This window comes from Saimiri boliviensis, chromosome 20, assembly GCF_048565385.1.
Source record: "Saimiri boliviensis isolate mSaiBol1 chromosome 20, mSaiBol1.pri, whole genome shotgun sequence".
NCBI lineage: Eukaryota > Metazoa > Chordata > Mammalia > Primates > Cebidae > Saimiri > Saimiri boliviensis.
In genome coordinates this window covers 22,583,932-22,728,110 of record NC_133468.1, presented here as the reverse complement: position 1 = coordinate 22,728,110, position 144,179 = coordinate 22,583,932, and the positions used below count along the sequence as shown (strand labels likewise).

The window sequence follows — 144,179 nt, the reverse complement described above, 5'->3', positions numbered from 1 at the left end:
CGTGGTCTCCTTGTGCCCAATTCTTTCTTACCCCTTTAGAGAGCAAGTATCTATGGCAGAGTCTGAAAATTGATAATAATCATGACTACCGTTTATTGGGTTCCTACTACATATACATAATATTATATGTTATTGCCTCCAGGAAATTAACTTAATCCTCACATCTACCCAAGGAGGCAGGTGATATCATTGAGGCTTTGAGAGTTTGACTTGCCTCAGATCTCACAGCTGCTAGCAGCAACAGAGCCAGAACCCCAGCTCTGAAACTGATTCCCAAATCTGCCTGACTCTGAAACTTTCTGCATAACTGTAGCTCTGTGACTTCATACACCATATGCAGCAGACATCAGTCCTATTTTCTGACCTCTCAGCTCCTGTTAAATGCCTTTGCTATATTTGGAATCATTTTAGCCCTGTGCATCCCACTACTCCAAGGCAAAACCCAGAAGACTTCAATCAAATCTGAGCCTTCCTTGCAGACTGGATGAAAGTGTGTCCAAGGTTTGGACAATCAGACACACTCCTATAAGACCTTGATTCTAAGAGAGCAACTCAAGTAAAGAGACTTTCCAGGGATCCACTGTGCTGGCAAGGATGCCAAGAAGAGGTCTGACTTTTGGGGTGACAATGTTTGCAAGGCTGAGATCCTGGCACAGCAACAGTGGTGGCTTCTTTTTTTTTTTTAATTGCATTTTAGGTTTTGGGGTACATGTGAAGAACATGCAAGATTGTTGCATAGGTACACACATGGCAGTGTGATTTGCTGCCTTCCTCCCCATCACCTATATCTGGCATTTCTCCCCATGCTATCTCTCCCCACCTCCCCACCCCCCATCCCTCCCCCATTTCCCCCCAACGGACCCCAGCGTGTAGTGCTCCCCTCCCTGTGTCCATGTGTTCTCATTGTTCAACACCGGCCTATGAGTGAGAACATGCGGTGTTTGATTTTCTGCTCTTGTGTCATTTTGCTGAGAATGATGGTTTCCATCCATGTCCCTACAAAGGACACGAACTCATCATTTTTTATGGCTGCATAATATTCCATGGTGTATATGTACCACATTTTCCCTATCCAGTCTATTATCAATGGGCATTTGGGTTGGTTCCAGGTCTTTGCTATTGTAAACAGTGCTGCAATGAACATTCATGTACATGTGTCCTTATAGTAGAACGATATATAATCCTTTGGATATATACCCAGTAATGGGATTGCTGGGTCAAATGGAATTTCTATTTCTAGGTCCTTACGGAATTGCCACACTGTCTTCCACAATGGTTGAACTAATTTACACTCCCACCAACAGTGTAAAAGTGTTCCTATTTCTCCAACAGTGGTGGTTTTTAAGCCCTAGAAGCTTAGTGGGACAACAGCAGGGACAATGGTCTCTCCATCAGCCTAGTTATATGGAGCAGTGTTTTCATTGCTCGGTAAGTTTACCTTCAGGCCTTCCTCTCCATCTCTCCTGGCAAGTCTGAGAGCTCTCAATATCCTTTCAATAAACTCCTTCTCTGTCCAATCAGCCAGAGTCAGCTTCCGTTGCTTGCACCCAGAAAACCTGACAGATGTGTACTCTGTCAGTGAGCAAGAGACCTCTTACTACACAGAACTCTAGTGGCTTTGCATGTCTACAAACTACAAAGCAATTGACAGTTCTGTTTACTGGCCAGTTTCTGGCCAATTTCATTAACATAGACAACAAATTTATTAGATCCCAAAGTGAACTGTTGACCAAAGTGGTACAAATTGGTTTAAACCATATTGATTCTACTACCTCTCAATTGCCTAGTTTCCAAGTCACATTGTATTTTGTGCCTTGAGTCCAGGTGTTAGAAGCCAACAGGAAACTAGACTTTCTTGAATGAGTCTTCTGAAAGAAATTTCGTTGAAAATCATATTTATTTTTTAATCCAGTGCTTCTCAAAATTTCTGGTCTCAAAACACCTTAAATATATTAAAGATTCAAACAGATTTTGTTTCAGCTGTATCTGTCTATAGTGAGACAGAGGCATTGTTTGAAATTTCTGCACTTCCCTTTAGTGTCTGGCTTTTTAGAAGACAACTGGGTTCTCATATTTCCTTCTGCATTTAGTCTGTTGCGTGTCACATATCATGTAACCTCTGGAACACTCCACCATACACTTGTGGAGATTGAGAATGAAACGGAAAGTATCCTTTTAACATTATTATGAAAAGAGTTTTGACCTTACAAACCTCAAAAGACCTCCCCAGTCTACACTTTGAGAACTGCTGGCATAATCTCTAAACGTTTTCATGTCTTACATCTTAGACTGCAACTGATTCACATGACAAATCTCTTTTATATACTTACTGTTAACCTAATAATGTGGTCTCATCCCTCAGAATCATTCTATTCACAGGACTACATAATCTCTCTGCTTGATTAAAAAAATTCTGCTCAGGCCGGGTGCAGTGGCTCAAGCCTGTAATCCCAGCACTTTGGGAGGCCGAGGCGGGTGGATCACGAGGTCGAGAGATCGAGACCATCCTGGTCAACATGGTGAAACCCCGTCTCTACTAAAAATACAAAAAATTAGCTGGGCATGGTGGCACGTGCCTGTAATCCCAGCTACTCAGGAGGCTGAGGCAGGAGAATTGCTTGAACCCAGGAGGCGGAGGTTGCGGTGAGCCGAGATCACGCCATTGCACTCCAGCCTGGGTAACAAGAGTGAAACTCCATCTCAAAAAAAAAAAAAAAAAAAAATTCTGCTCAAAAATCAGAAAACCTCATTCTGCCACTAACTGGCTGCATGACGCAGGACAGATCAGGGACCTTGGGTAGGTCCATCAGTCTCTCTGGCCATTAGTTCTGCACTTGCCAAACAGATACTTACTTAACTCATAAGATTGCCTAAAAAACAAATTTGTTCACATGAAAATACTGGCCAGGCACGGTGGCTCACACCTGTAATCCCAGCACTTTCAGAGCCCGAGGTGGGTGGATCACAAGGTCAGGAGTTTGAGACCAACCTGGCCAACATGGGTCAAATGTCCATCCTGAACCAATTGCCAAGGTTTAGGTAATAAGATAAGCTGATTTGCAAAGCTAATCAAAGTGCACTCTGGAGCTAGGGTAGAATGACTCACGCAAATCACCTGGCTTGAAAATTCTGTGTTCTGTTAAGAAATGACAAAATAGGATTCGTTTTTCAGAGATCAATGTAAGTCCAATACACTATCACAGTTCCGTATTTCTTGACCATGAGAGATGATCACAATATACTATGCATTGAAAAATTAAAGAAGAGTACGCCTGAAAAGATTCCCATCTTATAAAATGCATGTGTATACATGTACACATATGTATGTATAATATATACACGTGTGTGTGTGTGTGTGTGTGTGTGTGTGTGTGTGTACACATACTGTATCTGCTTAGTGGTAATGACTGGGATGAGATTCTAGATAATTATGCATTTCTGTTTGTTTTTGTCTCTACCTTTTATATAATTAAAAAGTATAGTATTTTATGTAAAATTTCAATATAGGAACAAGTCTAAAACACAATGCAAAGCATGTTCACCAACCATCCCATTTCCTGCTCCTGGCACCCTCTAGTCTTCCACCCTAGGACCTAAGGCTGACTTCACCAACCATCTTTCATGTCACCTAATGGAACTCTAGGCAAAGGGTTGCGCTAAGCTCAAGAAACTTCTCCCATCTCTGTACATTTTACTTCAATATCCCTTTAAAAAAAAATCACAAAACTAGGATCTCTTGCTCAGAATAGAAAGCAGTCTATTTTCATTCATAAGCAATTCTAGTTTCACTGGTTCTCTTCCCTCTCTTCCCCTTTCCCCAAGCCCTCCACCAACTCCCATGACCTCATCATGGTATTTAGAATAATAGCCTTTTCCCACAGGTCATCAGTTTCTAAAATAAATATATTTCCATCCACGGAAGCTGCAGAGTCACTGAAATTATTATACCTCAGTTCAGAGTCACAAGCTCATTAAAGACTGATTATTGTGCCTTCCAAAAAAGAATGGCTGTAGAAGAAGCAGGATGATTATTTTTTATTTAACTAAAGAAGGAGATGCACAGGCAGATTAGCATAAAAATCGGCTCTGGAGGAGGTAGTTGAGATAGCTAGGAGGTAAGAAAATGAGACAACAGCAACAATCTAAAGTCTTAATAATCTGAATTTCCCAGAAAGACACCAACAGCAATGAGGCAGTTTGGTCAGAAGGAAGAAAACTTAAGAATAGAAATCAGGAATTCTAAATCCTATCCTGTTCCTTATTCCATTTGGGACTTTTTCTACCTCTCTGAGCCCTTGAAATTAGGTAAAATCAAGGATGGCGAATGACTGACCTCGCTCCACTGCCCCTTTCTTCCTCCCTCTTCCTGGCAGCATCCCTCACCCTCGCCAGCACATTTCCCAGTGAACCCAGGTATGGGCTGAGAACCAACACTGTGCTCCAAGCAGCCACTCTCCACTTACCCAAATGAGCACATGTCTATTATCCCTAGCCTAAAGATTTCTAAAATGCCCATAAAATTCTGACATTCTGATTTGCCTCTGCTGCCCTGGGCCTGCTTCACTTGCTAAAAGCTCATAGCTGGCAGTCATAACATCATTTATTCACATCACTTAGAAAAACAACCGATAGTTATGATACGCCGGCTTTTGAGAGGAGATTGAAACAACGGTGACACGTCGAACTTTAAATGTCAAAGGGATTGTCACATGCAAGAGGCAGTCAGTATAATCTGTGCAACCCCCAAGAGACAGGACAGGGGCCACTGAGTGCAGGTTACAGGAAGACTAAGGGTGTTGTTTGCAAGACAATGGGCTGATCCATACAAGGGCATTTCTCCATCTCTGAAGCAGGCAAAGTGGCCTCAGCCACCTCCAGGGGAGGCTGTAGAACTCGAATCCCAAGACCAACACCTGCAAGGGCCAGGCAGGTAATGTAGCCAGGGTGTGTGGCAGGGTGTGGTGAGCAGAGAGCACGGGTCTAGTCCGGTGGGGCAGTCACTTTACAGCTTCATGTTTCTCCCTCCCTCCATTCCCTGCCTTCCAACTGACCTTGCCTCCTTTCATGCAAGCCTCCCTCCTGTTGTTTTCCCCTCTAAGCAACGTGTCGTGTGTGTCTGCGTGGAGGCATATGTAAAGAATGAGAAGGTAGCGTGAGTGGCATGGGTGCCATGGGAACAGGAGCAAAGAGAGATGGTTTGGTATAATGGGATTGATGGAGAATAAGACATGCGCTCTGGACTCTGAAAGGGAGTTGGGGTCTAATGTGTGTCGTTTAAAAGGCAGAGTCCTCCAGGCAGGAAGACAGCAAGAGCAAAGGCACTGAGGAAGGAAGATGTTGGCACAGAGAGACTATGAAGAAGAAAGACATAAAGCAGAACTACAGGTCCCAGGCAGGTCACAAAGGGGCTCAGATGCTTTGCAAAGTAACGTGGGCTTTATGATGCCGGTTAGAGATTTTCACATTGTTCCTTGATTCTTTCCCAGGATAACCCTCCTAGCCGCTTGCCCCTCTCCTTACTCATGCCTCGCCTCAGAGGGGGAATGGGAAATAGGTACAACTCATCTGAACAATGGGTTTGGGAGGAGGAAAGAGCATGGGTGGCTCAGCCCCGGAGGACCTGCCTATTGCAGAGAATTTGTGCCCTGAGGTGACCCTGCCATGGCATCAAAGGCAAAGGCCCTCCCCACAGCAAAGCACATGGTGGCCTCACTCTGCAACCAGGTAAGTCTGTCTAATTCAGAGGTGGAATTATTTTAACGCCTGATTAGCCAGTACACCCAAAAGCTGCATTCTCCAACCAACCCAATCAAGAATGAAGGTGAACATTTGTTCCTCACTTGCCTCAAGTGGTTTCCTCAATGGTTCAGAACTCAGGCTTGCAGTGGCAGTGAAACCTATGGTTGGCCCCTGAAGCCACTAACAGCAAACCCCTCCCCAGATCTACCCAATTTCAGGGGTTGAAGTCCAAGCATATGCCTTTGAAAAAGTTTCCAAAGTGTTTCAAATACACAAACAACTTCATTATTTGTGTATTAATAACCCCTGACATAAATACTGAGGAACCATAGAATGTTTTTGAGCAGGAAACATGTCACAGAGATTGACAATTGCCTACCCAAGCATCTATATTCCCCATCATCTTTATTAGCAAAACCTCTGGTTTTATTTAGAGTATATATGTGCCTCCCAAAAGGATGGCATTTCCCAGGCTCCCTTGCAGGTAGATATGGCCATGCAGCTGAGTATTGGACAATGAGATAAAAAGCAAAGACATTGTGGTAGCAGCTTCTGGAAAACTTTCTGAAAAGGCAGCTGGCATTGGCTCTTTTTTCCATCATGTTTAACCTCTTCCTCTAAACTTCTGCCTAGAATATGGATGTGATGGCTGGAGCACTAGCTGCCATCTTGAATACTGAGTACAATGGCCACACTCTTGGCCAAATAGAGCTAAGAGCTGCCAGAAATCTGAATCCCAAATCTGAATCTGATTACCATAGGACCACCCCCTATTAGAAAAAGAAATAAAGCCCTATCTTGTTCAAGCCTCTATTCTTAGTTTTGGGTCACCCGCTGCAGAACCTAATCCTAATTGGAAGAGAAGGAACACAAACCAAAGTGTGTTTTAATCACACCACTCCCCATGTTAGACATACCTAAATTATTCAATCAACAGATCGAGGACCCATAAGGTGCCAGGCACTGAGAACAAAATAAGGGACAAAGCAGATTATATGCTGCCCTCTTATTAATTACAAAATATTGCAGAATATAGGTGATTATTAATTAAACAAACAATTACAGATGGCAACAAGAACAATAAAGGAAACACGTGGTGCCGAGATAAGAAATGGAGGAGGTGGTAGTGATGGAAGACCTACAGTCGCTGTGGTAGCCAGAGAAGCCTCTCTGAGGTGGTGATATGTAAATAGAGGCCTGAAGAAGGAAAGGAATTCACCATATGAAATAGAGGTGGAAGGAAGAGCTTTGCAGCTAGAATGTATGGCACATGCACAGTCCCTGGGGCAGGAAGAGCCTGGTCAGAAAAAGAAACTGGAAGCAGAACAGGGTAGCTGGGGCATCAGTGGAGCAGAGATGATAATTCTCATAGAAACTGGCATGACCCATTGACAAGGAACAGGTTCATTTGAATATGTGTCCTGCTAGCCTTCATTTTAAACATTTACATCTCATATGAAGCAACTTTCTGAGTATAATGGTTACCTCTGTGAGACCAAATGGAATATGATCATGGCCAAAAGAAAGGGGCAGGCAAGCTTTTATATATTGTGGAGCTGAGGGAGGTGGTGGTGGAAAAACAGATGGCTTTCCTGTTGGGAAATAAACTTCAAGGAGAGAAGAATATGTCCTTTGAGTTTATTCATAAGTCCGCAAAGCTCTGCTTTCTTAGCCAAACACACCACACCCCAGGAACCTTCAGATACCAAATATTAGCATCTTTCAAGAATTTCCACCGGAAAGGCAGTGCCTAGTGGTAGCATGTCAGGATGGAAGGGAGGTACATTTTTTTTAAAAGGGGAAAGTTGCAGTGCTGATGAGAAGGAAGAATGATGGAAGAATCTAAATTTCTGGCAGTTTATCTAAACCAATTTGCAAATATCACCTAGAATAGAAAATTAAGCAAATATTTCTTATAAAAGCAAGTTGATGCTCCCAGCACGTTGGCTCTCAACCCCAGGGAGGCTAAGACCACTGGGGCCCTGGCTTCAAAGTTTCAAATAGAGACACTGGGTCCATCCCCAAAGATCTGGGTTCAGTAAGCTGGGGATAGGGCTCAGGAACCTGCCTTTTTAACAAGCATCAGGTGTTTCTGCCATCACCGAGAAACACTGCCCCATTTGGGTTTGGGCAGTGGGAAACAAGGCCAGAGGGAGGCTAGAAGAATAGAGACCCGTTGGGTCTGCACAGCCTGGAGCCGCATTCATACTGGGCTCCCTGCAGACACGCTCAAATACTCCTTGCCCGCCCCCACTCTGTCACAGTCTGCTGGCAAAACCCCAGACCTAAATAAAGTCCACTTCCTAAAGCCCCTAGCAGCTCGCACTGTGGCTGCAGAAGAAGACACACTACTGACTAGTCTCACTTTAACTTTTTCAGGCCACAAATTTCAAATTCCCACTGATCCTTAGACTAAAGCCAATGACATCCTCCATGCTGGGGGACCCCCGCTGCTTCTCTCCTACTTAGAGACTTTGCTGATATATTTCTCCCCTTTCTCTCCTATGTGAACAGCTTTTCCTTCTTTGCTGGATCATTCCTTAAGCCTGTAGAGACTCATGGTAATAGCTCCCACCGCCTTCACACCCACATCTCCCTCCAGCTACCATACTCTTTCCTCTGCCTCCCTTAGTGCAAACTTCCTGGAAAACAATGTGTCTTCTTGCCACCTGCAATCCCTCCCCGACTCATTGTCTTTGCCATCGTCTTCAGCAAGGCTTCCAATCCTCCACTCTACTGAAAGATCTCCTCCTAAGGTCCCCAACCAACTCGCGTCACCAACCCAATGGGTCACCACTGCTTTGCCTCCAAAATGCTTACTTGTGCTGCTAGCACATGGCACAGTTGATCACACCCCACCTTCTTGGAACACTTTTATCACTAGACATCTAGGACCTCACCCTGTCCTGGTTTCTCTATCAACCCTTTGGACTGTCTTGTCAATTTTTTTTTTTTTTGCTACCAGATCTTCCTAACCCTTTGATATAGGAGGGCTCTTGGGCTCTGCCCTGGGTCTTCTCTTCAACTTCTATCCTTACTCTCCTAATGACCTCATCCAGGTCTGTGGCTTTAAATACCATCCATATACTCACCCCAAATTTTTATCTTCTGCTCTGGTATTTCCTCTGAATCCCAGACTTGGATTATCTAACTTCTCATCAACAGTGCCCTTTGAACATCTTTTCAGGCATCTCAAAGTTAGTATGTGCAAACCAAATCAAATTCTCAATTTCTCTTTCTCACTCCCATTTTTAAAAGTATATGCACCTCCCTCAGTGCTTTCCTTTGTAGCAAATGGCACCCGATTGACCCAGAATTTCAGGCTAAAACTGTATCATCCTTAACACGTCTTTCCCTCACACTTCACCTCCAATCTCACAGTGGTTCCTGTGCAATCCGAGGCTCCAACATCAAAATGCATCTTAAATCTGAGCACTTTTCATCACCTCCACCCATGCTGTGGCCCTTCATCCCTCCACTGGACAACTCCAGGAGCTTCTCAACTCCTCTCCCTGTTTCTGCTCCCGTGGTCTGTTCACACAACAGCCAGAGTGGCCTTCTCCATCACTGATCCAGATCATGTCGTTTCCCTGACCAACACTTTCTCATCACGCTTGGAATCAAGTCAATAGCCTTTATCAGAAACAGCAAAGCTCCACTCCAGGTTCAGCCTACCTGTCAACCCCATCATCCACCACTGTTCTCTTCAATCACTCTACCCCAGCCCTTCTTGCTGTCTTTCAAACAGCCCAAGCTTAGCCTCCATGCCTTTGACTCCATTGGTTCCTCTACCTGGAAGACGTTCCATTATGTTTCAACACAAATCTCACCACAACCACAGAAGGTCTTCTCCTCCTCACCTCATTCTCTCTTTCTTCACCTTGCTTTCTTTTTCTTCATAACCCTTAAAACTACCTCTGGTAAAGCAACTAACACAGGAACAGAAAACCAAACACCACATGTTCTGATGCATAAGCAGGAGTTGAACAATAACACATAGGAGGGGAACATCACACACCAGGGCCTGTCAAGGGGTGGAGGGCTAGGGGAGGGAAAATGTTAAGGGAAATAACTAATGTAGAGACAGGCTGATGGGTACAGCAAGCCACCATGTCACGTGTGTATCTATGTAACAAACCTGCACATTCTGCACATGTATCCCAGAAGTTAAGGCATAATTTAAAAAAACAAAAAACAAACAAAAAAACCCTACTTCTAGTAGGCTGAATAACAGCCCCCAAAGATGTCCACATCCTAAACCCTGGAGCCTGTGAATATGTTACCTAACCTGGCAAAAGGGGCTTTGCACGAGTGATTAAGTTAAGGATCTTAGGAAAGGGAGATTATCCTGCATTAACCACATGAGCCCAATGTAAGCACAAGGATCTTTCTAAGAGCAAGGCGGGAGGGTCAGAGTCAGAGGAGGAGGTATGACGATAAAGGCAGAGGTCCGAGTGATGCAAGGAAGGGATGAGCTGAGGAACATGGGCTGCTTCTATAAGCTGAAAAGGGCAAGAAACGGGTCCTCCCCGAGAGGCTCCAGAAGAAACATCGCTCTGCAAACACCTTGATTTCAACCCCATGTGACACGTGTCAGACTGCTGACCTCCAGAACTGCAGGATAATACATTTGTGTTGTCTTAAGTCATTCTGTTTGTAGTGACTTGTTATGTTAACAGCAAGAAACTAACACACTGACTGATGTTACATTAATATTTCATATTATTTGTTCAGTATCCTTTCCTCCAAAGAATGCAAACTCCATGAGGGGCAGTGACTTAGTGTGTTCTTTGAAGCATTTCCAGCACCTGAAACATGCTCAGGCAACATCTAGAATATTTATTGAATGAATAAACAACCACTCTGAGTGGTTGGGGTTTTTTTCAATGATGAAAGACAAAGAAGAAATTGGAGCTTGAATTTAGAAGTGACTAAGGGCACTCCATAGCCCCCAGTGTACTAAACCCACACTATAAGTCATGTCGGCCTGGAATTCACAAGGACATCTTTTTCACCTGTGGGCTTAGATGACTCCATAATCTTTTTGCCCTCTGCTCTTGTCATATCTGAGCTCATTAAATTCCTTTGATGCAATTGCAAACTCCCACATCACAGTTGCTTCTCCTACCCTCATCCTCACCACCAAATGTACTCACATAGGTCACTTCTGGCAAAATTAGTAAGTATGAACTAGGACTTTTAAATGACTTTGGCAACACCCAAAGATGTTAAAATCACATGCTCTTCTTTTTTTAACTTCTGCTTCCACCTCTAGTATAAGAAGAGATGCTTCCAGAAGCAATTAAGAGAAATCACTTCAACTCTGTGCTCAGTTTCCTGCCACTTGCAATGTGTTTCTTGCTCGTGAAACTCACGATGGTGTTTAGCTCCTCCACAGATACATCTGAGAGATAACTAGGTGAATAATATTGTAACTCACCATCTGGAAAGTTATGGACTCTAACCTCATGGCACATCTTGTAACTATCATGGACTCTTGCTTACCAGTTATGGAGCGCCCTCCTCCAACTGTCTTACCACAAAATGGAATGTGCTGGTCCACGTGACCAGGTGGCCCTGAGGGGCACTAACTTTAGGCATGATCTGATGGTCATCGGAGGCCTGGCTCCTCTACATCTCTTGACTCTGCCCTCTCCATGATTTCTTCATTCTCAAGCTCGTTATGATGCCAAGAGGGCTACCCTCTCCCTGACTTACATCCTTCCTGCTTCAAACCTAGGGGAAAAGAAAGCCATGCTCCTTGCTTAGCAGTTGTCTTCAGTCAGAGTCAGGTCCTGTGCCCATCCCAAATAATTACCGTAGCCAAGAATGTGATACCAGAACTGAACTTCACAGGCTGGTCCCTGTAGCCAAAGGTGGAGTCAACATCACTTCATCTGAGACAGGTGGACTACGAGTGGAGTTCTTTCAAGAGTTCTAAGAGGAAAATCCGGTGCAATAACCAACAGAATTCTGAAGTGGTAGATGCATGCAGATGAAACAAAAGATGAGATGTCTCCATGAACATCTCAGACACATGGTCAATCAACTTCTGCCAATTCATTGCAAGGAACAGGGAACTCACTGCCTTGCAAAAGCAATTTACTCCATCTTTTATCCTAAACTGTTAGAAAAAAATCTTCCTTACCTAAGGTCATGCATAACTTGCATGAACTATCTCTGACTGTTCTCAGAATAATACAGGAGTATATCCAGATACATGACAGCCCTGTAGATATTTAAAGGCAGTTTTCATAATTCTCTCAAGCTTTCATTCTATAGGCAAAATATCCTAATTCCTTCAACTATTGTAATGACATTTCACCCTTCTTTTTATGAGCTCTGACTTGTCAACATCCCTCTCTAACTAGAGCAGAACCATCACGTACATAGATCTTGACACTATGGAGTCATATCTCACATAGAAAGTAGACTCTAAAATTAGCACACAAGGCAAAAACTGAATATTACTTAAATTACCCTTGAAAAGGGTGCTGCTTTGTAGAACAGCATTATTACCTCTCAAGAAATCCAACATCTTCAGATTTCTCCAGTGGTAGATCACTCTCTTTACTAGATCAATTGATCAGTTGCTTGTATTTAGGAAGTCACTTGCCCTTTGAACTTGGCATTAAAACATGCATCTACAACAGATTCAGACTCAACACAGAAAAGTACACATACTTGGAGAGACACAAAGGAAGTGAAAGTAACAAAGGGAATAGCAGATTAGCAAATCCCAGCTTTGATTCAACCTAGGGCATACACTCACTGAGTGGCAGGGCAGGCTAAATTCTCCCTCTCTTAACATCTCTCTGTCTCTCTCTCTATCCCTCCGTCCCTAATCCAGCTGTCCCATTCAAGACCATAGACTAGAAATAAGACTTGATTATACTTCTATTTATAAAATCTAAAATCATTATCTGGTCAGGCATGGTGACTCATGCCTACAATCCCAGCACTTCAGGAGACCAAGGTGGAAGGCTCTCTTGAGACCGGCAGTTTGAAACCAGTCTGGGAATATATATATATATATATATATATATAATTATCCACACTGCATTTTATATGGCAGTCACTTTATATTAGTTTATGTTAAACTTACTCCCAACCAGACTTCTAGGATTTATAATCTTTCAGCAGAAGGCCAGTTATCAAGTCAGAGCTCCTTAATACTCTATTTATATAATCAGTTATTGGAATTTAAATATTGTGCCTTAGAATTTACTTCTGTTCAATTTCATCCTGCTGATTTTACCCATGAGTCTTACCTGTGATGATCATTTAAGGATCCCAGTTTCATCACACTGTGTGTTTTCGTCCTTCCTAGGTTAGTGCCAGGGATGGATCTGATGAACCAGAGTTCAACTCAATGTTGCTAAAAGTATGGCCCAAATGAGGAAAGCCTGAGTGCAAAGCCCTGACCACCTCTTCATTCTTACTTGCCACATATAGTTGGTCACTCTGAAAAAAAAAAATCTAGTCATATATCCAGAAGAGATGCTGCCAAAGTTCTGTTGAAACTCAAACTCACTGTGCATGTCATTCTCCAGAGCACCAGTCTCGCCACCCCTCTAAAACCAAATGAGTTCTTTCTGGCATGACTCTTAGAAACAAAACTGAAGCACACAAACTACTCCTTAATTCAATTGCTCATTATTTTCTATGCAAAAACCCATCCCAGAATTTTGCTGTCAGCTGACAGCAAGTGGAAAGTTGTTCTCTCTTTCATTAAGGTCCACTGAAAATTTTTTCCCAATGTTGTTCATCAAGGTTAGATTTATTCTAGGAGAATACCAGGAATACTAAACCTGGGGATGAAGGAACATAACTATCATGTAATCTGTGATGGATTGTGTCCATGTCCCCAGCAATTTCCAGTCAAAAAGTTAGACATCCTCACCACAGTCTGGTGGCTGTCAGCGCCCTCCTCTGGGAGGGGCATACATATATATATAGTCAACCCTCTATATTTATGGTTCTGCATCCATTCATTCAACCAGCTGTGGATCACAAAAACAATAAAAACAATACAACAGTAAAAAACATACATTTTAAAATACAGTATAATGACTATTTACCTAGAATTTACATAGTACAACCATGCAACACCCATAAAGACATTTTGGTCAACAACAGACCACATATGTAAGGGTGGTCCCATAAGACTACAATACCATATTGTTACTGTATCTTTTCTATGTTTAGATACACAAATACTTACTATTGTGTTACAAATGCCAGCAGTATCCAGTACAGTAATATGCTGTACAAGATTGTAGACTAGCTGCAACAGGCTATCCCATATAGCCGAGGTGTGTACCAAGCTGTACCATCTAGGTTTGTGCAATATAGTCTTAGAACGTTCACACAATGACAGAATCACCTAATGATGCATTTCTTAGAACATATTTCCATCATTACGCAATTATTGACTATATATGGTATCATAAATAATCTAGAGATGATTTAAAGTATACAGGAGGATGTGTATAGGTTATAGGCAAGTACTACATCATTTTAAATCAGGGATTTGAGCATCCTTGGATCTTGGTATACACAAAGCGTTCTGGAACCAATCCTCTGAGGATACTGAGTGACAATGGTATTTCCCTACCTTGTTAATGGTAGGCTCGGCCATGCAGCTTGCTTTGGACAAAGGGATATGAACATATGTGAAGTAGGCCCTGTTTAAGCAGAAGCTTTCAGAGCCATTACACAACTCAGCACACCTCCATCAGGGCTGCACTTTCTACCTGGGCCCACAGTGAAGATTCCCGGTCATCAGTGCAGAGAGGCAGCAGACCCATGTCCACAGCTACCACTGGCAAGAAATGGACCTTCGTTACCATCAGCCACTGAGATCGGGGATCATTTGTTATCACTGCAAAGCTGATACATAGTCCATCCTTGACCTTCAAACATAAAGAAATCAAAGCCCAAAAACTTTAGATGATTTGCTTGTTAGCATAGCTATTTAATAGTTAATCAGTAGAACTTGAATTCAGGTCTCCTAATATTCAGGTTATCCACTTACCTTGCAATGAATGAACACGAAAATGTTGTGAAGAATAGAGGATAAAGCTCTTAAAGATAATGAGGAAGCCATTTTAATGACGTTATTATAGTCACCCTACTGATATTAATAGGAGACCTGTAAGATAAGAAACAAGATGTGTTAGATGGGAATGTAGATATCCAGGGTGTACCAGCCACATCTTAAAATTGGCAAAGTTTGTTTGGAAGTTTTTAGTTCAATAGCCATCACAGTCCATGTACCCACCACGGAACTATCACTGTTATAGGTACTGGCTGCTCAGGTGGAAATAAGACCCAGCCTCTCTCCCCACAAACCTGTAGCCTAGTCTGTCATTTTTACAGTGTGACCTGTGGAAGACCTATCCCAGGAAGTGCCATTTGTAAACAGCCGGGTACACCGTATATTATTTTCTCCTTTCTCAAGAATTCATGATGAAGTTAGCTTAGTAAACCTTGAAGAAGTCCTATGGTAAAAAAAAAAAAAAAAAAAAAAAAAAAAAAAAAAAAAATGCTCAACTTTATTTAAGCCAGTAGCTCACCAACTTATTTGACTGGGGAATTTCCATGTGGAATAATACCTTACATCCTGCAGAACTTCCAGGTATAGCCTCAAGGAAACAATACCCCAACTCGACTCCCAGTGACACTTACCCCTCACCCCAATCAGGTCAGCCATAAGAAGGATGCCGCCAGGACACTTTCTGTCAAAATTGGGTAGAACTTGATTCCCCCGATTCCTCTGGCCCCCTTCTTTCATTTCCACCAGTAAAATTATTTCAGCTGTACTCACGGGATCCTGGAGGGGAATATTTTGATGTAGATCCAGCACCAGTCCTGGATAAGTTAATCTCTTGTTTACCAGGAAGGAGCTTCCTGGAGCAGGCCAGGAGATGGGCCTATTTTGGTCCAGGCAGGTGGTAAATCACAGCGCTGAGACAGCTGCCCACTCCTCCTGCTGTCAGGCTGCCTTGGGAGATGTTCTCACTCTCCGCAGTCCTGCTGCTGCTCTTCTAGAATGTCACCCTAACCCTGCAGTGTTAAAACAGAGCTGGGGTAGGCAACTTGCCTGCATAATGTATGCAACCTCCCTTATTCACACCTTCTTTCTGCCCAGAGTCACAAGAATCCAAAGGTTGAAGGAATTCATGTTTAAAGCTCATCTGGTCCAATACCCTCATTTTGCAGGTGTGAAAACAGGCATGGAGAGGCTGAATGACATGCCCAAAGTTGGTAAAGTGTGACAACAGCCCAAGCTCTTGGGACCCCAGATCTAAGATGTTTTCCATTCTACAATGAAGTGCCCATGATAGCAAAGGGCTGGAAAGAAGCTATGCACGCACGAACTGCTATGATGTGAATGTATATGCGTAAATGTGCTCATGCTTTGAAAAAAATACAAATAGCATGATACTTCTGGTTCTGCAACTTGTCTTGGTTTTGGTTTTCACTTAATGACGTTTGAACATCTTCCCTGTGGTTACAGATAAATCTATCTCCTTGCAAAATGCTGGTCTCTCTGTTTTGGCTCTTGTCTTCCCATCATCTGTGCTGAGCACAGCAGTCAGAATAATCTGTTTAAAATGTAAATCATATTCTATTACCTCCAGGCTTAAAAACCTTCAATGGCTTCCCATTACTCCTACGATAAAGGCCAAATTGCTCAACCCAATGTCTCAGGCCTCAGGTGACCTTACTTTTCACTGTCCCCTCCCTGGCCTCACCTCTGTGCAGCCACCTGGGTTTGCTTCAGTTCCTTAAAGGAACTTGGCTTTTTCCCCCACCTCAAGGCCTTCTGGAATGTTCTTCTCTCTCATTAAAATACCCTTCTCGCATGCATGTACATACAGGTATATGTGTGCACATACATACCTGTGTGCATGCTCACATTTACACATGCACCCACACACACATACGGGTCTTACAAGCTCAGCTCAAACAGACTTTCCTGCTTTTCCTGACCCCTCCACTTCCCACCGAACTCCGGACTTCATCAGACCTGACACTATTCACTCTTGTAGCAGCAGCTATTTTTCTTTAAGGCTTTATCCCAGTGTATGCAAGTATATATACACATTTGTATAATTATTTGATGCACACGTCTTCCCTGTGAGACTGTGAGACCTCTAGGGAACGGCAGGTGGCTTGATGCGTCATTGTATCCTCCACTCTTAACCCAGTATCTAATAAATAGTAAATCCACAATTAATATTCATAAAATGAATAAATGGAAGTGTCAGAGCAATAGACGATGTGTGCAGGTGGTATAGGAAATATTGTCAAAGGAAAGAAACCCCCTTTCCCTGAATCAGTCTGCACACTGGAATCAAGCAGGCAGGCCTCAAACTCAAGTTTGAGAAGAATATCACCTTCTTTATTATTTAAAATCAATTTATTCCCAAAGAATGGAGATGGAGAGGTAAAGTCCTTATTGGAGCACCCCGTTCCCTCCCTCTCCCAGCTGCAAATAAGAACCACAGTGTAACTGTGTGATGGTCTGGAAAGAAGAAAAGCATCTGTAACCTCCAGCCTATCATGAAGCCCCCGATTCTTCTAGGTCCACAGCCATAGTAACCCCTTGCATGGAAGGCCCACTCTCTTTTGATGCTCCACATAGGACACAGAACTCCACCATGACCCAGATCCCCAGCCCCAAGGTCCCACCTTCCTGGGGGCACCAGCTGCCATCCCCATTGGGTCTCTTTATCTCCTTAAGCAGCTGCTACCAAAGGCTCACAGCTTCCCATGGCCAGAGAGATGTCCACAGAGAGCAGAAAGCACCACTCTTTGAGAATGTGCCTAGGTGATGCATCCCCTGGTCCCTACCCCAGGCTGCCCCTGCCCCAGACCTCTCTTCCCTTCCCATTCCAGAGAATTTCTCCTCGCCTCCTCTTTCTTCTCCCCCACAAGGACACCTAAGAGCATCTCTTCACAAGATGCAGATGAACCACGGGTTGCAGGCTGCTTCTGTTGACAAGAGTCCCTGAAGCAAGAAGCCAAAGCTACCTGTTTAACATGGGGAGGAGGAAGGCACTAGAGGGAACTCAAAAACACATTAATATTCCAATAAATCACAAGCCATTGCCTCACACGTCATTCTGATGCCTTTTACACCCCCACTTCCTGCCTGAGCCTGAGCCAGCTCCCATGTGCAAAAAGATTCCAAGGGGAATGAGAGGGAATGAGGACCAGAGGAAAGACAGGAACTTGAAGAGGGACTTAGAGGGTCTAAAAGGATTCAGAGGCAGGATGGCATCTGGTAGGACATGTCCCCAGAGCCTTCACTAGGAGACCCTTCTCCCTCCTCATGGTCACAGCTGACCCCTGCCCCACTTCTACTTCTTTCAAGGCACTCTTCCGAAACCTTGATGGTAGAACAGTTTATACCTACCTCTGTGGAAATTCAACTGGATTTCATCTAAGGGTGTTAAGAATGGCAGGCCTCAAGATCAGGACTCCTGCAAAGGGCAAGTGGTGAGTAGTGGGTGAAACTAACACTCCCAGTATTGGACTGCTAGGCAGAAGGGAGCACAGGCCCATTCCTCCCCAGCTAATCAAACAGAAGGATCTTCCCACCTCATGGAACAGAGATGAGGGTCCCTGCCAACCCAAATCACATAAATGCATAAGCTGTGGCCTCTCAGCCCTTAGAAGACAAGCCAAGGGGTAGACTGTGAGCCCACAGCCTGAAATTAAGCATTAATCCTCCACTCTCAAGTCTGGACCTCCCCATCCGCAAAGCTTTTACCTGAGCCCAGCTGACATCTCCAGCAGCTCGCAGCCCTTCCAAGAAGACCTTCCCAGCTCCCACTTCGGCGCCAGCCCTTGGGTCAAACGCAGGTGTCTGGGATGACTTTTATTTTCTTAGCTGATAGGTAGCAGCAGCCCAGCTGGCTCCTGCCTCAAAGGCAGGAATTCCTCCTCTAGCTCATCAGCACTGGTTTGTGCCAAGAGGCCAGGGAGGAGACAGACCCAGACCTCCCACAGGCCCCTGCCTGGCAGCTGGTCCAGGACTCAGGCTGTAGTCAATGGAGCCACGGATTACACAGGCCCTCTCAAGCTCAGCCTGAGGTATTATCAGGAGTCGGGTATCTCCTTACCGCAGGCTCTGCTTGGCCGGAAATGTCTATCTGAATCCCGGTGATGATAAACAAGGTAATTGTTTTTCATCAAGGCCGCACCTCACCTTGTTTTAGACAGAGATAAGAAGGACTAAATACCAATGGCTGTGTCGGCCCTCGATGAGTGCACTGAGGGGAACACTTGGCTTTGTATCAACAGATATCAACTGTATGGCATTCTGGAACCATCTGAGGTACAGATACAGACATAGTTTTAGATACTCTCCAGATGTAACTACAGCCTAGGTGAAGAAACCGAACTAATGCAATGAACTGTCTTCATCCAATAAGCATTTACTGAGGCCAGGCATGGTGGCTCACACCTGTAACCCCAGTGCTTTGGGAGGCCGAAGCCAAAAGATTGCTTGAGTCCAGTAGTTTAAGACCAGCCTGGGCAACATAGTAAGTCCCCAACTCTATATACTTTTTAAAAGAAAACATTCTGATCACCCACTGTGCTGGGACAACAGCGTGACCAAGAAGCTTCTGCCTTCCTGGAGGTTATACGCTCATGAGAATAAGAAACAAGAAATTAACAAGTAATTTATGATGAAGCTTAATGGATATTAGTGCACGTTGAGGAATGCAAAAACAGGGGGTTTCAATTAGAACATACTATTAAAAAAAAAAAAAGGCTTTCTGGGGAAGGCAGAAGGGAAGAGAAGAAAGACAGAGACCCATTGACAGAGGCTTGGAAGGTATACCGTGCATAGACACACCATCTCAGAAGCTAGTGCAGAAATTGAAATTGGATAAGAATAGTTCCTCATGTTCAAATCCCAACTCCACTTCTTGCTGTTGTTTGATCTTGGACAACTTTCTCACTTGGAGCCTCAATCGAATCATCTATAATAAGATGGTGATAATAATAATGCCTATCTCATAGGGTGGCTGGGAGGGTGAAATGGGTTAATTAACACAAGAAAGGCTCTTAGCAGAGTAAGTCTTCAATATGCAATCACTGATATTGTTGTTACTATCACCAGAGCTTAGCTGAAGTTAAAACAAGGGAAATCATAACAAAAGCCTGAATCCAAATTCATCCTAATGGAACAAAGTCATGGGACTTGGTGACACGCTACGTCCTGGTAACTGAGAAGGAGGAAGAACCAGCATTGATTCTCTCACTGTTGATCAACAGAATGGAAACTGCAATGAGCCCTGAATTAGGACATCGAAAGACCTGAGCTTGCTTTCCGGCTCTGACATTTGGTATCAGGGTAGCACTGGAAAATCACTTGAGACTCATTGCCTCAGTTTTCACATCTGTACAATGGAGAAAACACTGGCTGCTTTGCCTACCTTACAGGGACGTATCCCAGAGCAAGCAAAAAAGTGAGTGTGATGGCCTTTTAGTCACATTGTGAAGTCTTACCGTCATGGGAATTATTATTCTGAAGGTTGTAGCTTGGGAAAACAAAAGCACATGCTTCATACTGAATCTAAAGAGATTCTAGACCTCTTTTCTTCTTTTATTTGCTTTTCAAAGTTCTGAGGTTGTGCTTCTCAAACTACTGTGCCTACAAAATACCTGGGGATCATGGTAAAATGCAGTCTGATTCAGGAGGTCTGGGGAGAGGCCTGGGTCTCTGAATGTCAAACAAGTTCGCAGGCGAGCAGCTCACTGCTGCTACTGGTCCATAGACCACACTTTGAGTAACAAGGTTCTCTAGCGGACCATATAGAAAAAGTGGTCATATTCCTCAGATGAGCTGACAGAGTAGACAAAGGGGAGAGGTGTTCAGGATCCATAGCGGTAGGGTCCCAACCAGCCGCCCACCCCCTTTATTAACAATCCCTCTGTGTGTGCTTGCTAAGTATCAAGCACCATGCTAGATGCTTAGCAAATATTTGCTCATATAATCCCTGCAACATCCCTATCTAATTGATACTGTTATTGCCCCTATTTTACAGATTTTAAAAAAACTAGGGCCCAGAGAGGTTAAATTATTTGCCCAAGGTCACACAGCACACAGTCCTTCTACCTCCAACTCCAGAGCTGAGCCCAGAGCAGAAGGTAATAAAACGCAGCACATTTTGTGATCAGCTCCCACTCCAAACCACAGAGCAGAAAATCAGCTGCTGAACATTCACTCCTGAAGGCTGAGTCATTCCATGGCAATGGCCTAAAGAAACAAGTCCCAGATCTTCCTTGGTTCCTGTCCCACCCAATGTGCCTCTCGCTTCCATTCTGTAAGCCACCGAGGATCTAATAAACCTCTTCTTTTTGCATATCGCAGGGTTTTAAAGCTTTGGCTCTGAACCCAGACTGCCTTGGCTACCTATCTTGGCTTTGCCACTTACTAGTTACTTAACTGTTCCAAGGCTCAGTTTTCTCATCTGTAGTGTAGGGATAAGAATAGTACCAACTCCACCGTGTTGAAGAGGATAAAATGCTATCATGCATGGTAAGCGCTTAGCCCAATGGCCCACACAGAGCGCAGGCTCTATAGCTCTTTCTAGTATGATTATTAAGGTAAAAATAAGAGCAGGTCCATAGCCCCCATTATACGAAATCAGCTCACCACATCCCAGTCACCTGATGCCCTCCCCGGAAACCACTAGGATTTGAGGTCTTGGGCAAGCATTAGTGATTCGCACCCTGGCAGGAAGTTCCAGGCCATTGCACCTGCCAGTGGTGCTCAACTCTGCTTCTCATAGAGAATGGGGAATGTGTCACATTTATGGGGGCCCTTTATTGCACATCAGGGAAGCGCTTTGCACAAATGTTTGGATTAAGTTTTCATGACTCTGGCCCCGGGCCTGCTATGAATCAGTCTTGCAGTCCCAGCTCACTCACTCCAGAGATGGTACTGAGGTTGTGGTTTCCATCCCTGCCCGCCTCCCACCCCTTCTTCCTTCACTCCTACCTGCTGTCACCAGCCACCACCTTGAATCCCCCAGGAACCTGGGATGAAAGAGCTGTGGGGTGATGTGAATGACAATGGCCACGCTGGCCCTCCAGAATGTGTTAACTGCTATTAAAAGATACTCCAAGTCATTATTGTGGCATTACGAGGACTGAGCTGATTGCCACTAATCTCAGACTCCCTTTGTGTTCCTAATGGAGGGGAGCCGCCTCGTGTGAAAAATCCCATTTCGTATCTTTCTTCTAAAATTTAGTTTAAGAAAAATAACTAGTGGCAAAATGTGATATTCAGCAATTGAAAATGAGTACGATAAGGATTTAAGTACGGAGCAAGTGAATCACAAAATAGAACTTGGTGCAGTCGGGTAGGCATGGAAGAGAGCAGACACACAGGAGGAGCAAAGGGGTGGAGGTTGTCGAATGCCCTTCCGATCCGCTTTCACCACCTCTGATGACATCCACAAGAACTCTCTTTTTGTGTTAGTGTGTCTTTAACATGCTTGGACATAAGACAATCTCCCTTTGTTAACAGAGAGCAGGCTCACACCAACAGGCAAGCGGCATAGCTTGCTTGGGTTAAAATCACCACTAAGGCACACAGGCACGCTGTGACCCTGGGATGTAAATAAATCTCTCCATGACTCAGCGTCTTGTCTGTGAAATGGGGTTAATAGTGGTCCTTCTTGCACAGACTTACCATGGGGATTCAATGAGTAACTTCACAGGAAACAGGTTTGGCCCTCTTCTGATGTGAGCAGCCATTATGTGGCAGCCTACGGTATCTGAATTGAATATAATTGCTTTGTTCTCATTGTAATTATTTTTAGGATTATTTTCTACTTGGGGAACATGATACTGGTTTTTCATTTTCAATAGCAATATGAAGTATATTTGTAAGAGACATACTTAAAGTCACCCAAAAATAGTGTATTAACAATAGGACAGATAATGTGGGGTTGTGGCAAAAATCGTGAAAGTGGTACTTGAATAACTAAAGTTTAGGAAGCCTGATCCAGTCTATTTTATTCATTTTACAAATAAAAACCTGAGGCCCAGAGAGTAAAAGTGACTTCCCCAAGGTCACACAGCAAGCTAGCAGCAAAGTGGTTCTAGAATTCAGAACCCAGTTGAGTATATTACCTAACGCACTGTATTCAGGTCACTAAGTTGATCATGTCTTAAAAATCAACAAATTAAAAGGTATCCCTGGAAGTGAGTGGTCACTTCTTTGATATACTGGTACTTAAGCTATTACTGTGGAAGTCTTCAACTACAATGAGCCACTTTGCTTTTTTTTAAAAAAAATATCATTTTCAGAGTTTTCAAAGAATTCAGGCGAGGCACAAAAACAATTCAGAACTCAGGACACTGTTTTCTTTGTAGCATGTGTAAGATATGCCTTTGGGTTCCTAATTTCTTTTCATAAAAGCATATGACTAAAGCAGAAAATACGGTGATGACTTTTTTCATAAAAGCAAAAAGGGCAAGCGAGAAAGCATTCGTTTCATTGGAGGACAAAAGATGCATTTATGTGGTCCAGTGTAACCATAGCATAACAAGATTACATTGCAGGGGTAAAATCAGTACAGTGGCAATCGGAGAGCAAAAAACCAATTGCTTTCCAGCCCTGTCTGAGTGGTTCCTGGCTTCAAAACTGAACAGCAAATTCCCACCCTCTCCAGTTCTTTCTCGTTCACAGGCAGGGCTGGGACCTTTTAATTTCCAACTTCCTTTAGATGTTGATTACTTTTAAGTGTACTAGAAACCAGACAGCGGGTTTAATTCTATTAGTAGGAAGGAATAACCACCTTCGTCCCGCACCTGCTGCAATGGGCAATGTATTAAACTTCTCCACCTGTGAGCAGCTTCTTCCTTCCTTTTAGGAAGATCGAATTTGTGTCTTATGACTAGAATCTGGGCAAAAAGGAAGAATTTGAGGTGAAACTAGAAAAAGAGATCTACCTAGGAGTTAGCCAGTGACTGTGAGTGCTCTCAGGTGTATTTCCCACCCATTACTCTATATGAGGATCACAAACGTGGAAGTCCTCAGTGGCCAGGCAGGGAACGGAAATGGAGGGAGCTGTCTGGGAAAAGTGGGGACCTGGAGTGTGGCTGCCTCTCTAAAGGGGTGACAGCAACTCAGCTGCAGTCACCTGTCACCTTGTGATGCAGGCTCAGTATTGCCAGATAGTCTCATCACTAAAGAAATGCCAGAAACCTAGATTTTTGTAAATTGCTCTGATTTTTAAATGTCAGTGACTAGTTTGCTTTTTTCCAAAATTCAGTGTAGGCTCAACACAAGCATCAGAGCATGACTTCAGCCTGCAGGCACCTCTGCTCTGCCCTTTCCCCTAACCAGTCTCGCTCTCTCTGATCTCCAAATGCCAAGCATGAACAATGACTTTCCAGTCTACACTCCAGCCTGGGCCCCACCGGAGCACTATATCTGCACTTCCGTTCTAGGGCCCACCTCCTGGTTTGTGTATGTATGTGTAGTTTTTTTGCTTTGTTTTTTATTTTTTGGACCAACCTTTAAGGCATTGATTAAGGAGAAGGAGCCAATGAAGGAAACAGAGGAAAAGAACCCAGTTGACGGCATCCGACATGGCAGAGAGGTCAGGATGGTCCCTTGTTCTTGTTCACGGTGCCTGGTTCACAGAAGGTGCTTAATAAATCTTTGTGAACAGGTGACAAAAAGGAATAAAGTGAAAGACAAATGGAGTCACTATGTTATCCATAAGGAAAAATGACCAGGACCTGAAGCAGAAACTATCAGCCACTGAAATGGAACCAACAACGGAGAAACCAGAGCTTATAAAATCAGAGGTCCAGCCAGGAGAGAAAAGAAAGGTAGAGAATTTAAAATCCCATAGCCTGAGCCAAAATTGGGATGTGTCATTTGGAGTCAGAAAGCCTAAATTTGAATCATTGCTCTGCTAATTAGTAGCCATGAGATTTGGGGCAAGTCATGAATCCCACTGGGTGTTGGTTTCTATACCTGTCAACAGGGACTAAGATTATCTAGCTCCATGTGGTTATTAGGGGATCAAATGAAACAATGGAACTTAAAATGCTTTGCAAACTAAAAGACACCCCAGAATGGGGAGAGGGGAACAGGAGAGTCAAGTTACATAGAAAGTGGTGAGTCAGAAGGGCAGTGCAGAGCCAACATGTTTCTTGGGCTGTCTGCATCATTAATGTGTGAAGACGGCTGTTGGCTTTGCCCTTGGCTTGGATCACCCTGATTAACAGGTGCCTGGCCAGCCAGAAGTTTGACTCTGACTAAGCTGATTGGACAACTGGGTGGGGAGGAGCTCCTTAACTTGGCCAGTGATGGAAGTCAGCAGCCAAAAGAAAAACCAGCCTTCTCCATCCAGCTCAAGGATGACTGGATTATCCGTGAAACTCATCCGGCAATCTGTCTCCAACGGTATACGTGAAAAAACCCTTCCAGGGCCTCATTGTTGATGAAGAGGGCGCACCAACGAACGAGCTCATTCAGGGTGTGAATTATTTATGTTCATAGAATGCAAGTTTACACAGCTCCATTAACAAAAATTACATCTGGCAACCACTTCTAAACAAATGCAGTGTCTGTGGTTTTAAGTGGTGAGCTAGACAATAAAGTAGAGCAGCTCCTTCAAGCCTGCTGAGTAATTCCCTCCTTGACCTCAGCAGCTGGAAACTCGATGAAGGGTTAGGAATGTGGGCTCTGGAAACAGAAAGACCTGGTTCAAATCCTAGCTCTGTCACTTTGGGCCACTTAACCACTCTGAGTCTCAGTTTCCTCAGTTGCAAAGTGGGAATAATAATAGTAGCTACTTTCAAGAGCAGTCATTAGGATTAAATGAGATGACCTTTGCAAGCATCTAAGCACAGGCTTCTCTCAAAGAAAGGAGTCCAAAAATGATAGATAACATATTCACTCCTACAGTCACTTCAGAATTTTACTTAATGAGATTTGGAGGATTCTAGATGGTGAAAAGATGTGACCACCATTGAATTAAGACTATTTCGTACAAAGAGTTTCTTTCCTTGTGGCCAGAGGGCATCTTGAAAGCCTGTAAGAAGCTTTTGGTAAGAAATAGAGGACCCCAAATTTAAAAGCCTCTAGGCAACCTGTGAGCTCTTCAACTAGACTGGCCCCACTTTGACCTGCTGTTTTAGATAGGAGCTGTAATCGCTTCTCGGCCTTTTGGCTAAGATCAAGTGTAGATAGGAGCTGTATGTACCACTTTGCTTGATGAAATGTTTTTCACTACTAAAAGTAAGTCAACCTCTTCAAAGAGAGAAGCTGAGGCCCAGAGGGAAGTGACTTGTCCAAAAATACATTGTGAATATGTACCAGACACAGGACTGGTTTTTCATTTTTCTTTTTGTTTTTCTGAGATGGAGTCTCCCTCTATTGCCCAGGCTGGAGTGCAGTGGCACAATCTCAGCTCACTGCAACCTCCTGGGTTCAAGCAATTCTCCTGCCTCAGCTTCCCAAGTAGCTGGGACTACAGGCATGCACCCCCATGCCCAGCTAGTTTTTTTGTACTTTTAGTAGAGACGGGGTTTCACCATACTGGCCAGGCTAGTCTCGAACTCCTTACTTCATGATCTGCCTGCCTCGGCCTCCCAAAGTGCTGGGATTACAGGCGTGAGCTACCATGCCCAGCCAGGACTGGCTTTTATGTCTCCAAATGTTTGTTAAGCATAAATATTCTAAATGATTAACTATTAGATAATTAATATTCTCAATACAACCATTCTGCCTTTAATTAGATCAATGTTACACCCTGTCCAACATGCTGCTTCTCCTTTGAGACATAGGCTAAAAAGATCTGTCATACATCCAGATACATGGAGAACCTCTCTTAGGAACACATACACCTTGTACCTAGGATCTGCAGTACAACACGAGAATTTGCACATTCTGTTATTTTGCTTTTGCTTTTGTTTTCAGACCGGTTCATAAAAGAGCAAACAAAGCCAAATTAAAAGAGATTGGGAGGAAATAAAGAAGGAGAGAGAAAAGAGAATCCATGAAATCCCGTATTAAGCAAGTTCTGTATACATACAATGTCTAGTTTCCAGAAAAGCCATGATATTATTGTCCTCACATCCTCACATGCAACCTCAGAGCTGGCAGCTGTTGACTATTCATCTGAACCAGGTCCTGCGCTTAACAAGTCACGCATGTTGGTTTTCTCATCTAGATCTCTCAAGTACTCTAAGAGGCAGGCATTACTATTCCCATTTTACAGAGGAGGAAAACAGAATAGAGAGAACTAAGTAAGTAGCACAGATAGGGACAGAGCCAAAATTTGAATTCACATCAGTATAACTCCAGAACTCTTGCTTTTAACTATGGTCTACAGTGGATTCACCTGTGGCCACGTGTAACTTACATGAATTGAACTAGATAGATATATTCAAATAAACAATCAAAACAAGCAGAGAGAGAAAAACAAGTGAACAGTGAACGTGATCCCACCTGTCCTTCTCCCCCTGACCATGGACCCCAAGATGAATGTCAGATTGCATATGTGCTTTGATGGCACCTCCACGGCCACACACACATCATCACACACTTTAAACACCTCACCTACATGTAAGCCAGCTACATCATCTGAGGCTCCAAGAAGCAGTAGTGATCTGGTCCAAGACTGGGAGAAAAATGACTGCATTCCATCAGCCTCCAGCAAGAGCAAGAAAGCCCTTCAGAGGGACACTCGGAAATTTTGACTGTATCTTGTTTTCCTGCTTAGGTGTTCCCTTGAGACCTCCCTCAGGAATTGTGTCTTCTGCCTCCGGACTGAAAGTGAACCTAACAGGGAGGCGGGAAGGCCAGCTTCTGGCCCTCACTCTGCCACCGCACTGGAATGAGATATATTCTATCTGCCAAAAAAGGATCATTTAGGGAGCCAAATGATTAAGAAGCCCTCATTTCGTATTTGGGTTTAGTCTCTGAGGGCTGCAGGAACTGGATTAAACCAAGCTGATCTCTATGAGGGACTGTCCAGACCCTCAGGAGATTCCACATCTCACACAGAGGACATCTACCTGTACTTCCCCCACTCCCAACAACTCCATCTTGTTTAGTGCTTCAGGCAATCCTTTCCCTGGACCTATGGGGGAATAAAAGCGACAGCCTCTTGGCCTGGAGGCACAATTGTGGCTGGCCTGGGGTTCAGACTTAGACTTGGGAACAAAGACAGGCTGCAGCCCCTCTCCATCCCAGTCAGCGACGCCTGCTCAATCCTAGCAGCTGACCACTGGATCATTCATAATCTCAATGACAGAAGAGGGTGGCAGAAGCCAAGAGAAGGAAGAAATCCTTTCCAGCCAACTGCAATGTGAGCTGTCCAATCCAAAGTTTATATTATTAAAAATAAAAAGGGAAATGAAAAATTGACCAAATGTGGTTATAGGGAGGCCGAGACGGCACACTGTAGGGCCTCTTGGTGAAAGATGAGGACTTATTTCAGCTAGCGGCTTTTGTCTTTATCATGCCAAACAACCATTCACAATAATTTTGTTCTCTTTAAAGGAATTGACCCGTTTTATTCGAAGAAATAGACCAGTTGTTTGAATACCAGGCAACACAGCCTTCATATTCTTCTGCAGCTTAGCAAAGTTTCTTAAATAGCAGCTTTGCACGCCTGCCTGGGCTGACGAAACATGTAACTTAATCATCTAGGGCCAAGAGCCAATGTGACTGCTGGAGGGGAGAGTCGAACAGAGCAGTCTGTGGGAATGAAGGTCCAAGGCGCTATGGAACTCAGTGGACAGCAACGCTCTCTGGAGCTTGACCCTACTACAGTAGTTAGACCCTTGCCCAATTGAACTTCACCTGCAAATACTGAAAGGACCTGGAAACAAACACTCCTAGACCTGTTTTTCTGCTTGCATTGCACTTTGTAGCACAGTAGCCCCTGACTTCCTTGGTCTGCTCATTGGAGTGGGACCCCAACTGGAAGCCTGGGCTGTAGGTCAATCTACTAGGCTAAGGCTCAAGAAACCAAGCCCCACCCTGATTCCAAGGCTAAGGCAGGGAACCATTTGCTACTAGTACCTTTATTCTGCAAACAGTTTTAGGGAGGGGTGTATAGGAGTGTGTGTGTGTGTGTGTATGTGTGTGCGTGTGTGTGTGTGTTTGTGTGTGTGTGCACATTTAATATTACTATTGTATATACATATATATATCATATGCATATTTCACTGTTATACCACCCAAGAACCTTTCTCTCCTATAACTCTTTTATTCTCAAATTGGATTATAGATAAGTCTTTTCTTCTTTTTCCAGGTTATAACTTGTGAAGCCAGAATTTTCTCTTGTATCCCTACATTGAGAGAATGCCAATGGATCCTAAAGGGGAATCATAGAGATCCATTTTCCAGTCCAGTGCTTGGCTCCCTACCCAGAGCCCAGTACAAGACTGGCTCACAGTAGCACTCCGCAAATATGTGGCAACTCAATCAAGAGGCTGGTTAAAAGGCTGACTGGGGTTTGCTCCACTCAAAGGCAGCTTCAGGTCCTTGGATCTACATCCTTGATTAGGCTAGAGCTAGAGAAGACCCCAGCCATGATCTTATAAACACATGCACACACACAATTGTAAGCTCTACAGGACAGGTTAGGATGTCCCAGTGCCTTCAAGGGGCATCCCCTGAGCCAAGGATATAAGCCCCAGTAGTTCTTTTGGGAGGTGATCCCAGAAAGCACCAGTAGGAGATTTGGAAAGTAATATGGAAAGGCAGGCAGCAAAAACATGATGTGTTAATGAGCAACTGAGTCAGATTCCCACTGGGAACCTCTGGGTGACAATGTAGCACGTGCCTCAGAGTTGCCCCTACCAAGGGGTATTTTCTACCAACTCTCATCTGTTAACTGAAGGCTTCTCCTGCAGCTCTCAGTCCCCAGCACTCCCAGATTGCCCTGGACATTGGGCAAGCATGCTGAGAAAGTCCGGTGCCAGAGTCCCGGGTACATGCAGCAAGAAGCTGGGGAGTAAAGGAAAGATGAGTCCCTGCAGGTAGGAGCAGGACTGTGAGAGCAGCTGACACAGCTGGAATCCCCGGTGCCTATAGCAGTGCCTGGAACATAGCTGGTGTCAAAAAATCAAGTTACATAAATGAATGCATTAATTCCATCAGTTTTACAAAACTTTGTAAAATTATCTTCAAAGGGGGGACACTTTCTTCAAAGGAAATCTTATGAACAAAGTTCAAAATGTAAAAGAGATTAAAGGAGAGTTGGCTGATTTAAGGACCAAAGCCCCATCTTCTCCCACCACTATCTACAGACACAGGTAAGGAGCATCCAAGGTGCCTCAGAGAACAGGATGGAAAGTCCTGGTCTAATTCATTGGATTATTTTACAAACAGGACAATTGAGTGCTCTGTCTCTGGTTCATTGGTGTAAACTCCAGTGAGTATTAGCATGCCATCTCAGTCTCTTCTTCAAAGCAGAAAACCATGAGTTCGTGCTGAAAATCAAAGGTAGCTCAAGGGAGAGTTGGCCAGCGAGGGTGGGTGCCATCCCTGGGCTCTGGCTCAGACTAAGAACCTCCCCTGGAAGCACCTGGGAAGCCCTGGCTAAGGACTGGGATGTTCTTTCCCAAGACTAGGGGAAAGGAAGAAGCATTATTTGCAAAATCATGACACCTCAACCGTCTCCAAGAGCACAAACAGTTAAGTCCAGTGTCACTTGGGCCCCATTGCTCCTGAAGCAAACTTAGTAGCCAAGGGGGCTGTCAGCACCATCCGTTGTCACTCTCACAGAAGCTGCTTTTCACAGCTGCCAAAGGGGCTGTCACCTTGGACACACATGTGTGGAATTGAGTCCCCTTGTCCCTGGGAAGATTTTCTGGGCAAACACATCTTGAGGGGTTGGGGTGGCTAGGAACAAAACTCCTGAAGAAATTAGAAGCACAAATTAGTGCTAGAAAGCCAAGTTCAAGGTCACTAAATTGGAATGTACACTCATGGACAGAGAGAAAGAGATAGAAGGAAAGATGTGTGTCCACCTCCAGGAGCTGAACATGTTGAGCTTCCTGTGGCAATGTTTGGATCACACACACAGTATTCACCCTCATGAGTCTAGGTCTCTTGCTGCCGACACTGGAAACCCCAGACCAGCTGCCTTCCCTCTGGTCTTGACATTTTCTGAACATCAGATGAGGCAGCCAAGTTCGCCTCCTGGTTTTATGGATGCAAGGGGAAGCACACCTCTTCTTCATTCTCTTTGGAGCACCCAGCATTCCCTCTGCTGAAGGGAGAAAGAAAAGAAATAATAAAAATGATTTGGTGTGAACCCCAGTGGATATTAGCATGCCGTCTCATTCTATTCTCCAAAGCTGAAAACTAATGGATCATTCTACCTGGGATAGCTTGTCCCCCTCCTCATCTTACAGATGAAAATGTGAGGCCCAAAGAAGTGACTTGCCTAGGACTGCAGTTATTTGATGAAAGGTCTGGAACTAAAAGGCCAGTTTTTTCTGATTTCTGGTCCATCGCCTCTTTTTCTAAACTAACTTTAAATAAAATCTACCTTTTGTTGTTTTAGCTCTGCTTTTATCCCCCTTTCCTTTCCTTGTTTCTTTTAGTTTTTTAAAAAATTTTTAGCTCTGTGCCTGGCACATAGACTTTCATTTAATATTTGTTGAATGAAGTATTATGTGAATAAATAAATGCATCTCCCTTCTGAGGGAAAGTTGGGGATTTTTATTTATTTTATTTTATTTATATGTAATGGCATTTCATTATATTGCCCAAGCTGGTTTCAAATACCTGGGCTCAAAGGATTCTCCACCTCAGCTTCCCAAGTAACTGGGATTATAGGTGCACACCACTGTCCCTGGTAGGACTTTTTCATTCATTTTTCACTCATCGTTGATCTTTCAAATGGTACACACATAAGCATGTTGGATAAGCTGAATTCTTTAGAGAACGTTGAGATTGCTAGATGCAGTCCAGGGCTCAGAATTAGAAGGGGTGATAAAAAGTCAGCAGCATTTGGTAGCAATTGAGAAGACTGTTATAGTAACACCTCCTTGGAGCTTTCTCAGATCCTTGCCCGTAGCCCAAGACAAAAAGAAGTTCAAGAGCTTGCCTAGTGGCAGGCTGAAATTACTTCCAGTTCCAAAATTCTGTAATTCATCACATCAATTGACCTAAAATCAGGATATCCCTGCTGCTGGCTATAATCATATCAACACCCTCAAAACACTCAGCCTGATAAGGTGATTTGTAAAATCTTGTTCCTGTCCAAAACAGCCACGGTGATTGCCACCTAAGAGAGAAGTCTCTGGACATCAGAATGTCTCTGGTGCAGCCTGAGCTTGTCTCTTTTGGAAAGCCAGCAATAGGTTTCATCTTTGTTAATTGGGATTTTGCTATTTACTAACCACTCCTTTTTTTCCCAATAAAACAGGCTGACTGTAAACACAATTTTTTTTTTCAAGCAGCACAGACACTAACAATGAAGAAAATTAAAATGGTTATCAACATTTTATAAGCATCCTTCTTTTCACTTCCCTGATTCTATCACCTGACATTGGAACTTAATCCTGGTTCTCTCAGTGCTGAGCACCACCTTTTTTTTTTTTTTTTTTTTTTATTGGAGACAGAGTCTTGTTCTGTCACCAGGCTGGAGTACAATGGCCTGATCTCAGCTCACTGCAACCTCTGCCTCCTGGGTTCCAGTGATTCTCCCGCCTCAGTCCCCCTAGTAGCTAGAATTACAGGTGCCCACCACCATACCTGGCTAATTTTTGTATGTTTAGTGGAGACTGGGTTTTACCATGTTGGCCAGGCTGGTCTCGAACTCCTGACCCCAGATGATACATCCGCCTCGGCCTCCCAAAGTGCTGGGATAACAGGCGTGAGCCACCACACCCAGCTGCACCACCTTTCTTTACACGGGGTGGAGCCCTTTACGCTGCCTCCTTTCATTCTCACAACATCCCACAATGTGGGGACTACTGGTTCCATTTTACAAATTGGGAACTGAGTCTCAGAGAGGTTGTAACCCACCCAAAAGCACACAGCCAGTAAAGTGACAGAAATGGGTTTCAAATTCGGACTCCATTTCCATAGGTCAAGTCTAAAACTAAAAATAGCTACTAACTTTTTTACATTTACTATGTGCCAGGCGCTATGCTAAGTGCCTCATGTACATTATCTCAGATCTTTACAACAAATTGATAAAGCGGGCTTTATTCTATGATTGAGAAACTGAAGGCAAAGAAGGGTTAAGTGACTTGCCTGGCATTATACGGTTAGAAAAATGCAACCAAGAAGCAAATTCAGAATTTCTAACTCCTAAGTCTCTGCTCTTAACCTGGGAACTATGTGATTCCCTCCGCTCCATAGGCTGAGACAGATTTATGCATAAATGGAGTCATATGCTACACTCTATTCTGTAATTTGTTTGCTTTTCTAATCGGTAAAGGTGGCAAGTTTTTTGTTTTGTTTTTTGGCTTTTTTTTTTTTTTTTTTTTTGAGACAGAGTCTCACTCTGTCACCCAGATGGGGCTCTCACTCTGTTGTCCAGATCTCAGCTCACAGCAGTCTCCACGATTCTCCTGCCTCAACCTCCCGAGTAGCTGGGATTATAGGCGTGTGCCACCACATCTGGCTAATTTTGGCATTTTTAGTGGAGACAAGATTTCACCGCATTGGCCAGGCTGGTCTTGAACTCCTGACCCCAAGTGATCCACTCGCCTCAGCCTCCTCAAATGCTGGGATTCCAGGTGTGAGCCACCACAGCCGGCCTGGTGGATTTTCCATTCTTATCTGTAAACTTGAAATAATGTGACCCAATCCTGCTCCCTTAAGCCAACAATTGGCACTTCCTCTATCTGGTGGTCCCTCTATGTGATCACAGCCACGCACCCTGGCCACTGATCTCAGCCATCTTGCCCTCTGTTACTCCTTGACTCCTTACCTTTCACTCACCTTCAGTTTGCCATCTCACAGCAACCCCTCAAACCTGAAATTTCATACAGGCCACTGACCCAGACCTCAGGTTTCAGACAAACCCTCATTACACCGATATGGCCACTTCTGACCCAGACTCTGGAAAGATACATCACCCCTTACAGCCAGCTACCCAGTACTCTAGCCGTCAGCACAGCCCTTGCCTTGCGAACAGTTGTCCTCTCCACCACTTCCCTAGATTTTCTCTGGCTTCGTAAACAACTCAATGACAGAAAGTCCATCAGATAAGCTCTAAAATTCCTATAGTTAAAAAATAATATTTAATGTTGTCACTTCACTTAAGTAGGGAGATAAAAGTTTATCGATAAACATGCACAGACGACCCCACTCTGAGGTTGAATTATGTCCATTACTCTGAGTAACGTAACCTAGCTGTGTGACTTTGGGCAAGTTACTTCACCTCTCTGGTTATCAGCTTCTTTATCTCCCAAATAATGGGTAGAACTAGGGAATCCCAGGTCCCTGAAAACTCTGAAATCCTATTATTCTATGATTGAAAGAAATGACAAGCCTGGTAGCTATTACCCCTATCAATGTTTTTGTACAATCATTAACCAAACTAATGAGGCTGTTTCTGCAATCCAACTGCAAAGTTCACTTTCAGAGAGAAGGGGTGGATTTGGGAAAACTGGACATTGCTGGGAACCGAACACTGAGTTGATCATAGTGTGCTGCCAACAGTGAAAGAAAATCTAGGGGATCCTCACAGAAATGGAGCGCACTTTGGAACAAAGGAGCACTTTCGGTGAGTCAAAAACTATTAGCTGACTGCAGTCAAGATGAAATCCACTTTGGAAATGTTTGGGATTTTTTTTTTTTTAAGTTTGGCTCAATCACTTGTTTTTCACTGTTCCTTATGTAATCTTGTGAGATGTGGCGTCAGAAAGTCATAAATCATTCATGGTGCTTTGGGGAAAAAAGAAAACCACTGTGCAAAGCAGATACAACTTAAAATGAAATGAGAGAAGTCTGTGCATGAAAGCTTAAAGAAAAGCGTAACTCGCGTGGTTCGTAGCCAACACTGATCGCTAATTCTCGCAGTCTCTGTATGTCTCAGTCATTTGTTTCTGGTTTCTCATGCTTCATTTTAAATGGAGACTGAGTTAAAGATATAGCTTGTCACAACTGCATTGCATTTTTCCAAGAGTCTTAAAAAAGATGCTATAGTAGTGGCATTTTTGGAAATGATTCAAACTGGCACATTTTTATTTCCTGCTTAAAGAAACCCAGAAAGACCCCCTTTTTGTTCAGAAAAATCCCTTTTTCAATATGCTTGTCACTGTTGTTCATAATACCTATGCATCAATTAAACTCTCTTTGTAAAATAGGCTCTTCCTCAAAACCTACATACAAAAACATAAGTAGCCTCTGGCAGACATAACCCATAAAGCAAACTCTAAAACATTAACACCTTAATAAAAGTGGTTTAGCTGAATTATTTCTGATGTGGCAGCTTGCTACAATGAGGTTTCTAATAAACAGGTAAATTATGTCTTTTAAATTCTCTTTCACATTTGCTAACTCATTTGAGCTCCACATAAGTAGCAAGGAGAGTTGTGTGTTCCTTCGTTAATTTACTCCTAGAACGAACTATTGACTGCCAAGCACTGTCTAAGAGTTCTAAAGATACAGACAAGATAATAATGCCCAGCCTGGGCAACACAGCGAAACCTCATCTCTACAAAGTTTTTTGTGTTTTTAATTAGCCAGGCATAGTGGTTTGTGCCTGTAGTCCCAGCTACTCAGGAGGCTGTGGCAAGAGAATAGCTTGAGCCCTGGAGGTCAAGCCTGCAGTGAGCCATGATCATGTCACTGCACTTCAGCCTGGGCAACATACTAAGACCCTATCTAAAAAAAAAAAAAAAAAAAAAAAAAAATGGTCCAGGCAAAGTGGCTCACACCTGTAATCCCAGCACTTTGGGAAGCCAAGGCAGGTAGATCACCCAAGGTCAGGAGTTCAAGACCAACCTGGCCAAAATGGTGAAACCCCTATTGCTCCTAAAAGTACAAAAATTAGCTGGGCGTGGTAGCACATGCCTGCAATCCCAGCTACTCTGGAGGCTGAGGTAAAAGAATCTCTTGAATCCGGGAGGCAGAGTTTGGGGTGAGCCAAGACCGTGCCACTGCACTCCTGCCTAGGCAACAGAGTGACACTCTGTCTCAAAAAAAGAAAAAAAAAGATAATAATCGATTTGCCTTTATGCCACTCACAGTGTAGTGTGGGACAGACACATAAAAACCATTACAGAGACACAAACCAAAATGAGAATATCTCCCAAAAGTTAAGTGTTTTGTCCCATGTCAAACAACTAGAAAGTTCTGGAGTAAGAATTTTCTGCAAAGTCTAAGGTCTCCAAAGTGTAAGTTCAGAACATTCTTAACAACATTCTACAGCTTTGTATGAATGGGCAAATTTTGATGAAAGAAAATGAGGGAAAAAAAAAGTCTTAAACTGAGGTTCCGATATTAGAGGAAGAAGTCGAGTTATTTATCTCAGGAACCAGTGAGCGGCCAGCAGAACTGAGAGACATTTCTCAGCAGAACAAAGAGAAGTATTCCCATAGATCTACTTCATAATTTCTCCCCAGCAGCCTTGAAGTGATGTCCAACCTAGCACAGCATCTGGCATTGGGTTGGTGCTCAAGAAACATCTACTTACTCTCTGTTCAATTGAATATAAATTAATCATATAACCTCTTGTGGGTATGTTACCAAATGTCAAACAGTTGCCCACTGCCCCTCCTCCAAAATCCTTGAAATCTCAATGATGTTACCTTGAACCCCAAATTCTACAGCATGGGAAAGCCATCCTCAAGACCTTTGCATGTTTCTGGTGTTGAAAATCTTATTGTTGGCTCACTAATTCCATTCTACCCTGTGTACCAATGTATAGTGTACCAAAGCATAATGCTTTCTGTATTTTACGTGAGAATTCTATTTGTATCTGCTCTTTGCCAAACTTTCAAGAATTCACTGAAGATCACACAGTTCTGGGGAGTGATTCTATCATGCACAGTGCAGCACAGCTGATTCACCATCTTGCTGGTTCCACCACCCTCTCCCTTGCCCTCTCTCATGTTTCCCTCTCCCTTTCTTGCTCTTCACTCAGGGACAGCTCTACTTGTTATAAGTGCTTTACAGTAAGTACACTTGTCAAGGGGTTTTTCTCCAAAAAGGTGGATCTCTCCACGGAAAGAATTCTCAAACCAACTGCTAAGACAATAAAAGTTTTCCATATCTTATTCAACCCATGACTGAAAATCAAAGATGTAGACCACTGTTCTTAATCTTCAATGTTTCCTTTGACCACATGATGAAAGATGTCAGATAATAGAGCTCCTTAGTGCTCTCCTAACTCAATGAAAGAACTGCTTTCACCTTGGTCCAATTGCCAGCTTATCTACCTAATTTTGATTCTCTGGAACCAAAGGCTTTCTTCACTGAAAGTGTGGTCTAATGTGTTCTGCATCTGTAGCTATAAACAACAGGAAAAAAAAATCATTAAACACCCATTGCAGACAAAGCAAAATGCTAGGGAATGAGAGAGAATTATGGCCTCTGTTCTGAAAGAACTCAGGAGCCAGCATGGTACCAACTTACCACATAATTTTAGGAAAATTACTAACCCCAAAGCCTCAGTTCCCTTGTATGTAAAATGGTGATATTATAAACACCTACCACATAGGGTCATTGCAAAGAATAAGGTAAAAACAAAACAAAAAGGCAAAACATGTAAAGTACTTGGCTTGGTACCTGATTAACAATGACAAATTATGTGCAAATGAAGCCGTGCTAATTGCTCAATGAAATGGTTAAAGATGCGTAATATAAGGCAGACTTTGACAGGTTTTACGGGAGACTTACAACATCCTATGGGGAAATATGGGAGGGAAGGATTCATTCTAATTTAGAGGATTGAGAAAGGATCCTCAGAGTAGATAGGAGTTGAACTGGGTGTGAAGAACAAACAGGATTGGGAAAAATGATCCAGGGAAGTTTCCACGAGGTGTTGAGAATCAGTGTTGAAAACTTGTGTATTTTTGGTAGTGTTTCAGTCTTGAAGGATGATGATCTTGGCTCCTACCAGTTATGGTTGAAAAACTATGTTGCTGTATTCCAAAATGATTTGGCTGATAGAAGTCTTTAAAGCTTTATGGCTAAAACTCTACCTGACCCCTATGCAGTCTATGGGTGGCATAGTTTTTATAAGGCTGGAGGTTACATTACCTGAAAGATCATTTAGACCAATACTCATTAGACGTCTCAACTGTTGTTGGAGGTACAACATCCTTATTCAAAAGCCAACTCATTATCAGCTCATACACCTCCAATGATAGAAAGTTCGTTGCTAACACTACTTTGATCACAGTTAACATACTGAAAAGAACCAGAGGATGGGAAACCCACCAGGTTCATGGGAGATCATGGTAAGAAGGACATAGTTTCCAGAAAGTATAAGTTCTAAAAGGAAACTTAGTTTGACTCTTAGCAAGCCATTCAACCTCTCTGGACCTCAAAGCATCTCTCAAGTTGCTTATAGCTCTAATATCCTAAAGCCTCAAATAAAAAAGGTAGCAGAGATTGAACAACATATTATAGAGAAAAATCAACTGAAACCAAGCATGCATACGTATTTTGTAATTTTCAGCTACAAAGTAAAGGGATTATTATTACCACTATGAAAGCATTTCATTTGAATTCAACAAGCATCATGTCAGTTCCTGGGGTTATGGAGCTGGACAATTCTACTCTACTCCACCCTGGACAACCCATGCCTAGAAAGCCTTGTGTCCAGGTGTGGATGCCTCCATTTAACAGGTATACCAGTACACTATGGTTTGGCCAGAAGCTGGAGATATAGCTGAAACATAGGCTGTCATCTAAGTAAAAACTCTTATCAGAGCTATATGAGAGGAATGGAAATTCATTTGAACTACTGAGAGCAGAACAAGTATCCATAGGTAAAATTACCACAGAAGTGGATTTCAGTTTTATGTAATGAAAATCATCCTAGTTATTAAAGTTGTCCAACTGGAAAAGCTAATGAATCCTATTGCCAGAAGTATTTCAGAAGGATATGGAGAACTAATTCTTAGAGTAGTTGTAGAAGACATCTTTGCACTGGCTAGGCAATTAGTCCAGAAGATACACAGTAATATGGATTCATTCATTTCTTCAACATATATTTAATGAACACTTCCTAACTTTGGAGCCTGCATGCTTGGGTTTAAATCTCCCCTGTGCCAATTCCCAGCTGTGAGACCTTGAACAAGTTAGTGTCTCTGTATCTCAGTCTCCTCATTTACAAAGTGGGAATAATAATCATTCCTTCTTCAGAGAGTTATTGTGAGGATAAAAGTAGATGATTTATGTAAAGCAGTTTCTAACAGTGCCTGGCACATATTGCATAATCGAATAATATTAGACATTAGTACCAGTAATATGTGATATGTCATTGCTATAATATATTGCAGTCAATGGCAGGCACTGAGCTAGACACTAGATTACCATGGTTAAGAAAACAGACATCAATCCTAACTTCCCTGAGTTTAGTCAGCCAAGTGGCTGGAGGGTGAAAAAGATAGCAAACAAAAAGTCACAAAAATAAATATAGTTTCAAAATGTGGCAATGCTATGAAGCCGTGATAGCATATGACAGAGAGGAAGAAGACTCATCTAGACTGGGAGGTGCAGGGAAGAGTTCTTTGAGGAACTGACACTTATGCTGAGTTATAGTATAGATGTATCCCTACACCAGTGATTCAGAGGAGTACCCTCATGCTTGACTTATTTAAGTCCACAGGGAAAGTAAGCCGTCTATCTGCAAAAGTGTGGCATCACCTGGCAATCTGATTCCCAATTTGTGCCTCAAGCCTAACATTGGCAGTGCAAATGTAGACAAGCTCTCTTTGCTTTGGCTATTAGATTCCATTTGACTTTTCTCTGAAATCTATAAACTCATCAATAAATCCATCCAGCCATCCAACCATTCATTTATTGATCCACTGGCCAATGGGAGATTCAAGGATATGTAGCAGCCAATGTCAAAAAATTCTGCAAGGGAAGCCGATGTGTGTATAAATTCCTATAAGTGAAGATACATGGGAGTGATGGAGGGAAATGGTATGGAATTTTTAAAAGTTAGAAATTCAGCACTAATAAGGGTATGAGAAATTGTTGGGGAAAGTGGCATGTTGAAGTACACTGGGGATTCTAAACAAAGTGACCTCAAAGGAATCAAATCTTACTCAGCATTTGTGTTCTAAAATCAATGCATAAAGCCCAAAAAAAAAGTCATAAATAGAAGACAGTCAAAAGTTCTCTTGAAAATCCCTTCTGAGAGACTGTGTTGGAAAATGACACTATCTGGCAAGAAATTCAATACAGCCACTGGGTCCTGTAGTCCTGAAATCAATTGTTGTTGCTTCCGCTGAATTTGTGAGCTTGCTTTAAGGGGCCAGGTTGTATGAAAACTATGAAATCTTCCACATTGGACTCACATACGGTGTGATGATATGCTCATCCTGTGGAAAGACCATTGGAGCAGTGAGGAGTAGCTGTGGCGAGGAGGAGTAGCCATGGCCATGTTTCCTGCATCCTGTAGGGCAGCACTCACCACTCAGCATGGAAAAGCAGGCAGAGCTGTCCCTAGCAGCTTAGCCATCAATTTGCTCTGCTCTCAGCTTCTTTCAGTCTACCTCTTCTTTGTATTCCTGGTCAACTTAATAGTTACCTGTATATGCATTAAATATAAACATAATAATGTGTCCAGTGTAACATGGTTAAAGACCCGAGGTCAGCAAAGAACTGGACAGCTCAGTGGCCCAATAAAGCTGGAAGTTGGGGGTCTATATTAGTCTCCTAAGGCTCCCATAACAAAGCACCACAAACTCGATGACTTAATGCAACGGAAGTTTATTATCTCATGGTTCTTTCTGGAGAGGGGAAGTCCAAAAATCAAGGTGTCAGCAGGGCCACACTTCCTCTGGAGGCTCTAGAAAAGATTCCATCCTTTGCCTCTTCCAGCCTCTAGTGATTCTAATTCACTGTGCCCTTGTATCTCAACTTTCCCTCTCTTTTATTTTATAAATACAATGGTCATTGAGCGTAGGACCCACCCTAAATCTAGGATCATCTCATCTCAAGATTCTTAACATCATTTCCAATAAGGTCACATTCACAGGTACCAGGGTGGTAGGGTGGGGTGAGGACTTAGACACATCTTTTGGAGACCTGCTATTCAGCCCAATACAGAGTCTAAGAAGAAAAGTTATAAAAGTAGATTGAAGCCCCTTTCTGAAAGGCTTTGAATGCTAATTTTGAATGACTTTGAGGTTCCAGTTCTCTGCAGGCTTGTGATGGTAGCAACTTTTACTTCCATGCTATTTAAACATCTCTCCACAGGGTCTCCTATTCTGCCTTACTGTTCCTCTCTGACACCCTGGAGCCCTTCCCCACTACTTTATATACTCATTAGGGATCCTGCAGTACAATAAGCTTTAATAAACTTGATAAACTTCAACATTGCTTTTTCATGTCCTAATCAAAATTCCCAACCTGTATCGTATCCTCTACATGAGTGATGATTAATCAACTAAAATAATCTTATAAGATTAAGATATTCTTATGATTAATCAAATAAAATAATCTTATTTTAAAATAATAAAATAAGGCCCTGGCTCGCCAACACTGTTAGAAACTGCACATGTGGCCTTTGGAGTGTGTCCATGTTAATGAGTGCTCTTGCTTGCAGAGATGCAGCTGCTGCTGGGGACATCACCCAAAGCAGGGAAAGAGAAATGCCCTGACTAGCTCCTGCTTCTTGTCCCCACGATATCACTGGCCAAACTCAACTAGAAGCCAGCTAACACAGGAGCCCAGGAGCTGCAGTTTGCAAAGACAAGCTCCCTGTGATACAGAACAGAGGCAGAAAGGGAAAGACATGATGGGAAGACAAGGGGGCCCCAGACCAGCACACTATTATTATCCCCATTTTACAGAAAGGGACATGGAGCTCAGAGAAGGTAATATCATTGCCTAGAGTCATGCAGCTAGTGAGTATGAGTGCGGACTTTGAATCCAGGTCTGTCGGAACCATAAACCTGAGGTCTTGACAGGTCCTGCCTGGCTCTCACTACCATCATAGAAATTTCACTTGCTTTGTCTGACTGCTTGGTCAGGAGATAGATGAAGGTTCTGAGAGGCAACTTCATGGCTGTGAAATCTGCAAGAAAACCTTCCCTGGATTCAAGATCTGAGCTTTTTTTTTTTTTTTTTTTTTTAAATTTAAGTTCTAGGAGTTCTAGGATACATGTGCAGAATGTACAGGCTTGTTACAAAGGTATACATGTGCCATGATGGTTTGCTGCATTCATCAACCCATCATCTAGGTTTTAAGCCCAGAATCCATTAGGTATTTCTCCTAATGCTCTCCCTCCCCTTGCCCCCCAACCCCCAACAGGCCCCAGTGTGTGATGTTCCCCTCCGTGTGTCCACGTGTTCTCATTGTTCAACTCCCACCTATGAATTAGAAGATGCGGTGTTTGGTTTTCTGTTCCTTTGTTAGTTTGTGGAGAATGATGGTTTCCAGCTTCATCCATGTCCTTGCAAAGGATATGAATTCATTCTTTTTTATATGGCTGCACAGTATTCCATGGTGTGTATCCAGTCTATCACTGATGGGCATTTGGGTTGGTTCCAAGCCTTTGCTATTGTAAATAGTACTGCAGTAAACGTAAGTGTGCATGTGTCCTTATAGTAGAATGATTTATAATCCTTTGGGTACAGGTATAATCCTGGGCTTTTTGAAGGGCACAGAGTTGCTATACTCAGGCCTCCTTCAGGAAAGAACCCACCGAGCCTGCTGCTGCAAGTGGAGTCAGCAGACACTCTAGCGGTCAGCTCGAGCTTGGTGGCCTCAGCTTCAGAGAGCCACCTTGCCCAGGAGGGTACCCTTCCCTGACGGCACACATCTAATCACTGATAAAGGCTCAGTCTTTGGGGCTCTCTGAGGACAACTCTAATGAACATCACAGTTCGACTTCTCCCTCTGTCCAATCCTGTTTCTTCTCCCTTCCCCAAGTGACAATCACAAACAACAAACCCTGACCCTGACAGCCTATGACAGGCCTTGTTGTTGTTACTGTGCTCGCCTTAGAGCCCCTCCGTCTACACATATGGTGGATGCTGGTGGCAACAGGAGTGAAAGCCATGGCAATGGCCATCATGGAGGTGGTTTTACCTCCTTTCTTCTCTAGACAGTCTGCAGGCCTGGGATTTTTCTGGTAGATTTAGACAGACAGCAAGTGAAGACACCATGAAAAGGTGAGGCATTTTCATCATTTTTCTGATGATCATCCATTGCTTCATTCCTCCAGAATGAATCACCAAACTTGTATTTGATTAGAAGGTCAGTGGCAACACAACCAACAGCTTTTCAGCCCCACCTCTTGTTTATTATGCAGAAGGCAGAAAATGTCTTCTCAACTACTTACGGTCATGATAGTGTCTCCCGCTGGAACTGAAACACAACCTAACATTCTGTAGCCCTTCTGGGCTATTGGGGTCTTCTCCCTAGAGATAGCATAGATTCATTTCTGCCTTTCTGTAGAAGGTTACCTCTGAAGACCCCAGGATGCTGGAGAAGTGCTCAGACCCACTGATTTGTAATGCCAGCCCCGACAGCCAAGTAAAGACGTGTGGTGGGGCTTCCCGAAGCCACCGAGTCCACCTCTCTGCCCCCAGAAAGAAAACCTCACCACCAACAACATACACACATTTTCTTTCTTCAAAATGAAATAAATGCCTTATTTTCTTGGCTATCCCAGCTCACCACTATCCAGTCAGACAACACAAACTACTGAAGCTCTCTAGAATTGTGGGTGGCCTCCTTCGCAGTTTTCTTCCCTGCCAACTAATTCCTGACCTTAACCTTCTTAGGTGTCAGTGCAGCACCTATTATTCATGACTTCATTGACATTTCTTCCAAATCCCTGAAGCTGGTGGTGACTCATCCTCTCTTGTCATCAAGAGGCATCATTGGGCTGTACACAGTACATGGTGTGAAGTTCATGTTAGCTGTTCTCTGATGCCTTGCAACAAAGATGCTCTCAAAACTTTTAATTTGATGACCTGGAGGCAAACATGAAGATCCCCAGTTTAACAGCCTGAAGAATTAAATTAATCAACCTGTGTGGGTCGTGCCAGGACAAGGACTCTGGACTTGCCTTGAGGGTCAGAGTCCTCAGGTCCATAGAAAGTTAGTTTAACAAAGGTCTAAAATGTCCACAGCAGTTCAGGCCTTCCCTAGAGGGGCCTGTTTGAATTTACTCATGCACCCAAATGCAGTTTGCATGAAAGGAGTATGTCCTTGTATTTTCCACAGAATATTTTCTTTCACTGAAAAGGACTGAACATTTACTGGGCTAAACAGGAACTGAGAATTCATGCTCTTGCACAAAACTTGTGTCTTCACAGCACTAATTAAGTCAAACAGGATGACAATTTTCTGGGAAGTTACATCAAAACTCCTAGCTTTGTGGTCGCTCAGTAGTATAGATCCCTTCCACCCCCATTCTTAGAGCCTGACCCACACTGACATTTAGATAAGAGGAGGGGGCTTTGGTAACATAATCGATGGTAGAGAAAGCAATAGCGGCCTTTTCAGTAAAACCACGCACAAGACTTACACTAAGAGAAGGTTTACCCTGCAGGATAAAGGCTTGCTGGCTTGCAGATGTCCTGCCTTAACGTCAGGACACAGTTATATCATTTTTTCCCTTTTCTACCCTCCTCTGTTCCCCACTCCCATATAACTCAAGCCCACAACCACAGCCCCTACCCAACAGCAAAATCTGAAATAAGTCACTGACAGCCTTAAGGGTCAAGCTCAAGGAAAAATGAAACTCAGGTTAAACCCAGGTCACAAATATATGACCCTGAGACCACACATAGTGCACAGATATGTCCGTTTGGTTCATATAGTGTCTTATGTTAAAATTTGAACATGCATTTCTAAATTGAGAGAGACCTAAAATTCCAGTTTTCCGATTTCTCCTGAAAAATAAAAATATCTAGCCACACCTGGGTAGCATTACTGCACAGCCAGAACCAACTGGAGCTCAATAACTGGCACCAGCCCCCTCGCAAGGGGCACACACTCTCTAATTCACTTCCCTTATGCCACACAAGTTCCAGTTTTGCACAGTTCTGCTCTGGCCCCTTCAGGCATCCAGGCTTGAGTCCCCAGAATTGAAGCAAGGACGGGAGAAGAAAACAGGAGGGTCAACTGAGAAGAGTTTTCCTTGATGGTTTTTTCAGATGCTTTGGTATAGATGGAACAGAATACCTAACTAAAAGTTGCTTAAACAATAAAGAGTCAGGCATGGTGACTCACACCTGTAATCTCAACACTTTGGGAGGCTGAGGCCGGCAGATCACTTGAGGTCAGGAGTTCAAGACCAGCCTGGCCAACATGGTGAAACCCTGTTCTACAAAAAAATACAAAAATTAGCCAGATATGATGGCATGCACCTGTAATCTCAGCTACTCAGGAGGCTGAGGCAGGAGAATTGCTTGAACCCAGGAGACAGATGTTACAGTGAGCTGAGATCACACCACTGCACCCCAGCATTGAGGACAGAGCAAGACTTGGTCTCAAAACAAAATAAAACAAAACAATAAGACTTTTATTACTTCATTCAACAAAAGTCTACAAGTTGGCAGTTCCAGGGTTAGAGTGCGGCTCAACAATGTCAAGACTCTGAATCAGCTTCTCTGCCACATTTTTGGCTCTCTCCTCATGGTGTCAGGATGGCTGCCAAGCACCACATCCTCATACAATGACACGCAAAAGAAGAGAGAGAGAGAATGAAATTTCTCTTCCTATGTCTCTTATCAAGGAGCAAAATCTGTTCAGAAGATTCTAGAAGACTTTAACTCAGATCCCATTGGCCAGAACTGAACCACATGACAATCCCTAAACCAATCATTGGTGAATGGAAATAAAATTGTCATGTCTCTGAGTGAGACCAAACATGGCTCATTCCCTAGATCCAGCAGAGGGGGTCCATCTTAGCACACCGCTGTGGAGACAGTTCTGTGACAAAGAAGACAGGTAGAATGGTAGGTGTGGGTGACACATACCATTTGTGAAAGGTGTGGCCGTGGGGGGCATCCTCAGATTCTGTTAGAGTGGCTCTCTGTTGGAATGCTGGGAAACTGAACATGTGGCTGAGTGGAATCTGCCTCTGTGGGGTCTGTTGGGGCTACAAGTAAAAAGTAAAGGACCATTTGTCCCTTCTTCTGGACTCTATATATGACCAGCTGACAGTAAGCTTATTTCGTTGTGAGCTCTACCACTCCTCCCTTTTACAGTTAAGGACCTGGCGCTTGTGTTTCAGTTACTTGTCTGGCCAGCAGAGAGCAGGTTCCCATCCTTACCAAGGGCCCAGAAGTTGTTCTCTGGATTTTCTTCCCCTAAGGGGTGCATAAAAGGGGGTTGCTCTTGAGATCAGTCTTGGGACTCAGGCCTCCAGTCAGAAGGGCAGCCCCTCTGGTTGAAGCTCTTTACTAAAAGGACTTGATGATGTGTTTTCTGGAATGGGAGCCTCAGGTCATAAATCAAGGCTTGTTGCCCGGCCCCGTGTCACCTCCTCAGAGCCGCAGCCTCTGAAAAACACTTAGCAAATAAAGTTTCAGCTCCCTTTCCCCTGTGCCTCCCCTCCGCTCTTCGTAAACCACTCTGCTAAGCTAAAAGAACTGAGCAAAGCTGATGGCTTCCAAAGACCCTGGAACAATAGGAGAACTCTGTCCGAGCCCCTTCCCTCCCACTGCACCAGATGGGAAGGTCATGCCAGGAGCCAGCTCTGGGGAAGTCCTTCATGCCCTCTGGCTGCCATGCACCCAATCCATGGATGCAACTGCACATCAGTTGGCAAATATCAAAAACTGAGAAAATAGTAATTTCAGTACTCCATGTTGACGTCATGCTCTCCAGCCTCCTTCTAAACACATTCAAATCTCTTGCCTCATCAGGTCCTCCTGATGACCCTGGGCAGCCACTAGGGCAGTGGCCACAAAAACCATCAAAGCACAGTCATCATAGCCACTAGTGTATTGATTCCCTACTGTGCACCAGGCACTCTGCTCAGCACTTTGCATCCATTATCTCTCTCAATGTTCTCAGCCCCATAAGGTAGGGACTGTCCCTAACTCCAGTTTATTTTTATTGGTTTTTTTTTTGTTTTTTTGTTTTTTTGTTTTTTTTTTTTTTTGAGATGGAGTCTCGCTCTGTCACCAGGCAGGAGCACAGTGGCACAATCTCGGCTCACTGCAACCTCCGCTTCCCAGGCTCAAACAATTCTCCCGCCTCAGCCTCCTGAGTAGCTGGGACTACAGGTGTGTGCCAAACACCCAGCTAATTTTTGTATTTTTAGTAGAAACGGGATTTCACCATGATGGCCAGGATGGTCTCGATCTCTTGACCTCGTGATCCACCCGCCTTGGCCTCCCAAAGTGTTGGGATTACAGGTGTGAGCCACCACGCCCGGCTTCCTAACTCCACTTTATAAGCAAGGAATCTAAAGCTCAGAAAGAAGGGACAGTGTGCCCAGGGCTGCCCAGTTCACAAGCGACAGAGGCAGGCTTTAAGCTCAGATCTCTTCAGTTGAAAAGTCTGGGCTTTTAGTAACTACTGCCTTATTCTCCCAGTCTAGGAAGTGGTGTGTTGATGGCAGCTGGAATGAATGCTCTTGAAATCCACTTCCTGATTCTTCCTCCTCTCCTGAGCCTTACTTCCTGTTTTCTGACCTCTTCTGGGAACAACCTGAGCCTCCAGTGCTGGACTGGGTGCTCTATAGCCTAGAAGAGCAGGTTCAGGTCTCTTCAGCTTGGTCTTGTCAGGACTCCAGGGCTGAACGAACCCCAAGAATCCGAGGACCAAATGCCGAGGCAATCTCAGGCAGCTCTGACAGTCTGGGACATCAGGCCCAGCAGGCCTAGAGGTGCCCTCTTGAATCAGTCGGGTCCAGAGATGAGCAGCAGCTGTTACCTAAGCTATGTCAGGGCCAGGAGCCAAAGTAAGGGTCAAGGACCAAGAGGAAGAGCATGTGAGGGCTGAGCACAGGATTTGCCCTGGGCAGCTGGGGTCCCGTCCAAGGGGCCTCCTGCCCCAGCTGGAAACAAAATTCCAGCCACACATCTGAGCCAATTGAGAAGAGAACTCCCACTCAGAATAGGGCTCCAGGCCAAGGAGGGAGGCTGGGAAATAGGGAGCCAATAAACCAAACCATCTCAGGCAGTTCTGGATTCCCTGTTTTCCACGTGCAATCTGTCCAATTAATTCAGCTAAAATGTTATTGGCTGATAATAATACCTCATTTCCCCTAGGTAGCACATATAAGAAAGTGAAGTAATCTATTGCACCATCTTTAATCCCTACCATGACTCCCAAAATACAGCCGGAATTAGGGAGTCTCCATTTTACAAGTGAGCAAACTGAGGATTGTAGAGATTAGGTGACCTGTGCAAGGTCTTCTACAACAAATGACAGGATTAGAGTCCTAGTCACCTTAGCTCCCTCAAAAATGTTCTTTCTTCTCTATCATTTATCTTACTCAAGAACCAGAACTGTGGCGTCTTCACAACTGAGGTATTGCATAGATCATGCATGTATCCTTTTATCAACTAACATCTTCTGTGTGCTTGGTGCCAGGAGTGCCAGAATGGATGAGACAGACAGCCTGTACCCAAGAAACTTACTGCACATGCCCCCTAGACTTTTCTGATGTCCCTCAAAACCCAGCAAAGTGCGAGCTGCCTCCTCCTGTCCCCACCCCAGCCCAGGGTGAGGCAGTTCAAGTCTGCTGTTGCATATTCCTCATGTCACTTTCTCTGCTCATTACAGCAACCACACTGTTGACAGAGGCAGAGCTGTGAGGCCAACGGATTAGAGTGTATCATTTTGAATCTAAGCTGCATCCTCCACAATCAGCGGTCTCTGCTGTCCCAGAGATTTGTGTTTGTTTGGGGTTAGGAGGATTTGCTCGGATTAGCATGAGATTGTCTGTGCACCGGGGAAAGGGGCCCAGCGACTGCCGATGGACCAGCTGGAATGCAGTCAGCTCAGCTCCTCCCATGAACCACAGCTCTGGAGTGACACAGCGCTTCTGCTGGCTCCAGCAACAACAGGCGCCTGCCTCTAAGCAAGGCGGTGGGAATGACATCTTTTGGTTATCTGATCACTCTCCATCACTGAAACTCTTTAGGAATAATTCCAGCCCCCTCTCCAGCAGCCAGGGCTATAAATAAAGATTCCCTGGGGATTCTGAATCCTGCCCTTCCTTCATCCTGGCTGTCTCAGTGACTCATTCCACAAGCCAATTCTTCTTCCATCTTCTTGATTATGGGGAGGGAGGAGTGAACGTCTGTGCATGTCTGCCTGCATGCTGTGTGCATTGTCTTGGTTGCAGTCCATATGCATGCATGTGTGTGTTTGTGTGTACATGTGTGCTTACCTGTGACTCAGTGTTTAAGCTTAGAGGGTAGAGAGGTGGCTGGGCACGGTGGCTTACACATATAATCCCAGCACTTTGGGAGGCGGAGGCGGGTAGATCACTTGAGCTCAGGAGGTCGAGACCAGCCTGGCCAACATGTGGAGAACATGTCTCTACTAAAAATACAAAAATTAGCTGGGCATGGTGGCAAGCACCTGTAATCCCAGCTACTCATGAGGCTGAAGCAGGAGAATCACTGGAACCCGGGAAGCAGAGGTTGCAGTGAACTGAGATCACGCCATCGCTGCACTCCAGCCTGGGCAACACAGCAAGACCCAGTCTCAAAATGAGGTAATTAATTTAATTTAATTTTAATTTTAAAAATTAAAAAAATAAAGGGTAGAGAAGAGATGCATTCCTTATACAAGTTTCAGTTTGGCAACGTTAGCTAAGGCTCCATAGTAAACTATATCTACGTTTATTAAGGCCCTTTTGGGGCACTATCCTATGCTAAGCAAGGTGAATAAGACACAAGCTCCATCATCTTCATGGACTACAGCTGCTTAAAGCAAGTAAAATCCCTGAAGTGGTGGTAGCAGTTGAGAGCAGCATTTCATAAAAAGAAAAGCCTCACCTATAACAGAGAAGACTAAAGAAAACACTCATTTACTGAGTTCCTTCTTCCCTATGTTAGACACTGACTAAGTGCCACATAATTCATTCCTTACAACAGTACAAGAGAGTTTCCCACCCCAGTTTTCAAATGTGAGGAAACAGGCCTGTAGAATTTAAATAACTGGCCTAAAATCACACAGACCACATGGGCCCAAGGTGAAATGTGAATTCAGGGGTTTGGGGCAGAATCTTAAAGGTCATCTCATCTAAACCTCCATCTAATGCTTGCATCTAACCCTACAAAACTCGTGAAAACTGGTCATTCACCCCCTTGGTAGGAGAAACTCAACTCTCAAGACAAGAGGTTCCATCTTCAGGCAGTGCCAGCCTCTAGGAAGCTCTCCTCTGTGTTGAGGCCAAATCTACCCCCTTTTTATTTCTACCCACCCAAGTTTTCTTATGCCCTCTGGAGCCAATAAAGCAGTTCTATTTCCTCCTCATTTTCACTGCCTTTCAAATAAGGCATCTACCATTTCCTTACCTGGCCGGGCCAGGCAATTCCACATTTGAAATTATTTTAAATCCCTAAACATTTGTTCATCACTGTAGCCTTCATGCTGGTACCCACAGTGCTGCCACATCTAGGTTAGGTAAATACCAGTCGAGAGAATGAAGAGATACATGAGCTGTCTCAGGGTAGATGGTGCCATAAGTTGCTTTATTAAGTCTTTTGTCTTAATTAAAGATTGCCTGGTTGCCAGGAACAGTCTATTCTGGCTACTTCAATAAAAATTCAGGTATGAGGGAGGGATTCAGAGAACTCTAAAGACAGCTCAATGTAGAACGATTACAAGGGCTTGTGGAATGAGAACAATATCAGAAAGCTTTTCTTTCTCTTTCTCTCTCTCTCTCTCTCTCTCTCTCTCTCTCTCTCTCTCTGTCTCTATCTCTGCCCCTTTCTCCTTTCCCCCAACCCACCCCCGTGTTCTATCTACCTTCATTTTGTGTATCTACTACATTCTCTTCTTAGCATGCAAATTTTCTCTACTGCACGTGGCTCAACATAGCAGCTATCCCAAAGACATACCCCTACACAGCTTCATGTCGGTCAGCCTCTAAGTGACAGAGACTCTGTGTCTTAATAGAGAGGAATTGACTGGTCAAGTGATCACTCCTAGATCTATCAGCAGTGGTTGTCAGGCAGTGGACAGGAACCTCCTAGTACAAAACGTGGCTGCATTAGGCATCTCTTTTGCGAGGTTTTGAAGGCTGTCTTGGAGAGGAGGGAAGAATCTTTGGGAAGGAGTATGAGTGAGTAGAATAGAAATGCTGACATCTCTTGTACACCTTTAAATATCAATATTATAGATTGATCTGAGAGGTCAGGATGCTCTCAGAGAAGTATGTTATCCTTAGGATGTCCAGACATGGGCTCTAGAAACTGGAGGCTTTCAGAACTTCGTGCACCTCTGAAATTCTGATTCAGGGCCATGAAGCCCTGGAAAGCCTGACTAGTGGCATGGGTGGCCCAAAAGGGCTGAGGCTTCTCTCTTGCAGAAGAACATTGCACTGGACATATCTGTGGCTCCTTAGCATCTTGTCAATGATCCTGGCCATCTCTGGAAACATAGAAGATCCAATCCACAAGTGTATAACACAAAAACGGCTCATTTTTTTCCTCCCTATGTGCACAGAGAAAGTTTGTATGTGTTCAGAGCTAAAGATTATGCAGTAGGGAGGGGATGAAGAGGAGGAGACTATGGAAATGTGACTGTTTTGTTTTAAAAAAGTGAATAGACTTGTAGGCTAGAAAGCCCCTTACAGATCATCTAGCCCTGTAGTCATCAAAGGATGTGCTTCAGACCTCTAGGATTTCCCAGAAGAACCTCAAGGACCAAAAGAGGAGGTAGCAGGAAGGTATTCAGGAATCCTTCCTGGGTAGACAGGATTCCACCCACCAGCATCCTCTGGCAGCAGTGCAATTCTGCCGGTCTTAGTTTTATATGTTGAGTTGCTACGTATTGTTTCAGTCGTTTATAGGTGAGGAAACTGATTGCAGAGAAGTAGAGCAATTTGCCCAGGGTCAGACAGTGCTGGTTCCCAGTTGTGCTGACTCCCAGAGCTCTCTTTCTGCTGGCACAGGTCATATTGAAACAAAAAAGAGAACAATTATTTCTGACAAGGAAAACTGTCATGAAAGCTAACCATCTGTGTCTTCCACCTGCACAAAGCATCAGGCATTCACTATTGACATGCTTCCATCACCCAATAGCCTTATCATACAGCTGTGCTTGGTAGTATCCAAGCTGTAGAACAGGGATGAACTTGTGGCTTCAGGGCTCAAGCTCTCTAAACTGCCAAACTTGCTCCTTGGGTGTCCATTCATTTTGCAATTAGCCAATTGGCAAAGGGGCCCTGTAACTGTTAGGGCAATTTAAATGCAATCAACAGAACTCAACTCTAATGAAAGAGAGAGAGAGAATGTTGAGAAGCTCTCCAAACTGACAACATCAAGATGTCATGGCTGGAATAAATGGCAGCCAACCAATCTTCCCAAGATTCAAGGTCCTAGGAGAGGGAGACAGACTGGATAAGCTCCGTTCACATGACCGCCTCTTCACTGGCTACTGACATTCTTGTGTGCCAGTGGCTGGTTCTAGGCTTTCCAGACCACCATATTTACTGTTACCCTTGAGCCAAGTCTTGACTTGTCACTCAAGCAAGCTCTCTATCTCACAAGTGGCCCTTGCTCCTTCTCTTTTTTCCTCCTTCTAACTTGGTTCTTGTCATGCCTCCACTCCTATAATCAAAAGACCCACCTTTTATCAAACCCCCAAGAAGAGTTTCCCTGTGTTCTCAGTGTCTTGCAGCCTGACATGATAATTCTTTCATTTGACTCACAAATGTAATTTTTTACCATGTCCTCTCTTCTAGAAACTTCAGAGAGGTTTCTTTAGGATTGAAACAGAGGGCAAGATGCAAAAAGTGTTACATCCAAAAGTACCTCTTCTCTAACAGGCCATCCGAGAATTAGACTCAAACTTAAGAGTCAATTCAGTATAAGACTTAAAGGGCAACTCTTATCCTCCACCTTGGTTGAAGAAATTTAGCCTAGAGCAACAGTCAGTGTCAACATATGCTCTCACTGGTTCTCCTAGAAGGCCTACAGGGACTCCATATAAACAGGACCTCTGTGTCAGAGTCCCTGCAGGAGGACACAAATTAGGCCTTCCCCATGGACTTGGCTGCAAAAACACTTAAACACATAGTGTCCAAAGCTACTTCAAGCTCTAAGAGTCTATGACTCCCTGATGATGCAAATGGAATTTATTTCTTAGAAGAGGGTGACGAACATCTTACTCAATGAACCATAATTCACTTCACCAGATTCCAGAGAGACTTCCTGGCTGGTTCTTGAGAGAATTCCCATGGTGCTGAATTTCTGCCACTTGCCTGGTAGTTTATGACATCAGACAGTAGGGTCTAACCTGACCTGTGGAGGAAATTGTTATCTGCACTATGAGGCAATAGGTTCATATATACCCTCAATACCAAACACATCACTTTCTAGTTGACTCAGGCCAATTGACCAGTGGATGAGTGATTGCTGATGGTTGAATGAGTTGATTACTTACAACAGAGAGAAGTGGTCTGTGCCATCTTCTCCACAAGAAGCCTTTTTTATTGCCTAAAGCCAAAAATAAATAAAAAGAAAAAACCAATTTAATTATGGATGTAGAATTAAGCTATGCTTCAAGATTGGGATGCAAAAAATAATTGATTGTCCCATGTAAGTGAGGAATATTTTTCCAATCCCTAAATGGCATGCTATTATGTTTGGGTTGAAAACTCATATGCTGGAAATTTGAAAACTTAATTCCTCATGCACCAGTGTTGAGAGATGGGACTTTTAAGAGGTGATTAGGTCATGTGGGCTCTGCCCTCATGAAAGGATTAATGCTGTTATCCAGGAAGTGGGTTTGTTATTACAGAAGTGGGTTCCTGATAATAGGATAAGTTTGTCCCTTTTCCCTCTCTTGTGTATGTTTTCTTGCCCTTTCAGCTTCAACTGTGGGTTAATACAGCAAGAAGAGCCTCACCAGAATCAGGCCCCTTGACCTTGAACTTTCCAGCCTCCAAAACTGTAAAAAATAAATCTCTGTTCTTTATAAATTACCCAGTCTGTTATATTCTGTTATAGCAGCGCAAAGCAGACTAAGAGATGATTGTTTCTCCAAAAGTGGGAGTGGTTTTTCACTAATGTAGCCACACTCGTTCTTCTTTAAAAAAAAAAAAAAATGTGTTGCCGGGCGCTGTGGCTCACACCTGTAATCCCAGCTCTTTGGGAGGCAGAGGCAGAAGGATAGCTTTAGCCCAGGAGTTCGAGACCTGCCTGGGCAATATAGCAAGACCCTGTTCTCCATAAAAAGGAAAAAAACAAAAAGAGGAAAAAAATGTATTAACTATGTGATCTGTGACCATAAAACACAGACAAGTTAGCCAAATGAACTAGAAATGTTCAAATCTACCACCATGCAATTCAAAACACTATTTGAGATGGGCTTGCCATCTTAAATAGAGAAAGGACTCCCATATATATAACTGAAAAGGCAGACACTTTGGCACATAATCAACTGTATCCTCTGCTCAGTTACACAACTCAGTGTTGTGAGTAACAGGCTGGAATCTTGAAATTAATTTCCTCTAGCTGGTTATTAGTAGCTCAGCACACCTGGGAGTGTTTGGCTATTCCACCTGAAGTGTCTGTAAGAAGGGAAAGAAAGTTGGAAGCAGAAATGGTACATCTCAGCTGCTCTCTCATCAGAAGACGCAGGACCAACTTAGCCCAGCCCACACTGAGAATGCTGAGTAAGATCAGAGTCACAGACTGTCAGAACAGGAAAGAGATTGGGAGAGCAAGCAGTCCAAACAAGAAAGGGATGAGAATAAATAACAGTAACAATAAAAATAATAATAGTGAAATTTACTTATTTTTCTGGAGATTTTTGCCATATGCCTCGCCAGCATCCATATCAGCCTTCTTCTTTCCTAATAGAACCTCAATCAACTTCCCTCCATCTAGCCTCAGGTGAAAGTGACTGTAGCCCTCAACTCCAGGGTGAGTTCCATTGGTCAAATTCTTCCAATCAGTGATCGGTCACAACAGGCATGTGACCCAGTTCTGGCCAATGAGACAGAAGCAGGTATTTGCCAATGGGATTCTACAAAAGAGTTTCATTTCAAATAGAGAATCTCAGGAGAGACATCCTTTTTCTTCCTCTGGACACTAACACTAACACATTTGGATGTGATGCCTGGAAGTGATGTTAACCATCCTGCTATAAGCCTAAGGTTGGAGCCAATGCTCAGAATCACAAAACAGAAATACGGGAAAACCCAGGTCTTTGATGACACCACTGAGGCACTTATTTAACCAACCTTGAAGACATCCTCTACCAGAACTTCAGTTTAAATAAAGCTATTGCACATTCTTTTTTAAGCTACTTTAAGCTGGAGGTTTGATGAGCTGCAACCAAAAACCTCCCAAGTTAGACAGTGTTTACCATGAGCCAGCCTCTGTGCTTGGAACTCTACAAGCATTATGGCACTTAACCCTTGTGACAACCCTCTGAGATCAATATTATTATTATCCTCATTATACAGTTGAAAAAGACTAAGGCTTAGAGAGATTAAATGACTCTCAGAATCAATTCATAGATATAGAGACTAGATTCAAAATTTAAGCAGTCTGACTCCAGGGTCTGTGCTTTTAATCTCCATGCTATGCTTCCCAGAAAAGGGAAGAACTTGCTCTAAAAAAAAAAAAACAGAGTAAGTTAGTATCATTCGGGGATTAAAACTGAGGTCCAGTGATCTTTCAATGCTTAAGTAATGATGATGATTAGTGTAGCCACTGCCTCACCTTAAACCAAGGCATCCTTTCTCATGGGACACATAGACTGCCTTAAATGTCTGGCTCTTTTTTTCTAATCATTGACCACATTCTCTGGCTCTCTATGTTCATCTCCCTTCCACCTTCTTCTGCATTTCTGCTTTTTCAGCTCATTAATTGACTTTTTGTAGCCATTAAAGAGAGACATGTGAATCTCCTGGAAAATCCCCTATGACAGGAGTGAGATTCTTGCCAACGAGAAGTTTTTACCAGCAAGGAAATTAAGCTGTCTGCTGGGAGCATGGAGGATGAGTTGGCAGGTCTCCCATGCTAAGTGGTTGCATCTTGATTCAGTGAGTCTCCCAAGCCAGGTGACAACTCAACAGTGCCCAGCAGTTCCAGGCATAGGAAGAAGGCAAACACTTGAAGCTGCCTCATGCTAAGGATAAGTCACAGGGGGCCCTGCCACAGGGACCTCATAGGCTTTGGATTGTCCATGAGCAAGGAGACATATTGATGATGGCAATGTCATCATGGTAATAAAACAAACAGGAATGGAAAGCCCACTCTTACATTGCAGGGTGTCGTGATTATGAGCGTGGTCTTATAATTAAGCAGATACAGACCTACAGTGTTGTGATTATGAGCATGGTCTTATAATTAAGCAGATACAGACCTACAGATCTGCCTCTCAGTTCAGTTACTTGCCAGCTGATAAATAAAAAAAAAAGAGAGAGAGTAATGGAACTTTCCCTGAATTAAGTTTCCTCCTCTGTATATATGAGTAGGTTGGTTGTGGAGATTAGATATGATGAGTATAGTACCCAGCACCTAGTAATGCTCAATGCCTTCAAAGATAATGATATTGACTTCAAAGATGATCATGATCAAGATCACAATGAAAAATTGAGTGGATACATAATATGTGTTAATTCTCATGATCAAAGATTCTCCTTAATAACAACTCAAGACAGGTGTCAGACTCATTCAAAGAAACTCTCTGCTTCCGTTTTGTCCCATGTTACCATGTTTCTTCCCTCCTTATTGAAAGTACAATTCAGTACACTTGAGCTTTAACCAAACCATCAAGCAGCTCTTCTGTGGTTGGCTGCAAAGATGATTTCCCATTATATCAAGCTGTGCTAATGGCAAACACTCACCTCAGCTAAGTACAGACAATTAGCCAGGCTACCTATAGAGTTGGAAAAGATAAACAAACACAGATATGGTTAATTTCAGTAGACAATGTTGGTTACAGGACAACTAAGCTTCAGTGTTCAAAGCTATTATAATGGTCTTATCAGATTGATGTTGAAAAGACTTCAAGTATCCTTACTCCGAGATGTCCCCAGGACTCCATCTATATCCACAATTGAGTCTGGTGTGGTTATCCAGTTGACCAAAATATACATGCCTTGTTTTACATGACTTTGAGGAAGACTTGCACCCAGACTTCTAAATCAAGTGGTATAAGTCAGGCCATGTTTAGACTACAATTTGAGCACTACATGGGCCTCGTATTTGGTTGGTTTTGGTTACCTACTTGTTTACCTGAACTTTGGTTTACATGAAGCTATTACACTTCCTTTTTTAAACCACTTTGAGCTAGAAGTTTGATTAGTTGCAGCCAAAAACATCCCACATCCCATCATGTGCCAGCCTCTATGTGTAGAGGTGGAAATGTGCCAGCCTCTATGTGTAGAGGTGGAATATACAGACGTCATCTAGTGCAGAGTTATAACTATGCTCCATGGAGCCGTCACATTTTGGTGGAAGTACTAACAAGGGTTTGGATAAGAGGGAGCAGTAGAGCTCACAGAATTCTAGAATGCCCAACCCTCACTTCAAGCAGTGCACCTATTTCTGTTTTCCATTTTGGGCTTACAAATAATATCATTCATAACTTTTAAAAGAGGTTTGTAAATCACCCTCCTGATTGAACCTATTTATTTTTCAGGATAAAAATACGCAGCCAAGAGAAGTCAAGACTTGCCCAAGGTTGCACAGCTAGCTACTAATAAAATCTGACTAGAATTCCAGGCTTAGAGATTAGCACACTTGCCTAAAAAGGACTATTGGAAGCTTTTTTTTTTTTTTTTTTTTTTTTGCAAACATACCCTTCAAATCTTCATGGTCATCACTGTACACATCGCCAAACATTACTGTCATATACCTACTCTGACTATGTGGTACTTGCATTTGGCACCTTAGAGCTTAGGAGGACAGAGTGTGGGGGTAATAGTAGAGAATACTTCATGGGAGAACTAATGCCTGAACAAAATTTTGAGTAGTGGATGTGAGTTCCGCAGATGGAAAGGGGAAGTAATGGAGTCTATTTGGAGTAGGCTCCTTCAAACGTGAAACCTATTTGGAATTTACAACTATGTTAGAAATGTAAGGTATATTATTCTTACCAAATTACCATGTATATCAGTAGAGTCTAGTGAGGAAACAAGAAGCATATTAGGTATTTCAAATAGAGGGGATTTAATCCTGAAACCTAGTTATAAACTGTTGAAAATAACAGAGTAACAGAAAAAACACTGGGAAAGGAGAAGTAACCCAGAGAGTAGGAACTGCAGAACGTAGCTACGCCTCCTAGGGCTGGAACAAAGATGAGACTATATTATTATCTAAGCCCAGGAATGCACTGATGACTGCACCACTGGGGGTGCCAAGAAGGGTGACGGAATCACCAAGGAGAGGCCACCAAGCCAGTACTAGTGCCAACACGGAGAGCTCATCCAAGCTAGTACTGAGCAATTGTGACTAAAGTTGGAATTGTTAGAGACACATCACTCCCAAAGACCACATGAGAAACAGTGAGAGAGAAAGAACATAGCTTCCTGCCTTCTCTCATCTTCCAACCTCCTACCAGTGCTTCACACTGACTGAACCTACCAAGGGAGCCTGGGGTCTGTGGTTTGCAGTGGCCCGGGACATGAGATGTGCAGCATGGAAGAGCGAGAACGGTGCTGAGAATAAACAGGAAAGTAGCTGCCACACTGTATTTTCTAAATGTAATATGCTTTTAATGATTCTTCACAGTTCTCAAATTCAAGGTCTATCCTCCCTCTCCCCACCACAAATACACATCTACACACTGGTGTACCCATATAGCAACAAGTCCAGAACACACAGCAGTGGGCATTTGTAAGTTTTTTTCTGACCAGTACTTGAAGCCTCTTCCTACTGGGGAGGAATTCCCCACTGTCCGAAGATGAAACTCTAGATCCCCGTCTTGCCAGCTTCCCTTGTAGCTAGGAGGTGGCACAAGACCCAGGCTCCATCAATCAGTGTAACTAGTGATACAAAGAGGTACAGACAGAGAGGTTCCATCCTGATGGAGAAGTAGCCACATCCAGGTTCGAAAAACCATAATGGTGGTCCCGCCAGTGGCTGCATCTGGGGTTCAGTGACATTTAAGTTCCAATGGCTGTGGCATCCACATCCTTACTAAACATGTTCTGTCATGTGAGTTGGCCCTTATCCTCTAGACTTCCCAGTGATTTTGAGAACTACCCAAATCTTTTCAATAATCTCATTTTCTGCTTAAATCATCTAGAATAACTGTCTGTTGCTTATAACCAAGAACATGACTAGTATAAACTCCTTCCTTGTTTTAAAACCAGAGATCTTCTATCTTGAAATTAGCACTGATGATTGTTTAAATGTTTTAGGGAGCTTCATCTCCTGTGATATACAAAAGAAATGGACAATGGCAAATAAATAGACTCTGGCACAGAAGCCTCCAGAAGGTGCTGAGGTATACTACAAGCCTCCAGCATCCAGAGGTGTAAGAGCATGCTATCTCCAGCCATGACCATGGGCAAGGGGTGCTTGCCTTGAATGTCAGTCTCCAAGTCCAGCAGTAGACACGGAGTTGTTTTTCTGCCTCTGCCTCAAGGATTCCCCCTGCCAGGAAGCTCTTGATTCTGTTGCGTGTCCTGCCATCTCCCAGACCATAGATGGCCCCAAGAAGCACTGTCAGAAACAACTGAGCTCTACTCCCTTGCAAATTCAGAACCCCCAACCTCCTCCCAATATCAGCCAAGGATTTCCCCAGGGGTAGGATACTTTCCTGCTCTATTAAATTAGTCATCTATTGCTGCATAATAAATTACCTCAAAAAGTAGAGGTTCAAAACAACAATAGCCATTTATTACCTCTCATCGTTTCTGAAGATTGGCATTCACACAGGGTATGGTTTAGTTGAGCTGTTTCCATGATCCACAATGTTCAGCGATCTCAGCAAGAAAATTGAATGCTGAAGGCTGCACTCACTTACAGGTTCATTCATTCATATGTCTGGCTGTTGATGCTGACCCTTGGCTGGGGGCCTAGCCATCAACTGAAACACACACACATGTATGTGGTCTTCCTTACACATGACAGCTGGGCTCTAAGGACCAGACAGAAACTGTATTGCCTTCTACAGTCTAACCTGGGAATCCACATAGCATCACTTCTACCAGATTCTGTTAATCAAGACAGCTACAAAGATCTGCTCCATTTCAAAGGAAGGGAACAGAAACAATCCTCCATCCCCACCCCAAGGTGGTGTGTTAATGTCTCATTGCAAGACAAAACCTGTGAGTGGGAAATCCACTGATGTGGCTATCTTGGGAAAATACTTCCTACCACAGTCACCTTTAATAATTCCCAGGTTTAAAAGATTTCTTGGACTCGTTCTCCCTGGATCATACAGCAACTTATGCTGCACCTGCCACTCTAACTATATCCTCTCAGTGAGTCCAGAATATCCTATACCCACCCACCCTCTAAGAGGGAAGCTGTGTTCAGTGAGTTCCAGATGGTTTTCTGGCTCCTTCTTCTGAAGAAAAACAAATAAACAAACGCAAATGTCAACTCAAAAAGCCTCCCTGCTACAAGCGTTAACCCAATGATACTAATTTCAAGAACCCCTCAGAGCTGTCTATGCACTGCTTTTGCTTGTACAGGCTTATTAAATCAATAAACTCTAAAAGATGACTTTTCTCATGAAAAATGTAAATAAATAAAACTACACAGTGTCAAGTACAAACATGGCTTGAAAATCACTCACACCACTCTTCCCTAGCTCAATTTCCACCCACTTCAATGCCACTGGTTAAGAGCTAGCCCCTCAGGGACTGACACCTCAGCAAGAAGTAGGGTTCTACATGAGCAATCTGGTTGATGGGGGAGGGAAAAGCAGGGAAGAAGGAGCTTCCACAGTCAGGAAGGGGAGACTGGCACACTGGAGTTAATGTTCCCAAGCTAGGGATCCTGCAGGAGCTGGATGACTTGGAGGGGGAAAGGCCCCAAATAAATGACTGTGCTTTTAACCCTCAGGCAAAGCATCAGTGATGCATTGTTGAGAATTTTCATAACACCCTCCTGCAGCCCTGCTCTCTCAGGTCTTCAGCTGCAGGCCTGGTCTGACTCTGGATGAGACAAGGACAAAATGGTAGCAGGGAAATCAGAATTGGGCACAAACTTTCAACTGCTCAGTCTAGGCCCTGATTTTGGTAGGGGAGAGCTGCCTTAGGATTCAACCATGGCTACAGAAGAGGAGTAACTTGCACCTGTCGAAAAGCTTAAGTTATCAATGCTGAAATTTGAAAGGGGTTCCTCGTGGTAAATGAAAATAACCGCTATCCTTTGAAGATGGTTGGTGTGTGCCAGTCACTGAACTAACAGCTGTATGAGCATCATATATTTTTTTAAGTTCCAGGGTACATGTGCAAGACGTGCAGGTTTGTTACACAGGCAAACGTGTGCCAATGTGGTTTGCTGCACAAATCATCCCATCACCTAGGTATTAAGCCCATCATCCATTAGCTATTCTTCCTGATGCTGTCCCTCCTCCCCCTCAACACTCTCACATGCCCCAGTGTGTGTTGTTACCTACCATGTGTTCTCATCATGCAGCTCCCACTTCTAAGTGGGAACATATTGTATTTGGTTTTCTGTTCCTGTGTTAGTTTGCTGAGGATAATGGCCTTCAGCTCCATCTATGTCCCTGCAAAAGACATGATCTCATTCCCTTTTATGGTTGCATAGTATTCCATGGTATATCCGTATCACATTTTCTTTTTTCAGTCTATCATTGATGGTCATTTAGGTTGGTTCCATGTCTTTGCTATTGTGAATAGTGTTTCAGTGAACATATGCATGCATGTACGTTTATAATAGAATAATTTATATTCCTTTGGGTATATACCCAATAATGGAATTGTTGGGTCAAATGGTATTTCTACCTCTAGGTCTTTGAGAAATCACCACACTGTCTTGCACAATAGTTGAACTAATTTACACTCCCATCAAGAGTGTAAAATCATTCCTTTTTCTCCACAACCTCGCCAGCATCTGCTGTTTTTTGACTTTTTAATAATAACCATTCTGACTGGTATGAAATGGTATCTCATTGTGGTTTTGATTTGCATTCTATGAGCATTATTTAACTTAATTAATTAATAGAATTAATTAAAACCATGACATTGTGTACCTATCATGTTTTCCTGAAGCTTGTATTCTTTGAGGCAGATGCTATTAGAGCTGGGACTGAAAAACAGCTCTGTGGAATTCCAGATCCTAACACATTAACCACAAAGCTGCAGAACCCATTTCTGGTAACTTTCATGCCTTTGGTGACTTGAGTGGTTGATGCCAGGCGTCCAAGGGTTTGCCTCGAGCTTCAGGGCTAAGCAAGCTGAGCTAAAAGTTGAGTATATATTGCTAATCTGTAGAGACAACTCACAGGAGGGAAATGGAGAGGCTTTAACAGACCCAGGCTATGTAGAAAGATTGTCAGAAGAACCAGTCAAACCTGGGGTTGAATCCCAGCTCTGCCAAACCTCGGGTGAGTTACTTCACCTCTCTGCAAAGAGGGAATAAAACAATTAAATGAGATAATGAGCTTATGCCCAGGGTTTTATCCATAGGAAGTGATGAAGTAACACTTAACAGGGATGAATATGAGAATGGAGATGCAGCTTGGAAGGAGGGGCTCCGAGTGGCACCAGGGCCTCGAAGCCAGGACTGATAGCTGAGTAAGTTGCAAAATAAAGTGGAGCATAAGACATGCATGTGGGAAGCTCAAAGGTGAAGACTAGGAGTTGTACTAGGCCAGGAAGAAGGAAAAGGTCAAGTGTTGAGAGTCAATTCTTTCTTTCTTTCATTCCTTCAGTCATTCAGTATTTCCTAGGTTCCTGCTGCCTGCAAGATGCTCTATTGTGCCAAAAGGAGCAGAGAACTGGGTGCTGTCTGCAGAAGGTGGGCCGATAGGCAGTCAGGGGCTCAACTGTCATCAAAAGGCTTTTGAAAATACCAGTCTAGAGATTTAGTGGCTGCCCTGGTTGGTCAGGAAGCAAGCAGAAACTTGCAAGTTTTCCCCACAGTTCAAATAGCTTCGCAGGCCCTGAATCTGCACCAGGTTCTGGGAGTTTAATAGGCCACAGGGGCCTGGATTGGAAAGGCTTCTCTGGATGGTGTGTCCAGCCTGGACCATCCCAAGTAAACTTAATCACTCTTGGAACCAAACACTAAGGTAGACTCAGCTTCAGGGGACTCAGGCTGGCCCCTCACGTGGCCAGAACATCCACCTCCCTGGCAAAGGGCCAAGTAGTCAACAGCTACACTTTGCTGAAGTGCCAGAAACCCACTCCCCACAGACAGGCCCTGGTGCCCTGCAGGGAGACACCCATTCAGTGGCTTCCTTCACATCTACTAAGTGCCTACTATGTGCCAGTTCTGGTCTCGGCCTGAGGCTATGGCCTTAAGTAAAACAAATGTGATCCCTGCCCTCTTGGGATTTATGTGCTGGTTGGGAAAACAAACAACTAAGAGTCTGCAATCCTTTATCTAGAAACGCTTGTCACCAGATGTTTCAGGGGATAGAGAATTTTTCACATTTTAGAGAGGTTATGTAGTTCAAATACCATATAATATGCTATACTCCGTAGAATCCAGGCTAGCACATCAGAGTCGAGCACATTCACAGTTCTGTCATCATACATATAAATATTTACACCAAGAGGGATAAATTAAGTAGGCAGATAGTTTTGCATCGGTTTAGGTCAAATTTTGCTACAAAAACTGCAAATTCATTTCAAAAATAAACTGATGTGTGCCAAACTTGTTTTTTTTAACATTCAGTTTTCAGAATGTTTGGAATTTCAGTGTTTTGGAGAGGAATTGTAAACAAATTAATTTTAGTTTGTGGTACAATAAAAGAGGGCAATATGGTCATGCATGAAGCAGGAATAGAGCAACTTCAGGGGAGGGGCCCACTCACCACGCGGGACCCCTCACATGCATTCTCTCACGTCAGCTCTCTAGCCCCAGGGAGGTGATGTTGTCACTATCATTTTACAGGCAAGGAAAAGGAGAACTGGTACCCTTAAGAACCTCATTCCAGGCCAGCACTCCCTATGTTCCTTTCAGCACAACAGAGCATCAAACAAGTACCATCACGATTTTACCATGTTCCCATACCTAGTCCTTCATGCTAGTTCTTCAGTTTCTTCCTTAAATCAAATCATGTTTTTTATGTATATAAATTTATCTTTAAAGGAAGCATTGTAGAACTACTGTAAATGGTAAGATGGTATCTCTGTAACACACAAAAAATACACAGCTCTTCAGTTTGTTCAACACTTGCCTCTGTACCACTTTAGCGCTGTCTAAGCAGCCTGCACACTCTGAGAAAGGCTGACCTAAGGCTGACAAGTGGAGCCAGCCAGAGCCTGATGCTCTTCCTTTCACAAGGCACTGCTCTTCTAGACCAAGATGGCAGCAAAGACTATGTGGACCCATTTTGTCAGCTTACCACATTCCAGGCCCAGTGGCACCTTCACCTTCCAAGGTACTTGTCCTCATCAGAATTAACTCTGAGAGCAGAAGAGTAGCCACCAGGCACTATGTTACTTGCTTGCTTGCTTGCTTTGTCTTTCTTTCTTTTTTTGAGATGGAGTCTTGCTCTGTCGCCAGGCTGGAGTACAGTGGCGCAATCTCGGCTCATTGCAACCTCTGCCTCCTGGGTTCAAGCGATTCTTCCGCCTCAGCCTCCCAAGTAGCTGGGACTACAGGCGCGTGCCACTATACCCGGCTAATTTTTGTATTTTTAGTAGAGACGGTGTTTCATCATGGCGAGAATTGTCTCAATCTCTTGACCTCGTGATCCGCCCGCCTCGGCCTCCCAAGTTACATGCTTTCTTTACAAACAATACCTCCTTGAAGCTTCACCGCCTGGAACCAGATGCTACTGCTACCCTCTTAGAAAACAGGAAACTAAGACAACGGGACGCCAAAGTCACACAGTTACTAGAGACAGAGCCAGAATTCAAACCCAAGTCTCAGGTTTACAAGCTTGTGCTCACTATTTACAATCCCACACCTCCTTAAGATCATTCCCATCCTCTCTGTGCAGCAAGCCGTTATGGCACACGTTTACCTATGGAATGAACCTGTACATCCTGCACATGTACCCTGAACTTAAAAGTTGAAGAAGAGGAAAAAGATCATTACCAACCTCCTTTTGGCATTCCAGGGCTCTCTGCAACCCAGGTGTATTCAAGCCCTGACATACTGTTCTGCATTTTTTGTGCTATGTCTGCCCCATACACCAGGCTGTGAGCTCCTGAAAGGCATGGTCCAGTTTCAATGCTCCCAGACCCAGCTGAGGTACTGCCTGTAATCCCAGCACTTTAGGAGGCCAAGGCAGGTGGATCACCTGAGGTCAGGAGTTTAATCCTCCCAGTGGACTGTAGGGGCTATGAAAGAAAGGATCTCTTCTATTTGATTCACCTGTGTCCCCTTCACATAGTGCTGTGCCTGACAACTATAGTAGGTGCTCAATAAATACTTGTTGGTGAATGGATGAATGAAACCCTATATTGGTATCTACCCATAAATCTGATATTCCCAGTACCTAGCACTGTGCCTGGCACATAGAAGGATCTCAGTAAATATTTGTTGAATCAATAAATGGCAGTCCTGTTACTTGAAGATGAAGCAGAACTAAGATTTTGGCATTCTACTTTCTGGAATTCAAAAGAATATGAATTTTAAATGGGACTTATTTCTGTTAAAAATAAATAAATAACCTAAAGGAAGGAAGGTAAAAGGAAGAAGACAGGACATTAAGATCAATTTAGATAAACATAAAATTTTAAAACTTTGGATATGAAATCACACCTGAGCCCAAATGGAGCCATCTTCTGGGGAACGTGCTTCCACAAGTGTGCTTGCCATAATTCCCAGCTCTTGTATCAATTCTCCCGAGACTGATGGCAACGACTAATTTTAAGTGATTAAATGTGTTCCTGGAATTCTCAAGTGTTCCTCCTGAGTCAGGTGGAAGGTGTCTGCTCAGGGAAGAGAGGAAGCATTTAAAAAGCTATTGTTCAGGGGGTATGGAAGGGTGGGTAGGAAGGGTAGAGGCACAGGTACCCCATATTTCTCAGGGTTTGGAGACAAAATAGGATGTGAGATGAATTGCATGTTAAAGAGCATATTAGGACCTCTGTCAAATCCATTCCTGTTTTATGATGTGATCATCTCAGGGTAACATATTCATCTGCCGTGCACCACTGAAATCACAAACGCAACAACCCCTTTAACAAAATTCTCAAGGACAGAGAGCACTGCCCAGTGCAGCGGAAAGAAAAAAAACATCTTATTTTTCCATGTCATCAACTCAGAAAGATGCAGGATTGTTGCGTATATTTAATGAATTAACATGGAAAAGCACCTAACTCTACGCTCAGCACATCAAAACAAGTAAAACAGCTCCACATATCCAAATCCTGCCCAGTTCTTAATTATTTATCTAATATGAGACAATGGAAAAATTGCTTGCATATTTTTTTTTGAGATGAAGTTTTGCTTTGTTGCCCAGGCTGTAGTACAGTGGTGCAATCACAACCTCACCACAACTTCCACCTCCCGGGTTCAAGTGATTCTCCTGCCTCAGCCTCCCGAGTAGCTAGAACTACAGGCATGCACCACCACACCTGGCTAATTTTTGCATTTTTAGTAGAGACAGGGTTTCACTATGTTGGCGAGGATGGTCTCGAACTCCTGACCTCGTGATCCACTCGCCTTGGCCTCCCAAAGTGCTGGGATTACAGGCATGAGCCACTGTGCTCGACCATCTTTTATTTTTCTCTCCCAGCAATCCTTTGGAGCCTATTGGCAATGGCTAGAAAGTCAAGGCTCAGACAACCAAGCAACTGATCCAAAGTCACACAGCAAGGAGGTGACAGAGCTGGGGAGAAAATGCAGCTTTTTTAACTCCAGCAACTGTTTTCCTCATTTTCTCTGTTTCTCCCACTAACTGACCTGGCTCTGCTTAGGACTGTCCCTCCCATGCGTATAAAGTAGGTAGCCATTTAGGTAGAGTGATTTTTAGAATTTCCCCACTTCCAAAAATGTCTCTCTCCTTCAATGGCCTTCCAAGGTTCCTAAAATCCGTGTCCGGTTCTCCTCAAGATCAGGCCCAGCTACTAACCTTCCACAGAGTTGTTCTGTATGGGTCTTTAACAGAGCCCAGGCCTGTCCTTGCTGATAAACATTTGAGTCAAGACGGTGTTTCCAGAATCCCAATGTCTTCATCTGTAAAATTAAGAGTCTGGGTCACGTGATCCTGAAAGTCCCTTCCTGCTGGGCCATTCTCTGTCACTCTGACCTAAGGGGATACCTAAGGGGTTTGGCCACCTCTTCCTTGTCCACTTATAAAAGGCCCAATGGCAGGGTGAGGACAAGGAGCACTGGCGCCTGAACAGAAATGTTCCTGCCAGAGGCTAGAATGACAGAGGGCTCAGGGCTGGCATGGCTCCCGCATCTAATACCTTAGCCAATAGGGCCCCTTGCCACTTCCCGTTCCCACCTCCTTCCCTCTCTTCCTCTCTCCTCACCCTGCCCAGGCAGGCAGGCAAACCACAGGCAGAGAAGCCCTGGCAAGGCTGGTCTGTTGTGTCTCTGCTGGCTCTATTGATGATTCCACTTAAAGGAACCAGTTGTGCTGGCTTCTGGGTCCAGCAAATGTGTTTGGTTGCTTCTGGAATGCCAAAGTAGGCCACTGAAGAACCAAGAAGGACCGCTGCTCCTAACTCCTGCTGCGGCCACAACCCTGCGTGCCACTGGTTTCCTGCGAACACAGATAGCAGGAGGCATGGGAGAGAGATTGACTCAGAAGACAGCCGTAAGACAGGAGAGCAGAGAGAACTATCTCCCATAAATTTTAACAGCTTCTGGATCACAGAAACTGATTCCCAGAAGTGGGGTGTGTTTGTGTGTGTGTGTGTGTGTGTGTGTGTGTGTGTGTTTGATGACTGAAACTCTGATAAACATCTAATTCTCAACAATACTCAGCAGTTTGTATCTCTAATGTATGTTTGTAACCTAGGGGTTAGCTTAAGAATACATTAGGGGCTGTTAGCAAAACAAACACATATTTATAGACTTCAACAAGGTGATTTTTAAATAGTTCATTGTTATTTGAAAATAGTAGGAGAGAGATCCAAGATGGCTGATCACTAGCAGCTCGGGATTGTAGCTCCCAGTGAAAGCACAAAGAACGAGAGGACGCCATACCTTCACATGAATTCTTCTTGCTCACACACCAGGAGATTCCCAGCGGAGGAGCCCCACGGGTCACCAGCGTGACTCTTGTGACCAGCGAGGCGGTTTTGCCGGTGCCTTGGAGCGTCGGTTCTTGGTGCAGAGTCAGAAAAGCACCATCCATCTTAACGCCGCTGATTTAGTCGGCGCAGTGGGTTGCTCAGATTTCAGCGCTGAGAATCAATAAGTTGGACGTCCACTCAGAAAACCAATTACAAAGATGGTAAATACAAAGACCACAGATGGATAAATTTATAACGAAGGGAAGAAAACAGCCAAAAAAGGCTGAGAATACCCAAGATCAGAACGCCTCTCCCTCAGCAGGGGATCACAGTTCCTCATCAGCAAGGGAACAAGGCTTGATGGAGAACGAGTGTGTTCCAATTACAGAAGCAGGCTTCAAAATGTGGATAATGAGAAACTTCTGTGAATTAAAAGAACTTGTTATAACACAATCTAAAGAAACTAAGAACTTTGAAAAAAGATTTGACGAAATGTTAACAAGAATACACAATTTAGAGAGGAATATAAGTGAATTGATGGAGCTGAAAAACACAATACGAGAACTTCGTGAAGTATGCACAAGTTTTAACAGCCGAATTGATCAAGCAGAAGAAAGGATATCAGAGGTCGAAGACCAACTCAATGAAATAAAACAAGAAGACAAGATTAGAGAAAAAAGGATAAAAAGGAATGAGCAAAGTCTCCAAGAAATATGGGACTATGTGAAAAGACCTAATCTACGCTTGATAGGTGTACCTGAATGTGACTAAGAGAATGAATCCAAGCTGGAAAATACGCTTCAGGACATTATTCAGGAAAATTTTCCCAACCTAGTAGGGCAGGATAATATTCAACTCCAGGTAATACAGAGAACACCACAGAGATATTCCTCAAGAAGAGCAACTCCAAGGCACATAATCGTCAGATTCACCAGGGTTGAAATGAAGGAGAAAATACTAAGGGCAGCCAGAGAGAAAGGTCAGGTTACTCACAAAGGGAAGCCTATCAGACTTACAGCAGATCTCTCAGCAGAAACCCTACAAGCCAGAAGAGAGTGGGGACCAATATTCAATATCCTTAAAGAAAAGAACTTTCAACCCAGAATTTCACATCCAGCCAAACTAAGCTTCACACGTGAAGGAAAAATAAAGTTTTTTGTGAATAAGCAAGCACTCAGAGATTTCATCACCACCAGGCCTGCTTTACAAGAGCTTCTGAAAGAACCACTACACATAGAAAGGAACAAACAGTATCAGCCTTCCTAAAAAAATACCAAAAAGAACATCAATATAATGAAGAATTTACATCAACTAATGGGCAAAATAGCCAGCTAATATTAAGTGGCAGTATTAAACTCACATATATTATTATTAATTCTAAATTTAAATTGACTAAATCCCCCAATCCAAAGACAGGCAATTTGAATAAAAAACTAAAACCCATCAGTATGCTGCATCCAGACCCATCTCACATTCAAGGATACACAAAGACTCAAAACAAGGGATGGAGAAGGATTTACCAACCAAACAGAGAACTAAAATAAATAAATAAAAAGCAGAAGTTACAATTAAGCAACAAAGATCAAAAGAAGCAAAGAAGGACATTATATAATGATAAAAGGATCAATGCAACAACAAGCAGAGCTAAAGATCCTAAATATATATGCACACAATATAGGAATATGTAGATCAGTACCACATCATATCAACTTAGAAGTTTAAACGAAATGTTGGTTGGCTCCTTGTTTGTTATTCTCTTCCCTCATTTTCTTTTGTATCTCCATTATTAAGGACAATTACAGGCATACCCATATTTAGATTGCATTTTACCCTGGGCAATAAAGCAATACCCCCATCCTCTCTCCCTCTTCCTCTTTCTCTTTCTTCCTCTTCTTTATTCTTTTTCTTATTAAAAAAAAATTAAAAAATAAATAAATAAGTAAAGTTCAATTTATTAAAAAAAAGAAAATAGTAATTATTGGCAGTCACTATCTAAGGATTTTAATTGCATTTTTGCATTTAATCCTTAAAACATCCTCTCATGTTACCATGGCAGTATTGATTGGTTTGTTGGCAGTTTTATCACCGTCTGTGTTGGTATCAATGAACAGAAGCTGGGAAGAGACTTGGAAGGAGCATCCTTCTGAGGACAAATTTGAGCTACTCAAAACAGTTAAAGCAAATGGATTTTAGTTCAAGGGCCAACTATAATTGAAAGCTAGTGGAGGCTGGGAGCAGTGGTTCACGACTGTAATCCCAACACTTAAGAGGCAGAAGCAGGAGGATAATTTGAGCCTAGGACTTTAAGACTAGCCTGAACAATATAGTAGAACCCCAACCTACAAAAAAAATTTTTTTTTAATTAGCCAAGTTTGATGATGTGCACCTGTAGTCTCAGCTATTCTGGAGGCTGAATCAGTAAGATTGCTTCAGTCTGGGAGGCTGAGGCTGCAGTGAGCCTCGATCATGCCACCACACTCCAGCCTAGGTGACAAAGTGAGACCCTGTCAGGAAGGAAGGAAGGAAAGAAGGGAGGGAGGGAGGGAGGGCGACTAGTGGAAGAACTGGGTTGAGATAACTTAGAGGACTGGGTTGAGAAGGATTCTGAGCTTAAGTCTGGGCACAGTGGGAAAGACTAATGTAATTGACCGGCAATGCCTATCATGTGTGCTGGAGAAAGAAGCATCACCACATGTCATGAGTACTTGCCATCCTTGCTGAAGAATGAATTCCAGATCCACCCCCTGAGCAGGACTCTAAAGTATGCCCATATAGATTGTGCTCTGCACAGCTCCAAAGGGTGCCTTTCATATAGATTTTGATGTAAATGGACCCCCTGGAATGACACAGTCATAACCTGCACAATTGCACCTGGCAGCCCTGCTCCCGTGATGCCTCATGGAAATGAAAACTGCGGTAGGAGACATTGAACTGGACTGTAAAGATGGGTTTTTAAAGGGTAGACAGCTCCAAAAGGGAAATGAAGAATCCTTGGCCCTGCTATTAATGTGTTGTGTGTCCTCAGGAAAGCTCTTTCTCCTTTCTGGATCTGAGTTTTACAGCCTATGAAATGACTCTTTAGACCACAGGATCCCCAAAATCTCTGCCAAGAGATTTATCTGGAATGCATAGTGTATGTAAGGGGAAAAGTAGGACTGTAACTTTATTTTTTCCGAATATCCAATTAAAATATTGATAAAGGTTACATTTCCATTCTTCACCTTTATCAACACGGTAATTCTCATACATCACTGAATCTAGTTTAAATAGTCTATTCTATTCCAATAATCTGCCAGCCTAACCCTCTGCCAGTAGCACTATTTTTCAACTACAGTCACATTATCAAGCCTTTTCATCTGGGAGGGAAATTCCCTCCACCTAACCTTTCTTTCTGAATTTTTTTTGGCTATTCTTAAGCATTTATTCTTCCAGAAACACTTTGGAATCATTTTACTAAATTCCCTCCAAATCCCAGTGATATTTTCAGTGGAATTGCATTCAATTAATAGTTTAAATTTGAGAAGTATTGACATCCTTACAACACTCCCAGAAGTAGAATACATCTTTCCGTTTATTCAAGGCCTCTTTTATGCCCCTCAGTAAAGCTTTGTCACTTTCTTCACATACAGCCCATACGTTCCTTGTTAAAGTTATTCCTGGGCATTGCATATTTGGTGGTTGTTGTGAGTAGAATTTCTTTTCTATTATATTTCATAGCAAGTTCATGCTGGTGTATAGCAAGTCATTGATTTTTTTTTTTTTTTTTTTTTTTTGAGACAGCGTTTCGCTCTTGTTACCCAGGCTGGAGTGCAATGGTGCGATCTCGGCTCACCGCAACCTCCACCTCCTGGGTTCAGGCAATTCTCCTGCCTCAGCCTCCTGAGTAGCTGGGATTACAGGCACGCGCCACCACGCCCAGCTAATTTTTTGTATTTTTAGTAGAGACGGGGTTTCACCATGTTGACCAGGATGGTCTCTATCTCTTGACCTTGTGATTCACCCGCCTCGGCCTCCCAAAGTGCTGGGATTACAGGCGTGAGCCACCGCGCCTGGCGCTGATTTTTTTTTTATGGATGTATTTGTACTACTAGACCTGTCCGGTATAGTGGGAGTCATGAAGGTGATGACCCTTAATCAGAAAGAGCCCACAAAGGAGAGAGAGCGAGTGGGCAAAGGGGAGAAATGTCCTCACTTCTCCCAACTCTCTCCCTCCTGCCATGTCCCCCATTGACCAAGCCCAGCTGGCAGCCAGATGACAGGGAGCCTGGATGGGGGGTAGGCAGCCCCCCAGCCATGCAGAGCAGTGAAAGACAGGCCGTGGAATGGACCTGGGACAGACAGGCCAAGGACCAGCTCAGAGTGTCTTCGTAAGGACTACGGATCGCTTCCGAAAATTACATCTGCTCTCAAAGAATGAGTGCTTAATTCCACCATGATGATCACAAGAATGTGCAAATTGGTTTGAGAAGAACAGTAAAAGAGGAGTGAAAATAGTTGTAATTGGGTTATGAAAACAAGCTCGTGGCCTCCTGGGGTGACTATTCTGATAGGAAAACCCTGACTATGGATATACTTATTATTATGTATTCATTATATTATGTATTACTATTATACATGTTATAGATAGTAGACATATATATGTATTATTTTTAAGTAAGCACATTAACTTATAATTATTCATTATGTAAAATGGGTGTCATTCCAATAAACTCCCAAAGAGTAGAGATCAAAGACAATCCGCTCTCTTCAAGAATCCAGAGAAATGCCTTTCTCAGAGGATAAAGGCAAAGGGAGAAGTGAGAGGACTTTTCAGGAGGTACATCCTTCACTCTTACAGCACAGCCAAATAAGCCAAATAGAATTCCACTAGGATCAATACCAGAAGGAGGAGGAGGAGAAGAAGAAGAATTATTATTATTTCTAGATACCAGTATGAATTAATGAACCTGTTATAATTTTAATTTCTGTGTAGTTTAAATTTCTTATAACTAACCAGATATGTTGCTTTGAGAAAAATTCCAAAAGCCTTCCTGAAAGCATCTTGAGGGGCTTCCTGCTCATCTCTGCTCTCGGCACGTAGACGTAGATGCTCAAAGAATGTTTGCAGTGACAAATAGCCCAGATAAAAAGTAGGCAAAAGAATAGACATTTCTCCAGAGGAGATATACAAATTGCCAACAAGCATAAGAAAAGATATGCAACATCAAATCAAAACCACAAGATATCACTCACACCCAGTAGGATAGTCACTATTAAAAAAAAATAATAATAACAGTTGTTAGTGAGATTTAGGAGAAATTGGAACCCCTACCTTTGGTAGGATTGTACAGTGGTACAGCTGCTATGGAAAACAGTAAAAAGTTTCCACAAAAATTTAAAAATGGAACTACCATAGGATGCAACAACCCCACTTCTCAGTATATATTAAAAGAATTGAAAACAGGATCTCCAAAAGATATTTATGCACCCATGTTTGCTGCAGCAGTATTCTCAATGGTCCAGAAGCAACCTAAATGTCAGATGAGTGAGTAGAGAAAATTTGATATATACACTCAGCCTTAAAACCCAAGGAAATTCTGATGCATGCTACAACATGGATGAAACTTGAGGACATTATGCTGAGTTAAATAAGTCAGTCACAAAAAGGCAAATGCAATATGATTTCACCAACATGATGTAAGTAGTTGAATTCATAGAAACAGAGAGTAGAATGGGGCTGGGGGAGGGGAAACGGGGAGTTGTTCCATGAGTCTGCAGTTTCAGTCACGTAAGCTGAACAAGTTCTAGAGATCTGCTGCTCAGCAACGTGAATAGAGTTAACAACGCTGTAATGAATACTTAAAAACTGTTAAAGGGGTAAATAGATGTTATGTGCTTTTTAAATGAAAAAAAAAATAGGAATATTTGACATGAGGTGAAGTTGAATGTATTCAAAGACAAACGCCTGACATGCTAACTCCTGGGGCCTTCCCTCTTCAAGGCCCCACCCTGGGTGATACTCCCTGTTGCCACATCTTAGTCAACAGCTCGGGTGATGGTAGAGTCAGGGTTTTTCCCAAGTTTGTGTCTCCCACACGATTCAACACAATGCCTGGCACAAAGCCCTCACTCAACCGATGTCCATGGAACAAATGAAAGAGTGGATGTAATGGGTCCTCAGTTTCCCCACCTATAAAATGTGGAAAACACCTGCCTTTTAAGCAGTGTGTGCAGTGGAGAAATTCCTCTCCATCCCTTTGCTGGTGGGAGGTGAGAATGTGGGGGTTTTCCTTCCTCCTATGCCTCCAGCGTCTGTCTATTCCCTTCCTGATGAGTCATACAGGAATCAGACACTGTCACTCTTGGACAGAACACATCGGGTACTTGCTTGGGAGCAGCAGGCCCATGAATCTGTGCTGCATCCCTCGCAGTTATCTAGGGAACTCTGGATACAGCCAGGAAGGGGGACTCTGCAGACAGAGAGGGCTCTGCCCAGTGTCCCCACCTCTCCCTTGACAGCCCGACAGGACCTTCCCATTCTCTAGTTTGGAACCAGCGACCTGTCCCCTTTAAAGGATCCAGGTACTCCCCAACCAAGAGGCCTGGAAAAGCATCAAGGTCCCCACCCCAAATGTTCCAAAAGGCAGAAGCAATCAGTTAGCAAACAACTGCACCAGGAATCAGGGCAGCTGGGACCTGGCCCTGTGTCTTAGTCCTTCTCTGAACACAGGCAATGATAAGCAAATCCTTCCTTCCACTCTCTGTGCGTGTGAAGACTGAATGAAGCAATATATTCAACTGCTTAGCATAGCCCTGATATCTAGCAAACAATTAATAAAGACAGCTCTAAATTTAACTACTATTTTTATTAGTAATGTGGTGGTATATTATCCTCACTATGATCCCTCAAGTGTTACCCCTTTTTACAGATGAGGAAACTGGCCTCAGAGGTTAAGTAACTTGTTCAAAGTCCTTTGGCTAAGAATTGGATCCACTGGTAATGGCCAACTAGCTGCTTTAAAGGGTAGAAATTATTCTGGCAATTCCCATGGGAGTGTGTGGGAAGGACAGTCACATTCACTCAGCTCCAGTCACACCCAGACAAGCTCTCTCACTGTGGCTGCATAGCAACCACAACAGCTCCAGACCTGGCTCCAAACCTCATATCCCCTCATCTTCAAATCCCACATCTTAAGAGCACCTGGGCACTCCTTGGTTCTGACTGGGTCAGGGGTCTACCCCTAGAGCTGGAGGGGAGGGTCTACCTGGGCCTGACTGGTGGAAGACTCAGGACACAGTTCGGTTACAAAGGGAGGCTAAACGTAGGCTGGGGTCCAAACAACAGGCACCCGACCTGTACACTCACGTGTGTGTGTGTGCACACTTGCATATGTGTAAATTCTAGAAAGCATTTGCCAAAATGTTAACAATGATGTTCTCCCTTGATGGTGAAATGAGGGTGACTTTCCTTTCGTTTTCTGTGGTGTTTCCATAGTTTTGCAATGAGCACGATTTACCTTGATAATTTTTTTTAACCGCTTTCATTTGTTTAGTACTTAAATACTGAAAATAACATATAGTTATTTTTAAGACTATGGGGCTGGACATTAGAGGTCTCAGTTCTGGTTCTGACTCTGCGGGACCATGGTCAAATAACTTGTCTGGCCTCAGTTTCCCCACCTGGGAAATGAGGAAAGGGCTACACAACTTCTTCAGTCCCTTCCAGCTCTGATTCTGAATGCCTCTCTCCTATGTAGGCACAGCAAATGAAAAAGCGTGGATAAGCTAGGTTCTAGGAGACCTGCTTTAATACAAGGAAAGTAGTTGTTCCCAAATAGAAATTAATCCTGAATACAAATAGGGACACCTGTGGAGCTGAAAAGGTTTCGTGACAAATTGCGAGCGCTTTCCAGAACCTTAAAGGAAGACCCCTCCTCAGTGGAGACCAGCTGACCTGCTCCAGCCCAGAAAAATCTCTCCCTCCCTTAGACGGAAGAAGGATTAACATTATTGAGTGAGCCTACCATGTGTCAGGCCCATTCCAAAGCGCATTACAAACGCAGTCTAATTTAAACTCATAGCACTTGTGATCATCAGTTCAAGTAACAAGATACTGAAATCTCATGAAGTGTTGTTTGACTGCCACACCATTATCGAATGTGAGTCTATGACTCTCTTTCCATAAAGAGCCTTGCAAGAAAGAAATACTTTTAATTTATTCTTGTATAAACCTCAGACCCTAACATGGTGCTCAATAAATATTTGCTAATCACTAGAATCTTCTCCTATCATCAGTGTTTGGTGGGCTCCATAGAGTCAAGGATTTGACCAGCTCATTGAAGCATACCGCTCTAGTTAAAAAAGTGACTACCTTAGTTAAAACAGAAAGGGGAGGAGGAGGAGCAAACAGATCAGGCCATTATCCAGTGTTAGCAGGAATCTATCTCTTTGAAGAGTTCCTAACACTCACCAGGCCTGGAGGAAATAGGACATTGGACTGGTAGACTTTGAGAACAAAAGGTTAGAAAATGTCAGATTTGGGGGTTGCTGAAAGCAACAGGAGAGCATTGGGATCTTGGGGAGGGGTTATAGTTGAAAGGAAGGGAGAGTTGCAGAGAGGAGAATGGATTTCTAACACAAAATTCACTACAGAAATAGAAAAATTGTGATAGGCACATAGATGATCAGACAAAGCTGAGATTTCAGGAATGCAATGGGCATTTGGAATCAAAAAGGCTGGGCCAAAAACAAGAATGACAACTTTAAAATGTCTAAAAAGAAAATGCCATTGAAAGACAAAAGTTTCATAAATATTGCTTTATTTTGACTTTCAGTTAAGGTTGAGACCAACCTGCCCTTTTCATTCATTCATTCACTCACTCATCTAATAAATATTTACTGAGCACTTACTAACCATTAGACACTGCACTAGGCCCTTGAAGGAATGAAAAGAAACATTGCCCTGCTCTCATTGAGCCTGAAGCCTGGGGAGGGAGACAGAGTGCGATCAAAGAGTCATATGCAGAAGTGTGTAACCACAAACAGAGAGAGTGCTATAAAGGAGAGAGAGGTGATTTTCAGAGAGTGGAGAACAAAGGAACCTTGCCTAGATTAAGTGGGGAGGGGCAAGACAATCTTCCCTGAGGAAGTGATCCTGAACTCAAATGTGATGAATGGAGAAACACTAGGCAAGAATAAACTACAGCAAGTGAAGGTCAATGCCATTTTTTTTTTTTTTTAGTTGGTGTTTTGCTCTGTCCCCCAGATTGGAGTGCAGTGGTATGATCTTGGCTCACTGCAAACCTCCGCCTCCTGGGTTCCAGCAACTCTCCTGTCAGACTCCTGAGTAGCTGGGATTACAGGTGAATGCCACCACACCTGGCTAATTTTTGTATTTTTAGTAGAGATAGGGTTTCACCATGTTGGCCAGGCTGGACTTGAATGCCTGACCTTAGGTGATCTGTCCGCCTCAGCCACCCAAAGTGCTGTGATTACAGGAGTGAGCCACCATACCAGCCACAATGTCATATTTAAAATCCAGTGGAGGCAAGACTCGCCAGACTGGCAATCAGAAAGCCTAGATTTAAGACCTGCATCCTACAAGAACCCTCTCTGTGAGACATCCAACCAAGTAATGTGTACTTTCTGGACCTCCATTGGATCATCTGTAAAAATAGGGATGTGGAACAACCCCATTCAAAAGTGGGCAAAGGATATGAACAGACACTTTTCAAGAGACACACATGAGGTCAACAAACATGAAAAAGTGCTCATCATCACTGGTCATTAGAGAAATGCAAATCAAAACCACATTGAGATACCATCTCATGCCAGTTAGAATAGAGATCATTATAAAATCTGGAGACAACAGATGCTGGAGAGGATGTGGAGAAATAGGAACACTTTTACACTGTTGGTGGGAGGGTAAATTAGTTCAACCATTGGGGAAGACAGTGTGGTGATTCCTCAAGGACCTAGAAATAGAAATTCCATTTGACCCAGCAATCCCATTACTGGGTATATACCCCAAGCCAAGAACAATAAATTGTTCTACTATAAAGACACATGCACACATATGTTCATTGCAGCCCTGTTTACAATAGCAAAGACCTGGAACCAACCCAGACGCCCATTGATGATAGACTGGACAAAGAACATGTGGCACATATACATCATGGAATACTATACAACCATAAAAAATGATGAGTTCATGTCCTTTGTAGGGACTTGGATGAATCTGGAAACCATCATTCTCAGCAAACTGACACAAGAACAGAAAACCAAACACCACATGTTCTCACTCATAGGTGGGTATTGAACAACGAGAACACATGGACTCAGGGAGGGGAGCATGACACAGTGGGGACAGTTGGAGGGTGCTATAGGAGGGACAGCAGGGGATGGGAAGGGTGTGGAGGGATAACATGGGGAGAAATGCAGGATATAGTATGCACCTATGCAACAACCCTGCGTGACCTGCACATGTACCCCAGAACCTCAAGTAAAATTTTAAAAAATTAAAAAATAGGGATGTTTGAACTAAAATGATGTTTCTCAAAACGCAGTCTTCTGCAATCAAATCATTGGGTTACTTACAAAAACATAAACTCCTGAACCCCATTTCAAACCTCCTGAATCAGAATATCTAGGGCTGAGGCCCAGGAATCTGCATCTTAAGGCTTACACTAGGTGATTTTTGTTCCCTGTAAAGTCTGAGCATAGCTGGCTAGGCAGACAAACCTTTGCCTCCTCAAGGGCTCTACATACCTTCCTCTCTAAATTCCAGTCTCTTGACAGAGCAAGACCAAGAAGGGGTAAAGTGGGCGGTTCCCTAGACTGAGCAAAGAAATAAAGCTTTCGATTGACAACAAAGGGCCAGACTTTCACACCTGGAGATGATCCAGTTGATTTAGGGACAAGTTCCCCAGCCTGACGTGAGAGCTCCAGACTGAACACTTTTTTTCTTTTCCCCTTAGTCCCTGGGATTTAATTGAAAATACAAATTCATTGGCAATTATTCCTTGCCCTTTGCTCCTTCTCTTCATCCCCTTCTCACGGGCCTGGTCCTCTGTGTAAGTATCTCGGAGCAGATGGAGGTTCACATGAGTCCTCCTGCCTCCCCCGCCCTTCCAGGGTACGAATGGCCAGCCTCTGATAAGACGGTTTATAGTCTGTGAGCCTCTTTGGTCTGATACACGAGGAAAATTCCTGTTGACACTAACTGTACCAGTGGCCATGAATTATAGTCCAGGGACCTGCCACTCTGCCTGCTGAACTGAGCTGGGTTTCTCTCCTGCTGCACAGCGAGCTCACTGGCCAACTGCCCGCCACACCCCATTCCCCAAGCTCACCAACACCCACACCAGCTTGATCTCCAACCTCACTGTGGATACAAATATTTCGAACAAGCCCCAGCTCTATGGATATGGCAATTTCAGAAGTTGCATCTCAAAGGCCAGACGTATTATTTCTGCCTACCTGATAAGATTCTTGTATTAGAATGAGATAATTCGTGTAAAGCATATAACAGATGCCTAGTACACAAGAAGTTCTCAACAAATGTTAGCTGTTGTTATTTGTATTGTTGTTCTTTTCCCAGCCACTGTTGGTTCAGGGCAATTTATGTCAGAAAAAAAAGCATCGGTGACATCATTTGGCCAGTAAAGGGCTGTAAGGATAGCTGAGAGATTAACAGAGAAAATCTGTACCTAAATACTCCAGATACGGAGAAATCTTTTGTGTGCTTTTAAGATTATACAAAAATATCTACAATAACTAACATTTATTGAGCGCTTCCTGGGTGCCAGGCACAGTTCCATTTAATCTTCACAACAACTCCATGTGGTAAATACCATTAAAATCCCCATTTTACAGATAAACAGACGGAAGCTTAAATAAATAAAGTAACTTGCCCAAGGTCACAAAGCCAGGAAGTGGCAGGAGCTAGAATTGGATCTGTCTGGATGAAACCAGTTTGGTATCTAATAAGCTACTTCCTTAGGGCTAACTGGCATTTCTCATGCTGTCTTTGTCTTTGGAGTCTATATCTGTGTGTTTTCTCTGTCTCTCTGTCTCTCTCTCTCTCTCTGTCTCTCTGTCTCTGTCTCTCTCTTTCTCTCTCTTGTCTCTCTCTCTCTCTCTCTGTCTCTCTGTCCCTCTCTCTCTGTCTCTCTGACTCTCTCTGTCTCTGTCTCTCTCTCTGTCTCTCTGTCTCTGTGTGTCTTTCTCTCTGTGTCTCTCTGTCTCTCTCTGTCTCTCTCTCTCTCTGTCTCTCTCTCTGTCTCTCTCTCTGTCCCTATCTCTCTGTCTCTGTCTGTCTCTCTGTGTCCCTCTCTCTCTGTCTCTCTGTCTCTGTCTCTCTCTGTTTCTCCCTCTCTGTCTCTCTCTGTCTCTCTCTGTCTGTCTCTCTCTCTGTTTCTCTCTCTCTGTCTCTCTCTGTCTCTCTCTCTCTCTCTCTCTCTCTCTGTCTCTCTGTCTCCCTCTCCCAGTTGACAACAGTTGGTTGCTATCATGAGAACGATAACTTTTGCTATCCCTAAACACAACTATTAAATCAGGTCTCCCTTCTAACTGGCATTTCTCATGGAAGAGTTTAGCCAGCATCCTAATATAAACTCACTTAAGCTTCCCCAGGAGGGGTTAGGAGGAGAGATTCGATCCTCAGATACCACCAGGGAGAAGGACACATACTTGAGTTGTGCAGTAGCACGCAGCCCAGCACAACTTCTGCCTCCCTGGATCCACGTCCCTGGTCTGCTGAGGCTTGCACAGAAGTCCCTGTAGTTTTGTTTAGCAGCAAGTCCAGCCTGTAGGCAAATTTGGGGTACCCGGCAAGTAAAAACTATTAATATTCTAGTCAAACTGCCTGCACTCTAATCCCATCTCTGAATAGTCTTGGACAAGTTAATCAATGTCTCTTATCTTCAGTTTCTCACCTGTAAACCGGAGCTAACAACATCAACCAGGCTGGCCAAGTGTGGTGTCTCACACTTGTAATCTCAGCCCTTTGGGAAGCCGAGGCAAACCGACCACTAGGTAATGAGATTGAGACAATCCTTGCCAACATGGTGAAACCCCATCCCTACTAAAATACAAAAAGTTAGCCAGGCACGGTGGTGTGCGCCTATAATCCCAGCTACTTGGGAGGCTGAAGCAGAAGAATTGCTTGAACCCAGGAGGAGGAGGTCACAGTGAGCTGAGGTTGCACCATTGCACTCCATTCTGGGCAACAGAGCAAGACTCCATCTCAAATATATATATATATATATATTTATTTATTTATTTGTATATATAAATAATATATTATTATTATTTATATATAAATATATATACAAATATATATTTATATATATATATATATTTATATCTCAACCACGCTATGGTTTGGATATGATTTATTTGGCCCCATCAAGTCTCATGTTGAAATTCAATCCCCCAGTGTTGAAAGTGGGGTAGGTGGGGGAGCTCAGATTGTGAGGGAGGATCCCTTATGAATGGCTTGGTGCCATTCTTGCGTAAGCTGGTTGTTCAAAAGAGCCTGGCACATCCTCCACTTCCCTGCTCTTTCCCCACGGTGTGATGCCAGCTCCCCTTCCCCTTCCACCATGGAGTGGAAGTAGTCTGAGTCCCTCACCAGAAGCAGATGCCTAAACCATGCTTCTTGTACAGCCCCCATAAACCTTTCTTCTTTATAGATTGTCCAGCCTCAGATACTTCTTTAGAGCAGTGCAAACGAATTAAGACACACCACAGAAGTGTTGTTCAGAGAATTAAATGAGATGATGCATATGGTTTCACTTGGCACAATGCTTCATGTCTAACTGCACTCAGTAAGTCATAGTTAACTCAAATGGGGCCAAAGAAAGCAGGCAATGCTTACCTCTAAGTGGGTAGCACTCCAAAGGGCAGCAGAAATATTCGGGGCCCTCCCAGGCACTTGCAAGTCACACCACATAGCTAATTGCCATTCTACCAGGCTGCCCCTGTCTAAAGTTCCACACATCTTCCCCATTCTCCGAGCACTCTCTCGAGAAGTGCCTTAAGGAGTCAAATAACCAAAATACTGCCTCTTTCTGCTCTCATCTTTTCAGGACTTCCAAGGCAACCTTCCAGATCTTTTGGTTTGCTGTCCAGTAAATAGCAGAGACATGCTGGGTATTTCCCATCCTAGCATTCCTCAATGCACGATGAAGATGGGCAAATGAAACTGCCTCTTTCTCACCCTGGTCCCCCCTTTTCTATGCTCCTCGTTCCCAAGTGATGCCACATGCTATTTCCCAAGCAAGCCCACACTCACTCCAGGACCCTACACTGCCACCTCTACCCGGGAGTGGAGATGAGAAGGCAGAAACCGCCTTCTGACCTCACTGCCTTGCCCTGCTCCCCTGGGGCCTGGGCTGTCCTCTCCAAAGCTGGGCTCCAACATTTTGTCCAGATGTAATTTTTAGATGCCCCCGAGGAAAAGGTTCCCACCGCTTCCTTTAGACCTTGCTGAACTTGGTAGCTACAAGTGAAGATCCCCCAAAACGGCTGGATGTTTTGATTCAGAGAGTACAACAAAAGGAAGGAGAGAAAGGCTGGAGAAATTTGAGATTTGTGTCGTGTATTTATTTCCTTATTTAACTCACATCCCCGTCCAATGTCAGACACAGTCCTCCACGCATCCTCCGTTGCCCATTCCTGTTATTCATCTTAGACTGTAAACTCCGGGAGGACAAGGAAGGCCAGCATCAATTCACGACGTTCAGTTCAAGTTCTGTTCCATGATAAATGGTAAAACGCTGAATTGGTTCTGTTGCCCAAAAGTGAAAGAGTTTACACCTAGGTAAAGAGAGGTACAATAGAGATGCTCTGCAAACAAAAATAAGAAGTAACAAAGTGGAAATCGATTTATCAAGGGACCCTGCCACGGACTTGGCACTGAGGATGCCCCTAGAAGGAATTCAGGACAAGTATAGGGTAAAGAACGTATCCACAGCTGTATTCACAGTTTGCAGCAAATTCTCAATCAGGTCTAGAACCCAAAAACTTTAAGAACCACCAGCCGGGTGCGGTGGATCACGCATGTAATCCCAGAACTTTGGGAGGCTGAGGCGGGTGGATCACGAGGTCAAGAGATCGAGACCATCCTGGTCAACATGGTGAAACCCCGTCTCTACTCAAAATACAAAAAGTTAGCTGGGCATGGTGGCATGTGCCTGTAATCCCAGCTACTCAGGAGGCTGAGGCGGGAGAATTGCCTGAACCCAGGAGGCGGAGGTTGCAGTGAGCCGAGATCGTGCCATTGCACTCCAGCCTGGGTAACAAGAGCGAAACTCCGTCTCAAAAAAAAAAAAAAAGAAAAAAAAAAAGAACCACCAGTAAGGGATAGCCCTCTCCCTTAAGAAATCTGGAGTGGGGAAGATACAACTTATGTATATACATACACACATATACATGTGTGCATACATATACACACATATATATATTCTACATGCATACAAATACATATAAATTATAGAGAACATTAATATAATAATAGTAGAGGTCTTGTGTTGAGTATTTTTAAGAATCAGCTCCCAGCCTAGGCAAAACAGATTATATATAGTTCATTTAATTTTCACAACTACCTAGCATGTACATTATCTCAAGAAATAGAAAGAATTATCCTCCAGGCACAGATGAAAATAGAAAGGCTAAAAGAGTTTATGTAACTTGCCCAAGGTCACACATCTGGTCAACTAAAGCCGTGGTTCAAACTCAGAGCCTGTGGAGCCTGTGCCATGCTGCAGAAACAGGTGACAGTGGTGACAAAAACAAGTTGTGGATATGAAGTCAAATCTTCTGGCTAGAGACCCTGGCTCTACCTCAGACAAATTTCTTCCTCTTTCTGGGCCTCTGTTCTCACATGCAAATTAAGAGCATTAGACGACATGAAGGGTTAACAAACTTTTTTTGCAAAGGTCCAGGGAGTAACTATTTTGGGCTTTACAGGACGGATGGTCTCTGGTGCAGCTAACTCAACTCTGCCATTATAACCTGAAAGCAGCCATAGACAACATGCAAACAAATTGGCATAGCTGTGTTCCGGTAAAACTTTACCTGCAAAATAGACACAAGGCTGAATTTGATCCACGGATTGTAGTTTGCAGACTCTGAATTAGACGATCTCTGAGTTTTCTAGTTCTGACACTTCTGTAGTCTCTTATCCTGACTTGGGGCAGTGCAGCCCAGAGGGGCAAAGTCCTGAAATGTCAGCTGCAAGGAACTATTGCCATAGATCTTTTTGGCTGTTGTTTTTTTCGTTTTTATGTTTTCAACCTTTGATGACTTTAGGACATACAGTTGGAAAATAGATCCTGGCAGTAGCAATACCAAGGAAACTTGGGAGGACTTTTGCCCCAGTAAAAGCTCTGTCAGCTCCTTGCCCTCGGTCTGTGATGTGGACAATGACATCTATCTGGAGAAGGTCATGCGGCAAACAGCTGCACACTCACCTTCGAACCAGATTGCAACTTAAAGATCTTGTCCAGAGAAATTCTGCAGGCACCACAGACTTTTGGCCAAAGTAATGGTTGGCAAACCCATGGCCAGCAAGTTTCAGCCAGAGTCATTCAAGAAAGCAGCACACGCTCCCCTCTGCCCTCAATTCTGTAGCAGCATGGGTGGGTTTTGACAACCTGTTTACACTGTCCCACCAGACTAACGTAAAGGCATAAACCAGAATGGATCTGCTCTCTAGTTCCAGAGACAGCAGGCCTTTCGGATTCTCCTGCTGGCACCCTGAGCCTTCACACCCTAGCCCCTGCCTCAGAGCTCTCAGGCTCTCCCCAACATGTGATGTGCGTTCAGCCCCTGGGTGGCTTGACAATTAATCTTCACCAGCCTGCTGCAAAGGGCTACCACTGAGTTCTCTCTGCCTTACCAGGGCATGCTGTATGACTGGAAGTCCTGGGTTGGGGGAATGCATGCTCACCGGAGTGACAACTTGTAATTACCAGAGAGAAAAAGCAGTCCTTCCCAGAGGGAGCTGACATTCCTCACTCTTGGGAGTCTCTGACCTGCTGCCTTTGGAGGTGGAAGAGAAGGCTTTGCTGTAGTTACTGTCCGCCACCCAGAAGAAAGAATGCAACTCATCCCCCCACCGGAATACAGGTGGGGCAAAAATTCTCCTTTGAGTCCCCACAGACCCTAGTGCACCTCCAAAAGCAGATGCCTCACTCCTCCGATTCCTTTTTTGTGTTTAGCCTCATTTACGGGGTGTTTTGTGTTTCACCTGTGCCACTTGCTAGCCCTGTGGCCTTGGGCAAGTCATCTAACCACTCTGTGACTCAGATTCCTCATCTGTCAAATGTCAACGATAATAGTGCCTACCTCATAACGTGATCATTAGGATTAAATGAGATAACGTCCATAAGGCACTTTGGGCCCAATGCCTGGCACCGAGTAAGCGCTAACTCCTAGTTACTCTGTGTAAGCACTTTACACGCATTTTCACATGTCATCCTCACCATAGCCCTGCAGAGGTAGGAACTATTCCGATCTTCATTTCACAAGTGAGGAAACTGGGCCCAGAGTGGTTAAGCGACTTCCTGAAGAACACACAACTAATAAATTAGTAGAACTGAGACATAAACCCAGGTGTGTCTGATCCAGCATTCAAGCTCTTCATCACTTCACTCTCCCACCCAAGATCACATTGGTAAACATTAGAATCCAAGTTAGCTCTCAACTCCCTCAGCAAATCAAGTGCTGGCCTGGGAGGCACGGAACACTAACCTGAGGTGCTCTTCTGCAGAAGCTTTTCTCCCAGACAGCTCTTCCTTGCCCTCCCCTCCCTGACCTCTGCCTTACTCAGGACCTCGGTCACATTCTGTTTTCTTCTGTTATTTCCTTCAGGCCAACATTGAGACTTTTGCTGCCTTTTTTTTTTTTTCTTTTTCTTTTTTTTTTTTTTTTTTTTTTTTTTTTTTTCATCTCAGTCTGGTACAGAGAGAAGGATGCAAGCTTTGGAACCAGACAACAATGCTTTGAATACCAATGCTACTTACTCACTGAATGGACTTAGCCATGTCACAGAACCTCTCTGAACCTCAGTTTCCTCGTTTGTAAAATGGAGAGAATTCCTCCCTTGCATTGTTGTGAGTAGCTGACTAAATGTACATAGATTGCCTAACGCAGTGCCTGGCACATAGTAGGTACTCTCTGAAAGGGGCTTTAGCATTATCATCATCTCCCACAGTACCTAGCCCAGTGTCAGGTTATTGTTTGCTTGGTTTAATTCATCTTTGAATCTCCCATGCTACTTAGCATGATGCTTACACAGAGTAGATGCTCCTCTATATGCCTGGTCGAATTGAAAGCTAGAGAGAGCACCATGAAAAACTGCAAGATCACAGGTGAGAGTTCTCCTCCCATAGATGTCTTAAGCAGATCCTTGAATCTCCCACAGCTTCAGTTTCCCTACAGGTCAAATTCAGTGGCAGCTTCCCCTGGAGGGTTCACAGAAATGGGAGTTCTGCAACATCAGAGGTTTCTAATGCAATAAGATGGATAATGAAAAGATTCTTCTTCCACAAGAGTCGAGTGAGTCAGAGCTTTGTGCTTGGCTTTGCCCCAGGGAGTACCGAGAAAATGAAATATCGTCTATATTCTCATGACACCTAAACAAATGGTCAAGTCTATGGGTCAAAAATCAGCCAGAGGGGTTAAGAGGCGTCTCCAGCAAAGGGAAGGGAGGAGCAGCAAGGAAAGCACCATTAGCAGAGGTTGCTGAGTGGGGTCCTGCTACGTGGCTGCTATTAAGGCTAATACCTGTCTCCCTTACAATGAGATGTTTGTTTTGCCTTCACAAAAGACACTGGTAAATGACAACATGTCTGAAATCTGCAAGGATTTTGAACTTGTCGATCTGCTCAATAACTTATTCCGTATCCTGACACCTGAATCAAGACATAAGTTCTCATTTAGGTAACAGACTATTTTCTTTCACAGTGAGGATAAACCATCTCTGAATCTCAGATTTGCCCCATTTTTTTTTCCTCCTGGCCTTTTGCCACCACAGAAAAATGTCTGATAGGCTGAGTTTTCACATTGCAGCTGTGATTATGTAGACACAGCCTTGGTAAATTCAATGGTGTGTTGCTGGCTGTTCAATAGCTGGTGAAATTAATGCCCAGGGAAGTGGGAAATGGGCCACTACAATCAAAATGTGGATTTGGAACTTGCTCTTCATTCTATCCCGCCCTTCCTCTCCCCTACACCCTGTCTTTGTGCTAGTTCCAGCTACGTGCCAGGTTACCAGTATTCTCTTCCTCCTCCCTCTCCCCTGGTAAGTAAACCAGCTCAAGAGAAGCCCCATTATCCTAGACTTGAAGATACATTGGGAATGGTGGGAACTGAGTTCACGGTTCCTCACTCCCACCCCTACTCTGGAAGATGCTTGAGAGAAAGGACAGCAGGTGCCTTCAGGGGCCACTTTATTCAGCAAGAGAAGCTGACCACCTGGAGCTAGAGGATGCCAAAAGATCATCTAAGCCAGCTCCTATCTGCAGACAGACTAGTACAGGAGCCATCCAGGACCAACAACAGCCTCTCCTTTTTATAAAGACCCCTGGCAGAGGGCTGCCAAGTTGTTCCAGTCTCACACCCCACTGTGTAGGTCATGCGTGGCTACAGCAGCAGAAGGAGCACCATCCTGTAGGCCAGGGAAACAGAGTTTGCTAACTGGCTCTGCACCTGACCAGCTTGCCAAGTCTGTTTCCCTAGTTTACCACCTCCAACACAGGAAGAGTAAACAGGGTTCTGAGAGCTTCTGAAGATCTAAATCACTACGAACTTGTGAATCTCTTGTCTTCAAATCTTCAAATACAGCTTAGGGCAATTTGATTATAATAGAAAAAAAAATCTATTTTCAGGGTTGTCTCTAGCACAGATGTCTTAGCCAGAGGGAAACCCCCTGAAAGTGTATATTTTGCACATTTGTGGAAACTGTGCATTTTGCTGGGAGAAAATGTAAACTTCCTATAGGTGTGTGACAACCACCTGCCCCTCTTCCCAAAAAATAAAAAGAGGTTAAGAACTTACCTCTAGGTTGAGAAGCTTAGGTGTAAGTCACCCTGAGTGACTTCCACCTTCCCCACCCCTGAATATTAAATTGTAATGAGGACCAAGAGCAGGAGGCGAGAAGCCCAAGATGCAAGTGTGTGAACTGGAGTAGAAGAAGGTATCAGGCTTTACTTCTCAGTCTCCAGCTGCCACTGCCCATTGCTTTGCCGCATATCTGCTAGCCTATGGCCTCAGGAATCAACTGACTCTCTCTGAACCACTGTTTCTCATCTGTCAATGAAGAATGGTTATGCTTGTCTCAAAGAACTGTGAAGAGTAAAAGAAAATGAGTAAATGCCTGGCTATCAGTAAGCACTCAATTCATGGGAGTCCCTGCCCAGCACTAGGGGCTCAGTCTCCAAAATTTACTACTCGAAATTTCAAAAGACAACTCTATCTACAACACTGGTTCTATCCCCTACCTTGCCCCAGGGAGATACAGTAGCTGAGTACCCAACTTTGAGAGAGACCCCATAGTTGAGTTCCGTTCCCAGCAGCTCTCTTCCCTGGCTTTGTGGACTTGGGACAACAGCTAAACTTTCCTGTAATTTGGTGTCCCATCCATGAAATAGAAATGATGAAGAGTATATTCTTTCTTGCAGAAGAGTCATGAGAAACTCCAAAAAGAATTTAGCACACAGTCTAGGACATAATAAATGTTGGATAAATGTGAACATAAAGTTATTTGGCTTTCTTTCTTTTCTTTCTTTCTTTCTTTTTCTTTCTTTCTTTCTTTGCCCATACTGTCTCTCCTAAGTATCATTAACCCACCTTTGAGAGTGTATCCCTGTGACAGAATGTCCCACATGGATGTCAAATGGAAAGGAAAAACTCAACAAATAACGAAGATCCTCTAGGTCCCTTCCCCAGGTCTCTGATCTCCCTCACCCCCCATTCCCCGATAGCCAGCTGGCTTCCTCCCCCATTCCCTTCAGGTTTCCTCAAATACCACTTCAGTGACATCCCAAGCACCCACTTAACATTTCAAATCCACCCCACACACACCTCACTGCATTTCCCTCTCCTTGTTTTATTTTCAGCCTAAATCTGTCATCACATTACACACCTCATCATTTGCTTATTTCATTTACTGTTTGTCTTCTGTCAGGAGAATGTACGCTCCTAGAGGGCAGGAGTCCGTCTATTTTGTTCCGTTGCTATGTCCACAGCGCCTAGTGCCAAGGCAGAGAGTGGAGGTTCAGTAGCCGTTGGCTGAATAAATGAGTGAATGCCTGAATGAATGAAACGATAGAGAGAAGCCGGATTTTACCGGGGCCAAACAGTTTGCACGGGGCGGGGGAGCGAGACGAAGGATGGGGGCTGGCCTCAGATCCGACTCGAGTCCCTCCCACCTGCCTAACCCTAGAATTCTCTCTGCCTCTTGCAGATGCCGAACAAGTTGCAGATCCCGTTAAATCTGGGTCCTGCGCCCCCTATTAGAGGTAAGCAGCCCCCAACCCACCTTTGACACGGGAGAGTGACTAGCGGGGAAAACAACCCCAGCGGGCCGCCTCGGGGAGGGTGACCGGCGAGCTCCACGCCCAGGTCCCGCCCTCCCGGCCCCCCCAGCCCCCCCGGCCCCCGCAGAGGGCGCGCCCTGGGAGCGGCGGGGGGCGCGGTCGGCCTCCCGGCTGGCCCGAGCGCTGGCGTCGGGGCTGCGGGCGCCTTGGCTGGACCCGCATTGCCCCCTAGTGCCGCGCGGAGTCAGGGCGCCGGGCTCCCCCGCCTGATGTCACCGCCGTGCAGTCAGCCCAGAGGCGGCTCATTGAAAGCAGACCCTCGGCGCTGGCTGGGCGGAGGACGCGCCGCGGTCCGCAGACCCGCGCCAGCCGGGCACCCCCGGGCGCCCCCGGCCCCGCCACCCGCTCCTCCTCGCCGCTCCCCCGCGAGCCCGGCCCGGCGCGCCTGACGTGGACCATTAAACTTGGAGCTGCCGCCTCGTCCCCTCTCTCCTCCTCCTCCCTCTGACAGGCGAGCGAGCGGATCGGTGCAGGCAGGAGACGTGCTGCCGGGCTGGGCTGCCCGGGGGAGATGACTCCTCGCCGGGAGGGCGCCTCTGGGAAGAAGACCACGGGGGAAGCAAAGTTTCAGGGCAGCTGAGGAGCCTTCGCCGCAGCGCTTCCGAGCCCAATCATCCCCCTGGCTATGGAGGGCGGACTCTAAGATGAATCCCGATCTGGACACCGGCCACAACACATCAGCACCTGCCCACTGGGGAGAGTTGAAAAATGCCAACTTCACTGGCCCCAACCAGACCTCGAGCAACTCCACACTGCCCCAGCTGGACATCACCAGGGCCATCTCTGTGGGCCTGGTGCTGGGCGCCTTCATCCTCTTTGCCATCGTGGGCAACATCCTAGTCATCTTGTCTGTGGCCTGCAACCGGCACCTGCGGACGCCCACCAACTACTTCATCGTCAACCTGGCCATGGCCGACCTGCTGCTGAGCTTCACCGTCCTGCCCTTCTCGGCGGCCCTGGAGGTGCTGGGCTACTGGGTGCTGGGGCGGATCTTCTGTGACATTTGGGCAGCCGTGGATGTCCTGTGCTGCACAGCGTCCATTCTGAGCCTGTGCGCCATCTCCATCGATCGCTACATCGGGGTGCGCTACTCTCTGCAGTACCCCACGCTGGTCACCCGGAGGAAGGCCATCTTGGCGCTGCTCAGTGTCTGGGTCCTGTCCACCGTCATCTCCATCGGGCCTCTCCTTGGGTGGAAGGAGCCGGCGCCCAACGATGACAAGGAGTGCGGGGTCACCGAAGAACCCTTCTACGCCCTCTTCTCCTCCCTGGGCTCCTTCTACATCCCTCTGGCGGTCATTCTGGTCATGTACTGCCGTGTCTACATCGTGGCCAAGAGAACCACCAAGAACCTGGAGGCGGGAGTCATGAAGGAGATGTCCAACTCCAAGGAGCTGACCCTGAGGATCCACTCCAAGAACTTTCACGAGGACACCCTCAGCAGTACCAAGGCCAAGGGCCACAACCCCAGGAGTTCCATAGCTGTCAAACTTTTTAAGTTCTCCAGGGAAAAGAAAGCAGCCAAGACGCTGGGCATTGTGGTCGGTATGTTCATCTTGTGCTGGCTACCCTTCTTCATCGCTCTGCCACTTGGTAAGTTGGGGACTAGCAGGAGGGGAACTGGGCATTTTTGGACCTTGGGTTTACTGATGAGCTTACTCTAAAGTTATTTGCGAGTTTTGTTTCTTATGCAGTCTGTGCATGTTTAGAGACTGAATAATATTGTTTGTTCTGCAAAGGCTTTGCAGATTGGGGAGCTGGCTAAAAACCAACTCAGGTGTTAGTGGAACACGCTAAGGTACTAGCCTCTAGAAATAGAACCACAGAAGGAAAATCTGGTATGGGGAATGACTCACTCAACAGCCTCAGTTTAATAATTTAAAAGGACACTGGGCTTGAATATCACAGCGGCGTTATTTCAGTAGTAATGATGTGTCGGCTAAGGCAGCGTCACTAATGCAGCATACAAAATAGTTTGTAGTTACTGCAGACGCGGCATTGGGAAGCAGGGAGGCAGCTCACACACAGAAATCCAGCATTCATTCAGCATTTCCAGGGCTAGTGCAGAGGCCACGCTTCTCAAGAGCGTTGCAGAGGCTGCATTCTTCCCCTCCCCTCTTCACTGACAGCTATCACCCAGATGTACTACATCCATTATCCATTAAGAAGAGCATTTTACAGCCACACAGCCCCAACCAGCCTTTAAGTTATTGGAAGTTTAAGGTAGAAAGAGAAGATGACTAGAGGGTCACACATTTTTAGTTTTCACCCAAAAATATTTCTAACTCTGGTGATTTATGGAATGCCCAGAATTAAATTACAGCTGTCCCTCACCTAAGCTGACAGACACCAAATAGTGAGATGGAATTCAGTGTGCCCTTCCTCTCTTATGAAAACATGTTTGTCGTCTTTTTCTTTGGTGGTCCTACTAACTGAATTGTTCAAAAGGCTACCTAATTCTTTCTAAGGAAGAAGCCAAGGTCTGGTTAGCAGGTAAACCTAAAGGGAGGCATCTGGCACATGCTGTCCACATGGCCTGGGAAACCCTTGTCCTTCCTCTGAGGCACTGATCTGCTTTGATTTTTTCTCCTATCCCTGGGAGACACTACAGAAAATGAATGGAGGGAGGTGATCATGACACAGTCAGTGCCATGATATCAGGAGAGGTAACAGCTGCTACATGCCACGGACCACATATGCCTGCAATCACACTGGGGTCTCAGGTTAGACCCAAATGTAACCAAATCCCTCAAGCAGCTATAAATTCTGAAGACACACTGCTTTCAAGGGAAAAAGGCAAATGGAAAGGAAGCTTCCATTTAAAAAGAAAGTTTCCATTTAGAAAGAAAGAAAAAAAGAAAAAGATTTTCAAAAGCCGTCTAAGCTATTCTCCATGTCGTCTTTTCCAAGGCAGGCTTGCAGACTGATGTCTTTCAGAAATATTTTCAGTGGTTAGTGTTGAGTGGAAAAGGGTTGAAAAAGTTCTGCTCCCCAGGCTTGATCACATACCATTGCAGGGAAGCTTGCTTTTCTTTCCCAAGGTCTCAGGGTCCTTTTGCAGGCTTGTTGGGATTTCAGTGAATGACAGTTCATACTGCATTGGGCCACTACAAAGATCATGGTTGTACATGCAGCTGATAGAGGTGACTTGGCCTCTTATTAGCCTTATGACCTTGGGCAAATGACCACTCCTGTATGAGCCTTAGTTTCTTCATCTACAAAATGGAGCTAATTCATATTTGCTCCACGGAGTTTGTACTAATGTATAGGAAGGACTTAGCACAGTATCTGTTATATAGCAGATGCTCAATGAAAGTTAGCTATGAGCAGTACAAACCAAACCCCAGTCTCCCAGTGGGTATAACTGTGTCTTTTCTTCTTCTCTACTCATTTGCCAATCCCACACCTGTTACTAAATTCTCAGAAGAGAACTGGGTCTTTGTCCTTTCTTCCTTCTGCCCCTGCCCTCCAACCTGCAGAGGCTATGACCAGAGCATGCTCAGGAAGAAGGCCCCAGCGGGATGCAGGAATGGTTCAAAGGTGCAGGATTTGGCTTTAGGGGCAGGGGAAGTAGCTCCAAACAGGTAAAGAGGCTTCCAGCATACTGAAATGGGAAGAACGCGGCTCTGGTGATCAGGAGCAACAGAGTTTCCATTTGAGTCTTGCCATCAATTAGCACTGCGACCCTAGGATTGTTGCTTTGCCTCTCTGGGCTTCAGGTCTCACATCTCGAGAACAAGGGAGTTGAATTAGATGAAGGGATCTCAAACTTTGGTAAGTATCAGAATCACCCGTGAAACATGATAAACAATGGTAGCTGCCTGGGCCGAACCCCCACAGAATGGGATTTAGTAAGTTAGAAAGATCCCAGGAATCTGCAGGTGTCATTAGCCCACCAGGTGATTCTAAAGAGGGTATCCACAGACCAGGCTTTGAAAATCACTGGCCAGAAAATCTCTCAGTTCCCTTCAGGCTCCAGCGAGGGTGTAAAATGCTGCAAATCTCAGACCTTTCCCAGCCATGCGGTAGTGTGAGATGATGTGGCTTTTCTCTGGGTCTTGCTCTTTAAGTCATCAAACCACCCTCAGTTTCTTCTCACTCACATTACTCCCACCATCTCTCTCCTTTCTGTCTGTGCCTTTCTGAGACCTTATCCCCCTAGCATCTCAGGTCCTGAGCTTCTACACAACAGAAAGTGAGAGGTTTTTGCCACCCTGATGCTATCTTGTTTCTCTTCTCCTTGCAATGAAAACTTTCTATCATGTGACAATCACCCAGAAATCTTCCAACGATTTGTTCCTGAGCAGACCCCATCAACATCCTTCTTCCCTGAAAACCCAATGGATAAGATGAGGAATATGGACTCCAGGACTTAGGTTTGGGATGGGCTTCAAAAAGTACTCAAGAGCTTCAGACAAAGAAGGTACTTAATTACTGTTTTCTTAATGATTCAGGAAGAGTGTTCCAGCAAAATAGAGATGTGGGTTTCTACTTCCTCTGAGTTGAAATAACACCCAAGCAAAAGTAGCATGATATAGAACAATAACTTCTTTGGAATCTGAAGAAGGTTCCAAATTCTAAATTTTCCATAAAAACCTTTTCACTCATAAGGGGAGGAAGCACATGTGGGGGAAGACTGTGTTTGTCAAAGGGAGACGTGCAGGTTGGAGCAACTTCCAATTGGTGATAGACTTTCAGGTGCCAGGATGGCACGAGATTTCAGTAGCTGTGTTTGTCTTCTCCGTGGGAGAGTAGGGTTGGGATCTCTCCTGGGAAGGAGGGAAAACAGCTGTGCCCCCTACAGGATCCTGTTCAGGGGCCCCATTTGTTTTCCTTCATCTTTTATTTGTATTTCTGGGAGCGGGGTTGGGCTGCCTGCAGAGCGGGGCCTCTTGTCTCCTCCTGTGCTCTCCCCACCTGGACGCCCTCCCCCACGTCCTCCCCACCCATTCCCTGTGGCCTCAGACCAAGTTGGACCAGGGACCAGTGCTCACTTACTCAGGAGCAAGGATGGACTCCACCAAACAAGGACCTCTTTATTTGGTGCTAGAATCAGGCCAGGAAGGGACAGGAAATAATTGGAATAGAATATAGCAGTATTTCTACTCCATAAGCCATTTGCAAGATGTCAGAGAATCTTCAGATGCCCAGCATTAGAACAAAGACTAACTTCCAGCCCACCTGGGGAAGACCTGGTCAGGGTCTCAAGAAGTGGCTGAGCTATTGAGAATGTACGTTGTGGCAGTGGGGGAAATAGGGGGATGCAGGGCCGGTAGCAGGAAGGGCTCGGCAGCCAACCAGTGGCTGGGCTTAGTGAGTTGTTTAGAAAACACTGGAACCTTGCCTTGCTCCAAATCTCGCTTCTGTCTTTTAAAATGCTGGAAGGCACCAGGAAGCCATTATTGAACTAACTGCTTTCCCCTCCAAATAAACGAAGATCAATTGGGCTCTCTATAGTACTGGAACAAAATAGGAATTCCTCTTTCCATTGATTTGATCCTCCAGCCCTTCATTCAAATGGGGGCTGACGGATTTCCACCTTCCACAAGCACAAGGGTCTCAGAGACGTCTCAAGACAGAGCCACCCCCACAAATATACATTAATCTTCCAGCTCTGAGATTTCAAAACACAGGGATTTGAGTTGCCCACAGGAAATCAATTGGTTTGAGTACTTGGCAAGGGGGAAGTTTTTACACATGGGATTCCTTCCTAGAATAGAGAAATCCCACTGAAGTAAAACACATTTGACCATGTATTAAATCACTAAGAAAGACTTCCTAAAGCATCTACAACATGCCAGGCACTGTAGCAGATACTGAGTTATCAAACCTGGCCCCTGCCTTAAGGAGGCTTACAGCCTAGTGAGACTGTCATTATTATTAGATACATACTATGGGTACCAGACATTGTGCTAGGCCTCCTGTAGACATTAATTAATCCTCCAGCCACCCCAACAGGCAAAAGTAACTGCTCCCTCTTCATGAATGAATATACTGAAGCTCAGAGAGGTTTGACTTCTTGTCCAAGGTCACACAGCAAGTAAGCAATGGAGCCAAAAGATGAATCCAGGTCTATCAGAACATGCCCATACCTGTTCCACCACACCAAGGAAATGTTGGGCCTTTGCACCGTCTGGTAGCAACCTGTTTTCATAGCAAATGTTCTCCAGGATACCCAGAACCACCCTGTCAAGAACTAGTAACGATGCTTCTGTTGCAAAAGCTGCCTTTGTTCCACTGCCTGCTCACTCCTGAGAAAATAACCAACCCATGACATGTCAGGGCAGGTCACCCATGTTCTAGCTCAGGGCTAGATGTTCTCCTGTACTGTGTATGACAAGGGTCTCTCAGGATTGGGCATCTTGTGTCACCCCAGCTAGAAAGAAAAAGGAAACTTGCTCTTCTAGGGATGTGAGTTCACATCTTTAATCATTCATCCATTCACTGAATGTATCTATTAAGTGGCCACTATGTCCAGGCATTATACTGAAGATATAATGGTGAGCAAAAGTGTTACATTTCATAGAATTTGGCTCTAGTAGGGAGCACAGATATATTGAAACACAAACAAGCATGAACAGAAATTGCAACAAGTGACTTGAAGAAAAGGAGTGAGATGCCGATGGAATTCTAAAACAGAGGTTAGTACATCACAGGTCCCTGAGGCAGTGACATTTGGATAGAACCCTGAACAGTGTGGAGGAGCTAATTCAGGGAAGGGGGCTGATAGAGGAAGAAAGCTGTGGGCAGGCAGAGGGGAACGCTTGAAAGTCCTGAGGCAAGTAAGATGAGAGAACTAGCAGGGCCCAGAGAATAGAAGAGAGGCAGGTGCATGTCAAGGCCAGAGGCGTGGGCAGGGGCTGGGCCATGCAGGGGCTTTTAGGTCACATTAAGGACTTCAGATTTTTATCTTAAGTGCATTGGCCGCTACAGCAAGGTTTGAAGCAGATGAAAGATACTGTCCGAATTGTCTTTTAAAAGTGACTCCAGCCACTGTGTGGAGCATACACTTCAGACAGGTAGGAGGCTTTGCAGTGGCTGTGAGAGATGATGATGACCTCAACCAGGCTGGGGCAGTGGAGGTGGAGAAGCAGATAGTTCCAAGGACCTGGGGATGGGTTGGTGACGGCATGGTAGAGTCCGTGAGAGAGGACATATGTTCAGAATGACTCTGGGGTTTCTAAGTAGATGGAGGTACCATTTATTGAGAAGAGGAACAGAGTGGGAGGGAGGGGGAGGGTGAACGCAGCAAACAGGATTGCTCCCAAGATTTCCCTCTAAGCACACCCTGCTAGGAACAGTCCACCAGACACTCTCATCAGCTGAGCAGACAGAATGTCCAACCCAAAAGCCAGGGACTGTGAGCAACAGCAAACCTAGCTGCTCATCAGAAACATCTGGAGGAGGGGGCTGTTTCTGAAAGCAGAGATCCTTGGGCCCCGTTGTAGACCTCTTGTAACAGATTCTGTCTTCGTCCTGCCAAGAATCTTAATTTTAACAAGTTTCCCTGGTGACTCTTACACAGCCAGCATAGCACAAGTCCTTTCCGTGCCTAGAAACCCCTGGAGAGCTTTGCAGAGCAAGCATCGTCATCCTTGTCTTTACGCTAGTGAGGGAACCAGAGTTCAGAGAGGTTCAGTAACTTGCCCAAGATCACACAGTTAGTAAATGGTAGTCTATCAAACATCACATTTGGCGCTAGTAAACATTTATTTTATTATTCCTCTTATTAGTACACTCCTTCTCCAACATTTATCTGAGATCTGGCACCCAGAGTTTTTACCGGCTATGGCAAATCAGAAAAAAGGTTAGGAAAATCCTGTGTCCTTTTAAAAACTGAATGAATTTTATACAAATGATTGTCTTTTTCTTCTAAAGACTGTGCCTTTTCTATTTGGGGACACTGAAATAGCACTTCTTTGATGGAACAATGGTAATAAGTAGTGATGATTGTGTGTGTGTGTGTGTGTGTGTGTATGTGTGTGTGTGTGTGTGCGTGATATCCTACTTGGCAAAATAAAATGTTAGTACCCTATGTCAGTCCCTTTCAGAAATTTGCTTTCAAACTTTAAAATGAGTCTCCTAAAATCTTGGAATCACAGAAGATGCCATGGAGGCTAGACACAACAAATATATGTAATGAAAAAGGGAGGGAAGGAGGAAAGAAGTGAGGGCAAGAAAGAAGGCAGGAGGGCTGGGTGAATGGGTTAGCCTCAGCTCTGCTGTCAGATTCGATGGTCTGGGGCAGAGGGGCAGGGAGGGGAAGAATGATGTGTGAAGAGCTATGCCTGTCAGGTCCGACAGGATAACAGAGCCAGCGGTGGAGGCACCCACCCCTGCTGGAGCAAAACAGCCCACAGAAATGCCAGCAGGTGCACGTGTGGCTGCAGTGCCACCTCGGATGGGCCCATTAAGATATGTTATGCAGGAAATGCCTTTACCTGAGTGTGTGTGTGACTAGTAAAAATAACTGATGTCCAGTGGGCAGAACAGGGAAATCGCTTTCTACCATATCTGCTGGATGTCTCTGCAGTCACTGTGCTTCCTAGCCACATTTGATCATAGTAATGCTAATAGCTACCATTTGTTAGTCTCATCCAGTGCTAGGCTTACTGTGCTCTCCATGCTGGGTGGGGGTCCTTTCTCTGCATTCACTCATTTATACCTGTCCCAGGATTATGAAGTAGGCACTGGTATTGTCCCCATTTTACAGATGAGGAAACAGAAGCTCAGAGAGATTGAGTGATTTGCCTCAGGTTACCCAGCCGGCTGATCACTGACAGAACATGGATTCGAATGCAGGCAGTCAGATGGGTTTGTCTCTGGAGCTCTCCTGGAGGTGGGGCTCTAAGCCTGATTTAAGCAAGTGCAGGAAGAAACTGGGAAAGCCAGAGTTTATTCTGAGAAGGAGGAAAGAAAAAGCATGTGGCTGCCTGTCATTCAGCAACCAAGAGGCACCGTATCCTGGTGAGACTGTAAAGAAGATAAAAATAATTGGGTCTTTCCTCTAGCAAGATAAGTCCAAATTTCTCTTTTAATATTGATGCTTTAGAAGACTTTTTTCAGCTTCACAATTTATTATTGGGAATTGTCACATACATTTTTAAGACTTTTATCAAATTTGGAGAAACACATAAAATTTAGAGGACTTTTTTACAGTTTAGTTTCTGGCTGCATAGTTTTCAGACCTGGATTCACCACCATCCACCCACCTACATGTTGGGCCAGCACCATGGGGACACTCTTCCATCGTGAATCAGCCTCTGGTCCTACTTCTTGATGCCACAAGGTCAGGTGAGTTGGCATCATGGGCAAGACAGTATTTCTAGAAGCTGCTTTTTCACTTTGCAGTTACAGTGGCTAGTGGTGGCCTAGCTATACAAAAAGAAAAGACTGTAAACTACATATGTATATTCAACAGAACACAAAATCTATCTTAACTCCACTCTTGGCTGGTTCCCCATAATACCCATGGCTCCTACATTACCACCTATAAGGGGAAATAGGAATAATATTTAAATAAGGGGAATAACTAATTGCAGTAACAAACCGTACTTCTGAAAACTTTGTGTGGCCATGGGGGTGAGGGGCCTTGCTAAGGCCCCTGCTCAGGCCTTGTAGGGTCCCATGAAGAGAGAAGCCCTAAGGCTACCCTGCTTAGGGCTCTCTCCAGCAACCTGTCAACTGTTCTTTCTCCTCTACCTACTGTGGATGTCTTTAAGCAGTGATCAAATTCTGCCTAACATGGGTGATCACACAAGCTGAATGAATGAATGAATGAGTAGAACAGAGCCCAGCAGAAGAATTAAGAGTGCACCCGGCCGGGCACGGTGGCTCAAGCCTGTAATCCCAGCACTTTGGGAGGCCAAGGCGGGTGGATCACGAGGTCGAGAGATCGAGACCATCCTGGTCAACATGGTGAAACCCCGTCTCTACTAAAAATACAAAAAAAAAAAAAAAAAAAATGCTGGGCATGGTGGCGCATGCCTGTAATCCCAGCTACTTAGGAGGCTGAGGCAGGAGAATTGCCTGAGCCCAGGAGGCAGAGGTTGCAGTGAGCCGAGATCGCGCCATTGCACTCCAACCTGGGTAACAAGAACGAAACTCCGTCTCAAAAAAAAAAAAGAGTGTACTCAATTGAAGTAGAATTATTGGCCACTTCCCAAATACACTTTGCATTTTCCTTTTTCTGTGCATTTATTCCCTCTCTCACTGGTGTGTTTCTCATACTCTCTGAATATCCAATTCCTGCTCATCTGTCAACATGCGGTTCTGTTGACACCTTCCTCGTGAAGTCTTCCTGGATCCCACCCTTTTCCCTATTAGTAATCACTCCCTTTATCCCTGGTTTGTGGTGCTTGTCACATTTCTCTCTGGGGATAAAGACTGTTGTGCACAGCTTTTGCAGCACTGCCAGGCTGCAAACCTTTGCGAGGTCCAAGTTCAAACTGTCTTCTTGTCCTTCATGCCCAGGGATGTGTACATAGTAGACTCAATAAACATAGCAATGATCAATAGGATTCATACAGTGTGTGCCAGACTTCTTCTACCATTTGAACCTCTTATGGCCCATCAGATAGGTATTCATGCTTTGCCCATTTTATAAATAAGGAAATGGGGCCAGGCACAGTGGCTTAATCCTATAATCCCAGCACTTTGGAAGGCTGAGGTGGGCCAATCGTCTGAGGTCAGGAGTTCGAGGCCAGCCTGGCCTAGACGGTAAAACCCTGTCTTTACTAAAACTACAAAAAATAGTCAGGTCTGATAGCAGACACCTGTAATCCCAGCTACTCCAGAGGCTGAGGAAGGAGAATCACTTGAACCTGGGAGGCGGAGGTTGCAGTGAGCCAAGATTGCGCCACTGCACTCCAGCCTGGGCAACAGAGCAAGACTCTGTCTCAAAAAAAAAGAAAATTAAATTAAAATAATAAGTAAACAAATAAGGAAATGAGCTTAGAGGGATTAAGAGGCTTGTTTCATTCCTTGAAACTACCGTAAGCTCCTTACAAAGAGACTGTCATAGACTGGTCTTCTAAAACCAAGATGCCCATCTGGGCCTGGTCATGAAGCCAGTGAAGAAAGATTGGCTTGGTGAATACAAGTGCGGACACAGGTAGAGTCTTGAAAATGGAGGTCCTCTTCATTCTTTATTAAAAGGCTGCCACTCCACCTGCCGCTGGGGGAGATGATCCCATTGCCAATTGGTCCCATATTCCCTCACCCTACTAGCCCTGGTCACCTGCCTCTCAACTCTGAGAGGAATATAGTCAGAGGTGATCCCTGCAGAAGCAGGAAAAGAAGAAAGCATTCCAGTGATTTGATAGCAGAGCCAGATAGAGACCTCTAAAGGCCTAAGGTATTGAAAAGGGAAGCATAAAAGTATTCTTTAAAACATGTGCACACACAGACACGTATGCAAAAAGCCCTAAAATAAATGTAATGAAGGCCAACAATATTCCGATTCTTTCCTCAGAGGTAACTTTTATTTCTTTAATATCAGATTATTTCACCAAAAATACAGATGCCCCAGCTTTGCAAATGATCTGAAAACACACTGGGTCTTTCTGTTGGGTAATGTGTCACTGTTCTCTAATGGGGCAATCCTATGACCCGTCTCACTTAGATGGTCTCCTTTCATGCCTATTATCAAAACATAATTATAATTAGTATAATAACTCCTGCTTATTCTCAAAAGTGTCTCAATTTGAACACTAAAATGTCTCCCTATGTTAAAACCTGGAATAAGGGTGTTTATAGTGGCAACATCCAATAGTAACCCAGTTTTATGCCAGAGCCTGAGATGGGGAGGAAAGAGAAACTGGCACTAACAGCCTCAACAGTCCAGAGAAAGATTTGTGATGAGAGAGCAAAGCCATCATCCATTTAAGAAGGAAAAACACGACTTACCGTGTGTGTGTTTTGTGGGAAGCAGGAGTTTTGTAAATGTGGGTTTGAAATTTTTAAATAAAGTGTTTATTTATTTTACTTGCCCTGATGACACGAGTGAGTGGCTGAGCTGGGATTTCAATCTGTGGCTGGCCAGCCCGAAATACTTTGGGAATAAATGACTAAATGGAGGAATGGACCAATTTCAGCACAAACTAAACGGTGCTATCTGAATGACGGGTGTCTCCAGAATGCAGAGAAGACTGAAAAAAGAGTGAGCTGAAATAAGATGTGGGGGAGGAGAAGGAAAGTGAGCTGTGTTTTAAGGACTTGTAAGGCTGGAATCAGTGTGCAGGAGGGCCATCTTCACCCCACCCATCATCACGCCTCCTGGCATGACAGCACATGAGTCAGCCTAGGATACAGTTGAATCTGTCCTCACTGGCAGGCTCTGCTCTTAGGGCTCTATTAACAGCACACTCCTGGCCACACCCACCTGCAGCTCATCTGAGCCCCCCTCTGAACACTCAAGTGCCCCTCTCTGGTGCGAGTGCAGGAATTGCGCTATAAAAGTTGCACCAATGAGCAATTCAGTTCAAAATGCTCAGAAACAGAATGTTCTAGCACATGCAAGTGGCCCATTCCTCACAGAGCCCCATTTAACTTTTTCCAGGGGTGTCTGCTCACAGTGTCTTGCTCCCCTCTAAGCTTTCTCTCTTCCGCTCGGATGAAATTGGGGCTTGGTTATGCACACTTTTTGAAATTCTTCAAGACAGAATTTCCTGCCAAGCTAATGTGCATTGCTTAGAGGCCGAGCTTAGCACCTTGGCTGTGCCCCAAAAGGAGGTTAAAATGGGACCAAGGGCAAGCCGGGCTCACTGTCATTCACAGGAGTCAGCTCCAGGGCTCACACCACAGGGCCGGGCAGAGATCCAGGCAGGCAGCTGGCTGGGGAGGAGGAGGAGGATCCACTAACTGGAACAGCAACAAAAAATTACGTCTCCGATTCATATATTCAGGCCATTAATTGGCCCCTGGCATCAAGAGGAAGCCATAGGGTCTCTTCTCCCAGCTTCTAGGGACACTCCCCACAGCGCCCATTTGTGATCCCTTGTCCCCAGCCCTTTAGCATTTACCTTAACATTAAGGTTCCTGGGCTTCACTGTTTCTCGGACCCCTTTGGCAATCTGATACAGCCGGTTCTCAAAGTCAACACATCAAATAAAAGACACACAATTTCAAAGAAAAGCAATTATATTGAAATACACTTATAAGGTTGAAAAAACAAATTTATTATAGATTTTAAAATGTCCTTTAAAATATTAAATAAGCTCTGGCAGCAAGTCAAATAAATAACTACTATAATTTTGAAGTACTGACAAGTAGAACTATTTCAAGATATCTGCAACAAATGTAATGTGATATCACAAATCTAATTTCTGTTGGTGACAAATCCTGCTGACTCTAGTGTGGCTTCTTGCCTACATTCCTATTAAGGAAAATGCAAAGTTTCAGCCAAAGGTTAGTTTGGGGTTGTTTTTGTTTTTGGGATTTTTTTTTAAAATAGGGTTTTTTTCTCATCCTAATTCATGGACCCCTTAACTCCAGAATAAGAACCCTGCCTTGAAACATTACAAAGGTATACTTCAGGATAAAATATTTTCTATACTTTTTTTCTTTACAATGTTTTGTAAAGAATGCCTGTTTTTAGACGTAGGACCAAGGGAACTTGGACCAGGCCATAATGCCTTGTAACTATTTTGCATGATTATTTGTAGCAATTTTTAAAAATCAACTAGTTTATTTTTAAATGATGTATAGATTCTTATTCAAATCAGAAAAAAAAAAAAAGAAAAAATTTTTCTGCTCTTACCTACCTCATGTTCAAATCCAACATGCTGTTTTCTTTCCCTGAAAGTAAACATTGTTACCAGATTGTGTATGGTCTCCAAAACATTATATTTATTTGTAAGCATACATATCCGTATGTGTATGTGTATATGTCTGAGTGTGTATGCATGTAGAATGCGTGTGTTTTCACTGTGTTTATTTTGATTCATGGTGTCATTTTAGAAACACTTCAGTGAAGGTTTTGTTTTTCACTCAACAGCACAGCATATCTTAGACATTGTTCTGTGTCAGAATGCACAGTTACTGCTGTTTTTCATGGCCACATAATAATCCATTTTATGGAGTGTCCTATTTTACTTATCAATTTCCCAGTTGATTGACGTTTAGGTTCATTTCGGTCTTTTACTACAATGTCGTAATGAATACTCTTGTATATACATCTGTGTGCACATATTCAGGATTAATTCCTAGAAATGAAGTTGCTGGAGGAAGGAAGATTTGGTATTTTAGGTTTAACCTGATTATGTGTAATAAGAAATTTAAAATATAGTGAAATGTAAAGTGGTGTTAAAACAAATAGGTTAGGCCAGACACAGTGGTTAGCACCTGTAATCCCAGCACTTTGGGAGGCTGAGGCAGGCAGATCACCTGAGGTCAGGAGTTCGAGATCAACCTGGTCAACATGATGAAACCCATCTCTACTAAAAATATAAAAATTAGCTGGAGAATCATTTGGATTCCGAAAGATGGAGGTTGCAGTGAGCTGAGATTATGCCACTGCACTCCAGCCTGGGTAACAGGTAAGAATCTGTCTAGCCGGGCGCAGTGGCTCAAGCCTGTAATCCCAGCACTTTGGGAGGCCGAGGCGGGTGGATCACGAGGTCAAGAGATCGAGACCATCCTGGTCAACATGGTGAAACCCCATCTCTACTAAAAATACAAAAAATTAGCTGGGCATGGTGGCGCGTGCCTGTAATCCCAGCTACTCAGGAGGCTGAGGCAGGAGAATTGCCTGAACCCAGGAGGCGGAGGTTGCGGTGAGCCGAGATCGCGCCATTGCACTCCAGCCTGGGTAACAAGAGCGAAACTCCGTCTCAAAAAAAAATAAAATAAAATAAGAATCTGTCTCAAAAAAAAAATAGGTTAAATCTACACCAACTAATCTATTAGGAGAGTTGTTCATGTTATCTAAGTAAAAAAGGTAAGTCACAGAGTTTTGTCTAATCCCATTTTTGAAAGCTATTACTTTAGTTACCTCAAGGGGTAGATTGAAGTGAGGAGGAGTAGATTATTAGCTTTTTCACAACCTCTGAATTATTTCACATGTTGCAATGAGCAAATACTCTATGATTAAGAACATCAAATTAAGAAAATGTAATAGAATACAAATTGGGTTTCAATAGAATTATAGTGGTGACTATGAAATATTTTTATGATTTCAGAAGAAACCTATCAACGGTTAAAAAAAAGAAAAAATTGTTGTTCTTAGTCATTTTCAATCTAATTTAACATATATATTTTAATTTCAATCTAATTTAATATACCTATTTTAAATATATTATATATATTTACTATATTATTATAAATATATATAATTTAACAGACTATATATATAAATGTATATATATCCTGCTCTGTGATTACGAGCCCTGGACACTTAGAAACTGCTTTGACCCATGCTGGGAGCAGTGACTCATGCCTGTAATCCCAGCACTTTGGGAGGCTGATGCAGAAGGATCATTTGAGCCCAGGAGTTCAAGACCAGTCTGGGCAACATAGGGAGACCCCCATCTCTACAAATAAAAAATAAAAATTAGCCTGTGTGGTAGAACGTGCTTGTAATCCCAGCTACTTGGGAGGCTGAGTGGGGAGGATCCCTTGAACTCAAGAAGTCAAGGGTGCCATGAGCCATAACCACACCACTGCACTCCAGCCCGTACAGCAGACTAAGACCCCATCTCAAAAAAAAAAAAAAAAGACAGAAAGAAATGACTTCAGCCCCTTCCTCTACTGGTTACAGCCCTGCTCATTCCCCTAGTTCAAAATCATGCCGTCAAGTTGGTGATTTTTTAATTTTTTCAAAATGAGAAGAATTTTCTCTTTCTTGGTAGCAAAAACTAATTTATACAAAAGAAAGGAAAAGTCATCCATAATCATATCACCTGCCTTAGTCCATTCAGGCTGCTATACCTTCAGCTGGGTAATTTATAATATACGGCAGAATTTATTGCTCACAATTCTGGAGGCTGGGAAGTCTAAGATCAAGGAGCAGGCACATTCAGTATCTGGCACATTCAGTGTCCTCACATCCTCACATGGCAGAAGGGGTAAAGAGGCTCTTGAATGCCTCTTTTATAAGTGCACCAATCCCATTCGTGAGAGTTCTGCCCTCGTGACCTACTCACCTTCGACATGCCCCACTTACCAATACCACTGCACTGGGGGTTAAGTTTCAACATATTAATTTTGGGAGACACAAACATTCAGACCATAGCACCATCGATATGACTATGTTTAATATTTGCCTATGTAACTTTCCAGAATTTTCTGCGTGTAGCTTCATTCTTAATAGCTGCATAGTACTTTTTGTTTGTTTTCAAATAGATCTCCATGGAAAGACATTGTAGGTTATTTTAAATTTTTATTGCTACAAAATAATATTCCTATACATCACCAATTTCCACGAGTAAATATGTCTGTTAAATCTTGTAAGTGGACCATTCCGAGTAAATGTTATCATGTTTATAAATATTGCCAGATTGTCTTCTGTAGAGATTATATCAATTTACATTTCAATTTGAGGGTGCCCACACATTCACTAAGAGCTGTTATCAAACTTTTGGATTTTTGCCAACTTGACAGGTGGAATTTTTGTGAATGAAGTTAAGCATCTTTTTATATGTTTAAAATAATCCATTCCCTCTTGATATGCGATTTGTTTTCCGTTTTTAGCTGTGATAAATATTCTGATACACACATTTTTTTTCCTTAATATCTTTAGGGCAGTTGCCCTTTAGGATTTCGTTGGGATAAAGTCCACTTTGAATGGTTAGATCAAAAGGCAGACTCCTGGAAAGGCCTCAGATGCATATTGTCAAATGACTCTCTGGAAGAGTGTAGCAATTTGCACATTCACCACGTGTGTTTCAACATTGATGAAGAAGCCAGTTTTTCTGCCGATAGCTTCTCACTGCCTGAGGCACAAGAAGTTTCAGGCATCTACGTGACTTCCTCTAAAGGTGATAAGATGTCCTGAAAGCTTCAAATCCTTCCAGCTAATTTGGTGTCAGCTTCCCTGAGTTCCGGGCTAGCTAGCTGCCCTCTTGGGATGCAACACCCATCCATCAGAGAAGCCAGAGGAGACAGCCTCAGAACGTGCGTATTTTATCCAGGAGCTGAGAACAAAAAGCAGTCAGCCATGATGTGTAAACGAATCTGATCTTTCACACGTGGTGGGCTGCCAGGCCCACCAAGGTCCACATCAGTAATTTGAGGCTCCAGGACTGATGTTCCAATTTAAAACCATAACAAAATAAAACACTGTTGCCATCCCCAGGAAAACAATCCAGTTGGAGGCACTCACAGGATGAGTTAATAAGGAAGAATTCCTCTAGGCATCCAAGCTCACCCCCACCCCACTGTGGAGCCTGCCTGGATGAGGGAATGCAGCGGACAGCCTATATTTAGATCAGGGCATGGCAAATGCACCACATTTTCGTTGCAAAATTCGGATTGGCCCTGGAAGATGCCAGACTCACGAACTGAAAACTCAATTGAACACTGCTCAAGAAGCAAGAAGCTGGCTGCTTGAGCAGATTTTGCCAGGGAAGGAAGCCTTTTGAGAGGGAGCCAATGGGCAGCAGTCAGGGGCGTAATTTAATCCTACCCTTGAACTGCTGATCTAGAGGGAGAAGCTGGGTTATCTTCAGACTGTACTAAATCTAGACATGTTGGAACCAGCAACTAGGCTGGGATGGGGTGAACTTTGACCCACTTGCCACAGGGTTGGGAAATCAAGGGAATGCCACTAAGCCAGAGGCCTGGTGATTCTGGAAATCCCTTCCTGACCAGGAAAACCCCTCCTGCTACCTGCCTCCATCACTGCCATCCCACCCCCTCATCTGGAGGAAGAGGGCTGGCACCTTCCCTTCTCTGGGACACCTTGGTAACTCTTCCTGACTCCTGCTTGAGTGGCGGCTTGCTGTACTAGAAAGAACAGAAACTTGAAGGTCAGGTCCGGTGGCTCACTCCTATACTTCCAGCACTTTGGGATTCCGAGGTGGGCGGATCACTTGAGGTCAGGAGTTTGAGACCAGCCTGGCCAACATGGTGAAACCCTATCTCTACTAAAAACACAAAAATTAGCCCGGCGTGGTGGCGGGCACATGTAATCCCAGCCACTCAGGAGGCTGAGGCAAAAGAATCGCCTGAACCCAGGAGGTGGAGGTTGTAGTAAGCCAAGGTCACACCATTGCACTCTAGTCTAGGAAACAGATCAAGACTCTGTCTAAGAAAAAAAAAAAAGAAGAAGAAGAAGAACAGAAGAACAGGGACATTGAAATCTGACATATCTGTCTGGCTCTGCTGCTCAGCTTGCTAAGCCTCAGTTAATTTATCTGTAAAACGAGACCGAAATCATCAACCTCAAAGAATTGCAGTGAGTAATAAATGAGAAATGGATGAAAAGAACTCAGCTGGGTGCCAAACACTGATAAATATTTCATGAACATCAGCTATTAATGTACATGAAGCCAGAGGAGATATTTAAGTACCTGTTACTATTATAATCATGACAAATTCTATGAATGGGCTATGTGTTTTGAGGAAACAAAAATCAGACAGGTTTCTTCTCACTGAATAGTTGGGGAAATCCTCTATTAAAAAAAGGCAAAAGAGGAAAAAAACTAAAGTTTTTTTAGAGGGCCAGGTATGATGGTCACATGGTCAAAAAATATCAGATGGCTTTACCTAACATTTATGGTCATGTTTCTCTCTTTTTAAAACTGTTTCCATATTTATATTTGTCATATTTTAGTCATTCCAAAAAGTACAAAAAGTAATTTAGGACACCCATGAGTCCTCCACCAAATTTAACATGTTGCTGAATTTGCTATACTTCTTTTAAGAAATAAAAATATTACAAATACATCCAAAAGGCCCCCCACCCCTCACCTCATTCACCTCTCTCCTTCCAGAAGGCAATTACCACAATGTCTGTGACCAAGAGGACTTTGCTCTGTACATTTTTTTTTTTTTTTTTTTTTGAGATAGGGTCTTGCTCTGTCACCCAGACTGGAGAACCATGGCATGATCTCGGCTCACCGCAACCTCCACCTGCCATGTACAATCGATTCTCGGGCCTCAGCCTCCCTAGAAGCTGGGATTACAGGGATGTGTCACCACACCCGGATAATTTTTGTATTTTTAGTAGAGACGGGGTTTTGCCATGTTGGCCAGGCTGGTCTCGAACTCCTGACCTCAAATGATCCACTCACCTCAGCCTGTCATCTCCCAAAGTGCTGTGATTACAGACATGAAGCACATGCCTAGCCTCTTCTATTCATTCTTAAATGTGTACTCTAAGAAGCAAGAATGGTAGTCAAGACTGAGGCTCCGGACTGTCAGTCCTGGGTTCAAACGCCACTCCTGCTTCTTTACTACTTGTATGGCCTTTGGTAAATTGCTCAACTCTCTGATCCTCTTTTCCTCCGTCTCTAAAATAAAATAAATAACAGCTAATTTCATTGGGTGTTGCAAAGATGAAATAAGATTATTCATGTAAATCAGTAGTTCTCAACCAAGAGCAATTTTTCCCCAGGGGACGTTTAGCAATGTTAGGAGACATTTTTGATTGTCACACTGAGGGTGCTACTGGCATGAGCTGAGAAAGGCCAGGTATGCTGCTAAATACCCTGCAGTGCAAAGGACAGCTCCCACAACAAAGAATTACCCAGTCCAAGATGTCAATCATTGCTGAAGTGGAGAAAACCTGACATCAAGCATGCTGTCACTTTATCAGGGCTCATAAACACTTGTTCAGCAAACACAATAACAAAAATTATTATAATTTGTTCTTTGAAAGCAATTGTGTTAAACAATTTTACATAAATTATCTCACTGGGATCCTGTGAGTTGCCCCTTCTTGATAAAAAGAATGATGGACAGCAAGCACTGTTTTTTTCTGTGTGTCTGAGAATGTCTATACTGTTTGTTACATCAAAATGATAAGCCTATTAAAAATGTAAACTTTCAGACTGATAGATTAATCGGAAATTGCTACTTGGAGCCTAACTTCTCTTTGCTCTCGGTGAAAAACAAATTGTATCAGTGCTTTCAGCCACAAAATTAGTTCATTCAAACCACAAAAAAAAAAAAAAATTTAAAAATCCCTTCAACCTAAGCAGGCTCAGGGACTGGCGTGGCTATGAATAAATAAATAAGGTGTTGAAATTAAGACCACATCTTTGGCCCCTGTGCACAAAGACTGGCTCTCAAGGACTCAAGACACCACAGAGATGGGGTAGAAACTGAGGAATCGGAAAACAGCCAGAGCTCTGCTTCTGTGACTCACCCCAGGCTCAGTTGGACTCGTAGCACTCCGTCCTGCAGCTGCTTGCCTGTGTTGTCAGAGAACATCCACTGCGAGTGGCCTTATCCAGCGGGTCTTCAAGTGGGGTCCTCAGCCCAGCAGCATCGACATCACCCAGAAACCTCTTAATGATGACGTCATACTGTGACATCACACTGCCCACTGAGGATGAAAAGAAACAGATCACAAAGATCAGCAGCACTCAGGCCAAATTGTGAGCCCTGTCAAGCTTGTCTTTAGGGACCCTCAGTCACCGATCCTGGGGTTCACCTGGCTTCAGGCAATCCTCTGAAGTTGTTAACCCCCAGGTTCATTACACTGCTCCACTGAAGGCCAAAGCTTCCCGCACTTCAGTGTTCTCCTAGGCTTTTCCTCTTACTCGCTGTGTAACTTTGAAGCTGACTCAACCTCTCTGTGCTCCTGGTTCTCAACTGCAAGTCAGTGATAATAATACATTCATATCAAGGTTGTTAAAAGAATTAAATGAGATAATATATGTGAACATATCTAGCCCAGTGCCTGTTGCACAGTAGAAACTAATTACCTCCTCTTTCATCCTCCTCTACACACCCGTCACTATCAAAACCACTCCATCCAGAAGCCATTCTGTTGAAATCTCTTGCATTGACCAATTAGCTAATATGATGAGCTAATCCTCAGGTGTTAATTCATAATAATGGTTTTCTGCATTTGTCTCGCAAATGGCATCTGTGTTTCAACCAGGGGCCCTTATTCTCAAAGTCTTGCAGCCAGGGAGTGGTTAATGATAGAAACGTTAGGGAATATGGAAGACCACTGGGGAGAGATTTCCCAGCCTTTCTCCACCCCTCATATCACTCCAATATCCTATCATTAGGATAAGTGGATGGGGAATCCCAGAGAATGAATAATGAGACGGAAACAGAAGATATGCCTTCAAGGCTGCACCTGGCTTCAAAGAGGAAATATGAACTACAGGCATCTGAATCTCAGAATAGAGGTGAACAATGCAAAAAAAGAAGTGAAATCAAAGACTAATGGGTCATTTGTCAACATTTAATACAATTGCTTAGGATCTGGGTAGTTAGTTGAATGTAATAAACTTCATTAAAAAGTAGTTACAACAACTAATAACACCCTAATTAAATTAGCTTTCACTGGGCAAGCTGCTTTCAAGGCCCTAATCAGGTTGTTTGCAGCCATTGGCCCAGCCTGCAAACCAAAGAAGACTCCTAAGTCCTCAGCGATGCCTAGAAAATTCAGTCTCTAAATGCTAAGAGACTATCTAAATTTGTGGGCAGCCAGTCCAAAACTATCTTAGTAGTATGCGGCCAGAGTGAAATCCCTTAATAGGTCTCACCACTCTTAGAAACCAGACAATTTTAAAGATGGAAAGGGTGCGTAAAGGTAGAAACGCCAAGGATTTCATTTTACAGATAAGGAAACTGAAGCCATGTGAGAAGTGATTAAGTCCAAGTTCCCTCAGCAAGGGGCAGAGTCCCCAGCCCCTCTAATCTTCTTCCACTGTGATCTGGAATAGACATAGAACTCAGAGCTTTCATTTGAGAAGGAAGAGGGAAACAGAGAAGGCTGGGTTCTTAAAGGCTACTTTCTTTGAAGGGGTGTGTGTGCTTGCGTGTGCGTGTGCGTGTGTGTGTGTGTGTGTGTGTGTGTGTGCGTGTGTGTGTGTGTGGTGTATGTGATGCCCTGAATATAGTTCAGCCCAAAGTAAACTGCTGACCTGCTTACAAACTGTCTTTGCTTTGCTGCCACAAAGATCTTCCCAGAGCACAGATCCAGTCAAGCTGGTACCCTGCTGAATTACCCCAGGGTGACTTCTGAACTTCTGAGTGTGACAGAAAAGACTCTTCACAATAGGAATCTAACGTACCCTATCTCCCAAGATAACAGCTTTGTGCTCAAACAGATCAGAATCTCAGCCCTGTCCCTCACTAGCTATGCAACCTCAAGCTTAACCTCTCTCAGCTCCCATTTTTCTGCCTGTAAGACAGGGATGACGTTTTACTTGCCTCACTGGGGTAAATAAAAGATAGGAAGGCAGGCAATCACATGTGGCCCATGCTGTTGCTCCTCCAGCCACACAAGAGCAGTCTCCCTTCCTAGAACACACCTGGTTCTGTCATGCCCCAAGCTTTGGCCAGTGCAATTCCCTCTGCCTGTAACACCTTTCCTTCTTTATTCTGCACTGTGAATTCCTCTAATTCAAATGTCCAGCTCAAATGTTGCTTCTCCTGTGCTGTCTTCCACGATTCCCCAGGCAGTGGCTACTGTCTCTCCTGTGCTTTCTCTGTCCTCCCTCCTTGCCCATCCGAGCCTTGTCACACTGGGCTTTTTGATGTCCATCTCTCCCAGGAGACTGGGTCTCCGACATGAAATCTGATCAGAAGAATTGTGGAGAGAACTGTGAGGAAGGAACAAGACTGATTCCAATGTCACTTTTGCTCTTCTACCAAAGCTGAAATATAGTTGAATTCTGTGTTTATTGACAAAGATTTTGCTTGACCGAACTTGAGTCCAGCTCCTGAGTCTTTTCCTAGACTTACCTGTGCACTTCTTTGTAAAACTCAGTTTTAGGAAGAACCATGGTGAGTCAGTTCAGAAAGAACTACCCACATCAATATCTGATCAACCTCAATATCTAATCACTCTCAATAGCTGACTGATCAGGCCTCTTATCCTCCTCCAGCATCCCATAAGTGACATGTGATTATCCTGGCCTGTCTTCAGCAAGAACCCCGTCAGTCCAGTTTAATCAGAATTACCCTTACTCCTGATGTTTTCTCTTAGTAATTTTCCCTCTGTTGCCCCCAACCCTGCTCCTTGGCTATAAATTCCCACATGCTTATTCTGTATTCACAGTTAAGACCAGTCTCTCTCCCTACTTCAAGGCCCATTGCAGTAATTCCTATTCCCATCTCAATGGTTTTAAATAAAGCCTTTTTTACTGTGCTTTAAGAAGGATTATTAAATAACGTTTTCTTTAATAGTACACATATACACATACATACACACACACATGCATATACACACACTTTCACATACATACACACCCCCAAGATTTTAGCAGCAATTATCGCTGGTAGTTTTTCTTTTCTTTTCATGCTCCTCTGTAGTGAGCATGAATTCCTCTTGTACAAAGAAACAACACAATATAAAGATAGTTCTTTAAACTGGTGAGCTGAAAGGAGACACATGAAATACCAACTTTCCAGGCATAACTCTGTATGAGTTGGGAGTTACCTGAATTTCAGTGTGGTACAATTCTGATTTAATGCACTGCAGTCTCTGAATTTACTCTTTTGTGATATCTGTGGCAAGAGCTAACTCGGAGTTGCAAGGTGCATGCTAGAAGGTGAACCACTTCTCCAGTATCTTTATGGCAACCTTTTGGGTACTGTCATTTTTTACATACAGGAGAGAATAAGTACTGTGCTATCCAATACAGTAGCCACTAGCCACGTGAGTGTGATCATATTTAAATTACTGAAAATTAAAAGTGTACTTCCTCAGCCACAGGAGTCACCTTGCAAGTGTTAAACAGCTACACGTGGCTAGTGGCTGCCATATTCGATAGTACATATTTAGAACATTTTCATCATCACAGAAGGTTCTGCTGGACAGTGCTGAGTGAGTTGTTTGTTTTTCAGCTTGCTTCAAATATGGCTGAAATGTCTCAAGAATAAACACACCCATTTGGCCCATGAACATGTTCTTCCTTGTTCTTGTTGTAAAAGCTCACATTTATAGCAATGTAGAAGGGCACAGCCACTTTGGAAAAGTTTGGTAGTTCCTCAAAAGTTAAGCAAAGAGCTGCCTAATGACCCAGCTGTCCCACTCCTGGTATACACAGAAGAGAACTGGAAACGTCCTCACACAAAAACTTGCACACAGTTATTCGTAACTGCATTATTCATAATAGCCAAACGGAAGGAATAACTCAAATGTCCGTCTGCGGAAGAATAGATACGCAAAATGTGGTATATCCATACAATGGAATATGATTTGGCCAAAGAGAAAAGAACGAAGTACAGATACATACCACAACACAGATGAACCATGAAACCGATATGCTACGGGGAAGAAGCCAAACACGAGGTCACATTTTGTCACGTAATCCTGTTAAAACAAAATGTCCAGAATAGGCAAACGCACAGAGAGAAAGTAGATGTGTGTTCGCAGAGACCGAGAAGGGGAGATCAGATGACTGCTAATGGTACTGGGTTTCTTTAAGGGGTGACGAAAACGTTCTGTAATTAGATAGTGGGGTTGGTGTACAACTTTGTGAATGTACTAAAAACCACTAATTTGTATACTTTAAAAGGGTGAATTTATGGTATGGGAATTATGTAGCTCACTGTGGCTTAAAAAAAAAATACTGTTCTAATTGGGAAACAACCTCAATGTCTATCCCTAAGCAGGTAAGGAAATAAACTCTCACACTTTCATACAGTGAACTGTGATACAGCAGTTAGAAGGAATAAATTAGATCTGGATACTAATTAAGAAAGATCTTAAAGATAAATTGTTGGCTGGCCAGGTGTAGAGGCTCACACCTGTAAAACCACCACTCTGGGAGGCTAAGGCGGGAGGATCACTTGAGCCCAGGAGTTCCAGACCAGCCTGGGCAACACAGTGAGACCCCTGTCTCTACAAACACACACAAAAAAGACGAATTGTTGCGGGGAGAAACAAGTTTCAAAGCATTGCATATAGCACAAAATGTGACATGTTTTAAATCCCAAATATTCTATTTTCTATATGTATGGAAATACATAGAAAAAACTGGAAGATAATGCACCAAAAAGATGAAAATAGTTCCCTATAAAGGAGGGACATGAAATTAGAAATGGTAGCCAAAAAATTTGTTCTTAATTTTTAAAAGAAAAAGTATTCATTTATTACATATGTAATTAATAATTTACAATGCTTTCTTTATTAAAATAAAAACATAAATTATATCGCCTTTGGGAGGCTGAGGCAGGAGGATCACCTGAGGTCAGGAGTTTGAGACCAGCCTGGCCAGCATGGTGAAACCCCATCTCTACTAAAAATACAAAAATTAGGCCGGGCGCGGTGGCTCAAGCCTGTAATCCTAGCACTTTGGGAGGCCGAGGCAGGTGGATCACGAGGTCAAGAGATCGAGACCATCCTGGTCAACATGGTGAAACCCCGTCTCTACTAAAAATACAAAAAAGTAGCTGGGCATGGTGGTGCGTGCCTGTAATCCCAGCTACTCAGGAGGCTGAGGCAGGAGAATTGCCTGAACCCAGGAGGCGGAGGTTGCGGCGAGCCGAGATCGCGCCATTGCACTCCAACCTGGGTAACAAGAGCGAAACTCCGTCTCAAAAAAAAAAAAAAAAAAAAAAAATACAAAAATTAGCCAGGCATGGTGGCGAGGGCTTGTAATCCCACCTACTTGGGAGGCTGATGCAGGAGAATCACTTGAACCCAAGAGGCAGAGGTTGCGGTGAAGCAAGATTGCACCATTGCACTCCAGCCTAGGCGACAGAGCAAGACTCTGTCTCAAAAAATAAATAAATAATAAATTAGATCATCTCAGTGGAGGATAAAGAGAAATATAATACGGGAACAAGTTTCAATGATACAAACTAACTAACTAAAATGAGTTACTTCTTCTGTTTGTAAATTGAGCTCTCATATCTTCCCAGAGAAACAAAGTTACCTCTTAAACTTTGCTTAGCTCTAAACTCTCTAGGGCTGAAAAAAAAAAAAAAATACCCACAGGGCCAGTTCCTCTAGTTTAAGACCCTGATCAAAGAACCACAGACATGAATGTCCCTAACTCCCCAGCTCCAACCTGATTAAAGATCGTTAGTCTAATGACTTCCACCCTGTTGTCACCTGTCAGCATCTCTCCCTAACCAGGTCTATTTAGGTAACGCCTCGAAATTCTTTTACGCTTGCTGTAGCCGAGCCTCAGCTGAGACGATTGAGGATACTGTGTGTGACCTACTTAGGGAATTTTTTTTCAGGGGTTGGGGAGAGAAAAAGATTTGCTTTTCATTTGATTTTTTTCCCAATGTTTTCTTCCTCAGGTCATAAGAAAAAAGATAAAAATTTTAAAGAACAAAATGAGATTTCCTCATTTTGTAACTAATATTTTGTAATATTTCCTTCCAATCAGTATAGTTACCTGAGTGACTACCACAATTGGCTCGCTCGCTCGCTCTCTCTCTCTCTCTCTCTCTCTCTCTCTCTGTCTCTCTAACTCTCACTCCCCAGTTTTATTCTTCTTGGTTCTCTCTTCCTTTAAAACCCATACCTCTTTACCATTCAATGAGGTTCCTTACCCAAGATTTGTTCATTTATTTACATCACATCTTACAGAGACCATTTTCACCTTGACCATCGCAAATTCTTGAAGTGGTGGCCCGTTTCCTTCTGAAACTTTCAGGCAGTTTTTGTTGTTGTTGTTGTTGTTTAACCAAATGCTTCTGAAGATACCAATTTACTCAGGATGCCCCCAGGAACAAAGGGCCCCATTTGTCACAGCAGAGAGCCATGCTAACAGCTTTCTCCCTGGCCACTGGCTCCTGGCCAGAGTGTCGTGCTCCTCTGCTTTCGTTCACTACCTGTCTGACCGTGGTGCAGTGTCCTGCAGGCTACTCATTATTCTAGATACAAATTCCATCTGCAGTGTCTTTTAAAGAATGTTCCAAAGTAGCACAAGGTCTCTGTTAATCAGTTAATTATTGTACATCACACAGAGAAAGGCTAACACTTAGCCAAAGAAACATCAGAACAATGCTGTGAAACCTGGTCTCTCGACTGGCTGTGTTACCATTTTGTCAAAGGGCCCCTAATAAAAGATGATTGCTTGCTCATGATGAATGAATGAGAGAGGCTTCTGGTGGGCATAAAACTAACAACGCCTTACAATTAGCACACAGGGAACACAGCCACCATTTGTACTGTGAGCCAGGCACTGTGCTAAGTGCCTATGTTATCTTCTTCGATCTTTACAACAACCCTGGGGAAAGGGGTGGTGGGGGGGGGGGTTGTCATTAGCCTAAATTTACATTGAAATTCAGAGAGTGAGAGGCTTGTAAAGATCACATAGCCAGATATCTATTAAGTGCCTTCTATGCCTCAGGTACTCTTCAAGCACTGCAGATACAAGAGTGAAAAAGACAGGCAGTCTCTGCCTCCATGAAGCTTACAGTCCTGAGGGGTGGACATGGACAGATCGTACTATAAATAAACATGTGATATCAGGTAATTGAGGGTATGTAGAGGAAATAAAATGTAGTAGCGTGCTAGAGAGGAGCAGGGTGGTGATGATCAAGAAAAAGCATGAGCTCAACCTCAGGAAGCTGATTGCAAAGAAAAATAATTTTTTTACCAAAAAAAGAAAGCATGAGAAGGCTGAGAGGGAAGGACTCTTTGAGGTCACAGGCTGACACTTGAGTGACTGGAAGGAGCCAGCCCTGCAGGAATCTGGGGGGAAAGCATTCCAGGCTGTAAGGACAGTAAATGCAAAGACCCTGAGATAGGAATGCTTTTGATGTGGGTGACATGGAAAATGGCAGCCAGGGTGCTGGACTGCACGGAGGGAGGAGGAGAGGCGGCAGATGATGCCAGACAGGAAGGAAGCATGGATATCCTGTGAGACCTGTAGGTCAAGATAGAAAGGTTAGCATTTTCTCTAAATGCAATTGAAAATTACAGGAGGGTTTTGGAAAGGGAACAATGTCATCTGATTTCTGTTTTAAAAGACCTCCTCGGGTAAGTGGAGAATGGACTGTAAAGGCTTAAGGGTAGAGAAGGGGAGGGCAGTTGTGAGGCTGCAGCCATGGTCCAGAAGAAATGATGGTACCGTTGGATTGCATTCTCTTCTTACCTGTAAAAAGCTAGACCATCCAGGAAAAAGCCTGATCCAGGATTACAGAGAATTCCCTGGTAAATTGACATGAGGCCTCTCCTGGATTTTTCCCACCTCATGCTGAATGCATACACACTGTGTGACACTTATTTCTCTTTAAATAAACTTTTTGTTGAAGTATGACATGCATACAGTAAAGAGCACGAATCAGAAGGGATGACCGTGTCAGTGTTCACAAAATGAACACATCCCAGTAAGCAGCACTCAAAATAAGAAAGAAAAGATGATCAGTACCTGCAAAGCCTCCCCATGTCTCCTTCCAGTCCACCTCCGGCATTCCAAGTGTGTCTGTCACTTGTTTTGCCAGAAGGACATCCTGTAAATCCATATTCTCAGTCTTGCTTATCTCATGACCTCTTCTTCTAAACTGAAAGTTGCATGCCCTCTGCAATCAGAGATTTTCTGATACCACCAGCCAAGATGATTTGAATTTTATATTCTGTGATGTATATTATGAAAACAATTTAAATTATAGTATAATATTAAATATGTGCAAATTCAATTGTGCCGTCTCTTAAGAATCAGAGCTCACACATAAACATGGCATAAATTCTGGAAAGCCTGCAGGTTACCTTGTCTAGAATCACCTGGAAATCCAGTGGCACAGAGTGTAAGACTAAGACACATGAGTTTGTAGCATAGAACAAAGACATAATTTCAGGTCTTTGTTCAGAAGACACTGGTGGAGAACTAATATTTACTGAGTACTTATGATGTCCCTAGCACTGAGCTAGGTGTTTCAGTATGTTTTCTTATTTAATCTTCACAGCCCTTTGAGAATAGCATAATTCTCTCCATTGTGCAACTAAGAAAACCATGGCTAGCTGGGCATGGTGGCTCATGCCTATAATCCCAGCACATTGGTAGGCCAAGGTGGGTGGATCACCTGAGGTCAGGAGTTCAAGACCAGCCTGGCCAACATGGCAAAATCCCGTCTCTACTAAAATAATAAAAAATTAGCTAGGTGTGGTGGTGTATGCCTGTAATCCAAGCTACTCGGGAGGCTGAGGCAGGGAGAATTGCTTGAACCCAGAAGGCAGAGGTTGCAGTGAGCCAAGATCGCACCACCCAACTCCAGCCCTGGAAACAGAGTGAGATTCCATCTCAAAAAGAAAAGAAAAGAAAACCAAGGCTCAGAATGGTAAAATAATTAACTCAAGTTCTCAGGGTGATAAGTGGCAGAGCTGAGCTTGCAAGTAGCTCTGTCTGCCACCAAATCCCATCCTTATTTCACTCAACCATTGCAGCCTCTTTAGTGCTTTTCTTCATTTGATCTGCACGAAATAGATTGAAGTGCTGGTCTCAATACTTGGTTGCTGCAATAAGCCTCATTTCTTCTAATGGTTTCCCTTTCACATTCTTTTTTTCAATACACTGGCTTTCAAATTAACGCTAAAGCCATTCATAAATGAAACGGAGGACCTGGCTATGACTTTGCTTCTTTCCAGAAATCAAAGTCTCTTTAAGCTTGACGTTTAATGTTTGCTGTATATCCAGGAAAGAAATGAATGAGCACAATTTAAATCTCTTCAGCCTAGAGTCTGGCCACGTGAGGGACACGAGATCTACTTTGCCTCACCATATTATCCATTATTGAGAAAGGAGGCAGCAATTAGCATAGCAATTTAGATTAACCACCTTAACGTCTCTGGGAGAGGGATTCGCATTCTCTGGCTTTCTGGAAGCTCTTCCAAGCTCAAGCTGTCCCTGGGTTCTTTGGCTCTGCGTCATGAAGGGAATTGATTTGATCAATTACATTGCTGCTGCCTAATTAGTAAGCATGGCCACGCTGGCCCATTGGTTTCACAGAGATTAAACTTGGGATCCTGACTGCAGACCAATTTTCGTAGCTGAAAGTCTCTTTACCTTCATCCTGAATCCATACCAGTTACCTGGAGTTAATCATAACGGGACTTTGGCCTAGGGCTGGAGGCATATTCTCCAAGTCTGGAGAATATGGGTAACAGGGTAACAGGGCTTCCTGAGTCCTCCTGCATTACAGCAGATCATTTTGTGAAAGCCCCACAGGTTAAGAATCTGGGCCTTTTCATACATGCCATGAGCCACCCTTCACAAAGTACTTTATGCTCACCCTTTCGTTTGAGTTTCCTGGTATCTCAACAAGGAAAGAAAGTACAACTCTCATTTCAACAGGAAGAAAGGAACCTTCACAGAAATGATAACTCAAAGCCACAAAGCGTTTTTCAACAGAGATGAGTCATCATGTTTTCAAAAAGTAACTTTTACTGGGTCAGTCATGTTTTATTACAAGAAGTCATACACAGGTTTTCATTGTAGAAAATTTAAAAGATGCAGAAAAACAAAAAGAAGATAATAAAAAGCCACCCCTTAAACATAACCACTGAAATGTTGAAAACATATTTATTCAGCCATTTTTCTATGGCATGATATCAAACGTACTATTTTTAACCTGCTTTTTGTCTTTTGATGTATTATGAACATATTCACTTAGTTAATTTTTACTGGTTGAATTGTATGTGTCATTAAGCCAGTCACTTATGTTGAATATTTGGGGCTGTTTCCCATTTTTAGTTATGATAAATAATAACCCAATAAAATCCTTGTGTCTAAATAATAATAACATATATTGAATATTCATTTGTTTCAAATAATGTACTATGTGTTTTGCATGTATTATCTCATTTAACCCTTCCAAAAATCCTATGGATAAATAATATTATCTCCATTTTATAGATGAGGAACTGCGTCCTAGGGAGGTTAAATAACTTTCCCACAGTGACACAGATAATACGTAGTGATGTTAAAATTTAATTCAAGTCAGTCTAACTGCAGAGCTAGCACACTTAACCGCTAAGACAAATTTTTAGAATTGCAATTTCAGGGAAACTAAGTACATAAAACTGCAAAGCTTTTGAATCGGCTTACTCAGTTACCCTACAGAAAGCATATTCCGATTTATACTCCCACCATCAATGTATGAATGCCCATCCACTCACATCATCACCAACATGGGGTACTATTCAACCTGTATCATTCATGAGAGAAAAATGAAGCCCAATCTTCTGATAGCCCATTCATGCTTTTAGAGCATGCATGCAACACGGTTCCTGATCAAAACAGTGATTTTGTCCAAGTCAATGGCTCTTATCCTTTTTTTTGGTACATGGGCACTTTTGAAAATCTGAGGAACGCTATGAAACAGCTATGCAGAAAATGCACATATGCACATCAAATAACCTTTTATTTTTCAGTGGGTCACGAACACCATTAAGAACTTCTGGGCTTGCCAGAGGATTGATGCGTCAACAACATGAAAACTAAAACTAAAAGTAGGACTAATACACCCAAGTCTTCAAATGCTGGTTTTGCCATATTGTTCTTTTTAACAATCCTGAAGCATAAGGAACCAGATCGGGAGAGACTGGAATGAAATGCCCAGGCACTGTAACAGTTCATTTGCCACGTGGTGGAAGGTACCTGGGTCAAGACTCTCTCCTGAGGTCATGCCGTCCTCCACTAAGATCAGCAAGATCTCAGAGCAGATGGACTGGCCGGCACCAGCCTGCCTCCATTTGCGCACTTCATAACCTCCCAAGAATAAGTGTGGGATTCTCTTGCCAAATGCACTTCTTCACACGCTGGTGTTTTTCATTATCTCCCCTTGCATCCTGCTCCTTTATGGCTTGCAAAGCCTCGTCCCAGATCAGTCAAACCTCCACCAACCCTACCCGTTCCCCTCCTGTCACAAGCAGTGGATCAGGGCAAGCAGGGAAGAGAGAGTGAGGTCCAGGGCTTCGCCCGTCCATCTGCTCCGAATGCTGTTGTGCCAGGCAGATCTTCCTGTGAGCCCTCCTTAACCACAGCACATGCTCCCTGGGAGGAATGGGGCAGTTTTTCCTAATGCTCTATCAGGGCAGTTTTTTGTAATAATCCATTGAGGCTCAGTGACACATCAGGATTAGGGGTGGAACATCAGGTTCCAGCTTGCAACGAAGGAGGTGGACAGAGGAAATAGCAAGCTTAAGTGATCTGCCCTTTTGGGTGACCCTAGTAGAGAATTTTTTTCTTTTTTTTTTTTTGGCTGAGCACAGGGGACTTTATTGATGGCACATGACAAGATGGGGCTCCCTAGACCCCTCCCTCTTCAGGATGTCTGCATGGAAACTGTGAGGAGGGGAGATTCTCAGTGTGGTGGGAACTGAGGGTGGCAAGGACTCCCCAGCAGTAAGGGCCTCTCTTCCTCTCATGCTCTTGCTGGGGCCGGTGGTCCAGGGGTCTTACTCCTTGGAGGCCATGTGAGCCATGAGGTCCACCACCTTGTTGCTATAGCCAAATTTATTGCCATACCAGGAAATGAGCTGGACAAAGTGGTCATTGAGGGCAATGCCAGCCCCAGCATCGAAGGTGAAGGTGTGGGTGTCACTGGCGAAGTCGGAGGAGACACCCTGGTGCTCAGTGTAGCCCAGGATGCCCTTGAGGGGGGCCTCCGATGCCTGCTCACACCTTCTTGATGTCATCATATTTGGCAGGTTTTTCCAGATGGCAGGTCAGGTCCATGACTGACATGTTAGTGGGGACACAGAAGGCCATGCCAGGGACCTTCTTGTTCAGCTTAGGGATGACTTTGGCCAAAGCCTCGGCAGCACCAGTAGAGGCAGGGACCATGTTCTAGAGCACCTGACGGCCATCACGCCACAGTTTCCCGGAGGGCCATCCACAGTCTTCTGGGTGGCAGTGATGGCGTGGACTGCGGTCATGAATCTTTCCACAATACCAAAGTTGTCATGGATGACCTTGGTCAGGGGCACTAAGCAGTTGGTGGTGCAGGAGGCATTGCTAATAATCTTGAGGCTGTTGTCATACTTCCTGTGGTTCACCCCCATCACTAACATCAGGGCATCAGCAGAGAAGGCAGAGATGATGACCCTTTTGGCTCCTCCCTGCAAGTCGGCCGCAGCCTTCTCCATGGTGGAAGATGCTGGTGAGCTTCACGACACATTCAGCGCCAGCATCGCCCCATTTGATTTGGGAGGAATCTTGCACCTGGAAGATGGTGATGTGATTTCCATTGGTAACAAGGTTTCCATTCTCAGCCTTGACAGTGCCATGGAATTTGCCACAGGTGGAATCAGACTGGAACGTGCAGACCAAGTAGTTGAGGTCAATTAAGGGGTTATTAATGGCTACAGTATCCACTTTACCAGAGTTAAAAGCAGCTCTAGTGACCAGGCACCCAGGACACCCAAATCCATTGACTCCGGCCTTCACCTTCATCATGGTGTCTCAGGGATACAGCTGGCGATGCCTGAGAAGATGCAGATGTCTGTCGAGCTGAAGGAGCAGAGAGAATTTAGCTCAGACTGGATGGATAGACCAGACCACTGTGAGACAGGGGCAAAGAATGCAGTCTGCTCCTCAGGCTGGAGCCTGAGCTGCCCTGGCCTGGCTGCCCACCCATGGCCACCTTTGGGGTCTCACTGTGCATAAAACTACCTTACCCAAAATATGAAACAGAGTGGTGAGGGAAACAAGGGTTATTGTGCCCTTTTATTGCTGGCTTGGTTCTACTTTTTCATTCCTACTTATCCTTTTCATCCTTTGAAAACTCACTCTTTGCTCTATCCTCTCACTTTTGTTCTTGGCATTGCCCGTCCACAGATCACGGAAGAATGTGTGAGTTAGGCATCCCTTCTCCCTCCACCTTCTTTGAGGCCCAGAACTTACTTTCACAAGGCCTGGAGATGGCAGAAGGATGGCTTTTCAATTCTAAATTATGACAGTTTCTCCCAGATTTGACTGGAAAAATGAGTCATCTGAATACTAGTGTATTCACATTCAAATGCTTATCCCTGCACTCTCCACTCCCCTATGGAATCTGCTACACTTTCTTAAATTCCCTTTTGGTACGGGAGGCCCTCGTTATTCTTGGGGGATATATTTCAAGAGCCCCAGTGAATGCCTGAAACCATAGGTAGTACCTAACCCCATATACACTAAGTTTTTCCCTATACATACATATCTAAGATAAAGCTTAATTTCTATATTAGGCACAGTACTAGATTAACAGTAATAATAATAAAACAGAACGATTCTAACAACATACGGTAATAAAAGCTATCTGAACGTGGTCTCACTCACTCTCTCAAAACATCTTATTGTATGCAACATTTTTGGGCTGCAGTTGACCTCGAGCAACTGAAAGCATGGATGGCAAAACTGTGGATAAGTGGGGACTGCTGTCCTTGGCTTCCTGGTGGCTGCCTCACCAGGTTAAAGCAGCAGCAGATGGGAGAGCAGGAATTCGTGGGTTGTACTGTCATAGCTCCGTGACTTTGAGCAAATTACTTCTAAGTGTCGATTTCAACATCCGTAAAACGGGGGCAGTTAATTGCATCTCCCACATAGAATTGTTTTGGGTGCATGTTAGAGATTATTACAGTGCTTGCCACCTATAAGGGCTAGGTAGTTGGTAACTACTCTTACTATCGTTGTTATGGTTATAAAATTCAGATTCCCCACCATCTCCTGTATTTTTCTTTGAATTTTCTCTTAAAGACCAAGTCCATTTCTCATTATTGTGAGAATCAGCACACATTCTCCACCTTCTCTATAATCAGGACACTGCATAAGAAGCCAGGCTTCCCCTCTCAAGACCTAAATAATCTTCTTACATTACAGGCTTTCTGAAACATACTTGCCCTGTTGCAAGTTACATAGAGGGGATGCTATTTCCTGCCCTTCCAGCTCCTGTGTCCTCAAAATATGTGAATATGGAACCACTTTTATAGGAACGTTCTTTGAAAGTGGCAATGTCAGGAGCTGGGTGCAGTGGCTCACACCTGTAATCCCAGCCCTTTGGGAGGCCAAGGCAGGTGGATCACCCGAGGTCGGGGGTTCGAGACCAGCCTGGCCAACATAACAAAACCCTGTCTCTACTAAAAATACAAAATTAGCTGGGTGTGATAGTGCGCACCTGTATACCAGCTACTCAGGAGACTGAGGCAGGAGAATCACTTGAACCCAGGAGGTGGAGGCTGCTGTGAGTCAATCAAGCCACTGCACTCCAGCCTGGGCAACACAGTGAGACTCTGTCTCAGAAAGTTAAAAAAAAAAAAAAAAGATAGCAGCAATGTCAAATAATGCCTCCTTTCCCAACTATCCCCACCACACATCTCTCCATCCCTACGTGTAACCAGCCCCTCCTCTTCTTCTAGACACTCCCACACCGAATGTTCCAGGAGCGTCATGAGTCTCCAGTCTGTGACAATCAGCACTGGGGTGGTGGACAGGCCAGTAGCTCTGGGTCAGGCTTCAAATTGAAGCCTGTCTCTACCACTGTGTAATCTTGAGCAAGTTCCTTAATCATGCTGAGCTGTCATTGTTTCATCCATAAAATGGGCATAATAATTATACCCACCTCATAGGCTTTTGAGGACTGATTAATTAGTGAAATCTGTGTGCTTCCTGAATCTGATGCCGGCATCTAAGAGATGTTCAATACAGACTTGCTGTGAAGTGGAGCAAAGCTCGAGGGCCTCCTGCTGAGGGCTATAATCCAAAACCTAAGCCAAATTGAAAATGGAGCATTTATCTGCATGAAAAGAGCTGGTGAAAGAAAGAAAGAAAATGAAAGCCATTTTCCACCCATTACCATCCCCAACTCTCTCTACGTGGCTGCCCTCAGCAAGGCTGACACCAAAGCTGCCAGAAGACAGGACAAAAATGCTTGCCGGAAAAGAGACATAAGAAAAGCGACAAAAGACATTTATATGAATTTGGATCACCTGGAGCAAACTGAGAGGGAAAAGGAGAGGAGCAGAGATGGGAGTGGACAAAGATCGGGTCAGGGAGACCCAAATCAATGGTTCTCCCCCATGCATAGTGTCTGAGTCAGCTCCGGCTGCTGTAACAAGGTACCATAGACCAGGTGGCTTATCAACAACAGAAATTTATTCCTCAGCGTTTTGGAGGCTGGAAGTCCAGGATCAGCGTGCTGGTATGGTCGGGTTCTGGTGAGGGCTCTCTTCCGAGCTGCAGGCAGATGCCTTTCTGTTGTGGCCTCACATAGAAGAAAGAGGGGGAGGAAGCTCTCTGGGCGCTCTCTCTCTCTCTCTCTCTCTTTTTCTTTAACAACACTTTCCAGGCAGTCAGGGGTCTCTTTCTTAAGGGTATGAATCCCATTCATGAGGGCTCCACCCTCGTGACCTAATTACTTCTCAAAGACCCCACCTCCTGATACAATCACATTGCAGGATAGGGCTTCAACAAATGGATTTTAGGAGGACAGTCAGTCCATTGCACTTGGTATGGGTGATTTTTCTCTTGTGGAATCATTGCCTCGGTGTGGTACAAACGAGGAGGCCACTAAGGGAAGTGGAGCCCACAAGTCAGGAGAGGTCAGAATGAAGGTAGCGTCCCTGCCCTATGACAGGAATTGGGAGACTCTAAGGGAGGGCTTTGAACTTCCAGGGGCTGGGAAAGAGATATAGGAGATAGTCTCACCTAACTTTCAAGGAGTAGGAAGGCCTCCTCCACCTGGCATCCAGGCTACCATATCCAGCACAGGCAATAATACTGAACACATTCAGACCTTTTTTCATTGAAATTCTCAGAAAACATTCTTAAATAGCCACAGTAAGCCCACCCAGCTGGGTATCCTACAGGACATCTCCAAGCTGTACCTGGAAGGTTTCCCCACTGTAAGGAGGCTTTGGGAGCTGTAATTTCGGGGTCATTTATGGCATCCCAGTAGACCTAGACAGAGAAGCAAGACAAGGGTTCATCTTGCTGGAACCTGGTGAGTGGCACACATTCAGCAGCAGAGACTAATCATTTCATTATACGATATTCATGATGTCAGGCAATGTGCTTGGCCTTCAAGATACAGAAAGGCAAGAAAGCGCTCTGGTGAGAAGATAAGACACCCTAGAGACAATGTACCAGCATCATTCACTTTGTACTAGAGAAGCCCTGAGGGCTGCTGGTGTCAAGAAAGGTATGAGCCCCAGATGTGGCCTCTTCAGAGAGGAATACATCCCAGATTGGGCCAGACATGTGAGAAGTGACACAGCCATCCAGGGATCCAGACACAACCTTAATCTGTCCTGTCAGTCTGGATACAGAAAAAGTTTCTATGCCCACCAGCCACAGGACAGAACAAAGGGATGAGTCAGAAAGAAGAGGGCAGGGAAATCAGCGAACGGCTGCTGAGAGGAGGGATGAAAGGGACTGCATAGAGCCTAATGGCCTAAGAGGCCCGATCTTGATGTTTTACTCTCTGATTCCCCAAGGCTGGAAATTGTCCCTGTTCTCTTGTAGAGCCTTTCATCCCAAGACACCCGGGCCTGTCTGCCAGCCGGCAGGTTCATCTGCTGCTTTGGAAGGAAGGATCCAGTGTTGTGTGGCCTGTTTGTCCTAGGCTCAAAGAAACTCTTGCTGGAGAAATATCTGCACCTTCTTCCCTAATTTCCATTTCCTTCTAAAGGGTGAACACAAGGCTTACAGTCAGAGCAGGAGGGGCCCTGGTAGCTAATGCAACCCCCTTTTTTTGTACATGGAGAAACCAGAGTTCAGAAAGGCCATGACCCAGCCTGAAGCTCTACTAGCTACCATCCCTCTCCTGGCTCTTTTCCCATCTCTACAGTTTCAACCTTTGTCTCTTCCTCAGTCTTTCTCTCTCTTTCTCTCTCTCTCTCTCTCTCTCTCTCTCTCTCGTTACCAAAGAAATATTTGGGGCCAGGCATAATGGCTCATGCATGTAATCCCAGCATTTTGGGAGACTGAGGCAGGTAGATCACTTGAGCTCAAGGTTTTGAGACCAGCCTGGGCAACATAGGGGAGATCCCATCTCTACAAAAAAAGTTTTTAAATTAGCCAGGCCTGGAGACCCTTGGTCCCAGCTACTCAGAAAGCTAAGGCAGAAAAATGACGTGAGCCCAGGAGTTTGAGGCTGCAGCAAGCTATGATCACGTCACTGCAGTCCAGGCTGGATGACGGACGGAGACCGTTTTCAAAACAAACAAACAAAATGTTCATTGCAAAAAGAATTTTAAGTACAAAGTGAAAATTTTCACATAAACACATTCCAGAGATAACAGCTATGAAGAGTTTCGTGTATACTCACCCAGATTTCCAGATTTTTTTTTAAATATACCAAAACACACACACACACACACACACGTGCACACACACACACACACACACACACAGAGTTTGTTTTTTTTTTAATAGAAATCCAAAGCATTCTAAGCATTCGCTCCTGATACCTGCTTTTTTGCTACTTAATTTTGTTATGGACATCATTCCATTGTTGACAGCTTATCATTTTAATAAAAGTATGGTTTTTCATTATGTAAATGCTACATGGATTATTTCACAATCCCCTATTGTTAAAATTTTAAATCATTTCCTATTTAGGGAAAGCATTACTGCAATTTTTTATACTTTCATCTTTGCACTTTTTCAAGAATACTTCTGTAGGATGAATTTCTGAATGTCAAATACTTAGATCCAAAGCCATGTTCATTTTTATTAGGTAATACCAGTTTTCCACCCAAAATTTACATTTCCACCCAGCATGTATGACAATGGCTTTTTTCCAAACACACTTGCCAAATTGAGCATAAGCACTTTTTAAAATATCTTCCACAAAAATATACCTAAAACATTTTTCTTTTTTCTTTTTTTTCTTTTTTTTTTTTTTTTTTGAGACAAAGTCTCACTCTGTTGTCCAAGCTGGAGTGCAGTGATGCAATCTTAGCTCACTGCCACATCCACCTGCTGGGTTCAAGCAATTCTCCTGCCTCAACCTCCCAAGCAGCTGGGATTACAGGTGTGCACCACCACGCCCAGCTAATTTTTGTGTTTTTAGTAGAGTTGGGGTTTCGTCATGTTGGCCAGGCTGGTCTTGAACTTCTGACCTCAAGTGATCTGCCCACCCGGGCCTCCCAAAGTGCTGGGATTATAGGCATGAGCCACTGCACCCAGCCTTATTTTGCTGCTTTTTAATTTGCATTATGTATTTTATAAAGAAATTTCAAGCCAGGCATGGTGGCTCACTCCCATAATCCTAGCACTTTGATCTGCCATCAAGGTGGGAGATCATTCGAGCCCAGGAGTTCAAGACCAGCCGAGGCAACATGGTGAAACTCCGTCTCCACCAAAAAAATACAAAAATTAGCTGGGTGCTATGGCACACGCCTGTAGTTCAGCAACTCTGGAAGCTGAGGTGAGAGGATCACTTGAGCCTAGGAGGTTGAGGCTGCAGTGAGCCAAGATCACACCACTGCCCTTCATTCTGGGCAACAGAGTGAAGGATTCTGACTTTAAAAAAAAAAAAGAAATGTTATGTTTTTTATTAATTCTTTTGGTGTCAATTATACTTACTCTTATTTGCTTATTCATAAGATTTAGCTTTCTACTGAGTTTTCTCTTACTGATTCATGAAAGAGCTTTGTGTATTAGAAATATCATTCCTTGGCCGGGTGTGGTGGCTCACACCTGTAATCCCAGCATTCTGGAAGGCCGAGGCAGGTGGATCACCTGAGGTCAGGAGTTCAAAACCAGTCTGGCCAACATGGCAAAACCCCGTCTCTACTAAAAATACAAAAAATTAGCCTGGCGTGGTGGCAGGCACTTGTAATCCCAGCAACTTGGGATGCTGAGGCAGGAGAATCACTTGAACCCAGGAGGCAGAGGTTACCATGAGCGGAGATCATGCCATTGCCACTCCAGCCTTGGCATAAGAGAGGTGGGGGGCGGGGGGAGAGAGAGAGAGAGAGAGAGAGAGAGAGAGAGAAGGGAAGGAAGGGGAGGGGAGGGGAGGGGAGAAATATCATTTCTTTTACTATCATTTGAATTACAGATATTTCTTTCAATTCTTTTGTTTTTGACATTTGCAGCCTTATAAAAAATGTCTAGACAAATTCATCAATACATTTATTTACAGATCCTGGACTTTTAGCTGTGCTTAAAATGGTCTTTCCTATTTCGTACTTATAAAAATATGTACCTACATCCTCATCTAAACTTGAATAATTTTTCTATATTTAAAGTACTGGATCTGTCTGAGTTTATTTTACTGTAAGAAATAAAGTAGAGATGCATTCTTATTTCTTCCTTACATAGCTATCCTGTTGCCCCAACTCTACTTACAGTCTATTTTTTCCCAGAAGCATTGACATGGCATATAAAATTCTCATGGATATTTGGTTCTCTTTCTAAATTACATAATTTCATTCATCTTTCTTCTGTCTTTTTCTGTACTTCCTGCCCGAGGATTTTTTTTAATTACTATGATTCTATGACAGGTTTTAATATTTAGAGAGCTGAATTTATCCATTTTCCTCAAACCCACTCTTACCATTCCTCTTTATTTCCATTGATCTGGATTCTCATGGTTATTCTTCTAAATTCCATATTCTTCCATAAATTTGGTTTTAGATTTTTTTTTTTTTTTTTTTTTTTTTTTTTTTGAGACGGAGTTTCGCTCTTGTTACCCAGGCTGGAGTGCAATGGCGTGATCTCGGCTCACCGCAACCTCCGCCTCCTGGGTTCAGGCAATTCTCCTGCCTCAGCCTCCTGAGTAGCTGGGATTACAGGCACGCGCCACCATGCCCAGCTAATTTTTTGGTATTTTTAGTAGAGACGGGGTTTCACCATGTTGACCAGGTTGGTCTCGATCTCTCGACCTTGTGATCCACCCGCCTCGGCCTCCCAAAGTGCTGGGATTACAGGCTTGAGCCACCGCACCCGGCGGTTTTAGATTATTTAGCTCTCCACACAACAACAATAAAAACAAAAACCTGTTGGGATTTTAATTAGACTGTTTTGGATTTTCAGATTAATTTGGGGAGAACTGAGGTTATCTTGGACAGAGACTTCCTATACAAAAGCAATATGTATCTCCATTTATAAATATCTTCTTTTATAACCTTTTATAAAGTTTCACAGCTTCTTCACGTTAAGTCCCACCAATGCTCAGTTTCTAAAAGTGTTCTGCAGGGAAACTATTTCCAATGAAGTCAAAGCATGGAACAAACTCAGTCTGGCCTCAAAGATGGACCCCTTAGTGCTGCAGAACCCATTTCATCCCATCTGCTTTCAACTTTGGGCTTCCGTCAAAAGGTAGCTCCCCTGCTGGAAGCAGGAATGGGTCGATCCATTAATCAGTGGTAATCAATGGGCACTGGCTGCATACCCAGGCCTGTGCTAGAAAGACAAGACACAGACCTCATCTTTAAGGAGCTTTTACAGTTTCCAAAGAGACAAGAGGCACACCCCCTAACAATGGCATTTAATATGAACTCATGGACTATGGACTCTCCTTGATGGTAAATAAAAAAGAAGAGGTCTGGAGCAGTCAGGAAGGGTTTTGGGAGGAGATGGGAACTGAGCTGGTGTTGGCACATGGATGTCATTTAGGTAAGCAAAGAATAGAAAGGAATCAAATACAGGCAAGGGAATCAGCAATGAACAACCATTTATTCAGCACCTCCTATGAACCCAATACTGAGTTAGGCACATGAAAAGGAGTTTATGTGCTCAACAAGTATCTTTACACATTCACTATGAGACAAGCTCTGTGTTGGGTGCTAGAGAAACCAAGACAGGTAAGATTGAGCCTGGTTTTAAGGAGCTTGTGAACAAGGAAGACAAATCTTTAAGTAAGTTCAACTGTTATGATGGAAATCTGTAGAGAGAAGAGCAGAGACTCTTAATCTGGGGACTATATACTTCCTGGACATCCATGAATGAGATTCAGCAGGGCTGTAAACCCCTGAAATTACATGGTGCTGAATTATCTGCTTAACCAGTATTGGCAAGTTAAAAGTGACACAAAACTCCTAGCTTCTAGATACATGCATTTTAATAGCCAGATAAAATATGTGTAAAGACATCATTTCTAGGAGTTGTCAAAATAATATTAATTTTAATTTAAAAATTTTTAAATGTAAAAACACACCATAACAAAAAAAAACCCTAAGTACCTAGTTCTAGCCTTCCCCACCCCAAAAGTATTCTAAGAGTTTAGAGACAATATTGTGTCTTATGGAAACTAATTTGAGGCAGGAAGATTAGGGTTTCAGTCATAACTCTACCACTTAATATCTGTGTCAAATTGGGTGAGTTCCATACACACACGGCTTCCATTTCCACGGTTGTAAATTGGGAATTATAGAACCCAAGGCATTATGCAAGGCGCCCTCATGCCTGTTATAAAGATAAAAATATTTGGGAGGCTGAGGCGGGTGGATCATGAGGTCAAGAGATTGAGACCATCCTGGTCAACATGGTGAAACCGCGTCTCCACTAAAAATACGAAAATAACCTGGGCATGGTGGCGCACACGCCTGTAGTCCCAGCTACTCAGGAGGCTGAGGCAGGAGAATTGCTTGAACCCGGGAGGCAGAGGTTGTGGTGAACAGAGATTGCGCCATTGCACTCCAGCTTGGGTAACAAGAGCGAAACTCCGTCTCAACAACAACAACAAAAAGATAAAAATATTAATAGGTCGGGCATGTAGGTCATCTGGATCTTAGCAGTCCTTCTTGGCCTGTTCATTCCTTCCTTCTGCTTTCACACTTCAGAGGAAAATGGTTATGAGAAACAAGAATTTGAGCTAGGCAAAAAAGGGCATCTTGGAGAAAAAAGGGCATCTCAGACCAATGTGGACAGCATAAACAAAGGGAAAGGTTCCAGAAAAGTCAATGCTGTTGCAAAGGATCAGTCCATTGCAGACAAGTTGAACAGGTCTTATAGTCTAGCCTAAGCCATTTGAACTTTATCCTATACACTAGAGGGGCCACTGGAGGACTGGGGCCAAGGGAGTCAATCTCATAGTGAGGTGGCCCTCAGCCCAGCCTTTGCTCACCCATGAATCCCAACGTACACACAATAACAGTTCTTAAAAATAAAAGTGTAATGTGGGCTAAGGCAAAACTTCTCACCTCAGAATCTTGTTGAACAGTAGATTTTGATCTGGACATGGGGGCACCTGTCTGTAGTTCCAACTACTCAGAAGGCTGAAGCAGGAGGATTCTCCTCCTGTTGTGAGAACCAGAGGTTCTCACAACTGGCCGGAGGGATGGAACATCCCCACAACCACAGAGGTGCTGTGATTAAAGCAGTAATATTTTAAGATGGACTGGGAAAAACATCAATTCCAGAAGTTAGAAATAGGAATGGTTTGTAAAGTCCTACAGCTATATTCTGATGCTGGATGGTGGTAACCTTGTGCAGTCCTAAACTGGTTAGTGTGAAATAGTCCTGCCACCTCTGAGGCACCACTGCCAATGTTGCACGTGCTGCAGTTGCCCCTTGAGCCAGAGAGATGTTCATTTGTTATATAACTTCCTGGCTCCTTCACTGAACATGCCTAGTCCAACATTTTTTCCAGGTCAGTCAAATCCTGGCATTCAGTGTATAGATCCAGTATTGCATGTCTTGTTCCAAAGGATCTTATTTTGTGAGCTATATATATCAGTAGTGTACATTACCATACAATGTAAAAAGATCTACATATAAACAATGCAACCAGCTATCCAAGTGTTACACCAACTAAAACCCCCAATAAACCTTGAACAGTGAAAAAAAAAAAGCAATCAAAGCCAGCCTGGGCAACATAGCAAGTTCAGAGCCAGCCTGGGCAATATAGCAAGACCCCAGCTCTTTAAAAAAAAAAAAAAAAAGTAAGCAGATTCTGATGCACTGGATCAGAGATTCTGCAGTTCTCACCATCACTCAGGTGCTGCTTATCCATGAACCTCATTTTGCATAGCCAGAGGCTAACACATTTTTGTTTTATTATTTTCATTACTATTATTCATGCAACACCTGTTGGCTGAGTGCCTGTCACACATCAGGCACTGTGCTAGGTAGGCCTTGCACAGAGAGAGGAGTCAGACATGAACTCTCTTTTCTAGTTGTTCACAGTCTAATCAGAGGAGATGGGTTATAGACCTAAACAATTGTAATCCAAGGTCAAAAGGGATAAATGCCACATTTTCATTTCAGAAAAGGTGTTTTGACAATTCAGTGTTCCCAGTTAAGGGAGAAATTGCCTAGTGTTTACGGAAATGAATTAATGCTCCTCTTTCTTATTATTAAATGAGTAAAAACTTATGCTTCAAAATTGGATTTTAATTACAGTCCACCACATACTAGGCATGTGACCTTCTTAGCCTCTTAAGCCTTAATTTCCTCATCTGCAAAATGAAATACATAGCAGCAGTGTTGTTGGAGAATTGCAATAGAGAATGTTTATAAATGTGGTACCTTAATAACTCGTTTGGGAAAGGAGTTGCAAAAGATGGCTCTGGTGATTATTACTGTTTTCAGCAATTGTTTTAAAACTTTACATGGCTCTATTGGCCCAAAGATGTTGTATTCATTGGACAAGTTTATGATTTCATTCTAGGGTTCAGTGGAAAATAAAAATGGAAAAACCTTGAAGGGAATTTCCAAATCCAAGGAAAGCTTCTTTTACAAAGCTGGGGCTAAAACAATGAGCAACTCGTGTAAATCTTTCCAGTTTTTACTGGGCCAAATTGTTTCAGCTGAGGAGATGTGGTTTGGCTGACAGTGTAGCCAAATGCCTCTAATAAGAGCCACGCTGAAAAGGAGTTCCACTCCACTTACAAGAGGATCAAAAGAGTTTCCCCACCGACTGACTCCCCTGAGGTCATTGGCTTGTTTGACACTGTGAAATAAATCACATCAAATTTATAATCCCAGAGTCCCAGAATGTCAGGGCCCAGAGGGATGTTAGAAGCCACCCAGCCTGTGGCTGGCATTTTGTGGACCAGATAAACGATATTTCAGTCCCTGTGCCATGCTGTAGTCTCCAAGCCCTCTCATTGCCTCATTTCTTCAGCCAGTATTGAGTGAAAGCCAATGGATTTAAGAATATGTAAAGACAGCACTTTGGGAGACCGAGGCAGGTGGATCACTAGAGGTCAGGAGTTCAAGACCAGCCTGGTCAACATGATAAAACCCTGTCTCTACCAAAACATAAAAAACTAGGCTGAGGCAAGAGATTTGCTTAAACCTGGAAGACAGAAGTTGCAGGGAGCCAAGATCGTGCCATTGTGCTCCAGCCTGGGCAGCAGAGTGAGACCCTGTCTCAAAAAAAAAAAAGTATGTAAAGAATGAAAAGAATCCCCCCACTTACGCCTCATAATAAGGAGACAGCAACAGGGGGCAATGGACACATCAGGAACTAACGGGGGAGCTGCCTGGGTTAATAGCAAAAGATTTCATTTAAAAAATCTCTTTCTCAGGGACCTCGGACCGATGCTGCCATCTGTCTGTGTGGTGCTGCCATCCATCTGATTTCATTTTAAACCTCTCAAATCATCTGATTTCATTTTAAACCTCTCTTTCTCTTGCCCGTAAGATACCTTGCACTCGTGCTACCATCTACCCATTTCTGCATCTGCAAAATAGGGATAATCCCACCCTGCTCAGGGAGCTGTTGGACGGGATTAAATGAAATAGGATCTAAGAAAGGTGGTGGCACATAAGGACCCAATATGCACAGCATCTTTTGGCTTGTTTTTCAGCTTTTATTTTACCTTTTTTTTTTTCTTTTTGAGACGAAGTCTTACTCTGCTCCCCAGGTTGGAATGCAATGGTGCAATCACAGCTCACTTCAGCCTAAACCTCCTGGGCTTAAGTGATCCTCCCACCTCAGCCTCCTAAGTAGCTGGGACCACAGGTTTGGGAACCACCACACCTGGTTTTGGTTTTTGTTTTTTAACCTTTTGACTTGTTTTATTTTTAGCTTTTATTTATTCTTTTTCTTTTTCTTTTCTTGTGTGTGTGTGTGTGTGTGTGTGTGTGTGTGTGTGTGTGTGTGTCAAGGTCTCTATCGCCTGGGTTGGTCTCAAACTCCTGGGCTTGAGCGATTCTCCTGCTTCAGCCTTCCCAAGTCCTGGGATTGTAGGAATGAGCCACTGCATTCCTGTATTCCATTTAGCCACTGCTGAATGGCCTGTCTTTTAGCTTTTAGATAATATTCATTGGATTTTCCCCAGTTACAGAAGGAATTTGTGTTCATGGAGAAAATTTTGGAAAACACCAAAAAGCACAGAGAAGAAAAATTCACCCGTAATTCCCCCACACTGAAAGATAAGCACTGTTGACATTCCAGTGCACACCCTCCCTCCCAGTCCCTTCTATAATGAGCCTTGAGCCTTGACAGTGAATAAACAAAAAAAAAATATATATATATGTGTATATATATATATATATATATATATATCCACACACATAAGTATGTATATTTTGTTTTCCTGTGAGCTGCACTGTGATGATTAAGAGCCTCTGTTACAGCTGCCTGGATTTAAATTCTAACTCTATTACCCTCTAGCTCTGTAGCCTCGGGGAACTTACCTGTCAAATTTCAGTTTCTGTTCCTGCATGTATAAGAATCATGGCCCCCAGGCTAGTGATGCAGGTTGGACACAGTCATCAAGAATTGTTGTAAATGACAGTATGAATGGTGCCTTCTAGAACACAGTCATGAGGGGCTGCCCTGGGAACAGCGGCGGCTGTTGAATGAGTAACTTGACCCCACAGCAGTTAAGCGCTTAGCCCATTCCCTGGCACAGACTCAAGGCTTGTTAAGTGGTAGCAGCTCTTCTACAGACATGCCCTGAGGTTGTCACGAGTGGAGGTTCACAGATGGTTGAGACCTCCACGGTTCACTGTTTACTGTTCAGATTTGTTGAATAGCACCTTAAGAATGACTGGCTGGGGCCATGTCCATCCAAGAAATGTTTCTCCCTGTGTAGATACCGCTCACTATGAGCCTTTGATCCGGCACTTCACAGTCCCTCCAAATCACCCTTGGGCACTTAAAGCCTAAGTGACATGGGGCGGGCTCACGGCAACATCTGTTCCTCGATTTATCCGTCCTCCACTCACCGCCCCACCCTGGGAAAAAAAAGAATAATAGAAATGCCTCCCACACGTGGTATCCCAGGGCTGCATCTACACAGCAGGTGAAATTCACCACGGATTTGGGTGGTGTGCAAGACTGAAATGACAGCTAGAGAAAGCACAAGAAACTGGGAGTCACATATTCCGTCAGTCCATCACGGAGCAAATATCCATTCAGCACCTGTTGCGTGTGCCAGGGCATGGTCTCTCCAGTGGCAAAGTGGTTCCCTGTTCACTTCTCTTTCAATCCTGTAGGTTTCTCAAAGAGGAATGCCTCTCAGTTTAGGGCCAGAATGTCTTCAGCACCTCTCAAGCACTGCTAATCCCCCTTTTTGAGAGAGAAGGAGTAGGCCTCATTCACACCACAGTCTGGAGCTATCCAGAGGGACAAACATTGTTTTGTTTTCATCCTATTTTCTCCACCATGATGTTTTATTTATAGAAAATGATGCAAGTTTTAAAATAGTGATAGAAAGCTTCCTTTAAAAGAATTGAGATGTCGAAAGCTAATTGATGCAAAGAAAAGCACTAAGTAGATGGTGGTCCAGATGGCAGAGTGATGAATGCTTGGGAAGCTTTAGACCTGATCCCTTTAAGACCATGATGACAGCTATGGACCCTCACCAAGGAAAACACAGGAATGTTGCCCACAATTTTAGCACGTTCAGGACCCATGTGGGGCCCATCATTCAGTTGGCATTGGAAAGAGCAGTAGGGTAGGTCTCAATGCCCAGACAGCACCTAGACCTCACCCTCTTCACTACCTTCCTCACCTTGGTAGCGGTGGTACTGGTGGTAACAGCAGCACTGGCAGTTGTAATAGTAGCAGCGTTCAAAGCAGTCTTCATTGCTATACTTATTGAGTGCTTTTAACATGCCTGGTACTTACCAAGCCGAAGCTCAACTCATCCGTAAAGAAAAGAATTATTACCCTCCCCATTTTCCAGGAAACCAAACCTTACCAAACTCGAATATCTTCTCCAAGGTCACCCAGCTGAGAATGCCAGGGCTAGGGTTTGAGCCATGATCTACACCTGTGATGTCTGAGCGGATCCTTAACCACTAAGCTTCACTGCCTCAATACATACTCGTTGAAGCAAATAAATGGCAACTTGGACAGGTCCTGGTGGTCACTCTGCCATTCACCAGATGAGTGACCTTGAGTGAGTCACTCCTCTCACCTTCACTGACCCTCCATTAAGGAAGAAGCCTTCCCAGGCCTGGCAAGCCATGATTCCAAGAGGCAGAGCAAGGAGCATCGGGAACATTCCATGAGCAAGAGGGACTTCAATAAGGGTCGGTGTCATCCTAAGTTCTGGGTTCCAGCCACTTGACCACACTGCCTAATCAGCCAAGGGCAAAGAATGACCTTCTTCTCAGAGAAGTACACAGTGTAACGAGCCCAAACCCAAAATGTGGCAGCAAATGCCCATGAGAAAAGTTGGCATCACCTCCTCACCTTTGGCTGGACACTTCTCAGGGCCATGGTTCTTGGAGGGTGCTTTGTAAGAAAACAAAGGCAAAAATCTAGCCCATGTTTGTCCTTGACAAGGCACTTCCAGTGTGATGAATGTGAAGAACAACCAAAAAAGATATGCCACTTGTACACAGGGGAAGAGTGAAATTTACACCCCTCCTTGATGCTACATTTGTTCTGTTGAATGGCCTCTTAGCTGCCACAGTGCAACAGCACACCTCAAACTCATCTCTGTATTCCCACGGCTTGTCCTCATGCCTAGCACTTAGCAGGAACTCAGTGTTTGTGGAATAGATGAATGAATGAATGAAATGAATGAATGTATAAACATTTAAATAACTATGACTTTCCTACACTTGTGTTCTGATCCAAAATAAAATGAGACCAACAATAGTACCTCACTCAGTGGTACCTTCCAATTATAATTATTCAATAAGCTAGTAGTGTGAAGAGTTAGCTCAGGACTTGCATAGCACACACAGTATAAATGGTGGCTATGATAGATGTTAGCTATTAGTTTTTTTTTATATATTTGTGTATCCTTTAAAAGAGCCAGTTTCTTAGGTTGCATCCCCATTTAACCATTTATTGCCTATTTCATAACCACCTTCACGTTGGCACCAAATGAAGTTACAAGTTTGTCTGCAACAATCAATGCTTTCCTTCTCTTGATCCTGCCCATCTGTGGCCACTGCTCCAGCCTCCATCCTAGGCCCTATGAGTCCTCATGCAAAGTAATGTGCTGCCTGCATACACACTCCTCCCTGGGTAATGCACAAGGCTTCCAGACTTTACTTCCCTCACTCTACTTCTCCCCCAAATTTGCTTTTTTGTAGAGACGGGTGTCCCACTATATTGCCCCGGCTGGTCTTGAACTCCTGGTCTCAAGCTATCCTCCTGCCTTGGCCTCCCAAAGTGCTGGGATTACAGATGTGAACCTCCGTGTCTGGTCCTCCCCAAAATTTATTCTCCAGTTTCCTATTTTGTCAAGGTCAGTTTCCTATGTTCTTCAGACTCAGTGACAGAAATAAGCCCATCCCTGTGCACAGAGACAACTTCCCCCATCAGGAAATACTTGATGTTTAGATACCAGAGTTGCATTTCAGCTGGGGCCTTCTGTACACTGTCTTAATCCAAAAGAGTAGCTCCATTGGTGAGACCCAAACCTAATGGTATGAGTCTGGTCACAAATCAGACCACAAGATGGTGCCCCCCAGCCGGGTGCAGTGACTCACTCCTGTACTCTCAGCACTTTGGGAGGTCGAGGTGGGTGGATCGCCTGAGGTCAGGAGTTCAAGACCAGCCTGGCCAACCTGATGAAACCCCATCTCTACTAAAAATATGAAAAAATTAGCTGGGTGTGGTGGTTAGCGCCTGTAGCCCCAGTTATTCCATTTTAAAAAATATTTAAGGCCAGGTGCGGTGGCTCACGCCTATAATCCCAGCACTTTGGGAGGCCGAGGCAGGTAGATCAAGAGGTCAAGAGATTGAGACCATTCTGGTCAACAAAGGGAAACCCCATCTCTACTAAAAATACAAAAATTAGCTGGGCATGGTGGCACATGCCTGTAGTCCCAGCTACTCAGGAAGCTGAGGCAGGAGATTTGCTTGAACCTAGGAGGTGGAGGTTGTGGCGAGCCGAGGCGGCGCCATTGCACGCCAGCCTGGGTAACAAGAGCGAAACTCTGTCTCAAAAAAAAAAAAAAAAATTTAAATTTGTATATATAAGAGGAAAACTCTGAAAGTATATACACCAAAATGTGGTATTTTGGCACTGTGGAGTTATATGTGCTTTTAACATAGTTTTTATTTTTGCATTTTTACATTTTCTCATCTTTATACAGAGTATTATTAATTGCATTTTTTTAAAAAACATTTTTATTCAAATAGAATTTAAATCCCAGATATATTACAAGCATGCTGTGTGACCTGGGGCAAATCATTTAACCTCTCCTGACTTATATTTAAAATGGAAATTATTTTTAATTTAATATTGCCATAAAATGTTTTGAGATCTCAATTTCAGAGGGGTGAGTTAATCATGTTTCTTACTCATAATGTCTCATCATCATGAGTCTATGCCAGGCCTCTCTCTTATTATATGGATTTATTTCTTTTTATTCCCATTCCCATTTCCCTCTGCCTCCACCCCTTAGGCATTCTGTCTTTAGTATGTTTCTGTTAATTTGAAAGTGCTGAGGAGGAGCGTGTTGGGGTGAGAGCCTGACTACTCACAACTTGCTGTCTTTCTGCCCATGCCCACCCCCCTCCCCACTGCAGGCTCCCTGTTCTCCACCCTGAAGCCCCCCGACGCCGTGTTCAAGGTGGTGTTCTGGCTGGGCTACTTCAACAGCTGCCTCAACCCCATCATCTACCCATGCTCCAGCAAGGAGTTCAAGCGCGCCTTCGTGCGCATCCTCGGGTGCCAGTGCCGCGGCCGCCGCCGCCGCCGCCGCCGCCGCCGCCGCCTAGGGGGCTGCGCCTACACCTACCGGCCGTGGACGCGCGGCGGCTCGCTGGAGCGCTCGCAGTCGCGCAAGGACTCGCTGGACGACAGCGGCAGCTGCCTGAGCGGCAGCCAGCGAACCCTGCCCTCGGCCTCGCCGAGCCCGGGCTACCTGGGCCGCGGCGCGCCGCCGCCGGTCGAGCTGTACGCCTTCCCGGAGTGGAAGGCGCCCGGCGCCCTCCTGAGCCTGCCCGCGCCCGAGCCCCCCGGCCGCCGCGGCCGCCACGACTCGGGCCCGCTTTTCACCTTCAAGCTCCTGGCGGAGCCCGAGAGCCCCGGGACCGACGGCGGCGCCAGCAACGGGGGCTGCGAGCCCGCGGGCGACGTGGCCAACGGGCAGCCGGGCTTCAAAAGCAACATGCCCCTGGCGCCCGGGCAGTTTTAGGGTCCCGGTGCGCAGCTCCCTTTCCCTGGGGAGGAAATCATCGTGGGGGGGTGGGGAGGGCGGGCGGAGGGGGGAAGGGAGCGTCCGCGCCGGGTAGACGCGCGCCCCAAGGGGAACCGGGGGGAGGGCCGGGGAGAGGGGCAGCTGCTTTTCTGGCAGGGGCATGGGTGCCAGGTACCACGCAGAGAGCCGGGCCGAGCATGCTGAGAGCCTGGGGGACCCGACGCCGCCGGGATTTACCTCTCTCTCTCCCTCTGTGTATATATAAACGAGTCCCTCTCTACTTGTATTTAACCGTGGGTGCACGTGCGTGTGTCTGTGCGGTGTGCGTGTGTTCCGCATGTGTGTGCGCGTGGGGCCGCCCTGCGGGGCGGAGCGAGCGTGCGCCCAGGAGGCGGCCGGGGGCGTTGTGTGTGTCGTGACTTCGTACCTCTCAAGCCCCTACTTGTACTTCACCGAAGGATGGCACTTTGGTGGGGCTGGAAACAAAGTCGGACATTAAAGGTCATTTCTCCTGTGCGGCTTTGCGTGGTTTGTGGACGAGCGGCAGGCAGAGCCTTGCGTTTCCTCTTGCTTCTGCTTCGGATTTGACCCAGTCCTGGGTCTTACGCTCCTTCTTCGCTTTCCTATTCCCTGCCCTCCAGCCTCCATCCCAGAAGAGCCGCTCTCACCATGTCCTGAGGACAATTAGCGCAGGACAATTAGTCCCATTTATGCCTTTGCGGTTACTGACCTCCGGGACTGCACCAATCTGGCCCTGTGGCTGAACGTGACGCCCTGGACTTGCCTGATAAATCCTGCTTACCTGCTTTTGACCCTTAGCAGCGTGTGAATCCTCCTGCGGCTCCTTCCTGCTGTGACCAACACTGAGCAATGTCGGGCTTGGTCCTGATCCCTAGAGCCCCAATCCCAGGTGGGGTTCCCTGGTCAATCCCCTAAATGGGCCTGTTTCCTGAGAGGGGATGAAGCCCAGGCACAGAGGGGCCGGTTCCCTTCCCTCTCGGGGCCAACACTCCGCGGATTGTTTGCCTGTGACCACAGAACCCGAAAAGACATCCAAACTGCAGATGTTTCTGGATAAGGTATGGATCCTTGCCACCCAGCAACACACAGAGGCACAAGAACCCTCCCACGCTCTGCTAACTTGTGACCCTGCCTGGAAAAAAGCACTAAGGAAGGTCACACAGAAAGGTGCAGCATTCTTTGGAGCTCCTAACTTGGGTTCTAGTATCACGCCTACTACTGATTTATTGTAGGAAGAGGAGAGAGTTACATCCCCTCTCTGGATTTTGGTTCCCTATCTGCATAATGGTGGGGTTGATCCTAAGATCTTTGCTGCCTCTGAAAGCTCCCAGTTTGAAAAAAGAATAAAGGACAGTGAACAAAATATCAAACATTTTTCTTCAAAGATTCAGAAAAGCGTAGAAGGAACTCTCTTCCCCCATTCCATCCCTTTTTCCCTTTCTACTTAGCTTTTCTCAGTTGAGCTTCATAATTTTACAAATGGCAAGGGGCTCTTCCATAATATTAGTACATCGATCAGTCATTATATAGGTGATTGAGAGATAAAATACTTAAAGGAGAGAGAACCAGTGATTGATGTAGTTGAAAAGCGTAGGGATGTCAGGCATTGCTGGATCCAGGGGCAGGAACAAGATTGTTGGGTTACTCACAGTCTCTTACTCTTTCCTGTAGCTTCCATCTTTTAGCTTGGCTTATCTTTGTATATTGCCCTCTTTTCCTTACCCAAAATGCCTTCCTCACAACATTCTTACGATTTCATATCCACAAAAGGAGAAACAAGATTGTCCAGCAGTTACATCAAAAAAGAAAAAAAAATCAGCCAGGTGCAGTGACTCACACCTGTAATCCCAGCACTTTGAGAAGCTGAGGTGGGTGGATCCCTTGAGATCAAGAGTTTGAGACCAGCCTGGCCAACATGGTGAAATGTCATCTCTACTAAAAATACAAAAATTCGCTGGGCATGGTGGCGGGCACCTGTAATCCCAGCTACTTGGGAGGCCAAGGTAGGAAAATTACTTGAACCCAGGAGGTGGAGGTTGTAATGAGCTGAAATCATGCCATTGCACTCTAGCCTGGGTGACAAGAGCAAAACTCAAAAAAAAAGAAAAAAGAAGAAGAAGAAGAAGAAGAAGAAGAAGAAGAAGAAGAAGAAGAAGAAGAAGAAGAAGAAGAAGAAGAAGAAGAAGAAGCAGCAGCAGCAGCAGCAGCAGCCAGAGATTCCATATCACAAACCCCCTTAAGACTTTGATGAAGGCAGTAGACTCTCTTTCCATAAAAATTCACATACCAAAAAACATTACATTTCCATTCAGTTGTAGATGTTGTACTCCTGTCTACATCTCACTATCCATGGTTTATATGCTTTGAACTGGATTTTTAGTAATTATCTAAGCCAACTCCCTCATTTTTACACAGCAGGAGATGGAGGTAAATAACTTTACTGGGTCACACGAAAGCTAGAAGTAGAACCCAGGTCTTCTGCCTCTTTGTCCAGTACCTTTTGTATTCCCCTGTGCTACCGTCCTGTAGTTGAGTACATCCTCCAACAGAGAGCAGGCCTCTTCTTGCCCAAAGAAAGAAATGGGGGCCCTAGGAGAAGAAAACTCAAACTCGATTCCCAGAAAAGAAAGAATCGTTTGGGGCAGTTCTGAAAACAATTTTGTTAGCAACACAAATCTTCTAATAA

General features: G+C 44.0%; 1 protein-coding gene and 1 long non-coding RNA gene across 5 annotated transcripts; one reads left to right on the top strand and one right to left on the bottom strand.

Moving 5' to 3' along the window:
* Nucleotides 1-14,165: 14,165 nt before the first annotated feature.
* LOC141582516 (uncharacterized) lies at nucleotides 14,166-15,652 on the bottom strand. Its single transcript, XR_012515354.1, has 3 exons — nucleotides 15,569-15,652; nucleotides 14,777-14,893; nucleotides 14,166-14,654 (listed from the first exon to the last, which is right to left on the bottom strand). It is a non-coding gene; the product is annotated as an uncharacterized LOC141582516 (long non-coding RNA).
* Nucleotides 15,653-34,373: 18,721 nt separating this feature from the next.
* On the top strand, nucleotides 34,374-141,988 carry ADRA1B (adrenoceptor alpha 1B). 4 transcript variants are annotated; one of them, XM_074390600.1, is made up of 5 exons: nucleotides 34,374-34,499; nucleotides 85,323-85,476; nucleotides 89,816-89,870; nucleotides 90,400-91,541; nucleotides 140,859-141,510. In XM_074390600.1, the coding sequence occupies exons 4-5, from the start codon at nucleotides 90,593-90,595 to the stop codon at nucleotides 141,467-141,469; spliced, it is 1,560 nt and encodes a 519-aa protein (XP_074246701.1). In that variant the 5' UTR covers nucleotides 34,374-34,499; nucleotides 85,323-85,476; nucleotides 89,816-89,870; nucleotides 90,400-90,592; the 3' UTR covers nucleotides 141,470-141,510. The 4 variants fall into 4 exon arrangements, with proteins under 4 accessions (XP_074246701.1, XP_074246700.1, XP_039316653.2 ...); XM_074390599.1 differs by having other exon boundaries at nucleotides 89,816-91,541; nucleotides 140,859-141,988; XM_039460719.2 differs by lacking the exon at nucleotides 85,323-85,476.
* Nucleotides 141,989-144,179: the final 2,191 nt, after the last annotated feature.

What these genes read in the sequence shown, in the direction of transcription:
- ADRA1B (XM_074390598.1), top strand. Translation starts at nt 90,593, where the DNA reads ATGAATCCCGATCTGGACACCGGCCACAACACATCAGCACCTGCCCAC. An exon ending in CTTCATCGCTCTGCCACTTG is followed by an intron (nt 91,542 to 140,858) that starts GTAAGTTGGGGA and finishes TCCCCACTGCAG; the next exon opens with GCTCCCTGTTCTCCACCCTG.